Here is a 142,412-nt window from a genome sequence, read left to right as displayed (position 1 = left end):
CACATTGGGTGACACCCAAGGCAGTGAGTTGATACGTTCAATGAAACCATCATTTTTTCAATCACAGTTCATGGCGGCAGAGGTTTCTTGTATATCACCATCAGTGCCAAGCTGCCTGGCACCAGTATGGGTTTCTTTCAGTATGTAGTAAGTCATCCTCTGGGGTTTGAAAGGTTCACATGCTCAGGGACAGCAGACCCAGACCAAGTATGGACTGATATCGACTACCAGGTTAGCAGTAATGGTAGGACCACCTAAAGAAGTCAGGGAGACACTGCACATCAGTCTACCAATCCATGGTCACATAATGCTGATCAACTAGTAGTACTGTCACTGGATTCCTCTCCCATGATGGATGAAAAGGTCTTAATCCTGCAAACTCGCAAAATGTCTGTCTGTGTGTTATTTAGCTGGGCACTTGGGATAACTTGCACTGTGCATTGAGGATCCACAGCGTCAACCTGTCTTAACAGCAACCAGTTGGCCTGAGGATGTGACCAGTCATCCTTTGGAATCAGAGAATGACTGTCCTTGCCTGTACTTCTAGTTGCACCATGCCAACAATGTTTGGCGCTAATGTTTTTCACAAGTTCTTCCAAAGTCAACCACAAATGAGCAAGTAAGCACTACTTTATCTGCTTTCAACACCATCATTCCTCCCAGGTGTTGGGCTGCTCATTTGCTTAAGTTTATTTTGTAAATATATATAAATATGACAAAACAGCAATATTATTCTGTGTGATATATTTTCCTTGTTTTTTGGGACCAATATCACCATTTTCAACTATTTACAGTTGGTGAAACTGCACCTCAAGTGATAAACATCTCACAGAAGGTTTAGAATCAAAGGCAAAGGCAGAGCTACACAGCCCACTCAGTAGTTTGCTTATAGTATAGAAGCATGATATTTGGAGTAGGTACCAAATATTAATTGAAGTAAATGAGGAGCTGGACACCTGAGAAGAATGGTGCTGCTGTTAGACGACATCACCTAAGGACCACTTAGAGTAAATTAGAACATTACAATGGGGATTATATTACACTGTAAAATACTTTTACAACATTGTTTACAACATAATACAACTATAATACACTACGATCCATACAAAAAAGCAGATTGTCAGCGAGTGACCAGCAGTTATTACCATACTTGACCATCACCAAAAGCTCATGACCATAGATGAGAGTTGGAACATAGATCGACATGTAAATCGTCAGCTTCGCCCTCCGGCTCGGATCCGTCTGTCCTCTCCCACTTCCATTTTATCACTCATGAAGAACACCCTGACATACTTGAACTCCCTCGTTTGTGGCAGCAATTCACTAGAAAGCGTGACTGTTTAGGATAGATAGGAGACCCCAGCCACATCACTGCCACCAGTGAAGTTACACAGGTCAGTGTGGGCAGCAGCAAAGTCAGTGGTGTCTGTCAACTTTATATAGAAGGATGATGATGAAGTAAAATGTAAACGTTGCCCTCCATCTCCCCCTAATTTGATCTGAGCCAGATGACCTGATCTGCAGGTGTGAAAGGTGCCTAAATACACAAAATAGGTGATGTTTTGCACTGTTTCAGACCACAGGAAGCTGAGTGCAGATGAATTTGTACATGCAGATGTCTTACATGCTAAGAGCCTCTGGCCGCTGGCTGGTTGTGCCACAGCAGAAGAGATCAAAAGCTGGTTTTAGTCAGCAGAAGACCTCCTGCTGCGTTTAGATCTTCATTCAAATTAAGTTTTGCCACTACAACACACACACTCAGCTTTGAAGCTGAACCCTTTGTTCAACGATTTCCTCCGCTGCGATATGAGACACAACTTTAATCCTCTGGCTACATAAGATGAAACACTTCACTACATACTTGCTGCCATGTTATACCAAGAATGAAAAGGCCACTGAAGTGGAAAATGTTGTGACAAATATAAGGCACAAGTGATTGGTTCCTTAATAACTGGATCCAACACCCAGCTGTGTATTAGCTCTGTCCCCGTGTATATTACCGATGGAAGCGACATACTTCAAACGGTGTGAAGAGGCCTCTCTGCTGAAACACATAAATGTTTGTCTATTGTGAAATGAGCCAAATAAACAAGTGGATTGTGACTATTTTATTCTGTTTGACTTGGAAATTTGAAGTGTGCTACCTTTACATATTTTTTGGAGTATGGATCTTTTTTATGTTTTAATCAAGGTCACAGCTGAAGCCAATTTAGTAGAAAGGCAGGGGGTCCAGTTTAAGTTGGGTGCAGATTTTCCATTGATGTATGGTTTCATTTAGTGTAAGAATATGAAATCTGATTACTTTTCTTAATGTATTTGTGGGTCGCAGACAAAGATCTGAACTGAACTAAATCTGTCTGGTTTGTTTTGGCTGTGAAGGACAGACTGGTAACAAACAGGGGGTGGACAAAGTCACAAAAATTCCTTTAAGTACGTTCCAAATGTAGTTCTGTATCTCAAAACCAAGGCAGCATTTTTAATCTGTTATTGGCATAATTACCGCTAATCCTCGTGGTTCTTGACGTGTTGTAAAAACACAAATGCACTAAAGGAACTTTTAAGTCCAAATTTAGTCTGTGAGTTTATTTGCTGTACAGTGAAGCTCTTTTTCTTTTGAGCTTTGACTCTACAACATCTCAGAGGGAATAATTAGACGTTTTACAGTTATCTGACAGCTTTAGTCTCTGGTTATTTAGCAGATCAGGATTTTACATCCAAAACATTCAGTATAATACAGATTATAGTTTAATATCTGTTTGACTAGTGACTCTCTTTTTTTGTTGAGTATCATTGTGTGTTATATCATCAAGAAAGCATGTCATTCAATGCCAAATAATAACCGGACAGTTGGAATGTCATTAATATTGGTTTCCCAAAGAGCAAAAAATCCATGTAAATAGAAATTGTTTTTAAGACAGTTAAACAAATGCAACAATTAAGAATTTGACGTTCAGTCTTTGATTAATATTGATCACAAACAATGGCCAAACAAAAATCAACAGCATGACTAAAGGTCTGAGGCTACTAAAAAAGCAAAAGAATGCAAGAATGAAACAGGCCAACTCTGTGATAACAGCAACAGTAAGTGACACTGGGCATTAAGTAACATTAGCTTCATATTCACTTCCTTAGCTAACGTTAGCTCGTACATTAGCTACAATAGGCACACATTCATGATTTTACTGCTACCACTGGCTTCCTCCTAACTTGCCCTGGGCATCAGTATATATAAGGCAATGGCAGAAAAAGTAGGCCCGCTCAATCGTTTACTTAACCCTTTGAGGGTCTTCAGCACTTTCTAGTGTGTTATGATTTTTATTTTTAGCATATTTTATCAGTTTTTCATGCATATTGCTTATAATTTTGCAAGATGGTGAATTTTTCATAGTTCTCAATTTTTTTCATGTATTTTTTGTGTATTTTAGACCATAAAATGATGCGCATCATGACAAAAACATGGCAATTTAAGGGTTAATTTTTTAAAAAACTAATTAAAATTTGATATGTATGATTAGGGCTGATGCTGGTCTAAAAAACTATTTAAAAAAAAAAAAAAAAAAAGAAAGATTTTTAACATTTTTATGGCTTGTTTTTATGCATACACATTTATGTGTGTAAGGATCTTTAACGTGATTATTTCTGAGGACCTTCAAGGGGTTAAGGGAAAGGATCAGTACAACAATGTAGAAATACATTATTATCATAAATACAGTACTGGTTGTGTCTCAGGCTGTGGCTCAGATCTGGTTCTGTGTGACATTGTTAGACAGTCAATCCTGAAGCATCAGGATTTTAACCATACAGTTTTAACCAGTTGCTGTATGCCAGCTGGTCACTTGTGTTGTTGGGTTTGTCTGTGGAAACACTTCAAACATGTCATAAATGTGGGCATCACCCGAATGCACGAAAAAGCAGAACGAGACAAACACAGACAGAAGTGTTCATCAGCCTCTGACTGCATATTCACACTGTGCAAGTCCAAATTGATGCTATAAAGGTGTTTATCACTGCCACCATCCTTGGTCGTAGAGATTACAGGATTTAAGCATGTGGTCAGAGAACTTTTCTAGTTTTTTTGTCACACTGAATATTGCTTCATGGACGTCATAGAAATAAAACCAGACAAGCGTAGAGAAACAGCTCAGACATCTGAAACATCACATGACTGTATCTCATCTGGAGTCCCACGTCCTCCTTTAGCAGCAGCTGGTGGTGAGACTGCACCCACTCATCCTAATCCTAATCTGCTGCTACTGGCTGGTTGGAAGGAGAGTGAGCATGCATGACGATTAATAGCATGACTAACTGAGGAGGAAGCCCAGACATTACACAAGTTCACACAGGAAAACTCTTCTACACTTCAAAAACACACCCATCCTCTTGTTGTCTGGCTTTCTGTCAATCTCAGAGCGGTTTGATTCTCATCATGGGCACAAATACATCAACAAGTATCTTGTTACAAATTACAAACACGTACTTACTGAAATACAAAATACTGGTGTAAAATGTATTTAATTAAAATACAAGTTGTAATTTGAAAAATACAAATTTACATTCTACACAAACTCAAAATGCCTGCCAGTTGCCACAGCCACAGAAAACTTCATTAAGATATTAGTAGTAATCAAAGTTATAATCTGGAAGATTTTTTTTATGCAAGTGCCTATTAAGTCTACTATCGCTGAATGACTTAACACAATGGTGAATGGCCCTGTGGCCCACTGATGAAAGCCCTTGCAATTGCAGTATTCTTTGGCATTACGATCTGGGTGTTGAGTCGACATTCCAGGGAAAAAAATTTTTCAATTCAATTCAATTTCTTTGTATAGCCCAATATCACAACAGAGTGTCTCACAGTGCTTTACAAAGTTCACTGAAATAAACAAGAAGTGTAAGCGAACAAACAATCTAATAAAGAGTCCAGCAGTCGATGAGGCCAGTGGATCAGTCCGATGGATCAGTCCGAGGCATCACCTGCCCTTTATGACCCTCCTTCTTCGGGAAGGACAAACTCAAAAAACCCAGTGGGAAAAGAGAAACCTCCGGGAGCACCACAGTGAAGGAGAGATCCAGCTCCCAAGGATGGACAGGCTGGAGCCTTGGACAGACGCACATCCATTGGCTGGTGGAGAACCACATCAGCGGGGCCAGGACCAGGATCCACAGGAACCAGGGAACCACATCAGCAGAACCAGGACCAGGATCCATAGGAACCAGAGAACCACATCAGCAGAACCGGGACCAGGATCCACAGGAACCAGAGAACCACATCAGCAGAACCGGGACCAGGATCCACAGGAACCAGAGAACCACATCAGCAGAACCGGGACCAGGATCCACAGGAACCAGAGAACCACATCAGCGGGACCGGGACCAGGATCCACAGGACCAACAGGAACCTGAGAGATGAGAAATCACCTTTATTCTTAAATGGTTCAAAATAAAATAGTTGAATTACTCCCACTGGAATGTCACAGTAATGCACAGAAACCATGATGTAACAGCACTGACTCAAGAGAACCCACACAATATTAAACTGACAGAACGTTTTGTAAAATCTATTTTCATAACTGGACAAATTCTGCAGTCATGCTGGCAGCTCTGTGAGGCTCTACTGAGGCACAGCCATAGACTGTATAAAGAAGTGGGCATAACTTCTGGGTCTGTAAAGTGGACTGGAGTCTATGCAGAAGTGCCTTAACCCTTTATAGGGCACTCATTGAAATACTCAGAAATTCAAAATTTCAACTCTAGACCATTACTGGTGGTCATTACAAGACTTTTCTCCCCCAAAATTTTATTTTTATGGTGAAAATCAAGGTCAATGAAGTTACCACATGTGGTTTCTTGCCGGTTTGTCATGTCGCCTGATTGTCGCTGATTGGCTTGGAGAAATCTCGTAGTTCTACTGCCTCATGATGAGGCAAGGGGCGGCATTTTGAACTCCCACTTAAGTTACCAGATATGGTCCCTTGCCCGATAAAGGGTTAAACCTGCATTGTTTCACATGGCCAGCAGGGGGAGACTATACTGGTTGCAGTAGACTTCCAGTTGTATATCTATGGGAAAATAAACAGTCTTCTTCAATACAGCAAGATGTTCATTAGTGAATTATGGTAAAGGCAAACAGACGATAGACGTTGTGACTAACCAATCAGAGGTGGTCTTTGTGACCTGAACATCCCTTCTGGTTCCAAAAAACCAAGATGGTGACACATGTGAAGCTGAACTTGAGGCTTCAAAATGGCAGTCCACAAACCAATGGGTGAGGTCACGATGGCCACGTCCCCTTCTTTTATTCAGTCTGTGGGCACAGCGTACTTACATGCTGATGTTCAGCAGGTACAAAGCTGCCATTGTTACCATCTTCGTTTAGCATACTAACATTATCTGAACCACATGTTAACACAGTCCATCCATCCATCCATCCAGTTTTTTGTTAGGAGTCCGTGATGCAAAGATCCTTATTTCTTGTCTTTGCGTGTTTCCCCACCCTCGTGATGTCTGCACCTGCTCCTTGTTTGATTGGTTCCTTGTCTGTTTGCCTGCCCTTCATATACTTGCCCTGATACTTAGTTTTCTGTCAGTTTGTCTTAGTCTATGGTTGGTTATGGTTCTCGTGGTTAGCTCCTGCGGTTTTCGGTAACTGTTTGTGGAATTTCACCTGCAACTGCCTGCTTTATTTTGACCAAGTGTTTTAGCATTAAAATCTCTGAAGAGTGTTTGCATTTGGGTCCTTTTATCCTCCAACCTCACCTATATATGACAGATTTAGTCTGAAAATTATGAGCTCTGTGTGGTCGGTATTATTAGGTCACAAAAACACAGATGAGTCTTCTTCATCTCTGTAATGCTGACCCACCTCCTCCTCCTTTTATCGTTTCCTCGGGTAAGCAGACAGTGATGGAGGTCTAGCGGTGTGTTGACAGGGAGGTGGACTCTCAGCTGGTTCACACTGATAACGTTCAGGGTTTAGGGGAATCTTGTTGCTGTCCCTGCCTGTTCATTTACTTGCTTGTGATAAGGTTGGTCAGCCTCAGTGAGTCAGGGGAACAGAGGGGGGATGGTGTGGTGAGGTTGGGGGGTGTTGTTGGTCAATTTAGAATACTATTTCAATACGTTTCCAGTGGACTAAACTAGAAACTCGAAATGTTTTGTGGATGTAAAAGGAGGAGGAAATGGACTACAGACTTATGAGGTGGAAAGTTATGAGTATATTAACCTTCGAAGCTTCAAGACTATTAGTGTCAAACTGTTTGCCCACATTGTTCAACTGAAGTTGGGTTTGTCTGTGGAAACACTACACACATGTCATATACAGGGTTCACAAAAAGTTAGGGATATTCGACTTTCAGGTGAAATATATGGAAAATGTAAAAAGTGAATGCTACAGTGATATTATATCATGAAAGTAGGACATTTAAGTATCAGCATGCACTGGTAGTTTCTTCATCTTAAACAAATTATTGAAAGAAAATCTACCAACAGTGGTAGGTATACCACAACAAAACATGTTCAGTGTCTCAATAAATTGGGACGTGGCCAAAGGACGTCCACTCCTCTCCTTTCTGTGACTCTTCCAGTCTCTGTATCACTGTTCCAACCTCCTGATGACACTCTGTGACCCTCTAAGCTCAGTGAACACCTCCGTCTGAGGACTTCCTGTTTGAAGCCTCCAGTGTTGAGGTGCTGCTGATCAACTGTTAGGTGTCGTCTTGGTCTCATGATGTCAGAATGTGAACAGCAGGATGAGGAGGACTGTTTAAATACCAATTCTAACTGAAGCAGGAAATGTATTGGTGGTGGTTCATCCTGAAATTTCACCTGAAAGCCGAACATCCCTAACTTTTTGTGAGTAGTGTATGTCGGCATAATTATTGTAATTATGATATTCATTGAGTTCACATTAAATCCATGTCGTAGTAAGGACAAATGTGCCAGAAAACGAAAAGTTGTTGTTTAACTCTATTTTTGACCAACTTTTTAATCATACAACCTGTGGGCCTGTGAACAATTGAGAGTTGGAAACACCTGCAGCTGCTGCCATCTCTACCGCTCATCACATATAACATGAATGTAATTTTGACAGTTCTACACAATCACACCTGGCAACTGTCCAGTACGACTAGTCTGCTGATCTTTTCTCACAGACCCAAATAGATCAGACCCTGCAGTAAACAGGTATAATCACTTGATGAGATAATAAATCTGTTTCTTTAACTTGTACATGGCACTAATCACGTGTCATGTGTAGAACTAATCAAGGGTATACCTAAAGGATAAAAACATATATCCACCAGTAGACTGGTGAGGACATGATCATAAAACTGTTAACACTTTCACATGTCACTCTAGGCGGTCATGTAAGGTGTCATCATTAAGACATATTTAGCAACAGCATTTACTGTTTACCTGGTAAACATGTAACATTTTTGTCCTGCCATGAAGTGCCAATTTTATGCTTTTCGGTTGCTAAAATAGAAAAATCTTTACATGAGAGCATCTAAACTAAACCCGAATGTATCTGTAATAACACACCAGATGCTAGGTGTTAATACAGAGCAAGAGGTTTAACTCCCAGGGGAAAAAGTAAATGTGTTTTCATCATTTATGGCTTACAGATGATGAGTGAGTGACGTCTTATTTCAGGATTTTAATGTCACTGCAAGACGAACTAATATCAGATCTGCTAATATCAGAGCCTGACTCCATTACTGAGACCTGCCAGAGGCTGAACTTTGGAGCTTGGATTTTTAATAATAGAGGATTTTATTTTAGGAATTTAAGGATTTAGCAGAAATATTTAATAAAGGACACGTTAAGTTACTCTCCAACCAAAGGCTTCACTCATCGCTGCCCTTCAGCCCGACTTAAATCTTTCTCACACAGCACGTCCACAGTTAAAAAATATAATGGTGGCAGATTTATCACAAAACTTAGAGGTAACTCTTGGTTTGGAAACAATGCGTTCTTGATTTCAGTAAAAATTAAGCAAAAGCAGCTGCTTATTTCTATCCAAGGACGTAATGTGAAATAATGTTGTGAGCTGGGTTTTTAAAAAATAAATGAACCTAGTTAAGATAAGCTCCATGGCTCTGCATTCTTCTGCTCCTGTAGCAGGTTAGCTGGCCATGCTGACATTTTCAGCTGATGTTAGAGCAGATAAAACAAGGTTTAAAGTGCTTCTGCACAAAAGACATTAACAATTTTCTTAAATCTAAAAGTGTCAGTGTCAAGAAGTTTGAAAAAAAATAAAAATTTAATTAAGGAGTCGGGAGAAGAGTTTAATACTTCAAGAAAATCTCTGAAATGCCGAGATTTATGTCATAAATTTACAAGAAAAAAAAAGAAACTATAATTTGATTAGGTCATCCTCTGCAGGCATAATACAAGGCAAGGCGGTGTCTGTGGTTTGATGATGTTGATCCAGTCTTAAAAGGTGAACTGACGTGGTTCCCTAAACACTCTACTCAGGAATGTATGACTTCATAATCTTAGTTTTTTTTCTCGTGAATTTGGATTCTGGTGTCCGGCTCCCCAGGTCCAGCGTGTGGTGGTACGCAGTGGCCTCCCTTCTGATACCCAGCAGCCTGTGTAAAGGACACAACTCCCAGCGCTCTGCAGCTATCTCAGGAGCACAGTTCGGCTTCTGCTGTCGTTATCCAGGCTGTAACAAGTGACAGACTCTCAAAGAGGACTGTGTGCCTCAAAGAGTTGGTGGGCAAGTTTGATGGAAAGTTTGTTACTGATTTATGGAAAGTCTGCTTCACTGGTGATGAAATTTCCACATTTCTGAACCAAAAAATATGAATATATTGAATTGAATAATATATGGATCTCTGCCTATGTTGGGACGTACATATGACCATTATTGGTATGTTATGACCCCCCTATGACCCAATTTAACCTGGACTGGCTCTCTGACAGATTAAAAGAACAGTGCCTGGAACTTAATCTTTTTCAACTCATAGACAAACCCACCAGGCCAAATTTCACAAACCTTCATAACTCCAGAGTACTTTATCTCGTACTTACTAACAGAACACATGAATATCCTGCCTCTGCCGATTTTGCTGTAGTTGTTAGTGATCACTGTCCTGTTTCCTACATCAGAGACACTAAAATCCCCAAATCTCAACCTCAAATCACCATCACGAGAAACTATGAGCATCTTCAGCAATTCCTAAATGATCCGTCCATCTCCACTGTAAACACTATTTTTTCTACTACTAACCCTGACATGGCATTCTAAAATCTTTTAATCTCACAATCTTTTGATGTTATAGCTGACGGACATGCCCATTATAAAAAGCACAGAATAAAAAATAGATTCCCCCCACAACTCTCCAAAGTCATCCACATCAGAGACAAAGCCTGGTCCGGGGCTAGATCCTGGGGCACCCCTGAGGGCTGGTTAACTTTCAGAGAGAAAAGGAAAATCTGTATGATTAGATCGGCTAAATCAAATTATTATGAGTCAACTCTCTCTGCCTGTGACAGTTCTACCAAGTTTTGGAGTATTATAGCATCTCCAGTCACAGTCACAGCTGCCACCTCAAATCAAACAAGCACCTGGCCATATTACCCATAATCACCATTTCCTCTCCTCATGTCTTTTGTTTGATATGCCTGTAGATTCAACTGTACAGCAGAGAGAGTCCCTAATGCTTTTGCTACAACTACGTCTAACTTCAAGTTTTCTCTCTGTCTGGCAAGCAGTGCAGATGTGTACAACTTAGGGTGAAAGCATGCAAAAGACACTGGGACAGATAACCTGATTATCTGATTCGTCGAAGCGCTCCAGTCATCTGCCCACACTCAGCTCATATTTTCATTCAGACCTTTTTAACAGGCTCAGTTCCAGCTTTATGGCAAAGTGCCTCAGTAGTGCCGTTATATAAGAGTGGTGATGTCTTAGACCTTTATGACTACCATCCAATTTCCAAATTTTTTTTAGCACAACTCCTTGACTGTTTTGGTCAGTTTACAACGACATACCTTCATTGCCTCACTGAAGATACTACAGCCACAGCAGTCAGGTTTCGCCCAGGTCACAGCACAATAACAGCCGCAGCGTCAGTAATTGATAATATTGTCTGTCTGGATGAATCTTGTGCTGCCCTCTTCATTGACCTTCCAAAAGCATTTGACACCATTGATCATAAAAACCTGCTCCTGTCTTTAGGTCTCATTGAAACTTGCTAGTGGAAAAGCCCCATAACCTCTAAAGACCTGGCGTACACATGTGTGGACATCACATTTTGGGTTATATTCTGCTTAGCTGGGGCCGTATGGACATGTATGTGGGCAAAATTGTTGATATGTCATATTGTTTTTTGCACCGTGATTTTCAAAACATGTTCAAAATATGTTTTGTATGTGTTATAAATACATGCAAAAGCAGTCAGGGAAAAAAAACTGCTATGTTCAGGGTGGAAATAAAGAGTTTTGCACAAAGGTGACTTTATTTTGTTTTCTGGAAATGAAGACCGATTGTCCACATATGTGGACATAATGTTTCTCTAAAACTACACCATGTAAAAAGATGATGCTTAGGTTTTATACTTATCAGGGTCCAATAAGCCCAAATAGCAAGGAGAAATAAAAAATGCATATCAAACAAGAGCTCGGGTCTTAAGAGGTTAAGATTCAAGACTCAACATTTCACTTGGAAATTAAAATTCTAATCTAAAAATTAAAGGTTGTCCGTCTCCATCCATCTGTAATCAACCTTTATGTCTGTTCTGGACGATGAAGATACTCTGTTTTGTCATGCAGCCCCATCACCTCTTTAGTAGTTAAACCCTGTTCTCTGTATCAGATGGACTTCCTTATAGACAAGAAGAAACAGTCACCTCACGTTATTGATTCACAAAGCTCTTCTGGTGAAGCTTGCTGACTACCTCACATCTCCTCTCTCATTTATATCCACTAACTTTAGCACATGATCTAGTGGCTGCCCAACTTTAGAGATCCCTTACGTCTGCGCTAACGTTGACAGAACTGGTGTCAGGTACTATCCATCTTTTAAATGGAATAAACTGCAATCTGCCCTCAAACTGGAGTGATCCAATAGTCATTAAGTTGTTGAAAGAATCTGGATAACAGTTAAAAACATGATTTGTTGTGAGTACACTGAAATATGCAAATCCACCAGAAAATCTCTCTCTCACTCTCTGTCTTGTGCTCTCTTTCTCTCTCTCTCGCTCTCTTTCTCTCTCTCCACAGGTGTATGATGACTCATCCTGCTTTCTCCCTGCTCTCAGTTCAAAAGAGCGGAAAGGGGGGCTGGACCCACTCTTTATGAATATACATAAATGAGGCTACCTGCTGATGGAGCTGTCACTCACAAACACACTAAATGACTGGTAGGTACAAAAAGTTTTGGAATTGGTATTGATCGCCCTTAGCAACTGGTTTGTTTGTGGTATTGTGTGACTTTTAAAGGGTTAGTTCGGATAAAAAAAAACACAATATCTGTAATACACAATAACAAACAAACTAACCAATCAAGGCAGCAGTACACCAGCAGCTCCCGAGTTTGCAAGGGAAAATTAGTGGTGGCTATGAAGAGAGTGAATGATTATTTTTAGGGATCCTTTCTATAATGTTGTTAGACACCTCTAATAATCTGAATGTGTCAGTGGCAAAAACAGACTTTTAGATAATGCACTTTGATTAGTCACAGTTACTCTGAAGTATTATGTTGCAGCCATTATAGCCAGTTTGTGGCTGCTGGATAAAGCAATCTACAGGACTAGTCATTTCCAAATCAAAATATGTAAAATAATAAAACAGTCGATTACCAAGATGAAGTACAAAGTACCCTCTGGAAGCCTGCTAGAGGATGTGAATGCAGCACTATAGACTCGCTCCTAGGACCACAACTGAGACCAATCAGCTGATATTCACCACAGCAACAGTGATCCTAGAGATGCAAGCCACAAAGAGCATTATGGAGGAAGAGGCAAAGAAGCAAAGGCTCACGGCCGTGGCTACGAGACTGAAAAGATACACAGGAGAAGCCAGGAGAATAAATAGGATGTTCTCCTCAGAAGTGTACTCTCAGTGGCTAGTTAGTAACTGAGACTGAACAATACTGGCAGAGCATATGGGACAAGGAGGCATCACCAATGCTTAGTGGCAAGAGGAGCTAAGAGCAGACCACAGCAATATCACATCACGGCTGTGGCTCAGAGGTAGATCGGAAGGTCGGAGGTTCGATCCCAGCTATGAGCCAGCATGTTGAAGTGTCAGCAGCTTCAGTGTGTGAATGTGTGTGAAAGAAAAGTCTCCAACTTAGATTCCTCCTGAATGAATGATGTGTGAATGGGTGAATGAGGATGTAATGTAAAAACTTAGATTCCTCCTGAATGAATGATGTGTGAATGGGTGAATGAGGATGTAATGTAAAAAGTGCTTTGAGTAGTTGAAATGACTAGAAAGGCACAAATACAGACCATTTACCATTCATCATTTACAATGACAGACAGCCAAGAAAGAGTGCCAGGTATGAAAAGCTGGACATGATCACTATCTACTCACTAAAGAAACTAACCGCACCCTATGAACGCAGCACAGATGAACCAAATGCTAATGAATGGGACCCACCCAGAGTGGTTAACCCAAGGGTGGATGGCCCTGACCATGACAGACCACCAGAAGAGCACCATTCTATCCAACTACCATGAGCAAGGCCCAGAAGGGAATTGGTAGCAATACCAGCAGAGCCAAGCACCAGCTCCTGGCCAACAGCACAGTCACCCAAGACTGCCAGAGTAGGCTAACTTCAGCACTCTGAAACTGTACACTAAGCTTGGTGAGGGAGGCTGATGGCTGGTGAGAGTCAGAGCCACTGTCCCGGATGAAAGTCAGGAAGACAGCCCCCGAAGATGAGCTGTACTGGAATTATGTACTTAACAAAAAAGTGTGAAATAACTGAAAACATGTCTTATATTCTAGTTTCTTCAAAGTAGCCACCCTTTGCTCTGATTACTGCTTTGCAATAATTAATGGGGTTGGGACCATCAGTTGTGTTGTGAAGAAGTCAGGTTGATAAACAGCCGACAGCCCTATTGGACAACTGTTAGAATTCATATTATGGCAGGAACCAATCAGTTAAGTAAAGAGAAACGAGTGGCCATAATTACTTTAAGAAATGAAGGTCAGTCAGTCTGGAAAATTGCAAAAACTTTGAATGTGTCCCCAAGTGCAGTCGCAAAAGCCATCAAGCGCTACAACGAAACTGGCTCACATGAGGACCGCCCCAGGAAAGGAAGACCAAGAGTCACCTCTGCTGCTGAGGATAAGTTCATCCGAGTCACCAGCCTCAGAAATCGCAAGTTAACAGCAGCTCAGATTAGCGACCAGATGAAAGCCACACAGAGCTCTAGCAGCAGACACATCTCTAGAACAACTGTTAAGAGGAGACTGCGTGTATCAGGCCTTCATGGTCAAATAGCTGCTAGGAAACCACTGCTAAGGAGAGGCAACAAGCAGAAGTGATTTGTTTGAGAAAGAAACACAAGGAATGGACATTAGACCAGTGGAAATCTGTGCTTTGGTCTGAAGAGTCCAAATTTGAGATCTTTGGTTCCAACCGCCGTGTCTTTGTGCGACGCAGAAAAGGTGAACGGATGGATTCTACATGCCTGGTTCCCACCGTGAAGCATGGAGGAGGAGGTGTGATGGTGTGGGGGTGCTTTGCTGGTGACACTGTTGGGGATTTATTCAAAATTGAAGGCATACTGGACCAGCATGGCTACCACAGCATCCTGCAGTGACATGCCATCCCATCTGGTTTGCGTTTAGTTGGACCATCATTTATTTTTCAACAGGACAATGACCCCAAACACACCTCCAGGCTGCGTAAGGGCTATTTGACCAAGAAGGAGAGTGATGGAGTGCTGCGCCAGATGACCTGGCTTCCACAGTCACCGGACCTGAACCCAATCGAGATGGTTTGGGGTGAGCTGGACCGCAGAGTGAAGGCAAAAGGGCCAACAAATGCTAAGCATCTCTGGGAACTACTTAAAGACTGTTGGAAAACCATTTCAGGTGACTACCTCTTGAAGCTCATCAAGAGAATGCCAAGAGTGTGCAAAGCAGTAATCAGAGCAAAGGGTGGCTACTTGGAAGAAACTAGAATATAAGACATGTTTTCAGTTATTTCACACTTTTTTGTTAAGTACATAATTCCACATGTGTTCATTCATAGTTTTGATGCCTTCAGTGAGAATCTAGAATGTAAATAGTCATGAAAATAAAGAAAACGCATTGAATGAGAAAGTGTGTCCAAACTGTTGGCCTGTACTGTACCACCGACAGATAGAAGAGGTCCTTGAATCTTTTTATAACAGTGAACTTGGCCTTAATGTGGAGAAGCTTGTCGGGACTTTTAACAGTTCATGCACAAATATGTTAGATTCTATAGCTCCTGTGAGATTTCAAAAGTTGGAACCATACTCTCTGCCAAGGATGAATGAGGAATTGAGATTTTTTAAAGAGACAGTGGAGTGCATGGATGGAAAAAGGATAGAAACAGTGTCTCCCTTGCTTCTTTAAAAGACCTAATGTTCATCTGCCGGCATAGGATCAAAGAAACAAGGAAAACCTATTTCTCTGAGCTAATATTTTAACACAATCCCAATCCCACACTGTAAGACATTTCATGTTATTTCAATTTACAAATGAAAGTTCACCTGCTGCCTTGAAAACACAAATTAACTCAACTTGAAGACACCTTTGTTTCAACTCGTGAATTAAAGTCCATCTAGCTGATATGACTACAATGTTCTAGTTGTCTCAACATTGTTTTTTAAGATGTCTAAATTGATTTAACTTTGGACTCAGAGTTAAAACAACAACTAACCTTATCAGTGTATTTACCAAGTCAAACAAACTCACATTTTGATATTGTTATAACTCACACTTTCAAGTTCAGTATTTATATAACTTCCCATTTCAAGTTAAGAGGATTTATATTTTAAATGTGTTTCAACTTCGATGTATAAGTTATATTGACTCATTAGTGCAAGTTTGCTTGATTTATTAATCACAATTAACAGTTGACTTTCTGTATAATTTCCTTAACATTTTGACCAGCAAGTTCTCCAATGTCAAGTAACTCATTCCTGTATTGCTGAATTAGAAACATGTAAAATGGTTTGCATGCAGAGAAATAAAGATGCCAGCTGGTTTTTAATCGCCTCTCCATTTCCAAGAGGAAGTTCAGCACCAGAATCATATTGTAGCAACCGTCGGGGTCACAGACAGCAGAAGAGACTGACCTCTATTATTATTATAGTATTGCTTCAGAAAATCATTTATTATTGAACACACATAACAGAACAAATCACAGCATGTTATTGAACCCAATGCCCACCTAACTTATGGTTCTCCCCAAAACACATTAACCCTACCCATAAGTCCTTGCGGTGCTGCCCTGCCGATGCCACAATATGAAGGTGATGCCTCAGGATCATTAACAGAATCCTCCCCTTTGTTTTTTCAACTGATAACTTGATAAAGCAAGTTCAGTCAATTTGACAAAATGTTCAATTAGTCAAGACAATGAATAAATGTAAATTTAACCTACAAAAACTAGAATAGCTGAGTTCAAAATCTAAAACTTATCAGAGCACTTTGAGTTAAAGAGAAAATGTGAATTGACATAACTAAAAGGGGCTGTGATGTTTTACAGTGCAGAATCCTTTTTAAAACAGTTAATTCTATAATTGTTCCCCTGCTCATCCAATCTGTTGAAACTTCCCTGGAGAGGTGTAAAGACTTTCTTAATTATTTTTATAATAAAATTTGGCAGCACTTAAATTCAGAAGTTATAGAGTCTACTTTCAACACTAACTCATTTTAATGGAACCTTTGTGTCAACTTTGGAACGTATCATCCACCTGCTTCCCACTTGGTTTTAAAAAACTGTACTTCAAACAGTTGGTCCAGATATTTTAGCTATTATTAACTGTTCTCTGTCCACTGGTGTTTTCCCTCCTATTTCAATGTGCCACTGTTTATCCTCTTTTGAGGAAGCCCTCTTTAAATCCTACCTTTTTAAGTTTTTAGAAAAAACTGTCGCCACTCAGCTGATTTCAATCAATAATCAAACAATCATATTCTTGATAAATCTCAGTCTGGGTTCCGCTCCATACGCATCACTGAGACTGTTCTGGTTAAGGTCACCGGTGACTTATTGCTTGCAGCCAACACATCGCCTTATTGAATGATGTTCGAAAAGAGCCTCGTAAGCGGGTATTACTTTCAACTCCAAGATGTCTTTTAATGCTCTGGTGATTAAGGTGGTGCAATCTCGCTTTGCCCAACTTAGACAGTTTACCAGTATCAGGTCATTCTGCTCCACTGCAGACTTAACCTTTGTGCCCCCTTCGGGCATTTTTGTACATTTTTCTCAACTTTTTTTTTTGATTTGGTGATCATTTTGGCTGTGTTACAGCTTGAGGCACTAATTTTGAAATCCAATGTCTTTTACTCTTGCATGTCTTTTATACTCTCTTGATGCATTTTGCACCTTCTGGGCCTCTTTCTAGCAAAAGTGTACACATTTAAAAAACTGCTATTAAATCATCATACATCAATATTTTTTCTGCTTTTTTTTTTCATAAATCTCTTAAACAACTTCAGACCTGCTCAAAACTACCAAACATTCAATACTTTTCAGGATTTTAACCCTTTAAATGCCAGTTTAATTATTTGAATTAAAATGACTCATTGACTGCAATTTAAACCACATTTTTGAATCTCACTGCTATTTCAGTATACAACGATGCATTCTGTAACCTCAGCATTTCATTTTGAAGAAAAGTAGTGATATTTGACACTTTTACTGTGTTCCACCATATTCAACCGTTTTCCCATTGTAGGCCGATGCATGAATTTCTTGTATTTTTGCCAGTTATATTATGGAGCTGTGTGACTACCAGGGGCCCAAATGTCAAATATCACTACTTTTCTTCAAAATGAAATGCTGACATCCCAGAATGCATGGTTTTATACTGTAATGGCAGTAAGATTAAAAAATGCAGTTTTAATGGCAGTTCACCCGCTCTTCACCGTGGTTCACCCCCTCTCTCCGACAGCTTAAAGCCAAAGGACGCCAACTTGAATGTCTCTGCAAGAAAACTGGTCTCACCATTCATAAGGACATGTATAACAACCATCTCTCCCATTATAAAAACTGTATTTCCCAAGCCAAATCCACCTACTACTCTGGTCTGATTAACTGTAATGAAGGAGACTTTATTTAAGGCTTTATTCTCCTTACTTAGAAATATCACACAACCACCTGATTCACTTCCTCCACACATGTATTCTTCTTCTCAGACAAAATCACTAACATCCATCAGCAACTTATTCCTACCATACCTGCAAATTCGCCCTCCTTTCCTCCTGTTGTTCCTCCTTCTCAATCACTCTCAGTATTCACCCTACCCCCTGTCTCTGAAATTGTTGAACTCATTAAAAAATCAAAAACCTCTACCTGCCGACTGGACCCCCTTCCTACGGTTCTTGTTAAAGCTGCTGCTCCTTCTCTGACCCTCTCATCACACACATAACCCACTCTTCCCTCACCTCTGGAATTGTCCCCTCACCCCTTAAAACAGCTGCTGTCACTCCCACACTTAAGAAACCTGGTGCTGATAAATGGGGAAAGTTTCTGCAATTTCACTCATTACACGGGACCTGACGGACTCATTCTCTTTTTTTTTTTGTTTATCTTTATTATTACCCCCCCACTTTCTATTGTCAATTTGTATTCTATTCATCAGTGTCAATCTTCGTCTCATTTAATCATCTGTACTTGTGATGTGTATATGTATATGTGCATGTATATACGTGTGTGTGTGTATATATGCGGTAATGGCGCTTCACAAGTGAGCACATAGACATAATATGGACATGATTTCAACGTTTAAGGATTATGGTTTCTCATGCGACAGTGGTACAGTGGACATTGGACAGACCTTTATGCTGAAGTTCCTACTTCAGCCACACCAATACTGCCTTGGGTTCCATGTTTTGTCTTGATGTATTTGTTGTGTTCTGTTGGGTTCTTGTATTGTAAATGTAAAAACATAATAAAAACTTAAGTCATAAAAAAAGAAACCTGGTGCTGACCCGAACAACCACAATAATCTCTGTCCTATTTCCAATTTTCCATTCCTCTCCAAAATTCTTCAAAAAACTGTTGTTTCTCAACTGCATTCTCATCTGTCTCACAATAATCTCTACGAACAATTTCAATCTGGTGTCCGCCCCCTTCACTCCACCGAAACAGCCTTACTAAAAATAACCAATGATCTCCTTCTAGCTGCTGATTCTGGTCTGTTATCCATCCTCATCCTGCTTGATCTGAGTGCATCCTTTGACACCATCCTCCTGGACAGACTTCACACTATTGGCATCACACAGACACCCCTCACCTGGTTTAAATCTTATCTCTCTGGTCGCACTCAGTTCATTCAGCTCAAATCCTTCACTTCCTACCCACTCCCAGTCACCACAGGTGTGCCCCAAGGCTCGGACCTGGGGCCCCTGCTCTTCATCATTTACATCCTCCCTCTTGGCCACATCCTCTGTAAATATAACATTCAGTTCCACTGCTACGCGGATGACACCCAGCTCTACATCTCCACTAAACCTGACTCCATCCTCCCACCTTCCTACCTCACCAACTGTCTCCTTGAAATAAAGTTCTGGTTCACACTCAATTTCCTCAAATTAAACAGTGATAAAACAGAAATGTTATTAATTGGCTCTAGATCCACTCTCAACAAATCTAACAGTTTCACTATTCCATTTAACCACTCCTCCATCTTCATCTCCCCCTCCCCTCAGGTGAAGAGTCTGGGTGTCATCCTCGACAGCACACTCTCCTTCACATCACATATAAACAACACAACCCGGTCAGCCTACTTCCACCTCCGAAATATCAACCTCACACCACCACCATTCTGGTCCACAGTTTAGTCATCTCCCGACTTGACTATTGCAATTCCCTTCTGTTTGGTCTCTCCCAAAAAATCCTTCATAAACTTCAACTGATCCAGAACTCAGCAGCTCGCATCATTTCAAGGACACCATCCACTCATCATATCACACCCATCCTGCAAGGAGGGCACAAGGGTTAAAAATCATTATTTATATACTATACTGATGTGAAGAGTAAAGATAACAGAGAAAGTTAGAAGCAACAAATGCATGTCACATTATTACAAGTAAAAAAAACACCTGTTAGCATCTAAATGAGCTGCAAATGTGTATTTATGCTTGTAAATCACAAAGAGCGCCAAAACAACTGCTGAAGAACAGATGCTTCTGAAACCTTGTGCACATTGAAACAAACAGATCAGCTCTTTGTAATGTAATTTATTCTGTGGCACAGATTTCCACATCAATATTTTATTTTACCGCTCCTACTGTGGCTGTGGACATTTAATCAGGTATTCACACATCTCCCCCTTTTATCCCCACAGGTGACTTTTAGGAGAAAAAAAGGAAAGAAAAATCATCTTTTCGAGGCCTAACGCAGCTTCCAGAAATAGCCTTTCTACTTCAGTATCCATCCCTCACATGGTGGTGAACTTTGAGTTAGTGGTCACAATTACTTCCCTCCTCCACGCTACGTCTGTCACAGCTCCTCAGCAGAGCGCTGTCATTTTGGACCATTTTACATTTTTGTCATTTTGGGGGAGAGTTAAAATTAGCTCACCGGCAGCCAGCGGCTCCTAATTCAGAAGTTATTACACCCCGAAGCAGCTCATCCAGCACACAGGAAGGACAGAGAGTCAAAGGGAGCGATGGTGGGATTTGTCACAGACCCATTTGGAATAAAAGTAAGGCCGTTCAAACCTGATTCATAAACCATGTGAGCACCATATGAAGCAACAGCAGTTAGTGTGTGTGTGTGTGTGTGTGCTTTGTCAAGCAAAGTCTCTGTCACAGCACTGATGGGAGTTATTGCAATTATGGGCTTAAACTATAAAACACATCAGTATGTGGTGGCCTCTGACCTGATCGGTCACCTACATCAAGAAAGCGCTGCACCATCTCCTGGTCAGGCTCGAAGAGAGCAGAGCGGTGTTTCACACAGGGGGCAGAGAAAAGCCTATGGATGGAGTTCTTGCTTCTTTGAGCAAGACTTGGTACTTCAATCAGCTTCAATACTAAACCGATGAGTTATTTGGTTTTCTGGTCAAAATTCTGCAGTTTAAAAACTGAGAGAGGGAAAGAGCTGCACACTGACAAAACGGCAAAAGAGAAGCAAAAGGTCCAGGATATAATCTCAAAATATAGGATAGTGGCATTGCATCACTGGCTATACTTGCATTTCTGCGATCGATGAAACGGCAAAACAAGAGTTGTGAATTTAGTGTTATGTCTCGTCAAGTTTGTTTAGTTGTGTTTATTTATTATTTATCTATTATGTATTTCCTGTTATATTGTGGCGTTCAACTTTTCCCTCTCATTTCAGATCCCGTGTGTTTACCTCTCCTGTGATTATCTGCCCCGCCCTGATTGTTTCCACCTGTGCCCCCTCCCTGGTGACACAAGGGCACAGTGAGTCTTTGCTGGTTGTGTTCAACAATAAACTGCACCTTTTTGTACCATCTGTTTGCCTCGCATTGAGCATTTGAGTCCGTTTCCTTGTGTGTGCTTCTGGATTTAGATCTGTCCGTTGTGCAGTGTGACGAAGGTCAGTTTGCTGGTCTTGAGTACATTTTAAGGCTCATGCCAAACAGACACGGCTAATCCCTAAACAAACCGATGAAGCAATTCTCTCTTTCCTCCGTCCAAAACTCTGCAGTTTTTACCAGCTGACAGTTTGTCTGATTTCTTGTTTGACCAACTTCTGACCAGCAGGCTTCATTACGGGCTGCTGGCTGTTGCTTTAAATTCTAAAACCAGCCACAAAGGCTGAGCTGCAGGAAACACTGTCAGCTGCAACTTTTCCCTGCAATGGTCCAAAATGGTTTTGTCTTAATTATGGATCTGTGGTCTGAACTGGGTTTTAAATCACACTTGCTGTTGCCAAATTAACCAGGATTGAAATCTTCAGGATTATAATTTTAGCAGTTTGACGAACAGTGCATAGGGGCACGCTCCAGTGCTCCACTGAGTATTCCCACGATATTGGTGTGAATGCTGCAACACAGCATTGTTATCCTGTTTTATTCTTCATTGCAGCGTTTCAACTGCTTCACACTTTGAGCTACAGAAACCGTTCAAACATCAAACTGTTCAGCTCGTCCATCTCTAGGGTGCTGTGACTTTTCACAATTCTACCTTTTAAACTTTTTAAAATATTTAAACTTTTCTTTAAAATTGAACTTTTTGGGAGGAAATTTCAAATCCTCTTCATCTTCCTCCACTTTGAAAGCTTATAGCTTCCTCATACTTTCAGCTAGAGACTCCATTCAACTTTTAAACAGGTCACAAGACCTTCAGCTGTTTCCACCTAATTTAAAGCTTTTTGATATCTTTTACGATTTTGATGATATCGCAATTTTAGTTTTATGCCGTTCTCCCTCCTTCTCTCATTTTATAATGAGTGTGTATGTGGCCGCACTAGAGTGACGTCATCGCTTGAGCAGAGAGGAGCGGAAAAATCGCTTGAAACCTTTGTCTTTAACTCTCTCTGACGGCCGAACCACTTCACCCACAGTCACAATTTAAGCAAAAACGTAGGAAAAATCCGTGCGGACGCAGTGATGTGACTCAGCAGCAGCAGAGCAGCAGCAGAGCAGCAGCAGGGCAGCAGAGCAGCAGAGCAGCAGCAGGGCAGCAGAGCAGCAGAGCAGCAGCAGGGCAGCAGAGCAGCAGCAGAGCAGCAGCAGGGCAGCAGGGCAGCAGAAGAGCAGCAGAAGAGCAGCAGCAGAGCAGCAGGGCAGCATGCACACTGCAATTTCTTCAGGAATTCTAGTTATATTTATTGTGTTATATTATACTTCTACTTCACCACATTTCAGCGAGAAATCTTGAACTTTTGACTCCACAATGTTTCGAATGATGATTTTATATGCAAACATCAGCTTATAGTGTGATCAATTGTTACAGATTAAACCTCATGTAGTGTATTGAGTAGTTAACAGGAAGAGACTGCAGAAGGTGGTAAACACGGCGCAGAAGATCATTGGCTGCCCTCCGCCCTCCCTGACTGACATTCACAACTCCCACTGTCTCAGCAGGGCCAGGAACATTGTTAAGGACACCACTCACCCCGGCTCCCACCTCTTCGACCTGTTGCCCTCTGGCAGGCGCTACAGGTCCATTCGTTCAAAAACGAATAGACTCAGAGACAGCTTATTCCCCAAAGCTGTCACCTTTTTGAACTCTGATCTGCACTGACGTTTCTGCACTGAAGTCACTGAAGTTATACTGTGTTATACTTTTTTGTGCCCTTTTTTAATCTCATTGTACCCAGTACAATGACAAAAAATGCTTTCTATTAAAGTCATCTCCAATTTGACCAACTACAACATTAAAGTACTGCTTACATATTGATAAATCAATAATTTTGCAATTATACACTGAAAGTTGCCACTCTGCTTTATGAGTACTTTTACTTTGAATGCAGGTGTTGTACTTACGGGGTATTTTATACTGTGGTGCTGCTACTTTTATTTCAATGACTGATTTGAATACTTCTTCCAGCATGCAGAGGGGAACATGGACAAAAGGCTACAGACCAGCTGCTTTATGACTCCAAATCTTTGTGGTATGAAAATACAGACCAGAGGGTGACAGGATAGGCAGACATACCTTCTCATTCAATGGATTTTCTCTATTTTTATTATTTCCTATATTGGAGATTAATATTGAAGAAATCAAAACTATGAAGGAACACACACGGAATGATGTAGTAAACCGAAAACTGTTAAACAAAATGGAAAGACAGCACTAAACTGTTGGGGGTCATGAGAGTTTTAGAGGCTAAATAGAGGCTGTTCCTGACTGAGAGACTGGGAACTGTGGGACTGTGGGACTCTGTCTCGATGCCTCATGTGTGCATGATAGAAATCATTTAGCTTCCTCACGATGTGTTTTCCATGTTGCTGTATCTGGACTCTCTGCTCTGCCTCTCCATCTTATCTCCATCCCCTCCCCCTCTCTGCTAAATGAGACTCATGACAAGTGTAATGGTATTGTGTCTATTCTCAGCATCCGTCGCTCTGACATGAGATATTGGAGCGTAATAACCTACGGCGCTCTGTCTGTCTTTGATTTCTTGTTCTCGCTTCCTGCTCCTTTCAGCAGATTGTTGGCCGCTGATGTTTTTACTGAGTTCATATGTTGTTTGATTGGGTCAAAAGCGTTGCTGTCTGAAAGGTGTTTGTTCAGTATATGTCCTGTGAACGCATCAAAACATAAACACTTGTAGGTTTTGTCGTTACTTTGAAAATGAAACACAATCAGCCTGCTGTGTCTTTGTTTCCCAGACAAAACACAGATGAGTTATTTTTAATATCCAGCTATTGGTATTTATTTGAGGGCGTCATTCTACCATGCTTTCCCTGCATCGTGGTTATTTTATTTCCTATCTTTTTTTTAAATGATTTACTCAGGTTGTGAGTCATCCAATTCTGTGTCAAGCAGTCCAATGTTTTCACTGTGAAATCTTGATTATTTTCTCTTTTCAATTTTATTTTTCTACAACCAGATCATATTAGACTTACAGTAGTGTCCAGACCTCGACCTTGATAATATTGGAAATATCCCCCTCTACTTGTTTGGAGATACCTGCAAGCCTTCCAAACAAAACTCACACTCCCAGAGTCCCCTGGAGCGCTTGTTAGGTGGCATTAAGCTCACTTTCCATGCTTGTCGTCTGTGTTGACCTTTACTTGCTTTGCCTCTAGGATTCTCCCACTTGTCCATGCAGCAAAGCCATTTACATTGCATCGTCTCTGTGGACAAATGATTTACATAATGAGGAGGTCTTATCTCATCTTGTCTGTATCTCATTTTATCTTTAGCATAATTAGATGTGATTTAGGTGATATAGTCCAGAGATGTATCAGATTGTAAAAGCTTCACAAACCCCATGTGAGCAAAAGTATAAAAAGGTTAATGTTCTTTGACGTGATTGTGGGCACGTTCACGTGTTTGTCCAAAGACATCTCTGGTAATGCTTTGTAAAGCTGCTGCACTAACCCTACTTAGAATGATTTTCCATTTCATCAATAGGCGGTGACCTGATGGCCAAGTGGATAAGACGCAAGTCACATGGGTGCAAATGCCCTGAGCCACGAGAACCTGGTTAGTTTCCTGACTGGATGGACCTGTCTCTCTCCACTATCACCTTTAAATAATTGATACAGACATAATACCTCCATTGATCTTTATTAGATAGATCACTTGTGTTCTTCCCCTCAGACTGCATGCAGTCCCAACAGGGCCCACCCATAAGACTGTAGCTGCCCAGCTCTGGCTTTTAGTTGACATGCTCATGTTTCTTATTTACTCACCTAACAGTATGAAGGAAACATCATAGATTTGATTCCACCTGATAAAATTCTCTCTTTTAAGTCCCCCTAAGGAGGTTATTTCGTGCCATTTGTCTCTTTTTGAAGAGGATTTAAGTAAAACTGCTGGCCCAATTTTCATGAAACTTGGTGGATGGGTATTGAATGGGCCAAAAGGGAACCCATAGAATTTTGGTGTGTATTCAGTTCTGACTTATTAACAAGCAATCATAGAGTTTCTGGACCATTGGCCTTGGCAGAAGTGCCCTTCTAGTTAACACTGTTACAGGTCTCCACCAACTCCTGAGGGAAATATTGGTCTCTTGAGCTGCTAAATGGTCCACTGTGTTCACCAGCTGGTCTCTAACTGTGTCTGCTGCTGAGCAGGTGTACTGTTTTTTTTTCTCTAAAACTGATTCTATGAGAGCGGTGGAAATGAAGCAGAGCAGTACTGGATAATAAACAATGAGCTGAAAAGCAGTGGTGGAGAGTGAATACATCAAGCACAGTACTTAAAATCTGTCTAAAGCAAATTCAGCTTCCTTAAATACATCATAAATGTAGAAATTGTACACTGCAGAAAATGATGTAGAAACATTTTGGAAACCCTGTGAACTTTGTAGTACTGAGTTGTGGACTGTTATTTCTGTTCATTTTGAGTCAAAGTTGGGTTGACAGTGGTGAAAAAGGATAAGCTGGTAATGCTAGGCTAGGTTACGCTCATAGGGCCACCCCCCAACACTGAGATCAGTTCAAAAAACCCATATTAAGTCTAAAGTGATTGAGACTCAGCAGCTTGTAACGAGCACCAGTGAAGTATCACCTGTGAAGGACTAAGAGATCAGAGACCGAATAGAGTAAAAGAGACAAAAGAGGTGACAGTGAACAGCAGCTATCGATCTCACAGGTAAGTATGGTTTTAAGACAGTCTTCCTAGTTTCAGGACACGTTGGCAATAAGAAAATACTGCTTAACTTTCAGGATTTTGAAAACCTAATTTTATACACTATATTTTTTTAATAATTGAAATTTCAAAAGATCTATGATCAACTTTGTGGTTGTGTCATCGGATCTGTGGCCTGTCTTTGACACTCGGGTGAAGAGAGGAGCAGAGCTGTCAACTCAAGAAAAGCTTGGCTGAAAAAGAAGGGTTTTTTTTAAAAAAAACATGTTGGAACAAGAAAAAGGCAACCTTGCTGATGCCATTGATAAGACCATTAAACCTAAATAAGCCATCCATGGGTACTTCTAAGTTTTTTTTCCTGTTTGCTTGTTTTCAGACTGTAAATAGTTGAGGGGTCCAGTACTGCCTTCTGTACTCTTGAAGTGTTCCACAGCTGACCTGTTTATTTATATCCTTCCCTTTAATCGTAGCTGTTAGCACAACTTCAGTGACATTTTGTAGTGATGGGCTTGGCTGTAAGGATAAATTTGGGCAAGAGCCAAGAGAGGGAGACGAGAGATGGTGAAGGTGTCACCATGTTCTTAACTACAGGGTGACATATGTGACAGCTTGCATTTTGGTGAGAAAAGTCTGAATTCATTGTGCTCACACCAGAGAAACATCCAGATCCAGATTAATTTCACTGTACCAAGAGTCATTGTTCTGACAATTGTCCACGGGTGGTTACTGTGAGAATATCATCATGTCGTGGTCTGCTGGGGTATTCAGGTCTCTGTGTCCCAGCCTATAGCCATCACTGCTGCAGAGTGTGCTGTGCTCATGATGTGCTCTGCAGGTTCCTGCACACTATACACTGGCCTCCAATGGTCTTCCTGAAGCATGTAACATATAACAGCTAAGCTAATATGTTTCACTCTGAGGTGTCAACGGCAAGAAATCAGCTTTAATAAAACTCAATGTCCATCACCCAAAGAGAAATTTGATTATTTACTTAAAAACCAAGAGAAAATCAGTGGTGGAAATTGTCAGATCTGTTACTTAATGAAAGGTAATAATACCACAAGGTAGGAATACTGATGTAGCTGTGACTGTCCTGCTTACTCAAAGTACAAAACTACTCGTTCTACAGAATTACTAATATTTTTCTTACATTAAAGGTGTCACTTTAATGTTACAGGTACTTTGTATAATACTACTGGTTAACTTAATCTACATTATAAAAATATTTCTTGTAATTCTTTTAATAATCAGAAGCTGGAAATGCACCAGTAACTAAATCACCCACATTATCAAATAAATGAAGTGGAGTAAAAACTATAATATCTGTCTCTGAAATGCAAAAGTGGAGAAAGTATTCAGATTCTTTACTTAAGTAAAAGGAGGTGCCAGCAGGTCAAACACTGAAGCATAATGGTTTATTCTCTACACTGATAGTCAGCCCTCTTTTCTCCTCTCCTTTAACTCTTAAAAGGAAATCAATTAAACTTTATTGCACATTTCTTACAGGTTAATGCAATTCAACACCTACACCTACACCTACCTCCGTTGTATATACTGTTGTTGTTATGAGTACTTATATTGTTCTGTTCTTATTCTTATTGTTGTAGTTTATTTCTCATTTTCTTACTATACATAGAGAGACAAGTTTCACCGGAGTCAAATTCCTTGTTTGCTTGTACAAACTTGGCCAATAAAGTTGATTCTGATTCTGATTCAACATGCTTCACGGATTAAAGAAAAAACAAATAATAAAAAAAAAACAATCTGAGAAATAAAAACAAAAGGAAAAAGTAATGAATAGACTAAAGAGTTATAATAACAGTAATAGTAAAGACAGAGTAAAATACAAACAAGATAACTAGTCAAAAACACTAAATAACACTAATAACAATAATACAAATAATACTAAGAATAACACCAATAATAATTGAGATAACCAAGTCAACAAGAATGACAAATAAAATCAGTAAAGATATATTTCTAGATATATACATACACATGTATGTTTAACATTTTTCATCCAGGAATGTAATCATGTTAGAGTTGTTCACACCAAGACGTGACATGAGTCATGAAGGTGCTCGTTATCCCCTGTGTGTCATCACACGATAGAACACATCTGATGGCGCCTGGATGAGTCACAGACACAGTGAGTCAATTTGTAACCCTGTTGAAGAAGGCTCGTACATATTTACAGATCCCGAAAACTTCACTGTCCGCTGTGTTAATCCTGCGCTCAGTCTTCAGTATAGACTCTTCAACATTTTGTATTAATAGATTGTGTGTTTCCTTTCACGTAATGAGGTTAGGCTCTGTTACAGCTGTAATTGTTTATAAGGTATTTACTGAAGCCCTCCTAGACACAGCAGCAACTCCTTCAATCCATTACCAAGATCTAGTTGGCTCGCACATCATGGAGGAAGGTAATGTGTGTCAAGACTGAAGAGAAGAGGACATGCAGTAACAAAAAGAGTACTGGTGATATGGATGATGAAGTCTTCATTTATATCATCGACCAAATTACATCATCTGAGATTGAATCTGTTATCATCCATTCCATAAAAAACTCCTGATCTTTATATCATATAAAAATGTGTGACAAGTTTTCATTATACTCAGGACCCTTCTTTCTTGTAGGCTTGTTTTGCAAACCATCAAACAGCCACTAGTTAGCCACCAAACTAGCCCATCCAAAGGTTGGAAGTAGGTAGTAAAAACAACACGAACCACTGCAAAGATCACAGGAAACACTATACAAAGAGCGAGCTATATCAAAAATTCAGTTAGTTTTTTTAATGTAAGTGTTTTTTTTTTTATCTGGGTTTGGCCTCACAAGCAATCCTTCCTTATGTATATCCTTCCTTATACAGTAAGCGAAGGTTTTTGCGGCCATATAAAGCCTGAAGGGATGACCTGCAGATATGACTCAGCTAGAAGTTAATATTTTCCTAAAGAAACACTAGAATCGAACAAGTAACACAGTAAGGGAAGCTCTTTGTAGTTAAGATTTAAATAGACTAAAACACTATGTGATCGTCAGAGATTTAAAAAGTTGTACATGTATATTGTATCTGCCTTAAAGGGTTTATCTGTCAGGTTGTATTATTAACGATACATGGAGGATATCACAGAGCAGGTTGTTTACTATGAACTGGTGACAGCAGACATCATATCCTCGGAGGTTGCTGTAAGGAAACCAATCGCAGACCAGGAACCCAATCCAATCATAATAGCCTAACAGCAGCTGATCACACACACAGACACAGGTGGTGCATCTGCAGCGCTGATGGTAACACATACAAGTAAAATACTGTAGGTGAACATGCCCTCATGAGCCTTATTCTGCCAGTGACAGTATGTTTGAAATGGGAGAATACAAATACACCTCAACCAGGGCTATAGAAATAGTGAGGTCCAAGTCCAACATCCCCCCAAAAGATCTGACCAGAAACCACTCATAAAATCTCAATTGTTTTATTACTAGGATTTTTAAAACATTTAGTCCTTTAACATTTTTATTTTCTGTACATTTTGCATCCCAGCATGAGGGTCTCTGCAAAGCACTTTGAATTGCCTTTTGTCTGAAAGGTGCTATACAAATAAATTTGCCTTGCCTTGCCTCTGTCCTGCAAAAACATGTAATGTATTCTGCATTGTAATAATGCATTTTCAGTTAATAATTTAGTTAACCCAGTGCATTTTTCCATTGATTATTAACATAAAAGACAAGCAAATTTTCTCAACCCATAAATTAATATATGCACATGAATGTATTATTTATCCATCATATTATTATTCCTGATATTATGATGGGAAAATAACCAATCCTTTTATTTGTTTGTATAATTAATTATTCATTGGGCTAAAATCTGTAAATCTTAACCTCTTAAGACCTGAGCTCTTGTTTGATATGCATTTTTTATTTCTCCTTGCTATTTGGGCTTATTGGACCCTGATAAGTATAAAACCTAAGCATCATCTTTTTACATGATGTAGTTTTAGAGAAAAATTATGTCCACATATGTGGACAATCGGTCTTAATTTCCAGAAAACACAATAAAGTCACCTTTGTGCAAAACTCTTTATTTCCACACTGAACATAGTATTTTTTTTTCCTGACTGCTTTTGCATGTATTTATAACACATACAAAACATAGTTTGAACATGTTTTGAAAATCATGGTGCAAAAAACAATATGACATATCAACAGTTTTGCCCACATACATGTCCATACGGCCCCAGCTAAGCAGAATTAACTACTATGGTAATATAACCCAAAATGTGATGTCCACACGTGTACACCAGGTCTTTAGAGGTTAATGTTGTGTCTAAAAAGTACTGGAATTAGCCTATAAAATAACCATCAAACTCCATTCAAGTTCATAAAACACCCAAATTCCCGGAAACAATTACAGATGACATGACCTCAGTGTCCTTAATGGTAGTTACAACAAGAGCTAACACTGACACACACATAGTAAGAGTACAATATTGATGAGCAACACTGCACACATGCAACATTCCTCATAATGTGTGCTGAAACCTGTCCTCAGAACAGAACATTGTCAACACAAACACACATTTGTTGAACCTTTAGAATTGTAAATTCTAAGTCTTCACCTGCACAAGCATGAAAAATGATAAAGTTAATTTGCCAACAGTTATGTTTGAAAGGGGTTGCAAAATCTTGCAAAAGGTGTCTTCTTTAGATTGGCCAAGACTTCACCATGATGTCTGGTTTGGAGGTGTCTGGGAGACTGTTGGCCAAATGGCCGACTTTCTTCTAACCTAGGATCCTGGCTGACTGTAAAAACCAGATTTCTAATGAGCATGTTGAAGAGCTCTTTTTTTAGCCCAGGAAACAACAACTGTATCTGGTAAGTGTGACTCATTCTCTCTCTTAAAAACAGTTTTTTAACTGACTGAATTCAGATGTGATAATCTTAATACAGTGCTTTATTCCAGTTTACCTCATAGGCTGGGACAGTGACCTGTCAGGCATCCTTCTGTTGGTTCACTTACATCCCCCCTCCTCAAAAGGTTTAAAGAATAGATTAGCTTACATCAAGTCACCAATCATATTGTGAGATATCTGAGGGTACTTCATGTTTTACTGTGCTTTTTATATGCAGTTCCTCTGACACTGGCATTTCTTGTGTTGGGGCGCATTTGTTCTAAAGTAGTCAGTCATTAAAATGTAAGTGTTGTTTTCTCAAGGCTCTATCTCTCTTTTTTACTGTCTTTCAGATTGCAGCCAGTATTGAGAACTTCAAGAACCTGGACAGCCCTTTCTTTTGTGTGTCGGTGAACAAAAGAACAACATCCAAAGGTTCTGTCATGGTTGACCTCAAGACCATCCCTTGCGAGGCTCAGACATCCCTGGCAGCATTCGATAAGCTCTTCAAGGAACACTTCATCTTCACTGTCAAATACCACCAATCCCTTTACAACTTCTATACGTTCATCCAAACCACAGTGTTCAACATCGACATGGAAAGTGCCAAAGTACCAGAGTCAAGGGGCTCAGAGCAAGGCTGCTTCACGCTGAAACTTGAAGCAACTTGAAGCAATACATATCCTTTGATAAAGAGATGTTAAATAGTTTTATTTGTATTGCACACCACATAAGTTCTGCATTGCTTTGTCAGCATTTGCGATTTGTCTACGGTTTCTATACAGGAAAGACATTACACTTTAAATGTGGACAGCCAAGATGTTCTTTATCGTTTTATATTTACTCAGGGTTCAAGAAACATGTCGGACATGTGGACACTCAAAATGAAGTGGATGAGGATTCGAGTTCTCAGGCAGTCTGTACAGACACTGGTGACCAGTGTCCCATTTTCTGAACAAGTGGAATTTAGAAATACAAACAATGATCCCAAAATGTCCAGGAAGAGAAAAATTTATGCAGATGGAAGGCTGTTTCAAGAAAGATGGGAAGGCGAATACATGTTTGTGCTTCAAGGAGAAAAACCGGTATGTCTTTTGTGTTATGAGGCGGTGGCGGTTGTCAAAGAGTACAATCTACGTCGGCATTTTGCCACCAAACATGGAGCTAAGTATGCCAAAGTGAGCCTTCAAGAAAAAGGTTTTATAACCTGACAAATTAAAACGATTTATGTTATAATAACAGAGCAACAAGCAAACATTTTTTTTACATCTATGCAAATATATATGTAATATTTGTAAGTTGAATAAGTAAAAAATTCAGAGTTATTCAACATTAAGGAGTAGTTGCATTTATTTTACATTACATTTAGTTACATTTATACTGTCTTACAGTTACATCTGGCCCTTTGAGGGATACCATTATGCTGATGTGGCCCTCGGTGAAAATGAGTTTGACACCCCTGCTGTAACAGATACATTTGTGTATGAACTCTTGGGAACCTTGAAGTCTATGTTCAAGTGAATTATGTGAAAGTTTCCTTCAGGCCAAACACCACGATGAAGGCATTTATAAAGATATATGTGATGGTTCAAACTTTAAAAGAAACAACAACAATTTTTCCAGCAAAAAAAGCTCTACAGAGTCAACTTTATTATGATGATTTCGAGACCGCAAATCCCTTGGGTTCAAATAAGGGGTACACAAACTGGCTTGTATTTATTTTACATTGAGAAACATGCCCCCAAAATGTAATTCTGTATTAATGAATATTCATGTTGTGGCACTCTTCCACTAAAGACCTAAAAAAAATACAGATTTGATGAAATACCAAAATTATTGATGATCTTAGAACACTATAGAAACTGAGGGAATAGAAGCGCAGTTCTCTGACTCACCATTACTGGGATCTGTTATTCAAGTAACAGGTGATAATCTAGGTTTACAAGGGCTGTTTGGTCATGTTGAGTCCTTCAGTGCAGCATATTGCTAAAGATTTTGGGCAAATTGAATTTAAACTTGTGTTTCAATACTGTATCCATAAGAAGTATCAACCTCAACAAACATTGTCACAGAGTATTCAAAGATACAATTATGGTTACAATGAGAGGAAAAACTGGCCATGTGTGTTGAAAATGGATGAGGATAGCAAAGATTGAATGCTTTTCAGTCAAGGTGTCTTGTGCGAAATGCTCCCCTTACTTTTGGTGATGTAGTTGAAAGAGATGACCGTTATGTGAACCTTCTCCTCCTCTTGATTCAGATAGTGAATATAGTGTTTTTGCCATTCATCACCAATGGTTTGGCATTATTTGAAGCACTTGATTAATCATCACCACACGCTGTTCAAACCTTTCCCTCCTGAGAGAAGATTTATTCATGCAGCATTAAAATAGGTCCACTCATTCATGTGTGGTGTATGAGGTTTAAGGCCTTTCAAAAGACCTGTTAAGCATTTAAAAAATATAACAAAAACATTGGTCAACCAACACCAGAGACAGTTGTCTTATCACAGGGAGAATTTTAATTTTCTGAGGTTTGAGTTTGCTCCAGTGATAAAGGAAAGAATTGTGAGCTTGGATTGTGGTGAGACTTTGAGTGCATATATTCTGAAGTGTCAGCTACTAATTGGGTAAAGAGTTATGGAACAGAGTATCAGATTGGTTTGTTTGTCTTGGAACAAATGTGGATTTTCACATTTTTTGGAAAGATTGACAAAATCATCCATCCATCCATCCATCCATTTTCAACCGCTTATCCGGGGTCGGGTTGCGGGGGCAGCAGTTTTAGCAGAGATGCCCAGACTTCCCTGGCCCCAGACACCTCCTCCAGCTCGTCCGGTGGGACCCCGACGCGTTCCCAGGCCAGCCGAGAGACGTAGTCCCTCCAGCGTGTCCTGGGTCTTCCCCGGGGCCTCCTTCCGGTGGGACATGCCCGGAAAACCTCCCCAGGGAGGCATCCAGGAGGCATCCGAAAAAGATGCCTGAGCCACCTCAGCTGGCTCCTCTCGATGTGGAGGAGCAGCGGTTCTACTCCTAGTTCCTCCCGGATGGCCGAGCTCCTCACCCTATCTCTAAGGGTGAGTCCGGCCACCCTGCGGAGGAAGCTCATTTCGGCCGCTTGTATCCATGATCTCGTTCTTTCGGTCATGACCCAAAGCTCATGACCATAGGTGAGAGTAGGAACATAGATCGACCGGTAAATTGAGAGCTTTGCCTTTTGGCTCAGCTACCTCTTCACCACGACGGACCGATACAGCGACCGCATCACTGCAGACGCTGCACCGATCCGCCTGTCGATCTCACGCCCCATCTCTCCCCCACTCGTGAACAAGACCCCGAGATACTTGAACTGCTCCACTTGAGGCAAGGACTCTCCACCTTTTTCCGGTCGAGAACCATGGCCTCAGACTTGGAGGTGCTGATTCTCATCCCAGCCGTTTCACACTCTGCTGCAAACCACCCCAGTGCACACTGGAGGTCTCGGCCTGACGAAGCCAACATGACAACATCATCTGCAAAAAGCAGAGATGCTATCATGAGGTCCCCAAACCGGCCCTCCTCCGGCCCCTGGCTGTGCCTAGAAATTCTGTCCATAAAAATAATGAACAGAACCGGTGACAAAGGGGAGCCCTGCCAGAGTCCAACATGCGCTGGAAACAGGTCTGACTTACTGCCGGCAATGCGAACCAGACTCCTACTCCGATTGTACAGGGACTGGACAGCCCTTAACAAAGGGCCCCGGACCCCATACTCCCGAAGCACCCCCCACAAGATGCCACGAGGGACACGGTCGAATGCCTTCTCCAAGTCCACAAAGCACATGTGGACAGGTTGGGCAAACTCCCATGAACCCTCGAGCACCCGATGGAGAGTGTAGAGCTGGTCCAGTGTTCCACGACCGGGACGGAACCCGCATTGTTCCTCCTGAATCTGAGGTTCGACTATCGGCCGTATCCTCCTCTCCAGTACCCTGGAATAAACTTTCCCGGGGAGGCTGAGGAGTGTGATCCCCCTATAGTTGGAACACACCCTCCGGTCCCTCCTTCAGAGGGACCACCACCCCGGTCTGCCATTCCAGAGGCACTGTCCCCAACCGCCAGGCGATGTTACAGAGACGTGTCAACCAAGACAGTCCCTGCACATCCAGAGACTTGAGGCATTCAGGGCGGATCTCGTCCACCCCTGGTGTCCTGCCACCGAGGAGCTTTCTGACCACCTCGGTGACTTCGGCTTGGGTGATGAACGAGCCCACTTCTGAGTCCCCAGCCTCTGCCTCCTCAATGGAAGACCTGGCGGTGGGATTGAGGAGATCCTCGAAGTATTCCTTCCACCGCCCGACGACATCCCCAGTCGAGGTCAACAGCTCCCCACCAACACTGTTTACAGTGCGGGTACTGCTTCCCCCTCCTGAGGCGCTGGACGGTTTGCCAGAATTTCCTCGAGGCCGACTGGTAGTCCTCCTCCATGGCCTCCCCGAACTCCTCCCAGGCCCGAATTTTTAGATCTGTGAGAAGCTCTCCTGGAGGTGGGAATTGAAAACCGCAGCGACAGCGGGTTCCGCCAGACGTTCCCAACAGACCCTCACGATACGCTTGGGCCTGCCGAGTCTCTCCGGCTTCCTCCCCTGCCAGCGGATCCAACTCACCAGCAGGTGATGATCAGTTGACAGCTCAGCCCCTCTCTTCACCCGAGTGTCCAGAACGCGTGGACGGAGGTCAGATGACACGACAACAACAGTCGATCATCGACCTCCGGCCTAGGACGTCCTGGTGCCACGTGCACCGATGGACGCCCTTGTGCTCGAACATGGTGTTTGTTATGGACAATCTGTGACTGGCACAGAAGTCCAACAACAGAACACCACTCGGGTTCAGATCGGGGAGGCCGTTCCTCCCAATCACGCCCCTCCAGGTCTCACTGTCGCCCAGTAGAACAATGAACAATGTAGTCCCCAGTCCCCAGTCAGCGCACCATCCAGCACCCCTCCCAGGGACTCCAAGAAGGCCGGGTACTCTGTACTGCTGTTTGGCCCATAGGCCGAAACCACAGTAAGAGACCTGTCCCCGACCCGAAGGCTCAGGGATGTGATCCTCTCGTTCACCGGGGTGAACTCCAACACATGGCTCCAACACATGGCAATCTCCCGCACAAGCTCCGGTTCCTTCCCCCCCAGCGAGGTGACATTCCATGTCCCTACAGCCAGAGGCTTTCTCCGAGGCCCGGGTCGTCGGGGTACTCCGCCTCGACCGCCACCCGTGCCACATAACACCTGACCCCTACGGCTCCCTCTGCGGGTGGTGGGCCCACAGGAGGTCGGACCCACGTCGTCCATTCGGGCTGGGCCCGGCCGGGCCCTGTGGGCAAAGGCCCGGCCACCAGGCGCTCGCATGCGAGCCCCAACCCCGGGCCTGGCTCCAGGGTGGGGCCCCGGCTGTGCCATACCGGGCGATGTCTCGGTCCTTGTTTTTCTTCTGCTCATAGGGGTGTTTGAACTGCTCCAGCCTCCTGTTTGCCTTGGGAGACCCTACCAGGGGCATAAAGCCCCAGGCAACATAGCTCCTAAGGATCATTCGAGCACTCAAACTCCCCCACCACGGTAAGGTGGCAGCTCAAGGGGGAGCAAAATCATTATTAATGAAAAAAAATTGACACTCTTTATTTTGATGAGCACTTCAGTGTATTTTTGTCAAGGAGAGAACTGTTAATTTATTATAAACCCTCTGACAAACAGTTTTCTTATGTGATGGATGACAAAACATACTTGGTGCCACATTGCCTTTTTGTGTGACCTGTGCTTTTGAGAACTGGCTGTCCTTGCAAGACATGTTTGAGTTAAATGCTCTGTTAAGTGGTGGTCTTATTGAAAATTTGTGACGCACAGAAACATGATTGATGGATTTCATCAGCCATACAGATAAAAGTAGATGCCAGCTAGTGTCAGGATGGAGTTTTACTCCTCTATCAGCCATGCTAGAGGCTACTGAGGCTGAGTATTGTTTTGTAGGTTGTTCCACCCCTTTGGTCCAAATTGGAATAGCTCATTTATTGGATGGATTGCAATGGGTTTTTGTACAGACAGGCATGGTCCTCAGGGAGTCAATCCTACTGACTTAAGTGATCTGCTAACTTTTTCTCTTGTGCCATCAATTTTAATGACATTATTCCCCAAAAATGATGTGATGAAAAAAAACAAAACATCCCAAAACACAAGAAGCTGATTCACATGGGACCAATGCGTTTGACGAAATATGGTAGGTGGTGGAATTTTTACTTGACTAATCATGGACATCGCAAATGTGATTAAGATCATATACTAGTCCCATACAAACAGGGCTTAACATTTTTTCTTAGGAGTTGAGCAAAAGTCAACTGGACTTGTTGAAGGTACTTGAAGATGTTTCGCCTCTCATCCAAGAGGCTTCTTCAGTTCTAACTAACTGGTAGGGAGGTCAGGCAACACTGTTCAAGGCTTAAAAACTTGTTTCTACATTACACATATATACTGTGCAGCTTCCACATCTTGATAAAAGGGGAGTTTTTCCTGCCACTGTTGCTCAATCTGTTGATCAATATCTGATGCTGCTCATGTGGGGATTCTTGAATCCTTAATTTTGAATTCCTGAATCGTCTCTTAAGTTTGGTCTAGACCTGCTCTTTATGTAAAGCGTCTTGAGATAACACTGTTATGAATTGGCGCTATATAAATAAAGGTTGATTGATTGATTGATATATACATTTGTTTGCTGTAATAATCTGCATTATCTATGTTTGAGTAATCAGCTAAAGTTAAACAGCTGATGAACAATCCAGTGGTTGGGACACAGGAATGAAAAGATTGATTAACAATGTGCTCCATCCCTGTCAGAAGACAAACTAATTGGTTTATCCAACTTTTAGTCGCGGGAGCAGGTTTGAAATCTACAGGTAAAGGAACATTTCTGAATATCTTTTGACCATGAATGTCCGTGTATCTTTTCTCTATTGTTTTACACATCATTTTTAAGTGTTCTTGACAACTCAATGTGAATTCCTAAGGAGATAATATCTGCTCTGTCAACCTGCAAGTCTCCATTATATAATGATTAAACTATTTCCAGTACAGTGTGTCTGAGGGCAAATCACAAAGTATTCCTTTTGGTTTGTGTTCTGAAACAGTTATGACCTCTGTCATTGGAGGTGTGACATTATTAAAGGCTAATTGAAAGTGTCTTCTATTGTCTTTGTAAGGGGAAGATATCATCATTGCACCAAAGTAATTTATTTATTATTTTTCATTCATTTCAACTGCTTGTCAAAAACAATGTAGTCTTCTCAGGCAATTAAACTCTGTGGGTGTGTCGATGTTTCATTTATCTTGTGGAAAATGTCTTTTTCATATTATTTTATCTCTCAGAGCATTGCTCTGATGACTGATGTCTGGAGACCAGAGAGTTTAATAATACACAGGCACGACAGCAGTAGTGAATCACCATGGAATATAACACTAGAGGAAAATGGAGTGTGACTGAACTGTATTACCCAGGAAAATGGCACACTTTTCCTTTTGGAATTGTGAAAAAGGCTGAATGACTTCTAGCTTTGTTCAAGAAAAAGAGTGTGACTTCAGTGACCTGCAGCTGGTACAACATCGGGTATCACAGCTGACAGGTCTGAAGCTCTTCACATGTGAAACCTGACTACCAGCTGCCAGAGTTGTGTTCACAGGTAATAGGAAACCAGCAAAAGCAAACAATAAGCAACTATTTATTAAATATAAACTTTATTACCCCTTAAAGGGAAGTATGTCTTCTAGTCAACATAAAATGGCAACTTGAGCATTTGAAACATACAATATAAATACAAAGGATATGTAAAACATGAATATCAAAAAGCTAATTTTGATCACAAAGCGAACCCTATACCATAGAGTGGATCCCGCCCCAGGCTACATGAAAGGGGGCCGTGTAGAAAGTGTTCCCACCTTCAAATTCTGGGGAACCCACATTCACACATGAAAGTGTGCTGGGCAAAGCAGGCAGACTTGAGTCACAGGAGGGAGTGAACCTGATGCACAGATAAAACACAGAGTTAGACTGGGGAGATGCGAGAATCACTGAATAGAACACTAGCTGTAGTGCGGGAGGCAGAGCTTTCAACTATCAGGTTCCTCTCCTGTGGAATCACCTTCCAGTTTGGGTTGGAGGGGCAGACACCCTTTTCTACCTTTAAGAGTAGGCTAAAAACCTTCCTTTTTGATGAAGCTTATAGTTTAGGACTGACTCAGGCCTTGGACCAGCCCCTAGTCCCCATAATGCACTGGGCTCCTCACTGGGATCAGCTCTTTCCCTGGGCGATAAGCACACTTAACTCCAACAAGCACTGAATGACCCCTAATGTGCAATTGGAAGACTGGCTTTCTAGGGCAAACTTACTGGATCTCGTGCATTAGTTTTGCCCAACATTGGTTTCCAGCCAAATGCACACATGCTGTTATGCCAATGTCTCAATTGCCCATTATTGTGAAACCTCTAAAAAGTGTCCCATAGGCATTGATGCATGCCTGACCTGCTGATGCCTGAGGTGTGCAGGCTTTGATCCAAGAGTGAAGGCAGCATGGAGAACCCTTAGGGGACTATGCTGTGTATGTGAGGAGGATGGAACACAGGGGAAAGGTCCAATGGGACATTTTTTGGACTATTGGGGTTTCAGAATAATGGGCTGTTGGGACAATGGTGCACACTCACTCATTAACACGTCTATCTGCAATGCTCACCATGTTTGCCACCTAGTGTAGTGTGTTAGCATGCTAACACCTGCTAATTAGCACATACACAAAGTACAGTTGAGGCAGATAAGAATGTCATTGGTTTTGTAGGTATTTGGTCATAAAACAATCTATTGTACAGATTAAGGTGAATACCTGATGATGGTGCTAGATTAAAATAAGAGGATCATCAGAGTTTCAAGGATTCAGTCTCTAAGAACCATGAATATATTTTACTCAATTTCATGGCAGTCCATACAATAGTTGTTGAGATATTTCAGTCTGAACAGAGGGAGGTCATGCTCTGATTATTAAGGAACTATATCTGACTCTGCTTTGTAATGGATTTCATGGTCTGTAATAACATCAAAAAATCAGTTTTAAGAAACTAACTTTCAGTCGTCATACACCTGTCCCAGCATCTATACCTCATGACTGCCCCAAAGTAATGTTAGTCTGTCTCTTTGCCTCCTTTACTGACATGTTGACAATAACTGAAGTTCACAGATTAAGGACCATTATGTCCCTTTTTATCATTCACATACTAGAGGATATGGCAGTTTCTCTCTGAGATCAAAGTCCTTTTTGATGCAGGATTGTCAACGTGTAGTGGATGTCGTTCTGTACATGACAGCAAAAATCCTAATTGGCTTGTAGCACAGAGCTGCTGTGCACAGACCTGAGGCTTTCTCTATATTATGTAACATATTCAAATCGTACAGTGTAGAGAACCCAACAAATCTATCATTGCTCCATGTTAACAATGACCTACATAGAAATAACGTCCATGCTCAGTATTTTGTGATTTCATTCATTTGAACATATCAGTGGGTGTTGCAGCAGTAACTTTTATGCAAACAGTGTTGAATGTGTTAAAGACAACATATCTTCATCCTGTTTTTTTTACTGTTTTATCTCTCAATGTCCTCTACATGCTCTACTGGCTTTGATTTTATCTTTTTAAAACATCCCACATGTTGCACATGTCCTCTTACGCTGTAATCTCATTATGTCTTATCTGATTCTCCTCAGAATTTTAATGCTATTTTTTATACTTGAAAGAGAAAACCAAACCTGACTTTTACTCTGTTAATTGTGCAAATCTGTATGAGTTAGGAGGATCTGACTGCTGCTTTTACTTGTCTTAATGGCCATGAAAAACAGCTTAGTGTTTTGGCTTGATTACATATTTTTTCAGTCATTCTGTTGGTGATGTACAGTACTGTGCAAAAGCTTTAGGCAGGTGTGAAGAAATGCTGTAAAAATGCTTTCAAAAATGTAATTGCTTTTTTTTTTTTTATCATTTTACAGAATGCAAAGTGAGTGAACAGAAGAAAAATCTAAATCAAATCAATTTTTGCTGTGACCACCATTTACCTTACAAACAGCATCAGTTCTTCAGGTACACTTACACACAGTTTTTGAAGGAACTCAGCAGGCAGGTTGTTCCAAACATCTTGGAGAACTAACCTTAGATCTTCTGAGGATGTCGGCTGCCTCAGATCTTTCTGTCTCTTCATGTGATCCCAGACAGACTGATGATGTTGAGATCAGGGCTCTGTGGGGGCCACACCATCACTTCCAGGACTCCTTGTTGTTCTAAACGCTGAAGATAGTTCCAATTGACATTGGCTGTATGTTTGGGCTCATTGTCCTGCTGCAGAATACATTTGGGGACAATCAGACGCCTCCCTGATGGTATTGATGATGGATAAGTATCTGTCTGTATTTCTCAGCATTGACGACGCCATTAACTCTGACCAAATCCCAAACTCCATTTGCAGAACTGCAGCCCCAATCTTGCAAGTAACCTCCACCAGCTTCACTGATGCCTGCAGATACTCATTATTGTACCGCTCTCCAGCTACAGCCTTCTGTAGCCTTCTGCTGCAGCCACATATTTAAAATTTTGACTCATCAGTCCAGAGCACCTGCTGCCATTTTTCTGTACCCCAGTTCCTATATTTTTGTGCATAGTTGAGTTGCTTGGACAGCACATCTTGAAACCCCAAAATCTTTGCCTGGCAGAGACCTTGCTAATACAGGATAACTAATTTGTGTCTTGCTGCTGTGCTCAGTCTGAGCATGATGACCTGTGACATGAAATTGTCTTCCACAACCTCACCTTGGTAGCAGAGTTTGGCTGTTCCTCACCCAGTTTTAAGCCTCCTACAGCTGTTTCTGTTTCAGTTAATGACTGTGTTTCCACCTATGAAATTGATGATCATTAGCACCTGTTTGGTATAACTGGTTAATCATTCACCTGACTATGATTCTACAAAATCCCTGACTTTGTGCAAGTGTACCTAAAGGAATTGTAGTTTTGAAGCCAAAGGGTGATCACATTAAATATTTATTTGATTTAGATTTTTCTTCTGTTCGTTCACTTTGCATTTTGTAAATCAATAAAAATAAACAATTAGATTTTAGATTTTTCAAAGCATTCTTACTTTACAACATTTCTTCACACCTGCCTAAGACCTCTGCACAGTACTGTATGTATTTAGTCTCCCACTTTGGTCAAGAGTCAAGCATCTTGACTAGTACTTGGTGAAGCTTGCGAGCTAACCACTAATACTTGCTTCCTGACACATAACTGTGTGTAAATAAATTAAATAAAGATTAAACTAAAATGAATTGCATAAAAAATGCTTAAAATAAGAAATTTTCTTCTCTTACAGAGAGTTTAATAAGAGTTGACGGTAGCTTTCTCCCTGGTATGTTCATCCTAATTCATTTAACTTGAATCTCGGTGAATCGTTGAGGGCATGCCCTCGTTTTCAGTGATGTGGAGAGTACACTTGACACAAACAACAGAACAGGTAACAGACTCAGTACATACAAAAATGATCAACAAGAAAACGAACAAGCAAACAATAACAGAACACAGTAAAAGAACAGTTACATTCAAGAGCTGAGTAGATTATAATCATGGTTTTAAATTGATAGGTACAATTGTGTCAAGTTTTATTGTGTATCGTAAAATGTTCCAACTGTGTGCAGCAAAAACACTAAAAGCAGTTTTTGGTGTTTGCGTGTGGGACTTCTGACATCAGACAATCACCTGAACAAGTGGAATAATGACTATAGGACCAGGAGTCAACTTCAATTATCCATTTCCTACTGAGCATAGGAAATTAGTATGTAAATGAGACATTGTGAAATTTGAGTCTAAGATTGATGGTTTCATTAATACAATTAAGAGCATGCAAAACCAGTTTACAGTAGTAAAAAGAATCCCTTCCTCACAAGGAAAACAGTCTCAGTTGTAATAAACTGAAATGACACTTGGTTTTGACAGTCATCACCTTTCAGTCAATGTGTATTGAGCCCAGTGACCTATGAGCCTCATCCATAATACATGGAGAGGACTCAACACTGGCAGCTCTCACACACTCAGTGCTGTGTGATTCACACTTTAGTTACTGTAAATTCATATTAAATATTTTCAGAATAAATCTAAACTTAAAGTAAAAAGCACTTCAGGAGTGTGTGTGTGTGTGTGTGTGTGTGTGTGTGTGGTGCATTCGAAATTCTCAGCTGATGTATTGTTTTGATTTGCTCTTATTTACAGGGCCATGTTTTCCCAGCAGCCATTGCAGCAACAGAGACTGAACCAGAGAGTCACCATGACAACCCCCCTCTTTACTCTCAACCATTCTCATATCTCAGCATTTAAAGACTAACATTTTTACATGTACTTTACTTTGTTGTGGTCCCTCTCTGCAGCAAAGCATCATATCAGTATATCAAGGCCATGACTGCATTCAGTGCTCAAAATGTAATTCATGGCCACGAAATCCAATTTGTTCTGTTTGTTTAGATTTTTTCACAGTCTGTCTTCTGGTCAACACTACTCTCATTAGTTTTCCATTTACCTGCCAGCCACTCCCACCAATCAGCCAACCACCTGTTCCACTCACCTGCTCCTGATTACTCATTAAGTATTTAAGTCTTCACCACTCACTCACCGCCACATTGTTCTTTGATGCAAGACTCTCCAGCACTCGTTCCTTGACTATTCGTCTGTTGCCGATCCAGCCTTGTCTCTGTCCAACCCGCCTTGTCTCTGTCCCGGTAATCAGGGCGAGCCAGCACAACAGACCAGCCTGTCTTCCTGCCCTAGTCAACTGACTCACGCACAGACCCCAATCCTCTCCTCGACTTCTGGCCGCTGATGTTTCTCATTACGCACTGGTTCCCCAACAGCATCCAGTGGCAAGCTTGTCTATAATTCCCTCCCACTCAGTGTTGTTGCAGGGTTTTAGCTTGGCTCATAATCATGCAGGGATATACTGAGAATGAAATTCAGCTCAGGACTTTAAGATGGAGAGGCCTTCTTGTGCAAGCAGAACATTTTTTTTAACACTGCTACAGATTTTGTGATGTAAAGACAATCCGATGATGCTTTGATGATGATGCTTTGATCACCTTTGTGATTGAATTTAGAAGACATACATATGACTCTATCCTAATTTATTACACGGCTATGTTGAATGCTTGATTCAGCAGGCCCTGAATGTGACAAATGTCACACATTTACTGAAAGATGGCGCAGGAGAAGATGCACAATATGTCCCCTTTAATTCATTTCATCTATCCTTTTTACACTTCCTTTGTTTCTCATGCATTGTATTCAACCCACTGTGGTTAATCATGAGGCATTGTTGTCATCTGTCAACCAGCATGTGGGCATACTGGATGATTGCAACAATTGTCTTCAAAAGTAACATTACAGGGATTGGATGGCAACGGTCACAGTGTCCCATACTCATGCAGCACTAGATGGGCAAATGGCCATGACCCCTCCATCAAGTGTTACGGTACTATCCCCGCCCTCCACACGTCTCTGAAAAAGCATGCCAGCCGAGACAGCCCAACAATGTCCAGAGCATTCAGCATTTCAGGGCAGATCTCATCCGCACCTAGCGCTCTCCCACCAAGAAGCTTCTTCCCTCTGAAGGCTAAAACCCACCAGATGTGTCTGCAGCGTGTTCAGGCTGTGCCGCGGTGCATCCCAGAAGCAGCTCGGTGCTCTGCTCCGCTAAAGATTCTATTTTCGATGCTCGCAGTGGCTCGACCACATCAACCAGCACAGACCAGATGAGGTGGGAAGTCAAATGAACAAACAGCAAAGACAATCGGTCAGTTTCCAAGATAAAAGCCCCAGTGCAGACTTTCAATCGTATATTCCACCATCATATCAATATTATTTAATAACCGGTAGCATAGGGCCAGACATTAACCGATCAAAGGGTTTTTTAACACCATGTTTGAGCAGTTCTCCCTCCTGACTGAACAGGCGCACCAACAGTCCCAACTAGTAACTTAAATAAACTAAATACTTCATTTTCAATTGTTTTGATGATAAACAAACAATGTAAAACATTTCATGGTTCTACCTACTCAAATGTGATCCTTTCCTTTTGAATTTTAATAATTTGAATGTATTCTTTTAATAATTCTATGGTTTAGACACTTGCTTGAACAAAACAAACACTATGGTCACACTATGGGCTCTGGATAATTGTGACAGTTTTTCTCACTATTTTCACAATTTTTACAAACCAAACAATCAATCAGTTATTCGAGAAAATAATCAGCAGATTAATCCCTAAGGAAAATAACCATTAGAGCTGTTGGCTGTAGCAAAATATTTGCAATGAGCTCCATCTCAACCAACTTCTACAATAAAGTTCTTTTTCATTAATGCACGTGTAATACTAGTCTAAAGTTATATAATAGTATAATGGGACACTTTTTGCACCACATTTTCCTGATTATATTTACAAACTTTTACTTAAGTAACATTTTCAGTGCAGAGCTTTTACTCGTAACAGTGCTGTACTTTCAGGGCAGTGTGGTGGTGTAGTGGTAAGCACTGTTTCCTCATAGCAAGCGAGCCTGGGGCTTTCCTGTGTTCTCCCCATGCTTGCATGGGTTCTCTCTAGGTACTTCCTCCCTCCAGAGACATGCAGGTGAGGTTAATTGGTCACTCTAAATTACGCACAGGCGTGAATGTGAGTGTGAGCTTGTCTTGCCCAGTGACAGCTGGGATATTAAGATAATATAGTATAGATAACAAAATGAAATGGAATTAGTACTTTTATTGAAGTCAAGAATCTGAATCTTATAAGGATGCATGCATTTATGTGGAGATGGAAATAAAAATACACTTAGAAATATACAGGAATGCACGCCTGTCTGTGGGTGTGTGAATGTAGGTGTGAGAGATTTAGTTTAGCAAAACAAACTCATTCTCTTCTCGTGTTCATGAGTTGCTTTATTAAACTCACTCTGTCCTCCTCCTCCTCCTCTTTGCCCCCCGCTCACTCTCTTTTCCCTCCTCATTGTCCTCAGATAATAAGAGTGGAGTTGTGTGAAGAGGAGTTCTCTCTGGGGGAAGCTCGCTCACACACAGAGATGTTCTGATGTAAAAATCTGATAATCAACACTTAAGAGATGTTGAGCTTCTTCCAGAAATCTGCTACCATTAAGGACCATTTCCCAGTTTTGATTTTAATGTTTAGCATTTCACCACACACTCATCTCTGTGAACTGTCAACTCATATCAGTGAAAACAATTCAGTTGTCAACTCAAAATTATTAAAATACCATATGCATGAATTTTTAACCGTAGAGTCTCCACATGGTGAACCGTAAATGTACCAAATCAAGCAAAAATATTCAATGAATATGTGAATATTTTTACCTCTAAAACCTGTAAATGCACTATGGAGCTTGTTTTCAATAAAAGGGTCCCCTAAGGCCTCATTTACATGTATACACATTAGATCCAGATAAAATTGAATACGCTTTTGTTTACAATTAGCCACACATAAGCATTTCCATTGGCTAGAAGTATGCGGTGATGCAGTTTAATAAATGGCTAATTTTAGTGTAACTTGAGTGAATTTGAATGAGTTTAAAACTTCTTCCAATGGCCTGAACAAGAGAAATCAGTCAAGAAATCAGTCTGAGCTTTGTTCTTGGTCAAAAATGTCATCTACTTTTTTTTTTTTGATGAATTTTTACATTTGTTAAACTTTTGAAATGTATTTCAGTGCTGGATTGGTCTCTTTATTGATTCAGATCCCTCACAGATGAACTGTTCAACTCATTTTGTGTATATTTGTATTTGACAATGTTGTCAATGCAAATACAGTTGACAGTTAACTGGAACTTGATGAATTCCTTGTTGTCACTGTAATATCAATGCAATTTATCATGTTTAATCAATGCAACCCTATGCAACTAACATGTCTGAACCAATAACCTATTTGAATTAATTGTTTTTCTGCATCTAGATGATCTGTATTAATAAAAAATAAATATGTTGGTTTATGTCAGATATTTAAACTAGTATTTCAGAAAATTAGGTTTTGGATTGGCAGTATATATATATATATATATATATATATAGAATATATCAAACAGTTGAACAGCTGAATTAGTAATAACACTGCATCTAGATCTATGAATAAATTCAGTATGTAAAAGATATATATCATAATAGTATCATAGTAATAATAAAAGTTTTGGAGCATAACCGTGTTTGTCTCCATAGCAACGGTCGATGAGGCTCACGTGTAATGGGGCTGCTTCACAATGAAAAATGGACGGAAAAATAAAATCAAGGAGGAAATAATTCAAACTGATGGTCTTAACGGTCTGTTGTATTGTTGAGCTATCAAGGACCCTTGTGTTTTAATGTTGAGAGGTGTTTAATAAGAAAGCAGCGACAGTGAGGAAAAGTGGAGCGTCTTCATCTCCATAGAAACGGTCAAACTGCTTCTGCTATTAAAAACTGACCAAAAACATGATTTTTCAGGATCTAAGGAGAATTAAATTAAAATGGATGGTCATAGCATTAACTGGTAGTATTGTTGAATTATCAAGCACATGTTTTTGACTGGCAGTGGACCTTCTGGACCGCTGTGAACTGATGAAATAAAGAGGATGACAAGGATAAAATCTTGTGATTAAATGTTGAGTAATAGAGTGGTTATATTTAAAAATGAATATAAAATGAGAAATAACAAAACCAGTTTCTCAAGAAGTCACACGGATAGAAAAAAGATGCGATGCAGACATAAAGATAATCCAACTGAAATACATTAGTTTGAAAATTGTGCTGAGGGACACGAGAGAAAATGAAAAATTTGTGTCCATGGAATGCGAATCACTACATTGAATTTCGTGACTATTCCACAAACTTCTGTGAGACTGGGTTGATTTCCGTCGATATTGTTTCGGTGGTGGTGGTACGTAAGTTTAGCACATAATATGCCACCACCATGGAATACTGTGTTAAGAGGTCCTGGTCATTCCTTGTATATCTGTGAGATCAGGCTGGACTTCAAGCGGAGTCCCGTCTCAGTCCACTGATCCCATCCTCGTCGCCAAGTTTGTGGTGAAAATGATACAGTTGAATCTCCTTGGTGAGAGATAAGTGAAATAAGGATGTTCAACAATGAAGCTGACTTTGTGATATTTACTATATCAGCTAGGGCTGCAGGGAGAAGTGTCAAAGAACAAAGTTTGCAGTAAAATATTTATCATACACTCAAGGGGGCATTATAGCACTATAAACCAAGAATGATGCTACAATGCTACAGTCTCATGGGAACCATGTGGGCAGATGAGCTGCTGCACTCAGTTGCGAAAAGTGGCAGATAAGCAACCGCATCCACAAACTCCTGAGAGAATAGGGCAATTATTGTTCAAACAGGTTATTGATTCAAACAGGTTATTAGTTCAAACACGTTGTGAAAGAAGAGATCAGAATAAGACATCAAGTATTGATTAAACATGATAAATTGGCATTACAGTCACAGATCACTCTTCTGAGTAAGAACCTGCGGCCAACATGTCAACGTTACAGTGATGAACAGCTGCTCAGCTGCAATAGTTTCCTTAAAATGGGTCTCCTGCTGATAGAACACTATGTGAAGAATGGAGTGAAACCGCACATACAGATTATGATAGATAAACCTGCAGAGCCTGCCTGCTGAGGCAGAGATAAAGTAGAATCTTGGTGATCTCCTTGGGGAAAAGATGGAAAGGAAAGGATCTGTGGAGAATAAATGAGTAAAATGTTTGGGATCAATTCTGCGTTATCTTCTCCTGCCAACACACCATCTGGTCTATTTCGATATCTGCTCCTCTTGTTATATTGTTTACTCAAGACGTGGCCTTGGGAGATTTGCTGAAGGTAAGTGGAGATCCTCAAAGTCAATATTTGACCTTAAAAAGCTTCTGATAAACTCAAAATTCTCGATACAATAACTTTGATCTCACTGTGTTCAGTGTAATTAAATGCATTAGTTTAACAGAAATGGACACGAAAGCTTCACAACACAAAAACTAATCTTCTGTTATCAATGTAAAGTTGTAAAAGAGCTGTTTGTTTTGTTTTAGCGAGAAGAAGAAAATAACCAAAAACCAGTGTGTAATCTTTAGCTTTCTTAGTCAGTGGACACAAAGACTGACAGAGCAGAACAACTGGCTTTCACAAGATCACCTCTTTCTCTTTCTCCGCTGACAAACAGATACAGCAGTTGATCAGCATTTCGCATTTTTGCATTGATTATAACCCTGTAATCACATTAATAAGATGCAGTTGTCACCAAAAACCTTACTAACTGGCAGGCTACACTGAGTGTTTGTGGAGCTGCTGCTGCACCACTATGCTTCCACTATAATCAATGACACTGGCAACGTCCAGTGTGACAGCAGCGTGTAGGTGGCGCCACAGAGATCCGCTCTACAAACGTAAAAATAGGCCAGTCTTGTATTTCTATTGTTTATGTGAGGGTTGCACAGCCCTTTTACACAGAAATGAACCATGAAGAGTCTACTGATATACAGGAATGGCTTAATGTATGCTGCCACTGAGCTTATTGGCAGTTTGGTTTTGGGTTTTTGATCACCGTATATTTGTCAAGTACGGGCAGGCTGTTGCTGAGTAACTTCATCCCTTACATAGCATACAGTGTTGTTGAGTAATCCACTGTGACCCACTGCGGTAGTGGATTTAGAAACAACAGAAATATTGGAGCATTTACTTTACATTCAGATAGGAACAGATAGATCTCACAACCTGGGTCCCAATTTTAAATATTTTGGTTAGCTGCAACATAATCTTTTATTATTATTATTGACTTATTGTTGGCATTATTGTGTTTTATACAAATATTGTGTTGGATTTGAACTACCCTTTAAAATATCAAAGTCACACAATAACACAAACCAACAGGTAGAGGCAGCAGTGGACCAGCAACTCACAGGAGGTACAATTACTACATTTGTCAGTGGAGTTGTGGCTGCAAGCTGAAGTGGTCTACTGGACCACTTCTAACTAATTTTGTCTCTACTTGTTATGACAAACCCAAAATATATAAACATAGGGCCTTATCCTTTAAACCAGCTCTGACACTTAAAGGCCTTTGTTTTTTGGCTATGTGTAGACTGTGAGAGAGATGTCCATTGCTGTAAATAGATTTTTTTTTAAACCAGACTGCAGGGAATCACAAAAAGCATGTTTTTCTGACATCTGTCACATTCAGTTTATCATTTCTGACAAACATATATTCAGTGTTGTCTCCGCCACCCTCCTCTCTGACCCAACCTCTCCCTCTTTCTGCCTCATGTCTTTTCCTCTCATGCTCTCACCTTCATCACCTTGTCGCCTCTCCTTGACCTTGTTTTTCATTGCTTCCTCACCTCTCCTCTCTCCTATCCTCTCATCGACCTCCTTCCGTCACTCCTCTTCTCCCCTCTTCTCCCTTTCATGCCACCACCTCTCTTCCTGTTATCTTTTCCCCTCCTCTCTCCACCTCTTGCCATTTTGACACTTTCTACATCTAATTTTTAGTCATGTCTTTACGGTACATTTTGCCTCTCTAATTTTCATCTCTCTCTCTCCTGTGCTCTCCCTCCTTCCCCTCTCTGATTTGTAATTAATCCCTTCTTCTGCCTACGCCTATCTCCGGAGGGATTTTGTGAGCAATCCTTTAATTACACTTTGCTCACTCAATACACTTATAAACTAAACTTTTTACTCCTCATAACAACCTTGCCTGAGATGACCATACCTTAGAGGAAACGCCTGGAATCACATTTTGCCTTTTTGATTTATGCACTTTGGATGAAAATGTCACCACCTACTCAGATGACATTATGTTTCAGGGCTTCAAAGTTCAAGTTCTTTAAAAATTCTCCTGTGTCTGATATTCCCTCATCTGTGTCTTTTGGTGACCAGGAGAGTGAAGAATATTTTAGTTATCATATGTTTGAAATAATTTATGGCTCAAATGGAGCCATTGGAGGCTTCTTAACAAGAAGGAAATAAGTGTCTATTTCAAAGGGTAGGTGTTCTGTGTGTGCGCACGTGTGTGTGTGTGTGTGTGTGTGTGTGTGTGTGTGTGGAGCAGCAGGTGCACCAATCATAGCAATCATGCTGACTGACATTTCACAGCCATGATTTGCACACTCACAATGCAGGATGATGAATTATGACCCACCCAGAGGATTATAACTTCACAGCCTCCATGATCTCCAAGACACAAACACACAGTGACATTAGTTTAGACACCACTGAGGTTTCACAGCGCAGGGGGGTGAAGATGGTTGTGGGAGGAGGTTGATATCAGGAATATTTATGATATTGATATCAAACCAGGAATATTTATGTCAAATGAATAAATGTGTGAAAAGTCACACGACATTGTGACAGCAGCCGGCCCACAATTGGGATGTATTTACTGATCAATAACAGCTTAATCAGTCAATCAGACATATCTATATTTGTCCACCAAATGTAGGTGCATTAGCACGAAATGTTCAGGCAATGTGACATTATCTTTAATATAAACCCTGTACACAGTATTTGAACAAACTTTGAGGGTCAGCTATGCTGTAAATGCATGGCTCAAAAATGCAAAAAAATATTTTCCAGCTTGGTCCATGGACACCCTGTGCTAAATTTGGTAACGACTGCTACAAAGATTTTTAACAAAATCCAAAGTGATGGAAAAACCTTTCGAGCCACACAAAAGGACATAGCTTATACATATAGATTTGATTGGATCCACAGAATCCAGGGAAAATGGTTTCTTACACGGTGTTCCAAATTATTACGCATATGCTGTTTTTGTTCGTTTTTCCTAAATAGTCAATACAAATGACAGTCGGTACGATTTTTTAAATCCTCAACAATTATATTATAATCAGGATTTTATTAAACAAAACTTCAGATGATGACAACAGTTTTTTTTTTTAAATAACTCAAAACACAGTGTCCCAAATTATTATTCACAACAGAGTTTCAAAGCATTCAATAGGTTATCAAGAATTGAAATTGGAAATCTGTTGTATTCTCTGCATTAGGAGATATTTTTTCCTCAAAATAATTGCTGTTTCAATCAAAAACATCTTCACAGGTTAAGTTACATGTCAACATAGGAGCCCTTCTTGAATATCACCTTGACAACTCTCCCATCCATTGAACTTGTGAGTCCATGTATAGTTTCTGCCTGGATTTCATTTAAGTATGCCAGAATTGCCTCCCAGAGCTGCTGTTTTGAGGTATACTGCCGTCCACCCTCATAGATCTTCCTTGTAAGGATGCGCTCCACGGGTTCTTAATAGGGTTGAGGTCAGGGGATGATGGTGGCCACACCATGATCTTCTCTCCATTTATGCCCATAGCAGCCAAGGACTCAATTGTATTTTTTGGAGCATGGGATGGTGCATTGTCTTGCATGAAAATGATTTTACTCCCGAAGGCACGGTTCTTCTTTTTATACCAAGGCAGGAAATGATCCGTTAAGAACTCCACATATTTTGCAGAGGTCATTTTGACACCTTCGGGCACCCTGAAGGGGCCTACCAGCTCGCTCCCCATTATAACAGCCCAAAACATCACTCCACCACCTCTTTGGTGACCAACCACCAGCCACCATGGCCCAACAGCCTTGTTGGGACATGGTGGCCATCCACCAGCCACGCAGAACTCCATCCATCTGGACCATCCAGTGTAGCACGGCATTCATCAGTGAATAAAACTGTTTGAAAATTGGTCTTCATGTATTTCCGAGCCCATTGTAAACGTTTCTCCTTGTGAGCATTGGTTAGGGGTGGCCGAAATACAGCTTTATGCTCAACTGCAAGCCTCTGAAGGATCCTGCATCGAGAGGTTCTTGGGACTCCAGAGGCACCAACAGTTTCAAATACCTGTTTGCTGCTCAGCAGTGGCTTCTTAACAGCTGCTCTCTTAATACGATGTATTTGCTTGACAGAAATCTTCCTCAATGCACCTTTATCTGAACGAACCCGTCTCCGCTCTGAATCACACACATATCTTCTCACAGTACGATGATCTCTCTTAAGTTTTCGTGAAAATTTCCAGTGTTTTCATACCTTTTGCAAGGCATTGCAATATTTCACTCTTTTCATCTTCAGAAAGATCTTTCTTTCTCCCTATATTGCATGAAACCTGTGACTTGCGTAATAATGTGGAACAACCTCCTTAAGTAGTTCCCTTTAGCCTCTACTGCATGACTTTTTAATTTTTGGGGGAACAAATCTCTCATCCTATTTTAGGGAAGCTTTGGGGTCCCTGATCATACATCAATAATAAAATTTGACCCCCCCCCACCAAACAGATATTGGTTTGTTGCTTCAAGGCAACAATGTGCGACGAGGGTAATAAAACACCAAGGTTTTCTAAAATAAATTATATTACTGGAACAAGGAAAATACACAATGTTATCCAAAGTTTTTATTTGATCAATCCACTGAACAAATAAAACATTCAAATAAACAAGCAATTTATTAACACATTGATGAATAGAAAACAATTGGCCAAGGATAAAAACACCATAATAAATCAATTTCTGAGGTGCTCTCTCTTCTGATACATCTTCATCTGCTTGCACTCCAGTCTCAGTAGGCACTTTCCTAAACAGAATAATCAGGAAGCACATTTTCTTTATCCACTCACATGCATTCATACACATGCACACACATGCACGCACACACACGAACACACAACTGACCCCTGAGCCCTCAAGTATCTCACACACCTGATTCAGGGATCTGTCTTGTTTATTCAGTGTGGAACTTCAGGAAGCAGTTGCAATCGGGGGTAAAGCAGAGGTTGACATTGCATTTGCGGCACATAGCATTTCGTGTACCATTGCACCGTGGCACCCTGCATCGCCCCTTGTCCCCAGTCATAATGAGCCAGTGGGCTGTTTGATCCAGGCGGACATCTGGGACTGGAATGGGAGCTGTGGGTCCTCTCTTCCTCTTCTCCTCATATGCGCCAGCAATGGACAGGCTGTGACGACCTCTCTTCTTCTCCAGGCTCTTCCCACTTTTGCAGAGGCCCTCTGCGACGTATGACTTGAAAGTATAAAGCTTAATTACCTCTTTCTTCCCCATACCACTGCCTTCACAGTCTCTTCGGTAGAGCAGCCAGGTGGTAGTGATGATCATGTCCAGGAAGTGCAACACCAGCCGGTGGTACCACTTCCTTGATTTAACTTTGGTGCGATAGAGGGCAATCAGTGAGTCGAGCAGGTCCACCCCACCCATGCTCTGGTTATACTCTTGCACCACAGCAGGACGGTGGACATTGATGCATTTCTTTTTCTTGCGACCCCACCTGTAATAACAATAGCTATTTATTTATTTACTTACATACATACATATGATACATATGACACATGATATGATAAGACAATAGAAAGTCATATCACCTTTCAACCTCAGTGACAGGGTCAGCTCCAATGTGGTCACTCAGAAGGGTCACAGAGCGGTTGTCGTACCACTTGACAACATGCAAGGTGGTTTCTCCCACCAGGGCCATCTTCTCTTCGAATGCCCCACGTCCTTCTCTCTTCAAATCTGCATCACTCTTCATGTTGACCCCAGGTAACCGGTTGGCACGAACAGTGCCAGTGCAGCAAATTCCCTGCTGAACCAATGTGAGCACAAGAGGGACACTAGTAAACCAATTGTCGAAGAAAAGTTTGTAGTTCTCTTTCTTGGGGATTGGCTGGGCCAGGCGGAGAACGACGTTCCCACTAACTCCAACATCTGTCAGCTCAGGAGGTTGGTTAACTCTCCAGGTTGTGTGGTACACCATCAGATCCTGCCAAGATGAGAATCTTGTAGCCCCACTTCTTTGACTTTGATGGCAGGTACTGTTTCAACCTGTGTCTTCCTTTGAATGGCACCATCTGCTCATCTACGGACAGCTTTTCACTCATTGGGATGGAGACCAATTTGGATGTCAGGTGAGTGACCAAAGGACGTATTTTGAAGAGGGGCCATCTTCCTCCTGTCGCTCATTGTTATTAAAGTGGAGGGAGTTCTTGATGGCTTCCCATCTGTTGAGGGTCATTGTGTCTGCTACTTGGGACACTCGGGTGGCTTTGTTCCAAAACATCCGGGTTGCCGGCAAACCAAAGAGGGACATGTAGACCAGAGTGCCCAGGAACTGTTCTAACTCATTGGTGGTAAGGTTGAGAGGCTTGTTGGGGTCACACTGAATCGCATACAAATTGGATTCTTGTACAATAACTTCAAGAATCTACTCGGAGAAGAACTCTCTGAAGTATTGGAGGGGGGACATGATATCATCAGCTGTTGGCAGCTGGCCCTGCCATTCTGGGTAGGGATCAGTGTTGGTGTTGTGGAGTTTTCTCCATCTTGGGAGGTGAGGCACTTCAGCCACCTCTTCATTTTCATCTCCTTGCTCTTCCTCTGTCTCAGACTCGCTGTATTGAGGCTGGTTTTCTCCTGAACAGAAGAAAAAGGAAGCACATATTAGAAACACACAGATATACACTCACCCACATGCACGCACAGACACACACACACACACACACAGTTACTTTTCCAACTGAACCCTAACTGATCCCTGAGCTATGAAGTGTCCCTCAAACCTGACTCAGGGATCCATTCCTCCTGGTCCATTTCCTCACTGTCACTGTCATCAAGTTCACTGTCCTCGCTGTCTGTGGGAATGGCCCTAACCTCACAATCCTCCTGCTTCCTTCCATAAAATGTATTAACATCCATGTCCTGTACAAATATCATTAGATTGTAAAGTAAAAACATTGACTATGATCATTTATGCATACAAACACATCTCCATACATACACATGCAAATGCATTATATTGCCTTGAGGCAACAAATGAAAAAACACAGTTTTAATATATAAATAAAAACTAAATAAGTATTTAAACAATCAAACAAGCTTCCCTGTACACTCATGCACATGCACATATTTTTTTGGTATAAAGTTATTGAATTTTAACATGTTAAAAAGTGAAATTAATCTTACCAATCGGTGGCATGTGTCCCATGCGGCTTGACTTCCTGAAAGGACTGCTCCACCCCCAAACAAAAGGGCACACCCACTTCAAATCGTCATTTTATTGGACAGAAATGTGTCTGGTAGTATTATTTGAAAAAAAAAATTTTAAAATGTGGTTTGTTGCCTGAGGGCAACGGTATGCAGTAGAGGGTTAATTAGACTCACCTGCCAAATAAATTATCAAACCTGTCTGAAATTGATGTCAGTGTTTTAAACAGACAGGAGAAACAACACAAGCAAAATGTTTCATTGAAAAACAAAAGTTTATTTAACTGAAATCCTACTTGCATAATAATTTGGAACACAGTGTAGACTTACATTTCACAAGTTACAAACCAAGACCAAGTTTTAAAATTTGGCACAGAACTACTATGGTATGGTATGCGGATAACACAATTGTATATGTATCTGCAAAAACTCCTCGGATGGCAGCGGAAATATTAGAAAACGAAATGTCTGGTGTTTCACAGTGGCTTCAAAATAATCATTTCACCTTGAATTATAAGAAGACAGTGTCGATGTGCTTTTCGATTAAGAGGAAAGCCAATAAAAATTCTGGAGTAAAGATGAATGAGAGAGATAGATCAGGTAGATGAGTTTTTAGGTGTTATTTTAGATTCTCAACTTAAGTTTGATCGACATGTGAAGAGGCTATGCAAAACTGTCAAAACTCATTTAAACTGCTTTCGCCTGATTAGACAATATATACCCCTTTAGGCAGCACAACAGTTCATGCATGCCATGATATTTTCCCCGTTTATCATATCGTATAACCATTTGGGGCCATGCTAACCAAACAACACTTGCACCCATTAGGTCATTATATAAACAGGCACTGAAAGTAATGGATCAGAACCTGTTAGATGGCATCACTGCCAAATCATTTTTGACAGTTTTGTAGGCTTCTCATTTCTAAAACTTATTTTCAAGTGTGTGAACAACCTTGCCCCTGAAATACTCTGCCAATTGGTAAACAAACAAAACGGTAGAATTAAAACTAGGGGTATAACAGGCAATAATTGTGGAACAGTGAAATGCAGAACAACATTCAGACAGACATCCTTCTCGGTAATAGGTACCAAACTCTGGAATACATTACCACCTGAAATCAAAATTGACAGAGCTCAAGGTTTTTAACACACAAGCAAAACAACGGCTGAAACTGAAACAAGCCTGTGATTTTTACACACTATTGTACTATGTTACTTTTATGTTTTTATCTATCTTGTGTTTTTGCTTCATTTTGTCTTAGTTTTTTTCTATGTTCTATATTTTAACGTTTTTGTACTGGTTTAACTTTGCTCTTGAACTTTTGTTTAACAGTAAAGGCCCAACCAGGCACAGGGGTTGCAAATTAGCCTTGGCTAGAAACTCGTATGCATGACATCTGTTTTGTATGAAATAATGTTTAATGCATTTGTACCTGTTCAATAAAATAAATAATAATAATAATAATAATAATAATAATGGGTCCTCAGCAATAGAACCAACTGACAGAGACTTTCTTTATCGTTATATCTCCTCACTTTTTTCACTTTTTTTGATAACTTTTTTTTTGTCTTTGTTAGAAAGTGACAGTGAAGAGACGGACAGGAAATTGGGGTATAGAGAGTGGTATGACATGCAACAAAGGTCGTCAGCTAGAACTGAGCCAGCAACGATCACAACCATGTGGACAAGTGACATGCACTATGATCATTCAGCTACTATGGTCAGCTCCAAATATATTCACTTTTGAAAGACTTTCCTTGCTTTTTCAAAAATGCTATCCTAATTTTCCAAAAAGTCGTGACACTCAGTTTCCATAATGTCCTCTTTAACGATCAAACCAACTCGGTCCTTAGAAATATAGAAGTAAAGGAGCTTACGCAGATAAACTTGTTGAACACTGACATAAACGGCAACTAATATTCATACTGTGTCATTCAGACTCAGACAATCCTATTTTGTAATTATTCTCCCTGTGTGTGTGTGTGTGTGTGTGTGTGTGTGTGTGTGTGTGTGTGTGTGTGTGTGAACAGCTCTTGGTTAGTGCTATTTTAAACAGCAGTAGACAGATGGGGCAAAGATAAATTCTTCACAAAGACAAATTGGATGGGTGAACATTATTTGCTGTGGGCGAATTAGATGAGTACAATAACTCAGATGTTTTTCATCCAAGTTCCAGCTTGTGTGTGTGCTATTCCAAATTTATTTCAGTCAGAAAATTAATCATTAGCTATGAAGCAAAGAAGATGGTTATTTTAGTAAAGAGCAGTGGAGTAGGGTGAGCGGCGCTCTATGTCTTTCTATATCAAGGAAAGAACATTTTGTTGTTTGTGATGCAGAAAAAACACAAAAACAAAATGTAGAAATTATTAAACACCAAGTTTTCTTTCTTCTGCTGCTTCAGCTCATCAGAGCCTGAATAATCTCCACAGCTACAGTATACAATATCATAGGTTTGAGTCTGGCTCATAATTAAGGCTTCGTATTGGTTGAAAATGTATTCTACTGGTGCTGATACAATACCTACCTTTTGTTAACAATACCAAAATAGTACTCTTTTGATTTTACTTTAAGGAATAAAAGACGCTTTTCAAACACTTTTCAAATTCATCTGAAGTTGGTGTTGCCTCAAAGGGGCACTCTGCTGATTGTACACAGAAGGATTAGTTCACTTAGATGCATGTATGGAAGCCACAGAAGTGGCTACAATGCGGAATGAGTGACCACAGTATAGTTCAGAAGAAATCCCTGATTTGGACAGGACTTGGCAGTGACTGGCTGACTGACTTGGCTGTTTGATTCACTGGTAAAGAGTGGGTCTTGTGGAAAAGCATGGTGGGCAAGTTTTCACATGGTTCAGAATTTATTCAAAGGGGTTCAAATAAGAGTTTAATCCAAAAATAGAAATGGGGTGAGATAGACCTTGCAGGCCAGTTTTGCTTCGTTTGACGTTAAATCTAGAGAGAGGCTGGCGAGCTGTGATGGTTTTTAGATGGATGAAATTATTGTGAATTCTGCAAATCCATATCCGAATCATGCAAAGCCAAAGAATGCCAGAACGAACATAATTATAAGGGTTGAGTTGACAGACGGGGATGAGTATCCTGACCAACAGGTTTGAATGCAATGGATGAGTAGATCTGCTGTCAGGGATAAGTACTCTGGTGCAAGCCTTTGAGGAACATGTTGATGTGAGGGTGAGTAATGGAATCATGATGTCAAATGACTGGGAGCGACCTTTTAGGTGATTTGAGTTAGTGAGAGGGTGGCGTGGTTGTGTTCCTGGATGTACGTAGTAATAACTCCATTAGAAAATGAAAATAGACCTAGTTAAGAGCAACAATGGTGTTTCTTGATCTGAGGAACAGGAGAAGCAATGCCAGAGCCCTACGAAATGACCTCCAGGGGGCTACTGGTGTGCATGTTTTTGAACAAACTGTCAGAAACAGACTCCATGAGGGTGGCATGAGAGCCCGACATCCTCTATGGGACCTGTGATCACAGCCCAGCACCACGCAGCTCAATTGGCATTTGCCAGAGAACACCAGAATTGGCAGCTCTGCCTCTGCCCCCGTTCTCTTCACAGATGAGAGCAGGTTCACACTGAGCACATGTGACAGACGTGAAAGAGTCTCATGGTGAATGTTATGCAGCCTGCAACGTCATCCAGCATGACCAATTTGGCGGTGGGTCAGTGATGGTCTGGGGAGGCATATCCTTGGAGGGTCACACCGACCTCCATGTGCAAGCACTGACTGCTGTTAGGTACCGGGATGAAATCTTCAGCCATTGTCAGACCTTACACTGGTGCAGTAGGCCCTGGTTCCTCCGGGTGCAGGACAATGCCCGGCCTTATGTGGCAAGAGTGTGTAGGTAGTTCCTGGATGACGAAGGTATTGATGCCATTGATTGGCCCTCATGTTCCCCAGACCTGAATTCAATTGAGGTCTTTGAAGAAACACTCTTTTCTTCAGTTTATCACAAACATTTACACTGGAGATCTGCAAAGTAACTAAAGACAGTAGTAGAGAAAAAGTCCTAAATTTACCTCTGAGATGTTGTGAAGTAGATGTATAAAAATGCATGAAATGGAATTACTGAAGTACAAGTACCTCAAATTTGTATTTAAGTACAATACCTAAATGTACTTAGTTACATTCCACCTCATTACAAACAGCCTTTGACTAAGAAAAAAATGAAATAAGTAAAAGAGAAGCCAAACAAAAACAGTCTTAAGGCGGAAGCCTAATACATATATTATTAATACACTATAAATATGCCAGTAGCAGTTTGAAAATAAGACAGAAAGGATTGGGGAGAAGTTCCTACCCAGATGAATGTAAACAGGGGTATTAAAATACTCATTTTACTGCAGTGCATGTAAACACAGTCTCTGATTTGCCGCTGCAGCCTGGTTTCTCCCACTAACTCAGGTTATTTTGTGAATGTGAATGTGTTTAGCTGCCAGCTGCAGGTGTGTGACACTGCAACAAATGACAATAAACAGTTATCTCAATGGATATGTACTGTATTTGGTGTTCAAAGACCTCAGGCTAAACAGAGGAGCTATGTCAGTACAGCAGAGGCTCCCAAATCTCCAAGCTGCAGACCAGTACCGGCCTCGGGACATCTGCAGATATGCCATGAGGAAATGTGAATCAGGACAAAAAAGGCTATGTTGTAGTTACCTTAAACTTGTTGCCTTTCCCTTATCACTCAACACCAATGTACTGAATTTTAATTAAAGTGGGTCATTAGTAAACACGGTACCTGTCTGTTGTCACCACCTTTCAGCACTCAGCAGCACATGAAGTCTGTGTAAGAAGTAATGACAGAGAAACATAGACCAAATAGTTAAGCTTCTTTTTTGTTTAAATTCCTTAAGTGTGTGTGTGTGTACATGTGCACTAGTTTGAATCTGAATCTTGGGGTTCGTGAGATAACTCCAGGATTAGCCCTGGCTTTCCAGGGTTTTGGTTTTTTTACTGGGGTACAGTCTCTATTTATATAGCACCAATTCATCTCAAGACACTTTCCATAAAGAGCAGGTCTAGACCAAACTCTTTAATTAAGAGACCCAATGATTCAGGAATTCAACATTAAGGATTAAACAGCAACTAAAATACTAACAGCAACTATAGTACTGACCGTAGCTAATAGTTATTAGCAATATGGTCATGTTGAATAACATGACAATAGTTAATATATGAATAATAATAGCAGGACTAATATCAGTAAAAAGTGGTGGTGGCTGACGATCCGCAGCAGTGATTCATGAAGCCGGAGAACCACAGCAGGAGAACCAGGACCAGGATCCACAGGAACCAGAGAACCACAGCAGGAGAACCAGGACCAGGATCCACAGGAACCAGAGAACCACAACAGGAGAACCAGGACCAGGATCCACAGGAGCCTGAGAGATGAGAAAAGCACAGAAAGGCTTCAGGGAAGATACCAATTTATTAACGGATATTAAAGAGACTTGAAGCATAATGATGGAGAGGAAGAGGAGGAGAGAGGAGCCCAGTGCATCATGGGAGTCCCCCGGCAGTCTAAGCCTATAACAGCATAACTAGGGGCTGCTCCAAGGCCTGATCCAGTCCTGAACTATAGGCTTCATCACTAAGGAAGGTTTTTAGTCTACTCTTAAATGTAGAGAGGGTGTCTGCTCCCCTGAACCCAGACTGGAAGGAGGTTCCACAGGAGAGGAGCCTGATAGCTGAAAGCTCTGGCTCCATCACTACTTTAGAGGACTTTAGGAACCACCAGTAGACCTGCAGTCTGGGAGCACAGTGCTCTAGTGGGGTAGTACGGTACTATGAGCTCTTTAAGATATGATGGAGCCTGAACATTAAGAGCTTTGGAGGTGAGGAGAAGGATTCTAAACTCTGTTCTGGATTTTACTGGAAGCCAGTGAAGAGAAGCCAGTACAGGAGAAAGATGGTCTCTTCTCTTAGTTCTCGTCAGAACAGGAGCAGCAGCGTTCTGGACCAGCTGGAGAGACTTTAAGTCTTTAAGAATGCATGGACTAATTGTTCTGCATCAGTCATAGACAAGATGGGCCTGATCTTAGTAATATTACGTAGATGGAAAAAGACAGTTCTGGAAATATGTATTGTGACGGCCTTGCTGATGTGTCTGCTACCCTGCTGTTCTCCATCCTGACTCTGGAGAAGTGGGCGTTGAGTTGCCTGGCCACACCTGGGGGTGGCCAGCAAACCTTTGTTGTTTAGAACAGTCTTGTTTCTGTTAAGTTATGTTGTGGAAAGAAATATCTCCTTGCTATTTTCGTGTGTACTCTCTCCTTTGTTGCAACCTGTGAGCCAGGGTTGTAACAAATGGGGGCTCGTCCGCAATCTTAAGATTTCTAGTATAGAAATGTTTGGTGCTAGGGATTTGTAGGCTTATGCAGCTAGAAGTTGTGTATTGTGCCTTTGCAGGAATTGTCTACCATGTTAAGTATGGAGACAGTGACTGTTGCTATTGTTTGAGTATTTTGTGGCTGAAGCCTAAATTAAGCATTGGTTTCGGAGGGAGTCACACAAAGTTAAAGGAGATTGTACGTGTGGAGGTAGTGTGAGTTGATGTTCAGGCTCAGTCTGGCCACACCTGTTGTTAACCTGCCTGAGAAATTTTGTTGTTGTTGTTTGCCCTGATCTAGTGTATGAGACGGCCTAGTCAGTGGAACTACTTTCCCGATAGGTATTAGAACGATGTCTATTCGTGGACTCGTTGTTTGTTGTTTTAGTTTGTTATTTTTGTGCATTAGTACGGCCACAGCATTTTGCTTTGGGTACACCTCCATGACTGTCTAGGTAGGTCGCCATTTTGATGGTTGTCTGGCTGAGTCATTGGGCTCTGTGTACCACCGACACTGGTGCATGAAGACTAGGGTTGAGACAGACCGTTAGATTCCTGGTTAGGTAGTTAGCCAGGGGAGAGGATGTTCTACACTGTGGCTGCTGCACTGGGTTGAAGTTAAACTTTTGTGGTTAAACTTTTGTGGCAGATTAACAGAGGTTGGTCTAACCCTGGGACATTTTACACATTTAAGTAGTCTCGTCTCTGTGGTTTAGCAGCTGTTATTGGTTCAATTATGTCTACTTTTGAGGATTTTTTGCAGAATCCCAGTGAGGGTCTGTTAAATGCTTGCACTAAGGATCAGTTGTTAAAAGTGGCAGAGCATTTTGAGATTGATCTCCCCAGTCAGGGATGTAAAGATCGTATTCTGTGTATAATAAAGGATAGTCTGGTTCAGTTGGGGGTTTTGTCTGCTGCAGTTAAAAGTAGTGACACTCAGAGGATGTTTTCTCCCCAGGTTAGTCTTCCAGAGCAATCTGTGAAATTGGTAAGGCCTGTTGCTGCGACAGGAGTGCCTTTCACTTTTGAACAGCAAAAGGAGTTATTAACTTTACAGCACGAATTGGATAGAGACCAAGCTATTTGTGCGCAGGAGCATGCTGTTGAAATTGAGAAGTTAAAGTGTAATGTGAGGATACATGAAGCTGAGCTACAGCAGGAGAAAGAACGTCAAGAGTTTGAGCGTTACAAGTTGGAATTAATTAAAGAGGGCAGGAACTATGGATAATAATATGGATAAAGAAAAGAAAAGTGTCTGAAGAAAACAGAACATTTAATGCTACGTGGGCAGATTCATTTGCTTTCACTGTTGATGAGACTGGTTTACCAGTATGCTTAATATGTAATCAGAAATTAGCAAACAACAAAAAGTCAAATGTCACAAGACACCAGAATAAACATGTGGCCTTTGCTCAAAAATATCCGGAAGGAGATGAGAGAAAAAAGGTTGTTTCTGAAGTGATGCGGAAGGTTGATCTGAGCAAAAATCATTTCAAGAAGTGAATGAAGTCTGCAAATTCAACTACATATGCTAGTTTTGTGGCCGCACAGGAAATAGTCCGTCACGGGAAACTGTTCACAGATGGAGAACATATAAAAGAATCATTAAGGTTTCAGAACAACTATTTACGAGTGAAATTGTGCAGAAAATCAGGGATATGCCCCTCTCTGCGAAGACTGTCAAAGACAGAACCATAAAAATGGCAGAAGACATCACCAGACAGCAAATTAAAGACATCAATTCAGCTGTGGCGTACTCAATTGCCTGTGATGCGTCTAAAGACAAAGGTGATATTGAACAAATAGCGCTGTTCTGCCGATATGTAAACTCTGCTGGGCCACAGAAAGAAATGATTGAGTTGATACCACTTTAAAGCCAAACACGGGAGGAAGACATCTGTGAGGCTGTCTTGGATTGTTTAAGAGCCAAAGGAATAAGCACCACCCACCTGGTGTCAGTGGCTACTGATGGGGCACCGAGTATGACAGGAGCACAGAAAGGCTGTGTGGCTTTACTGCAGAAGTCGCTGGACAGAAAGCTGCTGTTTGTTCATTGCATCCTGCACCAAGAGGCACTGTGTGCTCAAACATTTCCTCCGGAATGCACAGAAGTAATGAATGTTGTCATTCAGATTGTCAACAAAATAATGGCCAAGTTCCGCCTTTTACTAGATGAGGTGGAAAGCACGAGGAACAGACAGACAGAGCATAAGGAAAGGGCGCCAGTCAGGAATGCAAATTATTACTGTAATTTAGCTTATTTTATTTATTGTTTTAATTGTTTTAAGGGCTTGCAGTGGTTATCTTTTCAGATCAGGTGGAAGGGGAAGTGACTCTGGCAGTGCGTCCTGCCCTTCCAGTACAAGGGGTGCAGGTGATTCTTGGGAATGATCTAAGTGATGGTCCCTTCTTGGAGTCGTCTCCCTCCCCAGTGGTTACTTGTTCTCCTTCTGAGAATCAGGTTGAATATAGAAATGACAATAAACAAAAATAAGTTGGAAAACAAAGTCAAAAAAACTGCTCCAAATGATGTTAATGAGTTCAGGAGACGTTTGTATGAAGCAGGTAAAATGGCAAAAGCAAATCTGGAAAAAGTTCAAGGAAAAATTAAACGCTTGTGTGATCGCCGGGCTGAAGTGCATGTCTTTTGTCCAGGGGATCCAGTTCTGGTAAACCTCCCTGTGGTAGGTTCTCCTTTTCAGGCAAGGTTTTCAGCTCCTTATTCTGTTGTGAAACAGGTTTCAGATTTGAATTATCTGGTTTCCACTCCGACGGAAGACTACACAGTTGTGCCATGTAAATATGTTGAAACCTTATTTTCCTCGTTCCAGTGAGAGAAAAAATGATGAACCAAAGTTGCAGATTGGAATGGATTGAGTACCCTTTGGGCCCTCATCTTTATGGGAGGGGGTGTGACGGCCTTGCTGATCTGTCTGCTACCCTGCTGTTCTCCATCCTGACTCTGGAGAAGTGGGCGTGGAGTTGCCTGGCCACACCTGGAGGTGTGGCCCTACCTTATAAAAGGCTGTCTGTCTTTCTGGGGCTGAGTTGCTGGCTGACCACATGGCCAGCAAACCTTTGTTGTTTAGAACAGTCTTATTTCTGTTAAGTTATGTTGTGGAAATAAATATCTCCTTGCTACTTTTGTGTGTACTCTCTCCTTTGTTGCAACCTGTGAGCCAGGGTTGTAACAGTATTGTATGTGTATGTAAAGTATTTTGGCGAACTCCAACCGTGCTTTCAAACTGGCTTTTTTTCTGGCCACTCTTCTATAAAGCTCTGTGGAGTGTACGGCTTAAAGTGGTCCTATGGACAGATATTCCAGTCTCCGCTGTGGAGCTTTCCAGCTCCTTCAGGATTATCTTTGGTCTCTTTGTTGCCTCTCTGATTAATTCCCTCCTTGCCTGGTCCCTGTGTTTTGGTGGGCGGCCCTCTCTTGGCAGGTTTGTTGTGGTGCCGTATTCTTTCCATTTTGTAATAATGGATTTAATGGTGCTCCGTGGGATGTTCAGAGTTTCAGATATTGTTTTAAACAGAACTTTGTCCCTGACCTGTTTGGAGAGCTCCTTGGTCTTCATGGTGCCGCTTGCTTGGTGGTGCTCACCTCTGACGGTAATTGGTAGCACAAGATCTTATTTAGGGGCTTCATAGCAATGGGGATGAATACATACGCACGCACCACTTTTCAGTTTTTTATTTTTTTGAATTTTTTAAAACAAGTTTTTTTTTTCATTTCGCTTCACCAATTTGGAGTATTTTGTGCAAGTCCATTACATAATATCCAAATAAAAGTCCATTAAAATTACAGGTTGTAAGGCAACAAAATAGGAAAAATGCCAGGGGGGGGGGCTGAATGCTTTTGCAAGGCACTGTATGTGGGAGTTAAAGGACAAATCCTGCTGAGCTGGAGGTCAGAGTAGTGCCATCCAGAGTAGCTATATTGTTATATATTGTTTGGGGCCAAGCACAATAACTTCAGTTTTGTCTGAGTTTAGCAACAGAAAATTGCTGCTCATCCAGGACTTTATGTCCTTAAGACAGACTTGGAGTTTCGTTAACTGATTGGATTCATCTGGCTTTATTGATAAGTATAATTGGGCATCATGGCTAATACACCTGAATCAAGAGTAGGCTTTGCAGGAGAGGTTTAATTAGCGCTACTGTGGTACATAGCCTGTTAGTAAAGACTGATTGATCATATTCAGTAAGGACGTGTTAATTAAGGGCAGGACTTTCTTAAGTAGCCCAGTAGGAATGGGGTCTAGGAGACAAGTTGATGGTTTGGATGAAGAAATTGTTGAAGCCAATTCAGGAAGATCAATTGGAGAAAAGTAGTCCAAATGTACATTAAGCCCAACAGCTGTTTCCATGATTCCTAAGTTTGAGGTTGAAACAGAGCCTGTTGAGGGCAGGAGGTGATGAATTTCTAGTCTCTAATAGTTCGAATTTTATCATCAAAGAAGCTCATGAAGTCGTTGCTACTGAGCTCTAAAGGATCACAAGGATCAGTGGAGTTCTGGCTCTTTGTCAGTCAGGCTAAAGTGTCATTCTTAGGGAGCCTGAAGCTCTATCGACCAGATAATCAACTAGGAGGGGCTAAGATTCACAGCATTGGCTTAAATACTGAAAGTCTGATGACAGTGAGAAGCAACTATTCATTTTAAAAAAATAATGCTGGCTTAGGTAGCTGCTGCTAAAGCAAAGCAGCATACATACATCAACTGCAGCAGAGCAAAGTACAGCACCTCAACTGACTGACTACGGCAAGAGTTAATTATGTTTTATGATACGTTGATCTGGTTGAAGTTGGGTTAGGTGGTTAGTTAGGTTGAGATTAGCCTGTGTTGGATGGTGATGGACAAACGGTTCGTCCAATCACCTGCCATTTATTTTTTTGAACATGCCTGCCCCTTTGCAAACAGTTTCTACAGATGACTTACCGGATGGTTCTTATAAACCATCTGGTGCATCAGGTTAAACCCTAGTGTGCAGAATATGAAACATAAAACATATGAGACATAACATAACATAAGAGGTCAATACCGTTCATTACAACAGAAATTAGTCTTCTTACTTTTTCATTCTTCATCTTCATGTACATGTATTCATCCACTGAAGACTTCAATAAATAAAACTCTTACACACATGAAACATGCTTCATCTCCAGTTTTTCTTTTTACTTTGATTTGAAAACAAGGAGACAAAAAACTGTTTCATACAGTTTACATACAAAAGAAATGTGAGTGTCACCATCAAACATTACATTTCAAAACAGATACTAGTTTAAAAAACACCTTCAAACCAGAGTTGCATCATGGATCCAAAGTTACGTCAGCAGAAAAAGTGTCAGCGGTCTTCACATCACTGTAACAGCAACAGAACTACACACACAGAGCAGCTACATCATCTGACTGGGTCCAGATTAATTTAAAAAAAACATACTGGTCCCGTTAGCCACCAGGATGGCAAACAAGATGGTCCTTCACCTGCAACAGCTGCACCCACACAGAAACAGAGAAAGCTGATTCTGACCCCTTTCGTCTTGTTTTTAGATCTTGGATTTTATTTTGGGGGATTTGTCAATAATATTGATAATAATTCCAGTCCATCAGGTGACAATATGGTTAGTTATGAAATTTTTCTTAGGTTTTTAGGCCAAAAGTCTTAAGGTAGAAAAGTGGAAAAGGTGGCCCGAAATTGTAATTATTTTACAGATATATACATATATATATATATATATATATGTACAACCAACATTTAGAATGTGTTTACTTTCAGCAAGTGGCTTTAGTAATTGAAACTGGGGTTTGAGGTCACCATATTTCCAGATCTCAGCAATTACCTGAATGATATAATAATATAAAAAAGATATTATGATGAATGAGATCCAATGCAAAATAAAAGTAGGACGTAAATGGCTATATAAACTCAATTTCCCTTTGAGAAACCACTGTCTGCAAACACTGTTTAATAGTCATTTATTTACCAATTGAACTGCTGCCTATTCATTTGAACAGACAGAAGCTGAAGAATCTGACTTTTCTGTTCCTATGTAAATGCAGGTTGTGACTCAGCAGGTAAAAGAAAATGCATCCCTGCTTAATGTTGCTGTAAAGATAAAAGTGGCCTCCTGTTGAGCTTATATTTCTCTTTCTTAATTACTTTTGTTTCTGAGCAGCTTCACTGTTCTGTTGATTGAATCTCTTTGTGAGCCACAGCTGTGTTACAGGTCTTAACCTGCTGTTGTAAACACTAGCTGTGGTGACAATAAATAACTGCTGCATGCTTTGGCTGAAAACGCTTTGTTTCTCTTCAGACCTTGGAGTCACTCTGTATGACTCTAGATATACCCTGAGCTATCTTTACCTTTCTCATCACATATGAAGAGTTCTGCTCCAAGATGAAATAGCCACTAGTGATATGATTTATAGCATAACATTTTGGCAAACATAATCATTTTTGGTCATTTCAGTTATCAAATCCACAACAAGATGCAAACATTTAGAGGAAATATTGGAATACACGTTTGTTGTTTGGCCAAAATAACCCCTGTACTTTACATTCTTTTCATTTCTATCCATATCCATATCTTGTTGCATTTAATTTCTAAGACTTCACCTAATATGGTAGCCATTGTATGAACCATGGATGCATTAACAGGGCTGTAAGACAGTGTAGCATAACCCAAGCTCCCAATGTGCCCAGTGGCTGGACACTGCAACAAATGTAAACCCTGTGCACCAGAACCATTTTCCCTGTAGAGTACAGTTATAAAAAATCTGCTCAATTGTTAGCGCGACAGCTCAAACTGCAACCCAAGGAAATTAATACTATTTGTGTTATGAATTTTTACACAGATTTAGTAAATTATAAGACTTTATAAGAGCCCAAAAACCTGTTTTTATTTGTTTGAAGTTATCTCATCCATGGGACACAGGGACTGGTTGAGGGAAGTTAAGCTAAAAGGCAAAGGGGCTACGTTGCTGAGGTTGTGCTGTTTTAAGTATAAATTAGGCAATTAAATACGATACTGGTATTCTGGCTTTAATTGATACAATCATGAGATGCTCACTGGTTTGTTATTAGGGGCATTTTATTTATAACAACATAATGTGACAAAATAATGTTTTTAGGGGAGGATCGATGTTTTGTTTGATGCTTTTATCAAGCATGAGGATGTGTGTTCACGCTTTGACAGACTTTGTAATGAGCCTGCAAGACAGTGAAGAGGAGTGCCAGCAAACACACATGGATGCAAATCATTTCATTGTTATCAGCCCATTAAATGGCTGTTACCAGTTGTCATGGGGAGTATAGATTTGAGGTAGTCGACCCCTACTCTACCTCCTAGTTGGCTCAGTAGGCAGTTATCATCTGTTGGTTAGCTGGAATGACTGATGGTCTCCTGGGTGATGGTTTCCTGTCCTGTGGAACAAACGTGAAGTGACTTACTTGACTACTTTTCTTTTAAGGAATTTTTCGTTAACAATTCCCTCATTTTTCACTAATTTTAGAGACTTTTTATAGGGTCCCCCCATTAGACTTTTTTTTTAATTTTATGAGACATTTTATACGGGAAAATAAAAGAAGAGTACTTCAATTTGTCATGTATTGTTGTACTTTAATATATTTTGATGAGAAGTATTTTTTTATCGGGTAAAATATACCCAGTGTTAGTGATGGTGTTACTAACTGTTAGGTTAGTGTTCTAGGGTTAACTTAACCACGTACTTTTGGTGCCTAAGCCTAACCAAACCGCAACTGTTTCACAATGTTAGACATGTATTTATTATTGTTACCATGATGACAACGGTCTTCTACGCCTGGTGCCCTCCAGTGGTCACATATGGTTTTGGGAGCCCAATGGTAGGTGCAGTTCGCCCTCTCTGAAGTATTCTAATGGTAGTGATAACAACTGATGATGGGCTATTTGATGTGCTGATACATTCAATCAAGTGTGCGAACAAAGCACAATTTAAAATTTAGAAAATTTGACTTTGCAAATGTTTATCTTTCAGCTCAGGTCCTAGTCTACAGCTTTGGTCTGAACGCATCTTTCTAATTCATCCATGGTAGAAGCCTACCTTCATGGCATTAATTCAGCTTCAATGTTTTAACGTGTCATGACTGAAGAAAAAACTTGTGGAGAACAATTGCCAACTTGTGCACTTGTAGTCTGGCAAGAACACCAATGAAAAGTGACTTCTACACTATACTCTTAACTTCCTGTGAATATAATCTCATTTTACAGTTTTCATACTGCATCATATCAGTGACAATACTAATCCTCTCTTTGTAAATAAAACTTTTTAACCTCAACAATCATATACATTTATTCACATATCTGCACAAAATACAAATATAGATTTATTTAAGTTGTTGCACTATAACATCATTATGCTATGATCATCTGCTTTCAGACATTATATCTATTCTGCTTTTATTTTCAACAGAAAATAAAGAAGCAAAAGGAGCCTTTCCTTCCCTTTTTGGCAGCTTCATTTGACCTCTGCAAGAGTCTGGAGTCCTGGTGTGTCAGACCCATCCTGGATCTCCCTCCCCGACATGAATGTCTGATAAGGTGGCAGGAAATCCAGTCCAGTCCCTGTTGATCCACCAAAGGTGTGATGGGAGGTAAAGGCCATCTGACTGATGCCAGGGAGCTGGAGAACTGAGGGGGTAGCAGATGTCACTGCAGTTGAGCATCAGTGAAAAATGAAATACAAATGTTGTCTACCCTCCAGCCTTAAGAGTTTGTTACAAAATTGGTAAATGATGTAATGACCATATACCCAAGAGTGTCTCCCATCATTTACATGGACTATTCCTCTGTTTCATCTGTCTCATCTGACTTTCAGACTGGAGGAAATTGATAGACTCAGTATCTTCAAAAAAGCTTAAGTGAAAATAACTTGATATGTATTCCAAGACTAGTTTCATTTGCTGGCAGTGTACAGAAGGCTCTGAAACTCTTGAAAGACTTCTAGGGATTTTAATCCATTAAACACTGATCAAGATTATTTTGGTGTAAATGGCCATCAAAAGCCTTTTTTCTTGAACTCATGACCTCAGTACAGTAGAAACCACTTATAGTCATCACGGTTACAGTGATCATCGCTTATAAAGCTCCAAAAGCTTGGACAGAATCATCCCTATACAAATACGTGTTGAATAGTTGTCCTATAGAATGTGTTCCTTTTTGGTCTTTTCATACATGACAACATATGGAATGTCCTTTAAAACTATTGAAATTCAGTTTATTTTGTTTTACTTTGTTCCCATGACACTGCCTAGCATTAGCATGTCCTCCTCCAGCTGGCTACCTGAGGCTGGTGCTGTGCGCACAATGAAATCATGATGGGGAAAAAGGAGGTCATTTTCTGTCAATGTGTTGCAGCAGCGAAACTTGGTGTTCATCAGGCAACCTCGTGTTTTTGACTCAAACAACAAGAAACAGTCTTGGCTGCAAGTGATGAAGACTGAAAAAGAATTCTTGAGGAGTACCTGTGGTTAAAGCCGTCCTAGTCACGTGGATTGAGAATGGATTGATAATGGATTGATAATGCCCCATAGCGGGCCTTAGCAAGTCATTAAAATGTATCAAACAGTGAGGCTGTAAATCTTCATCTGTCATTACTTTATATTCATGTAAATATACAAATGTCATTTAGAGGGTCATCTGCACAAGAAATTACAAGAAAACTATTTGGTTATAATCATCTGAGAATAATCATAATGATCATCTTTTAGTTAAATGGACAGAAGGACAGACGTAATCACTACAAGCAGTTTCCACTGTATTTCTAAAATCCTGACCGGGAGGCACTTTGTTTTTGGCACTTGAAACCTAGAACCCAAGTATGATGTGACCACTGAAGTCAAAGGCTTTAGCTAATCCGTGAGTTGCACAGGATCTTGAAACAGGGTTTTGCTTCACTGTCAGACACGCTCACACACAGCTCTCATCCTTGCCTCCATGACTTTTGTCCAGCCGACACTTCTCCGTTTCCTGTCCAGGCAAAGAGAATTCCCTCACTGCGCCACTAGAATGCACCTCTCCATTTCGTACCTTCCCAACGTCGCCCAGGGGCAGCTGAGTGGAGCTGTAAGCCAGGGGAGGGATGGTGTTCACCAGTATGAGCTGAAGAGGCTTCTTCTCTGGCTGGTATTGGCAACGAACGTAACGCAGGAATGCTGCTCTGTATGTTTTATTAAACAGTGTGTAGACCAAAGGGTTAACTGCAGAGGACAAGTATCCAACCCAGACGAAAACATTAAGCAGGCCTCCCATAAGTCCTGCGTCGCACATTGCTGGGTCACATACGACCACCAGCACATTGGTGATGAAAAATGGGCACCACATGACCACAAAGAGAAAAAAAACCACCCCGAGGACCTTAGATGCTTTCTGCTCATTGCTTATTGACTGCATGGTGCGGCGTCCAAACAGCGAACCGGAGACACTTCCGCGAGCGCCTCCCAGGCCGCCACTACTTCCTCTGCTGCCAGACTCGCGGCTTATCGAGCGCCTGAAGAGTTTCTCAGAGGACAGTGAGTTTTGCGGTAAGAAGCTCAAAGTGAACGTTGCACTCCATTTGGGCCGTGGGACCAGCTGGTCTAAGCAGAGGGTGGCTTCGTTCTGCAGGGCGTTGATGGTCAGGAAGTAGGTGACAACCATGATGGTGAGGGGCACGAAGAAGGCCACGAAGGAGCCAACCAGCACAAAGTTGTTATCTGTCAGCAGGCAGCTGCCATCTTTGAAAACCTTGGAGTGGTCTCTGAGTCCCAGCACAGGGATGGGCATGGATATCCCTGCAGACAGGAGGGAAACAGCAGAGAGATGAGATGAAAATTACAAACCCAAAGCAATCTCTCTGATATTAGATACATATTTGGGCTTGTTTGTGTGAGAGGAGATTGGAACCAGCTGGTGGGAGGAAAGATGGTAGAATTTCTGCAGCAATGAAAGACCTTTGATTTAACACAGCATCATCACTGCAAAATTCCAAAAGTACAAATACAAAAGTATTATCAACTAAATGCTGTATTTTGTATGGTTAAATGGGATGTGGCATTAAGTATGGCTAAATTAACCTGCTCTGGGCCAAAGATGAACTTTGCGCCCCTATTGACAACTTGTTTACGGTACATAACATTAAATACCTAAAATGTGGAGGTTAACATTAAAAAACAAGTTGCTTTATTACTACATTATTCTTGTTAAATCATGTCAATATTCACACTACACATCAGTGTATAAGTGTCTCAGTATAAATCCTGTTCATTTTCAAGATGCAGACAAAAATCAGTAATCACACATCAAATCAATAATGCATCAAAATAATGGAATACATCTGTCAACTGCAACACAACACTGCAATTATTGTTATAATGATGAGAAGTTGAAACAAGAAGATTTCAAGACGGTATGACAGAAATTGCATTATGTGTATACACATACACTTTGAAATTAAAATTGTCACCTGATGAAAAGTCACAGGATCACCAAAGTTATTACAGTTCATTCTGAGGGCAGCATGAATGTCAGAATAAATCTCTGCATGGCTTGTGACGAAATGGGGTTCAGAGGGCAAAATGAATGCCTGAACATAATAATCATAATGCATGATTTTTTCCTAGCATTGATGTCTATTGTGTTTATATATTGCTGTTAAATTTGTACATATGTTACTGCAATCATCTCTTGAGGCCAGTAGGATCTATGTAGAGGGTAGAAGTTAATTTGATTATTTTTACTTAAAATACGTATACATCGATGAAGTTTTTGTCCACTGTCATTTTGTGAGGCCTTGTTGTATTTACAGTGGCAGGTAATATTTATGTACTGATGCTGATCCCTCACTTACCATGCTAACGTATCTCTACAGGTTAATCTACAAATGTAACTGGAATTGTTTTGGAATGTATGTTTCTGAGAATGCAATTTAGTCCTGGGGGGGTTTTGGGATACATTTCTGATAGTTTTTATAGAGATTGTGCTTTTCCAGCAAGTGTTGCTCTGTTGGAAACACAATTTCACAGCAAACCATCCAATATTTGTGGAGATGTTTTAGTGTGGACCAAGGGGAGGGTCGACAGACTGGATAAAGGTACGTTTGGAATAACCACCTTCACATTAAGGCTGAGTTGTTATTAGTCTTGGACCTACGGTATTACAGTTTTGTTACCATCTTTTCACTCTTTAGTGAAAGCAAAGCTTTTATCGACATAAAATCTACCAGTTCTTGGTCTGTATTGTTTTCAGTGGTTTCCGGCAGACAGCACAAGTAGAGCCTGTCAAATACTTCACCAGACAAGTCCTGTGTGACACCCCACATTCACTTTTAAATGTGTCAAAAGTTCCATTAAGTGCAGGGCTAAAAGTCTATTTTTCCTTTTGTCCATCTGTCATGGTGTGGAAGGGAAGCGCATCTGACCCTTCTCCTGTCCTTGGCAACAACCTGTGTAAGTTGAGTCAAATGTTTTACTGCATTTCTCCCTCTCTGTGATCACTACAACAGCTCAACTTGTATTATTGTCATCTGTGTACCAATTTCTAGCCTACATTTCTATATTCATATTGTTTGGTCAATGATGAATGCCAGGAAATGTTTTGAGTCTCGATCTCCCTGGAGGTGATAAAATGTGCTGCCTTATTTAAGTTCCTCTGCCTAAATTCCTATTTTCGCTGTTGCAGTTTTTATAAACTACAGTACAGTAAAGCCACTGCAGTACCATGTTATGATAAATTTAATAAGAAATTGTCAAAGTTTTAGATTAAGATAGTTGATGAAGAAACTGGGTCGGAGGAGATAAAATGAGCAATCTTTCTCACAGTGTTCTCATTAGCTGCTCATAACAAATAGGAGAGAAGTGAGAGACAGAGATAGAGCAGGGGAGAGGAGGAGGAGGGAGAAGGGCAAGACGTTAGGAGATTGACAGACTGAGCGAGGGTGGACAGAAATTGTAGCTGCACATCGGGAGCAGAAGGGTCAAAGACAGATCATTCTCATTAAGGTTTGACAGAAAACCAGCTGGAGCGATTCAGTCTCATGGGTTATAGATTTCCAGCCTCAGAAATAAATATTTATTTTCTGTCCCAGTCCACCTTTTATTATGTTTCAGACTCCCATTAAGGAAATCTTAAGTGCTGAAATGATTAGTCAAATAATTATTTAGTTTATAACTATTCTACACTGCTCAAACAATTAAGGGAACACTCAATCATCACATTATAACAACATTTAAATTAAACTCCAATCTGTCCAGTTAGGGAGGGGGTTTGGACTGTTGGTCAAGATAAAACACATTTTTGACTGGTATTTTTACTTTTTTCTGACATTTTATAAACACGTAACTCAGCAGAGGTCAGCCTGTGCTGTGCATTTTTATGCACCCAGATATAAAACAGCTGATTATAAACAACAAATGTCTTCTTATGCACACAAATTCTGCTGTTGGCTGCAAAAATCCACACAACAGTCAACATTCATGTCATTCAGTCACCTACGGAGGTGAAGACCAGGCTAATATGTTTTGAATGGAAATCTGACAGCAATTTTCCAAGGAAGGGGAAATCAGGAATGTGTGAATAATGTTATTTTACTCTTACTCTTGCAGCTTTCTTAACAAAGGCTGTTAATGGTATATGTTCAAGGATGGATCAGTAGTCTGTGATCTGACTTCAGACTTGGAAGCTTGTATGTTTTGTCATGTTATGTTGTTTTGCTGTGTATTTGGCAGGCTAGCTCTTTAGAATCAGAATCAGAATCAGAATCAGAATTCCTTTAATAATCCCCAGGGGGAAATTGCTTTTCGTTCCACACAGCTCCAAAAGAATATGAATAAACTTCAAACACAAAAGTAAATCAGGTGAGTCCAGAGTCCAGGGTCCTCTCCTCTCTGGTGGAACAGTTCACGTACTGGGTGAAGTTGGGCAGTGCCTTTGCCATGGTGACATGGTTGAAGACCACTACTGAAAACACCCGAGATAGCAGTGAGTGCACTCTGGTGTAGAGTCTGTACCCGGGCTATGGCTATGGCATGGTGGATGACGTCACACGCCGAAGTTGGGTTGGCAGAGGGAGAAATGTAAACAGTCACCATAACAACATGTGAAAACTCCCGTGACAGGCAACGTGGATGAAGACCAACAGCAAACAGTTCAATGTCCGGGCTGCAGATGCGCTCCTTGATAGTAATATGAGCAGGACTGCACCACCTGTTGTTCACCAGAACGGCAAGCCCCCCTCCTTTCCCTTTACCGCTCCTGGTGCAATCCCTGTCAGCCCGAACAACTACCAATGGAAACATTGTCGTCGGGAATGTCCTGATGCAGCCATGTCTCCAAAAAGCACACCAGACTACACTCCTGGTACTCCATCTGACGCCTGGCTAACGCTGTTAGCTCCTCCATCTTGTTTACCAGCGATCTCACGTTGCCCATAGTAACGATGGGGAGACAGGGTTTATATTTCTTTTCCTCCATACGCCTCCGTTGTCTCCTTCTGGTGTCTCTCCAACATGGCTTTGGCATGTTGTGGGAAAAATAATGTGTTTTTCAAACATAACAGCATGTAAACATATTGAAATACAATCACGAACCTGAAAATGAGGATGTCTCCTAAGGTGAGACATCTAAGGTGATCAAACTAAGGTGATCTCTGCAAAGAGAGAACCAACACGGTGATAAGAGGCCGTCCGACCCTGACGCTCAGGGACAAGCACTGTTTTGACATCTGCTGCGCAGTTGGTGATAAACAGTTGAAATGTCGAGGTGCCATCAGGCTCCTCTTTACAAAATGAAATGTCTGTCTGCTGTGAATCTAAAAGCATGTGATTTGTTTTTATTCATATTATTCATCATTATAATCTTTAAATGTTGGGATGAGATGAGAGTCAAATACAAAGAGATTAGCCAGCAGCCACTACAGTAAAGATTTTACCCAATAGATATCAAGCCGCAGCAGCCCCATCTCTTTTGTTTGTGCCGGGGAGAAGCCTCAACCCCGACCGAAGGCCCAGGGAGGTCTTCTCGTAACGGCAAGAGACTGGCAGTTCTTGGTCGATCTAGGAAGGCAGTTGAAGTTCTCGGACATGATTACATCTACCACGCTCAGGCCAGACATGGTCCTGATGTCCAAGGCAACCAAGCAAGTGGTGCTGCTGGAGTTAACAGTCCCCTGAGGAAGAGAGCCAAATATGCATCCCTGGTAGCAGACTGCCGAAGGCAGGGGTGGAAGGCCTGCTGTGAGCCGGTCGAAGTAGGCTGCAGGGGCTTCGCAGGGCGATCTCTACACCGGGTCCTGGGACTCTTAGGGATCCGTGGGCAGCAGAGACGACGAGCCACCAAAAACATCTTGGAAGCCGCTGAAAAGGCTTCCCGGTGGCTCCGGGTAAAAAGGGGTGATGAGTGGCGCATTTAGCTACCTGGACACAGGTCGGGGCCTGATCACCCCCCGGCTGGGTCGCCTGGAAGAGGGTGTCTGATGATAAGACCTGAAACACCCTATGACGCCAGGTCCATCACTGACGAGGTGTCCAGGTTGCACCGTGAGGTGTATCAGATGACCATAAAGCTTCCTCAGCTGATTACAAGTTTACTGAAATGTAATGTTTAAATATGCAAATGAGGCAATATCAAATTTAATATGAAACAATTCGCATACAGCAATCTGAACACTGGATAAAGCAAGGTTCACAACATTTTTTTTTATCACTCCTTAAGTTAGAAAATACTGCCACCAGCCATAAAGGAGAGCTCACAGAAGCTCAGAGTATGAGAAAAAACTCACTTTGAGAAAACATCCTTAAAAGATATCAATCAATCAATCTTTATTTATACAGCGCCAATTCACACAGTGTTATCTCAAGACGCTTTACATAAAGATATGTATTCTAAAATTCCATACAGACATAAGTAGACAAATTGTAATAAAATAAACACTTGTTTCAGCTTTCCACTAGTGAAAGTAGGCATATTATGGAACATGTTATGGAATAGCCCAAAATCTCAAAATTAACCAGGCCATGAAAAAACTATTTGCCTGCCATGTCTTGCCTTAAACTGCTGTGCTCTTCATATTCAGCTCATCAAATGTTATTTGTTGAGGTAACATTTTTGATTTGAGCACCCTGATCCACTGTATCCATCAGATAACCATCCCCCTGCACTTATACAGAATTCTGAAATAAAAAGCTAGTTTCTGGTCTTCTTCTCTCCCTCCCTGATGGCAACTCTGCTCTAAATACATGAAATCAGAGACGCAAGACAGAAAAAAAGAAAGCTTGACAGAAGAGGGAGAGAAGATGAAAGGGGCTCAAGTCGGAGAAAACAGTGGAGGGAGACACTTTAGACACAAAAGAGATGAGCAGAGAAGAGAGACTTTCAAGGGTTTGATTTCAAAATGCCGCAGAGGAACCTAAGAGAAAGACTGCAGCCTGAAAACTGATCGCACCAAGTTTCAGATGATCAATATATACTCAAAAGTCAGAAAGTGCAAAATGACTCACAGCTTTAACTGGAACTCTCAGAGTGCTTTTTATTACACTGCAATCATTTTGTAAAAGGCATTGTCTGTATCAGGTGTTCAACTGTGAGCTGTGCAGGTACAAAGAAAAATAAGGGGAACAGGGGAAGTATTTCTCCCTCCTTTCTTTGATGCACACAAACATCAGTTTTTGTAGACCAAAGCTGGTCCATAAAAAATAGATTTCTCAATAGAAATTTAGTTCTGGGTTTTCGAATATTCAAATGAGGGGTTTTCAAATTGGGAGATGTTCCTCCTCAGAGGTGTTCTTTGGCAGAGACATGAGGCAAAGGAACCATGTGAGGTGAAAAAGTGGGTGTATGCAGGAATTCAAAAACTGATCAGTAAGATACTGTTGATTCATAATGATACATAAATTACTAGATTCATTCCTTTATGGGAATATAAGATAAGATAACCTTATTGTCTGTCACAAGTAACAGAAATGCGTTTTTGACAAGCTCCACAATAAATAGATAAAAACACACAAGACACAATACAGACAATATATACGACAGCGCAGTGTATCTGGGTGGGACTTTAGACATCTACATCGAAAGAGAACATGCATCAATCCACTTAAAAATCTGAAAAACAGATCTGGAGTGTTATTTACCTATAAATAAGACACAATATAGCTTCCGATATAGCCCTTTGCTAACTGAGTGAGGACAAAATAATTTAATTGTGTCACCCTTCTAGACTTTCCAAACTAGACTTTTGGACAGAACTGATGAAATTCCTAAAAATGTATGAAATCCAAATTTTCACTTTTAGCAGTTTGATTGATAAGGATTCTTATTCTAAAATTAACTTGAGACCCAGAACCAAACCTTGAGCCCGGTTGAAAGAATTTTCTTTGTCTTTCTTCTTGATGAGGAAGAGATCAGTTTCTGTGTCATAGAATGGTACCCAGGTTCACCATCATCTCATTAAATAGCTGTAATTAGTTATTATCACTACCATTAGAATGCTTCATACAGGGCCTAGCAACTACCAGAGGGCCAGAGGGTGCATATCATCTATCTTATTGACACTTGACACTGTCGTAGAGTACCAGCAATAGACATACCAGTCTTTTGTCATCATGGCAACGAAGTGCATTAGTTTTGTAAATTGAGTTGTTTTATGTATGTGAAATATGAATGTTAACTCTCATAGGTATGTTAAATTAAGTCAATGTTGACTTGTGGTTTGACGTGAGCTGTCTTTTGGCTCCAATCATAATTACTACGGCCACTAGATATCAGCTCTTAACAATGCATGTAAATCTCAGTCGTTCCAGCTTACCAATAGATAATAACTGCCTAACTGATAGCTGAGCCAATTAGGAGGTAGAGTACGGTCTGACTACCTCAAATCTGTGCTCCCTATGACAACTGGTAACAGCCATTTAATGGGCTGAAAATGGAAGGAAAAAAAAGAGCATTAAGACCCACATTTAAAAACTTTGGAGAGATGACCAACACACACACACACACACACACACACACACACACACCATGGCTTTTTTCTTCCTTTGACAGCACTTCATGCCAGCCTTCAGCTCTGTGTTGTCTCTGCCAGGCTGAGTGATTATTGGACTGTGAGGGGTTTGTTCAGATCACAACAGCAGCTCTGGATGAATTACAGACTTAATTCCTGCGGTAAAAATGTGTTCATTCTCAGCACCGAAACACATTTTGAACACTCTGAAGAACCATTGTTTTGGTGGCTGAACATCATGCTTTACTGTAAAGTCCTTTTTTGCAGACTTTTCCTCCTATAAAGGGATGTAAACGTACTAACTGTGTTGTATGATATGAATGTTGATACTAGATGATTCTGTTAGATAACAGTTTTTTTGACCAATTGCTTGACCAAGTGCTTGCTTTTGCCAAAACCTGTACATGTCAACTATGGACTGCATGTATCAAGTGCTGCAAAGATTGTACTGATGGCAAATAGTTAGTTACATGAGAAGATTAATACCACTCTCATGTCTACAAGGTAAATGTGCAGCAACAACCAGCAGCTGCTTAGCTTAGCTTAGCACAAAGACTGGAAATTGGGGGAAACAGCTAGCCTGGCTTTGTCCAATGGTAACTAACTTACCAGCACCTCTAACTGGCTTCATCTTTCACTGTGCGTTGTGTTTTATATGATGGATATGATGGAAATACTCGGGTAAAGTACTTAAGAATATGAGAGAGAGATTTTGTGTTGTCCAATCATATTTAAATAACCATTAACATAAATAAAACGTGCCTTCAATCACCCAAATTAGTTCAAATATTAACCATCTGTGTGTGTATCAGAACAGGAAACAGACTGAGCTTGTGTATGGGTGTCAAAGCAGCATTATTCATGTGTGTGTGTGTGTGTGTGTGTGTGTGTGTGTGCAGGCAAACAGACGGCTCAGTGTTTCCCCAGTGGGAGTGTTACTGTGGCTCATCCAGAAACTGGAAAGAGACCAACTCACACACACACACACACACACACACACACACACACGCACGCGTTTGAGCTGCTGCTTCTATACTTCTAGCTACACACATGCTTCAGTTTGCACTCATCTGAAACACATCTGAGCTGCTACATGTGGAGTTAAGCTCTATTTATTGATGACAAAACCAGAAGCAGAGCGCATTACTCTGTTCCATGTGATCCAGGATCACCACTATCACACCACCGCACCACATATCACAACCCTTGATAAACACACAGTCATTCAAGCTTTTATAAATACAAACACGCTGGGTGTCGATCCAAGGTCGCCTGTGACACCTGTAATTTGGTTCACTTGGTTCAAACCAACCAGCAACTGGACCACATATGCAGGGGCGTAGCACCAAATCCTGGGCCCTGTACACTCTCAATGTCAGTGGGCCCCATCCCAGTGGAGCCTGTTACTATGACAACTAAAGATACAGAGAAAAAATAATATAAAAATAAAAAAATCAGATATTGATTTATAATGTGTCAAGTGTTGTGATGGTTTCTCTCTCTCTCTCTCTCTGTCTCTCTGTCTCTCTCTCTCGCTACTCTCTCTCTCTCTCTCTCTGTCTCTCCCTCGCGAACCAACATACCAACGTAAAGGGGGGTCGGAGGGGGGAGCTCGCCCTTGAATACTTGAACAACGATCTCACCTTGTCTTTGCTCATCTCTAATCTCAGCCTGAGCCTCATCTTCAGAAGAGCCTCCAGGACTGACCACTGCTGCTCCTGCTGCTCCAGCGCCACTGTTTGTTTCTGCAACTGGTTAATGTTGACAGCTAACGTTAGCTGGCCCATAATTGTCTTTATACGTACAGCCGCAAGCAGCCTGGTTGGTAACTAGGTAAGCTAAAGACTTCACGTGAGCATACAAACATCGTTAACTTTAATTGGACTTTGCATAACAAGCAAACTCGGTTCACCTTTGGGAAAGAAAGCAGTCAACAGCTGCCACTGCCTCCCCTCATTCTGCCTTCTTTCTTTTTCTTCCCTCTTCTGATACCCCGACTTGATGTCTAGCCCCCAGGTCATTCAGTCTGGGCTCACTGACGTTACACTTGTCGCCGGTCGCTGTCGGGCGGACTAAACCATTTTGCGCCTCCAAGAGGGGGCTCCCAGAATGTCCAATATGTTGGGAGGACTTTGACATAAAGTTCATTCTCTCAGTTGATGTTATCAATATATTTGAAATAAATTATGACTCCAATTAATTGGAGGGTCCAATTCATTCGAAATGAAAACATCACAAAAAAAATATATATATATATCAGCATTTTCATGGGCCCCTCTCCCTACTCTGGCCCTGGGTAGTCAGGTCCACTTTTCCCCCCACTACCACGCCCGTGCACATATGTCACGAGTAGTGAAGTATTCAGATCCTTTACTAATGTAAAAGCATTAAGACCGCACCGTAAAAAATTCCGCACTGAAATTGCAAAAGTATGTAAATATAATCAGGAAAATGTATTTAAAGTAAAATTGCAGAAAAATGTCCCCTGTGACTATTACTGTGTTATCATTAGATCTTATTCTTCATCACTCTTATAAAAAGCAGGATTTTACTATTGGAGTTGGTTGAGATGGAGTTCATTTTAAACTACACTACTCACAAAAAGTTAGGGATGTTCGGCTTTCAGGTGAAATAGATGGAAGATGTAAAAAGTGAATTCTACAGTGATATTATATCATGAAAGTAGGACATTTAAGTAGAAGCATGCACTGGTAATTTTATTCATCTTAAACAATTTATTTGAAGAAAATCTACCAACAGTGGTAGGTATACCACAACAAAACATGTTCAGTGTCTCAATAAATTGGGATGTGGCCAAAGGACGTCCACTCCTCTCCTTTCTGTGACTCTTCCAGTCTCTGTATCATTTTGGAGTTAATTTTAAACTATTTTGTATTGAATGGAAGTAATTATTTTCACTATGGATTTCACGATGGATTAACTACAACTAGAACCTTTTTCCAAACAAATAATACATTTAGCGTCACATCATCAAGTTTGCTCCTAAAGGCTTCACAATGGGAAGACCAAAATTTAAAGGAATATAGGATATAAAATATTTATTGAAACACAAAACAGTAAAACACATATTTTTGCAGTGTGACATGAATTCATAAAACATAGATTCGTCTGGCTGCTAGCCAATGGAAGACAATGTTTTCATTTGTTTGGGAGTAAAGTTTTTATACTATGCAAATAATATAGATGTTGAACACTGAAAGGGTGAATAAATGTAGGGATTTAAGAGAATGAAGACAGGTCAGTTTCTAGTCAGGGTGTAATTTTCTGCTGGTTTGTATCTTTTGATCGATTGTTCAAATGAACTCAAGTTAAATATTCTGCAGGAAATAAAGATAGAAAATATGAGTTCGTTGCTGAGTGACACAGATGTCTGCCTTCAGACTTCGCTGAGCAGAAATGTGAAAGCTCACAGGAAATGGTTTGTAATGGATGTGGTTAGTGTCAAAAGACGTTTCCACTCCAGTAAATCAACATTTGTCGTGTTTGAGTTCAACAAGCAACGCTGGGAGTTCATCACAGTGTTTATACTCTCAAGCCCCCGCCTGAGCACCACTGTGTTGGAGTTCTCTCCAGTGAACAAGAGGGCTGCCTCCATGCAACTATGGGTTGCTGGGGAGAAGGCTCTGACTGTTGTGTGTGCTTATGTATCAAGCAGCAGTTCAGACTATCCATCCTTCTTGGAGTCTCTGGATGGTATCCTGGAAGGGGCTCTGTCTGGGGACTCCATAGTTCTACTGGGAAACTTCAACACTCACGTGGGAAATGATGGAGAAATCTGGAGGGGGGTGATTGGGAGGAACGGCCTGCTTGATCTGAAGCAGAGTGGTTGTTATTGGACTTCTGGGCTGGGCATGAATTGGCCATAACCAACACCATGTTCGAGCATAGGGTAAGAGTACATCATACCAGACCACCTTAGACCTTGAGTGTGCTGCTTTTTTAGCCTGTTGGTGAGTTAAGCTGGAAGAAGGTTGTGGTTCTTTGTTCTTGCTGTCCTGGTTGCAGACTGGAGGAATCTGGTCACACCTTTGTTCCTTGATAGTTAGCAGCTCTGTGCTAACTTGCTAGTGTGCTCCTGTTGCTCTGAAGATCAGCTGGCAGACTTTGGATCATACCTGCTGGCGCTGATAAGCTTGGTTCAGGCAGGGCTTTGTGTCGCTGCCATGAAAGAGCTTTGCTCAGTTGGCCCTCAGAGGTCCAGAGCCGGGGTCAGAGAGAGTTGATCTCTCCTCTGTCCAGGAGAGAGATCAGAGCAGAGTGGGGTAGATCTGGTTTTGTGTCCTGAGGTTGTAGGGTCATGTGTCACACATTGGCCAATGGTGGCTGTAAATCTGGGCCCAGGAGTAATTTAGCACCTATGTGTGAAAACTTAAGGAGTCTGGGAAACTGAGTTCAGAGAGGTAGCCCTTTGTTCAAAAGACAGAAACATGTAGTCCTCACCTAACCCTAACTCTAACCCTTTCTGGTGACATTACAATGTAGAAAATAATGAAGATAAAGAAGAACCATTGAATGAGAAGGGGTTAAAATTCTGCTTGAATTTAAATTATTTGTCATATTAAGCAAAACAGATCCAATTCTATAACAGCCGCCTTTTTTCTGCATGGTTTTCTCCAGTTGCTGCTGTCATCTCAAACTATGTAAAAAAATGATAAAATGCAGCAGGGAGGTGAAGTGTGTGTGTGTGTGTGTGTGTGTGTTGCAGCGTGTTCAGTGTAGAGAAATGCATGAACATTTTGCTCTGGATTATGTAATTTTGGAGATGTTCTCTCTCTCTCTCTCTCTCTGTCTCTCACACACACACACACATTGTCAACATGCATTCATGCGTGCCAGTGTGTGAATATACACCCCCTCTCATCCTCTGTGCAACACTGCGTAAATCCTGATGTTGCGTCCAATCAGATAAGAGTGTGACCACAACTCACCACAGGAATATTAGCAGACTTATCGTATTGCCAGCCACCACACTCCTACAAGGAAACATCAGCATTCTCTGAGGGGAAAACCAAGGCAGTGTGTGTGAATAAAAATTTTAAATGAACCCTGAAAAGTAAACCCTGAAATAATCTCATTGGGTCTGTGGGCAGCACAGCGTAGCGTTCCATTGAGGCCTGCTGTGACGCCGCCCGAGGGAGTGACCTGCTGGCCGTCACGCTGACATCACATTACTAAACTCCTCTTGAATGTCAACTCTGCAGAGCTTCAGCTCATCTGCATCATGGTAGAGCTTTTTTTAGCCTTAGCCTGGAGGTATTTACATATACATGTTAAAAACTGCAAAAAAGAAGGTACAAAGAATCAACTCAAAAACTGTGTGGGAGTCAAATAAAACCCTCACAGGGGGTCACATCTATTACATCTCTGCTCTTGAAAGAGAATGAAGAATTAAATGAACATGTCGGGGAGACCTGAGTTAGTCGTTCTCATGCTCTCTCTGTGCTTGCGTGGGTTTTTTTGGGTACTCCGGCTTCCTCCTACAGTCCTAAGACATGCAGGTTAGGTTAATTGGTGACTCCAAATTGCCTGTAGGTGTGAGTGTGAATGTATGCTACTAACTTGGTATCTTTCCTTTGTACTTTCTCATCTCTCAGGATTCTGTGGATGGTGGTCGCAGTACGCCTTTCTGCAGTTCTCTGGCTTTCGTGGATTGCTGCTGCAGATAGTCATGATATTATTATTCATATATTCATTATTGTCATTGTCATATTGTCATGACATGACATCTATTTATCAGTTCTTTGATCATAACAGAATATAGTAACTGTCACGACTTCTAATTTTAGAAATGATGGGTCTGTCAGGGTTGCGGGGGGAGCTGGAGCCAATCCCAGCTGACTTCGGGCGAGAGGCGGGGTACAACCTGGACTGGTCGCCAGCCAATCACAGGGCCAACACACAGAGACAAACACACACTCACAATTTTTAGAGTCACCAATTAACCGGCATGTCTTTGGATTGTGCAAGGAAGCCAGAGTACCTGGAGAAAACCCACGCAAGCACAGGTAGAACATGCAAACTCCACACAGACAGACCCCAGGTTCAAACCTGGAACCTTCTCGCTGTGAGGCAACAGTGCTAACCACCACACCACCATGCTGCTTAAAATTGAGTTTGATTACCTTGACAGAAAGGACGATGGCCTATGTAAGGTGCTCATATTTGTATGTAGCGTTTTCAGGCACTTCCATATTATTTAGAGCCAAGTCAGATGTATCCAACACCGAAATTGGGTCACATTACTATGAAATGTAGTCAGTTACTGACTGACAGTTACAGTTACAACCACAGTCTCCCAAATGCTGTTCAAAGAGGTGTATTGTCTTCCCTCACTGTAAATCTCACCTTTAAGAAGGGCCCACAAGTTCTCAATAGGGTTTAGGTCAGGCGAGGAAGGGGGCCATGTCATTATTCTGTCATCTTTAAGGCCTTCGCTGGCTAGCCATGCAGTAGAGTACTTGGATGTATGTGATGGAGCATTGTCCTGCATAAAAATCATGGCCTTTTTGAATGATGTAGACTTTTTCCTGTACCACTGCTTAAAGAAAGTATTCTCTAAAAACTGGCAGTAGGTTTGGGAGTTGATTTTAAGTCCATCTTCAACCCGAAAAGGTCCAACTAGCTCATCCTTAGTAATAGCAGCACATACCAGTACCCCACCTCCACCTTGCTGGCGTCTGACTCGAAGTGGAGCTCTGTGCCCGTTAGTGATCCAGCCACGGACCCATGATAATGCTTAAATCCAATTAGCATTCAAATCTATATAGCTTAGAGTTGGAAAATATGCATGAAAATGATGATAAGGGCAAGATACTCACTTGCCTAATAACTGTGCAGGCAGTGTATTATTGGAAAGCCATAGTAAACAGTAATGTTTTAAGGCCTGATTTAAATACACTGACAGTTTTAGCAGACCATAGGTGTTCAAGAAGCTTGTTCCATAGGTGGGAAGCATAGAAACTAAAAGCTGCTTCACCTTGTTTGGTTCTGATTCTGGGAATGCTGAGTGGACCTGCACCAGATGACCTGAGGCGTCTGGACGACTCATACCTTATAAGTAAGTCAGTTATGTATTTGGGTCCAAGACCATTTATTGCTTTGTAAGCAAGTAATAGGATTTAAAATCTATCCTATGGCACACTGGAAGCCAGTGGAGGGATTTCAGAACCAGTGTGATGTGCTCAACCTTCAAAATGTAATCTAATTTGAATTCATTTGGATTATGTCAAAATCAAACACTTTTTAGAGCAAGTTATATGAATTTGCATATTCAGAATTACAGTTGGTCAAATCAAATGACCCCTAAAAATGTACGTCTGTGTAAGTGTAAGTTTGTTTTGTGTAAGTCATGGTGATGTTGCCAGGTATAGAAGGCTGTTTTGGAGGTACAGCTGCTGCTTGAATCTTTTATTGTGACTCAACAGTTCTTTGGTCCTCCAAAGATGCGTTTTTCATGAATTAATAGCTGTAGTTTTCATGAAAAAAGATTCATAATTAAAAAGAAGGTCCGTTATTTAAAGAAGCTATCAAATATTTTATCAAGCAAGCCTTGGCAAGGTAACTATAATCTAATTACATTACATTTTTGTAACCTCATCACATCATCCCAATAATGGGTAACCTGTTACTACCCAACACTGTCAAACATGTCCACATACTGAAATGACTGAAAAGGTATACTTCCAGTGATTCCGAAAATTACTTATATGAGCGAGAAAACAGAGGCAACAGAGAAAACTACTGTTGCGTGCCAGATGAAAAGTCAGAGGATCATGAGGATCAAACATTTCAATGCAATCCATCGAACAGTTAATTTGATATTTCAGTCTGGAGAATAGCCCGTATAGTTAGATAAATAAACACTATTTAGCCATTTCATTATTATATTTTTCAGTGCTCAGAGGAGGGTTATATCTGCACTTCCTCCTCATTTGAACACTCCCCTGACGGTTAAATGTATAACTGGCTCCAGAGGAGCTGGACAAATGTATCTCCAGCAGTAACCAGATCTCAGATAAATTACATAACTACATTCATTTATTGGCAGGAGAATGTAAATGATGAGTAAATCCCAGCTATCATGCTTTGGATCTGGACTAGAAGGGAAGGCTAAATTATCTGCAGCTATCTGCAGGTCCGGTATGACCTGGTCATTAGCAGCCACAGTGCAGAATGACAGAGCTAATGAAGTGGAGGCAACAGGAAGCAAACACAGACCTCATGGCTGCTGAGGAGCTCAGAAGCATTAGATGAGCCGGACAGCTCACTCCATATGAATTAGTGCATTTGTTTTTGGTCAATACAGTTTGGGGAAAACGCAATGACTGTGCAAAGGGTTGATTGTTTTAGGATTTGGAGGGGACTTAAAGTCACCACCCTCTTCTTCCATACATCTGCCCCTCTTTGACTTTTTAAACATTGTCAATTATGTTTTGTTTAATTTTCATTACTTCTTTAATTTGACTCAGTATAAATATCCTGATACATCGACAGACTTCAGTGAATTCATTATATTGATCCCACTGCTGGACCGTGTATTTTTTGTGATTGTGCCTTTTAAAATTTCAAAATTATTCCACACATTTGTCAGTTGTGTATTCACAGAGCGAGACCCTTTTTTCACAGAGATCCCACAATACTGCCATAAAGAAGTCCCCTCATGACGGCAACTTTGTTACACTAAACCGAACAATGCTGCACAATGCTGCCCAGTGTGAGATGTTTGATGGCAAGCTGGCATTCTAGAAGCAAAAGAGGTAACATGTAACGTGTACAGTGTGATGTGTAACACGTGCTGAGTAGCAACATTGCTTTCTTACATTTAGCTAAAGGTAAAGAGCTCCTGGAGCTTGTTGTCCACTCACTTTGCAGACATTTTTACCATTGCTGTTCTTCATTTTTTAATTAGGTGCCAACTGCTGCTGGCTGCTTTTCAAATCCCCTAATGGTGGGTCACACACATAACACATCATTAAAATGTTACTACCTCTGCTTAAAGGTGAAGCAACAACGTCCTCTTTTTTCGTGTTTACATGCTTTATACAAAATGTTGGGGCTCAACATTACCTTCATACAGCCTTGAATAGGTTGTGTAGGGACTAATGCAATTTGTTACAATACTCGTGTGTTGTAATCTGCCGATTCCTCCCAGCTATCAGTTTCTTCTTGATTTGTTAGAATACTTATGAGGGCAAGGAATCATTTCTGTTGTTGGCCGATGACGACAATCCCAGCTGACTTTGGGCGAGAGGCGGAGTACACCCTGAACTGGTTGCCAGCCAACATACAGAGACAATCAATCAATCAATCAATCAATCAATCAATCAATCAATCTTTATTTATATTGTGCCAATTCATAACAGCGTTATCTCAAGATGCTTTCCAATGATTCAGGAATTCAAAATTAAGGATTCAAGAATCCCCATATGACCAAGCATCAGATATTACATTAGGCACCAGTGACAAGTAAACAGAGAGAGAGAGGAGCAGGGGGGATGCACAAACAGCATCCATAATAATAAAAGCAACCACAGTACTGATAACAGGAATACGATGAGGAATATGAATAATTAGCAATATGATAACAGTGAAAAACATGACAATAGTTAATAAATGAATAAGACAGACAACCACTCACACCTACGGGCAATTTAGAGTCCTAATTCCTTTCAGATGTTTGAAGTTTCAATGTTGCTTCTGAGCCACCTGTACGTACTTATACCCTCACCTGCCTGTAAGCTTATATGTATCATTAAATCTTTGAACTGGTGTTGTTTTCCTTGACTGCCTGCATTTGTGTTATTACTCTGCTACTTCACACAACCCCTGCCTGACAGTAAATCTGCATGTAACTGTGCAGGCCTACAACATGTGGAGGCAGGTGAAACCTAAGGACACCTTTCAAGTCTGAACAAGCTGATTCATTAGGAGGTGGACTGCAAAATGAAAAAAATGCATGTTTATGTTGGTAGAAGTATAAAAGTAACAGCCATGACGATCATAAATCTTAACATATGGTGAGTAGTTGGTGTTTTTTCCCCCCAATCACCAACAATGAAAAGATTGTAGATCCTCAGACTTACTTGGCCCTTGGTCATGGATTTATTTCCACCTCCAGGTTAAACGTTAAACACATTTAAGGTAGGCTAACGTCTAAAATGCATGCAAAAAAATGGACAAAACTTACTAACCTAGCAAAATTAGGGGCGCAAACACCCAATAATGCAACACTTTCTAAAGGAACAGGTTTTACACTGGTATTCTGGTATATCTGATCTTGTGAACATGTAATTGTCTAGTCCTTCAATATAACACCATGCCGACTTTTTGCAATTTCACTATATAGTTAGGCCAATATGGTGCTAAATATCATTGAGTGTGGTTTTCTTCTTGAACTGTTTTGCACTACTTTGCTCCATTAATGGAAAATATAATACAGTAGAATGACCTGGGTGTCATTCTTTAAGAGGAGGACACCATGAGAATCAAATAAACGGCATTCATAAATAGACTGCCAATTTTTAAAAGACATTAGGGGGGAAGGACAATAACCAACAGCACTAATGTGTTCTTGGTGCAGTAAGGCTTTCTCCACTGTCCTGTACCTAACCACCATTAGAAAACCATTCAGCTTTGTTAAGGGTTATGTCTTTCATACTGATGCTTCTGCTCATTTCTAGTTGGGCTGTTCATTACAAGGCCATCAAGTCTTGCTTTGTTAAGGCAGGTTGAGTTTGTGTGGGCCTTGCAGACTTTTTATAGTTTGTGTTCACAGATGCCTTACAGACCATTAATCAAAGGAGAAGAGAGTCCTCGGCCTTGAAGCCTTTTCTCTCATAAAGTGACAAATGAAAAAATAGCATTAAATCCAACATTTCTGGAGGTTGTACATCAGTCAGAGGCTCCCCTGTCAGATTAAAAAAAACATTTTTGTGGCATTTCTCAGACTGTCTTTTTGAGCTCCTCATCACCTGTGACAGCAGTCACTCTTATCTACTTGACAGATGATTTGGTCCTGTTAGGAACCTTATCCATTGTGTGGGAGACAGTCCCAGAAGGTAGGGAAGACAGTTTCTGCACCGAAGATGTCTGGAGACACTTTGGACTTGTTGTCACCCATCATGAATTTATTTTCTCTACACAAAACCACATAAAACAGCTACAAATAGTTTACAATAGTAACCTAAACTTCAGAAAGTTATTGGTCCAAGCCAAGAAATTGTCCAGTACATGTCGTTTTTGTACCGTTGGAAAAAATAATGTTAATCAGTGAGCTTTAAAGGTGCTGGTTTGATTTTGTTACCTCTGTACATAGTCCCCAGTCTTTATGTTTAGCTAAGCTCCTCTGCACAGATATCACACTAAATACTAACTATAACACACTGTACAAAACATTGTAGGAAACCATCAAAGAGAGCCTAAGGTTTCATTTCAATAAAGCAGAGCTGTTCTCTTGGTCTGATATCAATAACTTTACAAATTTTTTGGTGTTTAAATTAAATATTCATGTAGTCTCAGTATACAGTACGGCAAAAGCAAACAGAAATACTGGATTTTTATGGCAGATAGACAATATCAAAAGACTCAAACAAACAGCAAAAAAATCATGACAAGGATTCCTCTACATTTAACCTAGCTCTCTGACACGTGAAGAAATGTCACAGACTTTGGTCCAAGGACCCCAGGGGTCAGGGCGCTTGGACCAAAGCCTGTGTTTGGAGTGAAGTAACCCAGTCACCTCTTTCAGTGATGCAACCATGCTTAAGTGACAAGGTGACATATCACTTTTTATCCTGTAGATCCGACGTTTCCATCACGCTCCTGAACAAATATCTGTTTCTCTTTTCATTATCCTCCAAAATCAGAATAGCTCATTAATGTGCGTGTGTTAATGAACCAAACAGTACTGATGTCGAGCTATAATGTTCCTACCATCCATTAACTTGATAGAGCCTAAGTGCTCTGTAGCTGCCACCTGGAGAAAAATCAACTTTCCCAGCATTTCTCGTCTTAACTAGCTCAGTGTGAAAGCGTGTTGACTAATGATGAGAAAAATTCAACTTCAGTAAAACAATAATTAATAATAATGATTGCTTTTTAAGAGAACGGAAATTATATCATACTGTTTGCAAATAACATCCACGCAGAGCTGATCTGCCGTCTGTTTGTCCCCCCCACCAACTCCATCACTGCAGGCCTCTGTTCACAGCCCCATCATTACATTTCCTGCTCATCTAGGTCCATTGACCTGAGCAGCTGGATACCAGCCAGGCAGACAGAAGCCAGTTATCAGGACCTGATTGGCCCCTAGCCTCCATAAAAATTATATGGAGTCATAAAAGTCACTTGTATCTTGAACACTGCAAAATTGCATCTTGTGAGGAGCCTTCTTTCTCACATTGTTGGTGAGTTTTCCCTCTCCCCTCTCTGTCCCTTCATAGTTTAACCCTGGCTTCTGCCAAGTTCTTCTATTTATGAGCTCAAAGGACTGGAATTAGTTATTTTATGTGTTTAGGTGTTACAGTGAACAAGCACATACACATCATAGATAAACAAATTTATTTTCCTTAGATTATTAACCTTAGATTACGGATTGCACGTTCATTTTTAATTTCATTGTGATGAAACCACTTCTACTGCCCACCGCCTCAACCTTCAAATTAAATCAAACCCTCAAACTTCCTCTCAGCTCACTGGTCCAAAACCGTGGCCATGACTGAAATATCTCAACTGCTCTTAGATTAATTGCAAAACACTAAACCATTTCCTAAAAGTCAGTCAGGAGAGGACCAGTCTGAAGTCATCATCCCAAGGTAGCAAAACAGAAAGACCAGCACACTAACATTCATCACAGGCATCATTGCTTCTTGACACACACAATTTCATGAATGTAACAAATGAACGTCCTGCATTTAAAAACGTACTTAAGTTGAAGTATGTAAGTATTATCAGCTGAAAGTACTTGAAATATGAAAAGTAAAATATTATAAGTAAGTAAGTATAAGTAAAATTTAGTGCAGTAAAATATTTCCTGTTTTATTCTACATCTGATATTTCTGGATTAATATTACTGCTGCTTTAATGTGTTTGTTTCGGTGCTAATGTTAAGTAATGTACATTTTCTGTTTGGGAGAAAATATAAATTAAGACTTAATTTTAAGGGTGCCATCGTTTCTTAAAAGTTCCCAGAAAATGATATTGTGTATGGATAATTTGGTAACATTTGGTAATAATCATAGAAAAAATGGAGACAACTGTCAGTTGGCACATTTCCGAGTTGTTTGCTTGGTACACTGGAAGTCAGCAGAGCATAGAAGTCAACAAACATGGAGAAAGAAATGTTCAATAATAATTGGATATTTAATTCATGATGCAAATCAGGTCAAGGCAGAGATGTAAGCTGGTTAGCGCCACAGCTGAAAACATTCACTCTGTTGGGGTTTTTGGGTATCTTTTAGTCAGCGAGCCTCCTTCAACTCCTGTCGAAGGAGAAGTGTGAAGTGTGTTTTTAATGCAGGACTTTTACTTGTACTGGAGTATTTTTACATTGTGGTATTAGAGCTTTTACTTCACTAAATGTTCTGAATACTTCCTCACCCACCAGGGAAACCTCGACATAACATGCTGTGGACCCAGTCCCACTCTTCCCACTTTACAGGAATAGCCACCTGCCCAGTAATATGGTGAAATAAAAATATTTTCCTAGAATTATAAAGTTGCATAACATGGAAACTACAAATAACTCAAATGTGTACTTCAGTGCAGCACATGAGTAAATATACTGAGTTACATTAAACCACTTGTTTCCTGTAGACCATGGACATAACTTTGGATGTAATAGCAACAGCCTTAAAAATAGCACTTTACCTTTGAATATTAAACTGAGACAAATAACGTATTACACAGTTTTTAAACATGGCACAACGCATTAAACACACATTCATTAATCTCAGACTTAAGAAAAAATATCAGCCCTTAAACACAACATAGACCACGTGACACAAACAGACACAAATCTTGTCTTTTGAACAAACAAGTTGTTCTTTTCAACATGTAAATGACTATGTAATGTGTGTGTGTCTATGTGTGTTCTTACCCACTGAAATAGTCCACACTGCCATGATCTTGATGCGGGCCTTAGTGTGGGAGTTGAAGCGGCTGTGGTGGATCGGGTTGCGTATGCCAATGTACCGATCCAATGAGATGGCACAGAGGTGCATGATGGACGCTGTGGAGAACAGGACGTCCAGGTAGATCCAGATGGGACAAAGGTCAGAGGGAAGCGGCCACCCGTAATCTGCAGGTTGGGGGATAAATTACTGTTAGATTTGAATCTGTCTGGCTGTTTAGTGACCATTCCAGTGTCTGCAGGCGTGAGCACACTTCTTACACTAAACCTGACCAGCTTGTCTAAAGTGTTCACACCTCTTTATGATGATCTTTGGTCTTCAGTGCTTCTGGGCTTTATCCTTGTATCTCTGACAAGTGTCCTTATGTGCTAAACATTTTGGTAAAACCATCATCAGCCTCAAGTAGAGGAGTTCTTATCCCAGACTGTATGATGGGAAAAAATTATTGCAGGTAAATCCAATAAAGTCGAACACCATGCAACAGGCACATTTGTGTGTTACTTAGAGATTTTGGAGAGATAGTTAGGTTCCATTCATCTGTTTTTATGCACATTTTTACTTCACTCTTTGCATAAGTGCAGGAATGCTTCCTTTCACATTAGACAGTGAAAAGGAATAAGACCACAGGTGTGTTGAAATGATGTGTCCAACATACACTCACTGGCCACTTTATTAGGTACACCTGTTCAACTGCTCATTAATGCAAATATCTAATCAGCCAATCACATGGCAGCGACTCAATGCATTTAGGCATGTAGACATGGTCAAGCTGCTGAAGTTCAAACTGAGCATCAGAATGGGTAAGAAATGTGACTTTCAACGTGGCATGGTTGTTGGTGCCAGATTGGCTGGTCTGAGTATTTCAGAAACTGCTGATTTATTGGGATTTTCCCACACAACCATCTCTAGGGTTTACAGAGGATGGTCGAAAAAAGAGAAAATATCCAGTGAGCAGCAGTTCTCTGGGCGAAAATGGCTTGTTGATGCCAGAGGTCAGAGGAGAATGGCCAGACTGGTTCGAGCTGATAGGAAGGCAACAGTAACTCAAATAACCACTCGTTACAACCAAAGTGTACAGAAGAGCATCTCTGAACACACAACACGTCGAACCTTGAAGCAGATGAGCTACAGCAGTAGCCACAGTCACCAGATCTCAATAGAGCACCTTTGGGAAGTGGTGGAACAGGAGATTCACATCATGGATGTGCAGCCGACAAAACTGCAGCAACTGAGTGATGCTATCATGTCAATGTGGACCAATGGACCAATATGGGGAATGTTTCTAGCACCTTGTTGAATCTATGCCATGAAGAATTAAAGCAGTTCTAAAGGCAACATTTTTGATTTTAGCTCTGCATTCAGCACCGTCATCCCACACAAGCTAGTCAACAAACTGGACTTTTTGGGCCTGGGTTCCTCACTGTGTTCGTGGATTATGGACTTTCTCACAGGAAGACCACAACAAGTGAGAATAGGACACCACACCTCCTCTGCCCTTATTCTGAACACTGGAACCCCACAGGGCTGTGTGCTGAGCCCCATCCTCTTCACACTCTTCACCCATGACTGTACCCCCATCCACATCTCCAACTCATAATCAAATTTGCAGATGATACCACAGTAGTGGGCCTCATCACGGACAACAACGAGTCTGCATACCGGCAAGAGGTGGAGCATCTGGCTGAGTGGTGTGAGGACAGCAACCTGGTCCTTAACACCTCCAAGACAAAAGAGATAATCATTGACTTCAGGAGATCTAAGGGGAGAGACCCCCAGATGTCTTGGACTGCCAACACCTCAAACCTGGTGAAGAAGGCTCAGCAAAGACTCTTCTTCCTCAGAAAGCTGAGAAAGGCCAAACTCCCCCAGGAGCTGATGCTCAACTTCTAGCGGAGCACCATCGAGAGCATCCTCACAAACAGCATCACCGTGTGGTTTGTGAGCTGCACAGCCGCGGAGAGGACGGCCCTGCATAGAGTGGTGAAGGCAGCTCAGAGGATCATTGGGCTGGAGCTCCCTCACCTCGACACAATCTATGCCAGCAGACTGAGGAAGAAGGCCAGAAGCATCGCACTGGACACCACACACCCTGGAAACCCCCTGTTTGAACAGTTCAGAACATTGAAAACCACCACGAACAGGCTGAGGAACAGCTTCTACCCGAGAGCTGTGGCCTCCATCACACCCTCCCCCCGTCTCCAAGAACTCATAACCAGGACTACCTCAGCAGCCTCTGAGCACAAAGAGGCCAAGGTCAACATACAGCACTATCTTTGCACAATCCCGCCTCCATATTCACTTTTTCAAATGCTGCCATTGCACTGTTTGCACTGCTCTGTACATCTTGTAAATACTTGTTACTAATTTTTGTACTTTTACATATGTGTATGTGTATATATATATATATATTTCTTTTTCTTATTTTTATATTTCTATTTATGTCTTGTGGTATGTTTTAAGGGAGAGGTCAGACGAAATCTCATTGTACTTTGCTGTATGATGACAATAAATCTGATTCTGATTCGGATTCTGAAAAGGGGGTCCAACCCGGTACTAGCACGGTGTACCTAATGAAGTGGCCGGTGAGTGTATAAAGCACCTCTTCATTGTCCTGTTTTTGTCTGTTTGTCGTTATGACACACAAGTTCTTTTACAGGCTGTACTAATAATACTCATAATCATTTATTTCTAAGTGAGCTCGACACCATAGATGATAAATAAACACATATGATTCCATGTTTGCTCTTTGGGGTTTGTTAGTGAACATAAAATGGACCAAAATTAGGAGGAAGTTTGAAAAACAAAGAAAATCATTGAAATAAATACTGAAATTTTATTCTATTTTATTTTGTTCAGATTTTCAGCTGCTCTCTAATCACTCTGAATCACCACTTCTTTTTTTCCTGACAACTGACTGTATTGGTTTTAATGTAACTGGAGTCTGAAATAAAAAGCATTAGCTAGGGCACAGTGATGGTTTTTGTTCGTAGCCTCTAAAAAGCTAATTATACTGTTATACAGTGACACACAGTAATAATTGGAATGAGTCATACAGATGGAACATGGCCCAAGGCTTTCAAACCCACCTTGAACTAAGAACACTCTCCAGATACGTACACACTGCCTGAACTGCAGGTGCACCACATCCATACATGTTCACCTATCTCACACACACACACACACACACACGCACACACACACCTCCCTCACCGCCATCATGCTGCTCCTACAGCAGCCATCTCTAAATATAGTCCTCTAAATTGGTCTTGAAACGGTTCATGATGGGAATGACATTATACAATATTCTGAACGGGAGCAGATCTGCTCTTTATGTTCTATATATCAAGATGATGCAGGTTTATGTCTGGAGGCCATTTCTTACACATGGCTGGTGAAAACATTAAGAATCAAAGGAGAATAAGAGTATAAAAAAGGGTACCCCTCTACAATAAGGCGACCCTTCTAAAGGATTTATTGATGATTTAGAATGAGTTTATTAATCAGGTTGTTAATTCTTAATAAAATATTAATAAACTGGATACCTCTTGCTCACCAAACTGTTAAGTTTGCCTACCGTTAAGCCTCAGATTGCAGGCTTTCACAATGTTGTTCATCTTGACATTTTCAGAGAAGTTGCCATCAGCCTTCGTCACTATCATCAAAGGTGTTGATGTAACATTGATCATTAATAAAGACTGATGTGTTTAACACTTTACAAAAAGACTCTCTTTTGGAAGTTATAAACATGAGTAACTCATTAGTAAGATTACTGAATAGTGAGCAGTAACTGCATTTTGCCAAATAGTGAGCCTGCATAAATGTATGGAAGCTGTGTAACTGTGGAAACTTGCTTACAGCCTAATTAATAATCTAATTGTATCCTCCTTTAACCCCTTGTTGCCTGTTGTCGCGAATTCGCCTCAAACCTCTTCCGGTCTTGATGCAGCTGAGGTGGCCTCTGTATCCCACTAATGCCGGTTGATGCATATTCTATGTATATATTGTGTATTATGTACATATATATTTTATAATACTATTATTATATTGCACTAGTCTATGCTATGTTATATTCAAATGAACAGTCTCCACTTCATTTAGCATCTGCTTGAATGCAAAAACACAAATAATTACTTTTTTTATATAATTGTTAATAAATTCAGGCAGTAAGGGGTTAAGGGTAGTCTTACTGTAAAGTTGTACCCTAAAAAGTACCTGTGTGTACAGTAATGCTCACTGATGGCAGAAAGAAAAACGCCGACTGCTGGATTAAAAAGGGAGACACAACAAGAGAAGGAGATTATAGGCAAAAAACTCACTCTCACCGATACATTTTTGATTAAGATGCTTGTTGATTAAGACTTATTCTCTTAAATAAAAGCGAAACGATCTGAGAGTGCAGTGGCTTCTTTTAAATCTCTTCTTAAAAACCATTTTTACAGACTCGCTTTTACGTGATGTTTTCTTTTTCATGTCCTTTTGCATCTTTTTACTCATTGCTGGTCTCTTTTATTCACTCATTTATTTATTCATTCATTTGATGAATTTTTTTATTATTGCTCAGATTTTTGCATATAGGTATTTATATTTGCACTTTTTAATGCTCTAATGTCTTCTATCTCTCTCCCACCCTCTCTCTCTCTCCTGCTTTTTTCTTTTCCTATTTTGTTCTTGTTCTAAATTCATTTAAATCTTTGCTTTTGTTTGGCGTCACGGTGTGGCTTTCTGATATTCAAGTATCCTGTTTTGCGCCATCTGTCAAAGCACTTTGTAAACTCTGTTTTTAAAGGTGCTATACAAATTAGTTGTTATTATTATTATTATTATTATTATTATTTATTTGTCAGGGACCATAGGCCTTTACAAAAATATTCATCTCATGCAAGGAGAAAAGATGCACTGTACCAGACTGATTTTCTAGCTAATTTCCATGTGCAGTCCCGAGGCAACTCAAACACTAATACAATTAATACAAATACAGGTTAAAATACAGTAAATTCTAAAATCAGCCATAGTTATAAATATACATTTGTTAGTATACCCAACAATACAACACTCGGCTCCCATCCCTCTGTCAACAGTTTGTGCCTCATCACCCATAGCATTTTGTGTAAAGATAGATGCTGGGTAGAATGAAGAGGTGAAGGTGTCTTGTAAAATAGACACCGTGTCCGTGTCAGGTAATGTAGGCAAGACTGACATCTTACGATCCATTTTTGAAATATTACGAAAAAAATATTGAAATATTAACGTTTTCAAAGTGTCATTGAGCTTGTGTCATTCCTTAATGGCCTTAAAAGAAGAGCAGGTTGTGCAAAGGCAGAGCGTCTTGTAGGGACTCTTCTTATTCTTCAAAGTAAAAGATCTGAATATTATACACTAACTGTCTGTTCCTCGTCCCTCTCTTCCCCTGTAACGTCCCCAACCAACTGCACAATCACATACTATGACGTGGGGCCATGATCTCAGGTGAAAAATGACCCGTTCTACCCAGGAACCACCCCCACTCAGCCCCGAGTGTTGACAAAAATAGACACAGAACTGAGGGGATTAGACCCAGATCATCATATTCAGTGTGACGATTGAAGCATTTATGCACCTTCCTCCTCCTCCTCCTCCTCCTCCTCCTTCTGATCCTCAGTCATTACCTCCATACAACAGGTGAGGGACGACCTCATCAAGACTTTCATTATTTGGAAGGAGATGACTCATCCATGCCGCTTAATGTCACCATGGTCACCGCCAGAATTTCAGCTACTGCCTCCTCCTCCTCATCGCTGCTCCTGTTCGCTGATTTCTATTTTGTTGTTCCTTCTCTGAGTCCTACTGCATCTCCTTCACCAAGATTTATGAATTCATCTATTTATGATTCTCCTTTGGTCTCATTCCTGTTAAGTCACAAACAGGCTTCTTCCTTCTATATTTATATAGTCTTTGTCTCCTGCACTTGCTTCCATTCACTCTTTGTTTTTTGGAAACTGGAAAACCTTTTCCTGCCTTGTCTTGCCTCTCTGTCTTGTAAAAGTGGTGTGTCAGGATAGATTTTAAGCAAATGTTCTTTTGCAAGTGTATCTAATTGAAAAAATAAGTACAAAAGAGGACATTTTAACCTGGTCGTGTTGTAAGATATTATTTTCTAGATTATCTTCTTGGGCCCAAATCCATCTAATAAATGTAATAAATGATATTTCGCTCAGAAGCCATTGTTAGTGAAGCTAAAAAGTTGGAATAGTACCAGCCTCTTTAAGTTTCAGAGGATATTTGTGATCCTTCGGGGATAATCGCCTTCAGAGAAAGATGCTCCTTATAACAGCAGAACTGTTCATCATTGTACACTGCTAACAGGAACTCCTAACAGCTGATTCAGCAGACCCTTAAAGGATACAACAAACAGATTGTAAACAGATAGAACGCTTTAGTTTAGATCCAGTAGCCACATGAGTCCCATCAGTGATTTTACTCTGTGATGTGATGATGCAGGTAACTTTAAAGGTTCTCTATACATTATCTCAGCATCTCAGAGCAAACCAAAGGTGTGGTCTTTGTGCTACTGTGTTAGCTCAGTAGCTTAGCTGAAACACACACTGACACAGGTTATGTCCCTTAAACTGGCTGACCTGTGTTCACTCCTCATGTTATTTCCTCGTAAGAAAACTGAAGAAGGGATGTTGCTCTGTAGCTGATCCTCTCTTCTCAGTTCTGCGTCAAACAGAAAAGAGAATTCTCCCTTAGGGATCGATAAACTGTCACATTATTACAGGCTCTACCACCTCAGATGGTGATGACCTGAAACCAGAGTAGATTATCCCTTGCAGGGAAACTATTTTCACACACACACACACACACACACACACATACACACACACACACACACACACACACACACACACAAAGATAAAACCACCTAAAAAATCCCACATGACTTGCTGAGATTTGGCATTTCACTCCCACACCTGCTGCTGCAAACTAAGCCGTCTTTATAAAACTGCTGTTGTAGTTTTACACTCATAATGCTCATGTGTCACCACCTTGTTTCTCCCAAAGAGCTGTGTACAGTCATTTCTGCGTCCTCGGATTGTAAAACTTCAGGAGCCTGGCTGCCAGGATGTAACGGTGACATTACTTTTGATTACCTGACACCAATTAGACCTCATCAGCTGTGCACCAGGGTTCAATAGGTGCTTATTCAGGTGCTGGAGCTCTGTTCAAAGCAGCCTTATGAGATTAGTGTGTTACAGTGACAATTCCAAGATTTTATACAAATCACATACTTGTGCTTAACTACTGCATGGCATGTGATGATTTAGTGCATGCATGAATGCAGGATGTATCATGAATCTTAGTTGCTTGCCATTAAAGCAGCAGTTGGTAGCATTGAGAAGATGCTGGGCTTAGCCTCAACCTTCAGGCTCCTCCTCTTCCCTCTCCAGCATGCTTCAGTTCAGTCTCCGACGCCCCTCCCACAGAGGAGGACAATGACGTACACAACAGTAATGCTATAGATAACAAGTTGGCTACACATGGAGGCTTGGGCTGCTGCTTCACGATCTCCTGGAGTCTCAATTTTTCCAATTTTGAAATTTCAAAAGCCCATCCGCAATATATATCAGAGCCCATCCACTATATGTATTAGTAATAGACTAATATCACTGCTGTTGATGGTCTTGTTTTTCAATTATGGACTTATTCCACATATTTATCTGTTGTGTCTCATCAGACTGCGAGAGAGAAGACACAGACAGACAGACAGACAGACAGACAGACAGAAGCCCTTTTTAACAGAGACTGCACAATATCACCATGAAGAAAGGTCACCTTTGAGCTGGCTTTGCTGTTTTACACTGAACCAAACAATGGTGGCAAACAGAAGAAGCAACAGTGAAAATAGCTTCATATTTGTAGAGAAATAAATCCTGGTCCTGGTCCCGCTGATGTGGTTCTCTGGTTCCTGTGGATCCTGGTCCTGGTCCCGCTGATGTGGTTCTCTGGTTCCTGTGGGTCCTGGTCCTGGTCCCGCTGATGTGGTTCTCTGGTTCCTGTGGGTCCTGGTCCTGGTCCCGCTGATGTGGTTCTCCATCAGCCAATGGATGTGCGTCTGTCCAAGGCTACAGCCTGTCCGTCCTTGGGAGCTGGATCTCTCCTTCACTGTGGTGCTCCCGGAGGTTTCTCTTTTCCCACTGGGTTTTTTGAGTTTTTCCTTCCCGAAGAAGGAGGGTCATAAAGGGCAGGTGATGCCTCGGACTGATCCACCGGACTGATCCATTGGCCTCATCGACTGCTGGACTCTTTATTAGACTGTTTGTTCGCTTACACTTGTTTATTTCAGTGAACTTTGTAAAGCACTATGAGACACTCTGTTGTGATATTGGGCTATACAAATAAAGTGAATTGAATTGAATTGAATTGAAATACTGTTTTGCTTTGAAACTGGGCATCAGATATAATCATTAACATGTTGTTGCATGACCTAACAGTATTTTTGATATATCTATAACCTAGTGGGTTTAGGTCTCAGTTACGGCCATGAGATGCAGCTGAGATGCAAGCCTACACAGCGTCGGTGCAGACAGCTGCATAGATTACAATGAGAGTGTGTCTGTTGGGTGAGATGTGCATGTTACAAATGAGTCCGACACACATGCAGTCTAGAGAAGGAGTAAGAATGTTCATTTGAACGTTGGCCCAGCAAAGTCCTTTTTCTTCTAGCTGCCTCAGCTTTTGCCTTTGGGTGTTTCTGTGAACACATTCAGAGCCAGAGATCCAGCAGGATGATGTTGGTGTTTCATTGTGTAACCGTTGAGGTGAACAACAGGTCAGGCATTCAAGTTGTCTTTAGTTTTTGGTGTGTCCTTCGAGAGGAATTGCAGGAGAACAGATTATCGACCCACTAATGGATGCAGAAACATGAAGAGATTCGATCACTTCAGGCGTCTCTTCGGGAGGTTAAATCCAGGTGACTGCACCAACTAAGTGCTGCAGACTATTAACCACAATGGAGGCTTTCATATGACATAACAAGCACTTTTTCTGTCATACTGGAGGTCTTCAGCAGTTTGGAGCCCAGAGGAATAATAACAACTGGAAGACCTTTTGTCCCAGCTAAATAAAATGTGACTGCTGCATCCTGTTTGGAACACGCACCAACTGTAGGTTAACACCTTACTCTTTTATGCATAACAAAGTCTGCGTGAAATAAAACTGCATTCAGATTCTCAACCGTAAGAAACCAAGAACGAAAGAGTTTGACTCCAAACCACAGTGTAATCTGCAAGAGGATAACCAGTTCACCAAGAGAGAGGAAACCAACAGATAATCATTAAAGACATCAAACAAGTTTTTACTCTGATGATGCAGCCGTTATTCAATGTTGAATATCGAGTGAAACATTAAATATCAAAACAGCAACATCTTTTATCATTCTACCTTTTTGGATTAAAGAATGAAGTGCACAATCCATGTACAATCCATGTGTATTCATCCCAATCAATTTCCTATTCTGAAACAAAAATCTTTTAGAAAAAGGCTTGCAATTCCGTAGACTGACTGTGTGTCTATTGTTGTCATTGACACTGCTGGAACTTCTTGCTCCTCTTAATGCCCACCCACCTGCTACTTCTCCTGCACACACCCCTCTGCTCATCCACCAGTCAGCACCCCTCCACTTTTCCCACAGTACACCACCAGCACCAGCCTATCAGCTGCCAGTCAGTTTGGCTTGGTTCTTTACCAGATTGTGATTTGTGCCTGGCCTGCTTTGTATCCTGCCAGTTTGTATGTTTTGCCTTTTAGATTTTTGTCCTGTCCTCATTTACCTGATTTGTATCACTTCCTTACATCTTTGTACCTCTGCCTTGTTGTCTGGATGATCAGTTTTGACTACTGGAATGGACTGTACTTTATTCCGCCTTAATCCTTGGGTAAAATCACTGAGTTGCTACACTCCTGCCTCTGCCCTGTGATTCTGCATGTGGCCAAACAGAGCAATGTGCGCAGTAGTTTTACAAATCGTTTTGGACAACTCTGATGGAGCTCAGCATTTATTAGGAGAAACACAACATTTCACTGTATGAACTTGGTTTTTGTGTCTGTGACTGTGTGGATGTGTACAAAAGCACACAATTAGCATTAGATCCTGACAGATCCTGTCAGCATGTCTGGAGATTTAATTAATCAATCAAGTTATGCTGCTGTGCCTCGTGCAGAAATGCACACAGCGTATCTCTTAATGGGGAGACTTATTTCATCCACCTACAACCCATACATTATTAATCAGAATGTTAATTTATATGACCGTGGTGGTTGTGGATATAACTGCAATACATGCATCACTAAATAGTGATGATTAACAAAAGCAAGCACGTTTTATAAATAGAAATAGCACCATTTAGATTTTATAGAGTGTCAGCTTTTGCTTTGTGGTCTCTCCATTTATATCTGTGGAACAAAGTGCTTTTTTATAGCTAAAAGTATTAACAATGGATTATTCTCTTGTTCAACTTTTAAACCTTTTTTTTTTCACTTTTAAATTATAAACGAATCATGTCCCCACAGAGGTCAGTTTGACTAGTAGTAACTGGGAATAGCAGGAAGTAGGAAGTGTACAGGTGTTACTAATGACATAGGGCTTTATTTTCCACTTTTTGTGTGGATGTCCAATCAGTGTTGATGTCAACTGAAGTAATAAATACCTCATGCTATATTGACTGTGAAAGCTGAGTTCTCCTGTTTGCAAAGCCGTGTCCACATACTGCACTACATGTACAAGGATGCATTGCACGTGGACCTCTAACCCTCTCTCAGGCTTGGTGTTGGCAACAGCATCCAAAAAAATCTGAAATCCAGATAAAACATGGAGAAATTTCCTTTTAACAATGGTTCCATTTTATTCAGTAAACCAGTACAGTGTGAGAGCGAGTGTTACTATGTGACTCAGACTTATACATAAAGATGTGAAGAAAGAAGATGTAAAGAATTAATATTATCAAATATTAAATAATGCTTATTCTTAGCATATAGGGCAACTTAGGGGGGCACTACATCACGTGTTCCTGCACACTGGGCCACCATGGAGGGCATTTAATCACGTTTTATCTACCCAAGGGTCATCCAAGAGGGCACTTGCGATCTTTTACTGCGTTTATGTGATTCTTTTCTGCCTCACTAATGATGAAAACTTAGTGTACGTTTTTTTAATCTTTACCTAAACGTTAATTAGGACTGATATCTTTTTAGATAGATTTAGTGAGTAAGGGCCAAGTCAACTTGCATTTTTAATATTGTTATTCTTATTATTAATAGTTTAATTTTATGGTTTATTCAGTTTGCATCTTTACCACAATTTAAAGGAAGTTTCAGTATCAACAGCCCTGGCCCTTATGAACAAAATGAATCTCACTGTAGCTTAAGTCTTTGCGTGTCATAATAATGATCCACGCAACATCTGAGCATGATTTTGTGTTGCACCTCTAATGGGAAATTAGGCTGTACAGAGTTCACCATTGCATGTGTTATTTATTAGTTATCAATTAAACTCACTCATAATAATATTTATATAATCCATTGTAAATCTTGACTGCAAGTGTTCACTTTAAATACATTTTCTTTTTCAAACAGTCCTGGCTACTCTGAAAAAGATAAAGATAAGATAAGATATATGAAACTGATAGGAGACTTTATAATGCTGCTTGCTGGAAGTGGCCAAAAACACATTTTGGATCTAGTACTGAAAGGAGATCCTGGCCTCTAGGTCACATGACCAGGTGACTCCGCTGACTCAGCTGCTAAACACCTTTACATTCAGCTGCTTTTTCTTCCACAAACAAGTGTAGAAGAAGCTGAAAAAATATCCTCTAATAGTTTGCTCCCAGAGAGCCACAGCACCCAGCAGAGCTGGAAAGAGCCTCAGCCAGGTGGCAAGTGCCAGTAATTATCACCAGTGCTCCACCCAAAGCGTGTTTGTGGTGATAAAATTATTTGATTGCGTTACAATAGAAAGCAGAGTGCCAGGTATGATGAGAGGCCTTCTCACTGACTTCACATCCAGACTGCAAGTTGAAGCCACAATCAATATAACACAATGGTGATGGAAGCCTCCAAAGGTAGAGACAATGCAGATAATGAAGCACTAAAATGTTGTCGGGCCTCGCCAAGTGATGAAAGTGAAACTTTTCGATCGCTGATCAAATGTGAAAAGTGAGTGATGATTCATAGATCTGTAACCCAGTGGTGGAAAGAGTTGAAGTGTTTTTACTCAAGTACTGATGTACAAATCTGAGCTGCTTGTATGTGAGTCGCTCTGTCTCATTCCCCTTCCTGCTTCTACTACTATTTATCTCACAGCTGTCATTTCTTTAACGGATTCATATTTTTGCACAAAAAAAGCATATGAAGAGTTTAAAATATATGATTTTTTGTTCCTCAGGTCCTCCTGTCCTTGGACAAGACACTGAACCCCAACTTGCTCCTGAAGCAGCTTCAGTGTGTGTCTCCTCCATCTTAGATTCCTCCTGAATGAATGATGTGTGAATGGGTGAATGTGAATGGAATACTATGCAACTGTAGACTATCGACCATTTGTGTCAGACCCAGACTGCATGACTATTTCCTCAAGTAGTACATACTTGAAAAAGAAACCTTACAAAGGTTTTTTGCCAGAACGAGTTTTAAATTGTCAACATTTATATTTTCAATATGATAGCAACCCCACATTTACTAATTAGCACTTAAGACAGTGCAGCTGAGGCTGGTGGGAATGTTTAAAGTTTTGCAGGTATCTGTTCATAAACCAAAGTATTCAACAAAATGACATTTTGAGAAAATGAACCTCGGAGCCAAATCTCAAAACAATCCATCCGACAGCTGTTGAGTCACTCCGAACCACAAATGTCAACGCTACAGGACCAGTCACAGGATCAGCAGAGCCATTATAGGAGTCATCCTCACTCAATGACAACGCTGAATGTCTATACAAAATGTAATTTGATAGTTGGACAACAAATAAATAAATAGATGAAGAAATACATAACATATATCATTATTTTCATTTCACTTCTGCTAATGTTCACAGTGCTGTTTGACTCAGCCCTGAGAGTTGAGGGCCGGTATTCAACATAAAAACAGACTGAGCTGGCCAGACGCATCATCCCCATGCTGACACATTCTCCTCTACAATATGAGTCACTCAGTACATCCAGATGAGATTGTTGGGCTTCTGTCATCTGTTCATTGTGTTATTCTCCCATTTTCCCTGTGATGGGTGTTGATGTCCTTTTGATTTCTGTGACCCACCGTCTCTGCTTTTTTCCCCTCTGGTTTCTTTCTGTGTGAAGCTGCCAGAAATCAATTTGTATCAAAAGCACAATTTGTATTTTGTGGCTCTCAACTTCAACAGCTTTGGCAGTGAGCCAAAGGCTAAGACTCATGGGATGTGCTGTTGCTGAATTCTACCAAATTCCAATATGTAAATTAAATATGAAGACAAATGGATGAAAAGCCCCGTAGACAACCTGTAGTAAAATGTGTATTTGTTGGACATCTTTTGTTGGACATCTTTTGTTGGACATCTTTTGTTGGACAGCTTTTTGGATTTGCCAAGTTGTCTTTAACGTGTTGCGGGCGTTAATGGAGTCAGTAGTGCAAATCCTCTTTCAGGATTTTTTTAAGTTTTCAGTACATTTGAGCTTTTGTGACGCAAGGTCACAGAGATCTAAATGGCATCAACACAGATCTGAACAAATGAGGTAACACTTAAGGTTACAGCCTGCAACATCTGCTGCCAGTTTACAGTGTCATATTTTGTACGATGCACCAAACGGGACAACGTGTGTAGGAAACGAGGGGGTAACAATCTGGCAGCATGAATATAATCCATACTGCGTGTACAGACACTCTGACCTACTATGCAACAATGCTGGAAGTTTGAAGCATGAAAAACTGATCAGACCTAACAGGCAATATCTAAATAAAACACATCATCCCTTAACAACAGCTCCATGGAAGACAGTCTCAGCTCACTTCACCAGGGTAGAGGATGCACTTTTAGAACCAGTGTGCAGCTCTCAAGCATGGGCACATTTCAATGGTTACCTGGTAGTTAATCTGGTGGCTGATCTGGTGATGCCAGGCAACCAGAATGTTGCTAAGAAGGTCATAATATGGCCCAGTAATATTACCGTAATAACAGAGTGGGCACCCTTTAGTTACAAACTACCTGCAGTATGAATTCTTTTCATGTGCCCAGATTGTTACCCCTTTATTCCCTATTTTCACATCTTGGTCCCTTGTACCTACTTGTACGTGTCAGTATGTCATGAACTGGTACACAATCAGTGCAAATAATTACACTGTAAATTGGGAAGAAATTGTTTGTAGATTGCTGGCATTAATCTGAAGTGTAACCAAGAATAATCTGAAAAAGACTTCTATTGATCTAAAACCACAATCCTCTTCACAGGAGTGTTATGCAGCCAATAGAGGAGAATAAAAAATGTTCTGTCCTGCTTAACGAAAGTTTCAAGACATTTGAAAGAATCTAACTCTGTTTTTACTGACGTTGGCAAACCTAAATGGGTGGAGACATGTTTCACTAGCTGACATTAACAGGTTGCTACACATTTCGTTGTGAACACAGGAGGTATATGAGAACATAAATTCAGAAAGAGATCCAAGGACATGCTGAAATCTAAATACGCTTTCGTACTCATTGAGAGAAGGGCAAGGTTTTATAGATGGAGAGTGAATGTGTGTGTGTGTGTGTGTGTGTGTGTGTGTGTGTGTGTGTGTGTGTTTGTGTGTCTGGTGACTTCAGAAGACAAAATTACAGGCATTAAAACAGGGGTGTCAAACTTTATCAAAGAAAGGGACAAAATTTAAAACACGGTCTAAGTCGCGGGCCAAACGGGCTTAACATTTAGTGAAGACTCTAATAGTGACTCTTTTATTATAGTATATAATATAATATAATAATAATATATACACTACTCACAGAAAGTTAGGGATATTCAGCTTTCAGGTGAAATTTCAGGATGAACCTAAAATGCATTCTAACCTTTCCAGGTGAACTTAATGTGACCTTCTCTAAACCTTTGAATGCACATGTCCAACTGTTCAGTGTTTCAGTACTTTCTGCACCAGCTGCTGTTCTCTAACAAGAAGCTTAACAGCAACATTCACAACAGGTTTGATCCATGAATCCACCAATACATTTCCTGCTTCAGTTAGAATTGGTATTTAAACAGTCCTCCTCATCCTGCTGTTCACATTCTGACATCATGAGACCAAGACGACACCTAACAGTTGATCAGCAGCACCTCAACACTGGAGGCTTCAAACAGGAAGTCCTCAGACGGAGGTGTTCACTGAGCTTAGAGGGTCACAGAGTGTCATCAGGAGGTTGGAACAGTGATACAGAGACTGGAAGAGTCACAGAAAGGAGAGGAGTGGACGTCCTTTGGCCACATCCCAATTTATTGAGACACTGAACATGTTTTGTTGTGGTATACCTACCACTGTTGGTAGATTTTCTTTCAATAAATTGTTTAAGATGAATAAAATCACCATTGCATGCTTCTACTTAAATGTCCTACTTTCATGATATAATATCACTGTAGCATTCACTTTTTACATTTTCCATATATTTCACCTGAAAGCCGAATATCCCTAACTTTTGGTGAGTAGTGTATATATATATATATATATATATATATATATATATATTATCCAGAAATATGAATTTAAACAGCCAAACTTCAACAACTTTTCCTCAATAAAATAAATACAATTTTTAATTATTTTTTCCTTTTTTGTACTATCCTCATGTTTTGTCTCATAGTGTCGTCTTATACTTATATTCTTTAATTATGGCCACATCAGCTCCACAAACAAGACACACAGGTTCACCTCCGATATCAACAAACAGGTAAAACTCTGCCCCCCCACCTGCTTTGAAAGTCTCTGTTTTCAAAGTCCACTTTTCATTTAGCCGTTTATTTTTGGGGGGGGTTGCTTAATGCCGTGTTTCCACTAGTACCTACTCCGAGTAGAGCTGAGTAGGTTCTAGTGGAAACGCGCCATAAGTGTCGCTATAACAGCGCTGATCGATGCATTGATCTGCTGATCGGTGTGTCATACCTGCAGGAGGAGGGGCTGCTGCACAGGTCCTGACTAGCACAGCTATTCAGTGCATTGTGGGATTTGTAGTATTAAAGGTGGGAGTGCTGTTTACCGACGGGCCGTTCTTGTATATAATTGTATCGCGGGCCGGATGTGGCCCGCGGCCCTTGAGTTTGACATATGTGCATTAAAACATAATTTCATAAAAATTAATTAAGGAAAACCATCACTTGCAATAAATCCTCCACCAGATGCTGCAGTCATGATCCTGAAGCTAGATAAAACTGTCAGTGTTTTGGTTGCAGTTTATCGCTTTCAAGCAAACTGATCATCACAACTTCAATTAACATACTTAGACGTGAAGTTAATGAAATGACCCGCGACAGAATCGATTCATGAGTCCAGAAGAATTGAGTTAAGAGTGAAATCTCCTCTTCAGCACAGATACTGTTTGACTATTTGCTGAACTGCTGCTGCTCTCCTGCTCACCCCCTTTGGGAAAAATGTGGGAAAAACACATTTTTCTAAGTTTGTACTCTGTGGATTTGATTCCATTAGTGCATTCTTCTGTTCTTATTTTAAGTATTTGCGAACTAAGTGGACATCTGAACTACTACATGATGGAGCTCCAACCAATTTAAGCTCATTGTCATTCTAGAAAACTAGATGTCTTCAAACCTAAAAGTCACTGAGAACCTGTAATTACTTTCAAAATAAACCTTCTGCCTCCTTTCTCTCTCATTTTTCCTCTTCATCATCATTTCTTGTGAAGTTAAAACGAGTGCATGGAAAATGTCCACTGCCCACTCTCTTAGAGTTAATGCAATTGCACAAACAGTTTTGATAACTGTAATCAGCACATTGTGAGCTCTGCGCGCAGCCACAACAAAGACATGGAGACAACACTGTGATGAGAGCTGTGAGCTCCTGTGATTAACGCTCTCCTCCCACACTGACCACTTCATATAGGCTACCTGTTTAGCAGGAAAACAAAAACCCTTCAGCTTTCCCCTCAGCTCTTAGAGTCAGTTGTGTTTTTACCAACATGCAAATACAAATGCTACGCCCTCAGGGTGGAGTTCTGTTTCCTGTCGTTGTCTTCTCTTGTTGTTGTCATAGGCGTAGCGCTGCCAGAGTGCACTGGAACATTTTCTCTCCAAATGAGGAAATAGAATATTTGCAGTTTGTAGAATCTGGTTGAGATTAATACATCTTTTAAGCCCTTGAAGATCCAATCATCACTAAAACGTATGTCCTGCAAGCACGGGTGTGGTAGTGGGGGGAAAAGTGGACCTGACTACCCAGGGCCAGAGTAGGGAGAGGGGCCCATGAAAATGCTGATATATATATATTTTTTTGTGATGTTTTCATTTCGAATGAATTGGGCCCTCCAATTAATTGGTGTCATAATTTATCTAAAATATATTGATAACATCAACTGAGAGAATGAACTTTATGTCAAAGTCCTCCCAACATATTGGACATTCTGGGGGCCCCCTCTTGGAGGCGCAAAATGGTTTAGTCCGCCCGACAGCGACCGGCGACAAGTGTAACGTCAGTGAGCCCAGACTGAATGACCTGGGGGCTAGACATGATGCTGCCCCGGAAGCACAAGTCGGGGTATCAGAAGAGGAAAGAAAAAGAAAGAAGGCAGAATGAGGGGAGGCAGTGGCAGCTGTTGACTGCTTTCTTTCCCAAAGGTGAACCGAGTTTGCTTGTTATGCAAAGTCCAATTAAGCTCAGGCTGAGATTAGAGATGAGCAAAGACAAGGTGAGATCGTTGTTCAAGTATTTAAGGGCGAGCTCCCCCTCCGACCCCCCTTTACGTTGGTATGTTGGTTCGCGAGGGAGAGAGAGAGAGAGAGAGAGAGAGAGACAGACAGAGAGAGAGAGAGAGAGAGAGAGAAACCATCACAACACTTGACACATTATAAATCAATATCTGATTTTTTTATTTTTATATCATTTTTTCTCTTTATCTTTAGTTGTCATAGTAATAGGCTCCAGGCTGGGATGGGGCCCACTGACATTGAGAGTGTACAGGGCCCAGTGCTACGCCCCTGCCTGCAAGAAAGCCAGAGCTCCTTCATACTTTTAGCTAGAAACTCCATTGAAACTTTCAACATCTTGTCCTCTTTCAGTACATCATTCTACCTCCTTTGTGCCATTCACCATTTCATCACAGTCGCCTTTTAAAAAAATAAAGTTTTTCCCTCCTTTTTCTCATTTTACATGAGTGTGTATGTGGCCGCGCCTGAAACTTTTGTCTTTAACTCTCTCTGACGGCTGAACCGTTTCATCCACAGTCACAATTTATGCATCAAAACATAGGTAAGATGCTTGCCGACGCAGTGATGTGGCTCAGAACACACAGAAACATACGCCGCTCCCGGTATGAGCCTCAGAGCGACGGGAGTGCCGACCGACTGCCTCATTGACTGCCATGTTAACTGAGAGCTCAAAGATGAGGAGGGAAGCAGAAACAAAGACTTTTCTGACCTGCTCCAGTTCTCTCATTTTAAAGTTGGAGACCTCAAACTACATGTACATGTTCTGCAGACCTTCTTCTCTCTACACATTAAAGCTGTGACAGTTACTGTTTTTAGCCAAAACCTGGATTTGTGTCACATCTGAAATCTCAATGAAAAGAGCTGCAGCTCATTAGTGACGTTTGAGCCACCAGATGGCAGCAGTGTTGGGGTTTAACAAAGCTGTGCTGTAAATAATTTATTATTGGCTCAAAGTCTCACTATATAATAACCATTTGACTGATATCAAGATATTGAGACAATATGGACATAATCATATAGATGGCAGTATTAACCTCTTCTCAGCCATCCATAATGTGTTACCTTCCTACTGAAGAAAGACAGAAATATCAATTGTATCTATGAAAACCTCATTAACATTGTCTACTATTAGATATGCATCACTCTTCTGATAGTTTCTTATATATGATGCATTTGCAAAGAAGCATAACAAATCCAGCCTGCTGAACTTGGCCAGCTTGTGTTGCATCCACAATGCCGACAGGAAATGACAGCTTGCTTTGCTATGCTTTATTAGCCTAGCCTACGAGATGAGTTTGACCTCTGCATGCACTGCAAACTTTTCTCAGAATGTTGAATATGTGTGGCTTCATTTGTTTGGCACAAGTTAGTAACTGAAATCCTCTTCACTATACTAATTAATACCATGCTGATTACAGCCTACTACAACATCCAGGATATCGCCTAATGCTACTTAGCTCGATGTTTGGCTGACTGTTGTGTTATATTCTTAACATTATGGAACTATTTATAAAGTTAGTCTAACATTTGATCCTGTGGGCAGTTATAGTTGAGTAATGTATGTCACCTTCCCACCATAGTGATGGTGGTTACGTGACTTTCAAAACCAGCTACAATTCAACTGTGAGTGTACCTGCATAGGTGCACTCTAGCTCTAGCTCTAAACAAATAGCCTGGATGTGGTCTCTGTGTCATAGCTCAGAGGAAGAAGCTCACCACATTTTGGCCGACAATGACATTAAATTCTATTCAAACCAGAGTTCAAATACTTAAGTCAGGACTGAGAAGTCTTGCTACTCGTGTGGCTAAAAAGACAAACGAGATCAAGGCCCATCATTTCAGTTATGGCTTTTAACGGTGCAACCATGTTAGAAAGGATGTATCACAAGTTCATCGAAAATTCTAGCCCATCCTCACTTCATGAACCTTTAAGTCGGTGCACTGATGCGAATCAGTTCATCTTAGCTTAAAATGAGAAATCTCTTTAAAGAGGCTATAATCAATACTTTTCTGATGTACTCTGGTAGTGATGAACCTTCAAAGAATGATTAGCTGAATCTTCAACTCCTCTCAGCTGTGCTGAGCTTTAAAGTGAGTTTCAGCTCCTGGTTTATCCCTCTGGCCCACAACTTTCCTATTGTGGTTCACTTTCAAGGCTCCCATAGCATCATTTTCAGAGAAAAAGCTGTGAAATGCTACCGTACACTACCTGCTTATCAGCAGATAGCAGACAGACACAGACTAACAGGTGAACATAATGGAGTATTTAGCAGTTAAAGAGCCATATATTTGCTTCAGGAGATGGTTGAGCTCAAAAACTGAGCTAAAAGACACACAATATTGGACAATATTGGACTTCATCAGACAACACAACTTCAAGTGAAGTTGCTGCCCCCCCCTGAAGCTTAACACCAATTGAAATCATCAATGAGATAGGTGCCAACTAAGTTAAATATTCAATAATGTTATTATTAAACAACATTTCTCTCATGTTTCCATACCTTTGTTTCTTTTTCTATGATGTTCTGACAGCACATGGTCTGTTCTTTTCATTACATTCCAGTGTTTTGAGAAAAGGCTGAATCATTTGTCTGTCAAGTAGCTTGTCTCATCTAATAACATCAGTTTCTTCCGGCTTTGTTGGAGTGGAGATAAAGACGACAGGAGACAATTTCAAAGTCATGCAAAGCAAAGGATTCTTCAGCAGGTATTTATATTATTGATATTTCTTTTTTTCAGGAACAATGACAGAGCAGGAATACTGGAAATATTAGTCAATGGCACCACAATAGATGCTGAAGGAGGACTATTCTCACTATTGTCAGTGAAGGCGAGTCAACGAAGTGTGAATGATACCGCAGCATCGAACCCTGTTTCCTGTGAAACACAGTGTCTGAACTTGTGTCAAATGATGCCATAAAGACACGTGGCTGATGATGTTCAAAGCTTCAAACGTCTCTGGTGCTTCAGAAAGTGTTTCATTCAGTTTTGCAGTGAAATGACTCGCTTATTGGATCTTTAATCCACTGTCTCTTACATTCACTGTCTCTTTTTCCTTTTTTTGAAAAACAAAAACTGGTGATGTATACAAACCCATGCCAACTCTGCAACACAGTTGGACTGACAGACTGAAAATGGTCAAATGCCTTCACTTCAGCCTTCACAGCATGGTGTGTTACACAGAGGGTTACATTCAAACTGGCCCTCTAAAGCACCAAAGTCACACAATAACACAAACACAAAGTGATGGAGGCAGCAATAGACCAGCAGCTCCTGCGTTCAACAAGGTAAAGGTTACTGTTTTTGTTAATGGAGTCTGGTGGCTTGGAAGAGAAACAATTCAACGTCTCTTTCTGGTTAAACAAAAAGGATCGTACAGGTCTCTCTCTGTAATGTTGTCAGACTATTACAATAACAATCTGAGCCTGTCTGTGGCAAAAAACAGCACTTTAAGTGGACTAACTTTGATAAGGCACAATTGCCTCAAAGGATTATGTTACAGCCCGTTTTATAGCTGGGTGAGGTGATCTATGGAACCAATTCCAAAACTTCCTTTAACTACCAGTCAATTTGAACCCAAAATATGTAAAAACAATGCCCAGGATTGAAAATATTGTTGGTTAACATCAGCAAAGTCAATGAAACAACGGCCAAATGCAGTATTTGCTACAACAACAACAACAACTTCACCTTACTTCATTTATTTCGTTGATATTTGCATCTGAATAATAAAGTTGCACTGTAGCACAAAATCTTGCAAACTCGGAATCTCGAACAATGTCTCTCATAAGCTTATAATTTTTTGCGATATGAGAACTAACTACTACTGTCAAATATATAGAACAAGCCCCTCTGAAATGTGTAAAGCAGCATGAAATGAATATACTCAAGCACAATTTTGAGGTACTTGGATTTTACTGAAGAGCTAATGCATTAGTGTTCTCAGCGATATCCATTATTGAAAATAAAAATTGCAATTACAGCTCCACCCAGGATCTACAAATCTAATCCAGTGCTGTTGTTGCAGGTCAGAAACCAGGTAACTGTGTCCCTTTCATACACTCTCTCTTTGTTCTCTATTATCTGCTGGCTGAATGCATTTCCAGCCAACACCCTGACTTCAAGATCGCCCCCAGTAACACCATTCGCTTCTGATGTGCGCTCACAACCTTCATCTCCGTGGACACCAGGCCTCCGCTGTGAGACATACAGCAGTCCATGAGTCACACGGCTGCAGAGACCATGTGACTTCTGCTCTCTGCTTCTCAAAAATTCACTGGCATCTCAATGACCTCACATATCTGTCCTGTAGTGTGTGTGTGTGTGTGTGTGTGTGTGTGTGTGTGTGCGCTTGCAGTGATGCTAGAAGTGATGTAATCATAAATTAAAGGTCGGTTCACTAAACCAAACTAATGATAACTTGAAGTACAGTTTTGAGGTACTTGTAATTTTGGGTATTTCCATTTTATGCCACTTAATACGAAACATGAAGGTTCCGGAACAGAAGGTGCACATTAATTCCTGGTTAATGGACAACTTTTTATTTAGCTATATTTATTTAGCTTATTTAAAAGAGACAGATCAATGTGACCTGATGAGAGCATGTGTCAGTATACCAATATACCAAGCTGAAATACCAAGTTTGTTTGTGTTTACTGCTAATTAGCAATTGTTAGCATAAACTCTGATTGTGGTTATTACACCTGCTAAACATAAGCATGTTTGTACAGTCAGTATAAGCAAGTTAGCACATTATTGTTAGTCTTTAGCTGAAAGTCTCAAACCTATTGCAAGGTTGGACAATCCATTGATACAATTTTCTGTTAGTGTGGCTCAAATAATAGGAGGTTAGCTACATTAGGCACGTCCTTCCCTTCATGTCCACTATGGAAAAATCCGCTCTTCACAGCAGGTGAAAACCTTAACCTGAATAATGCACTAATGCAAGGTCACAGCACACGTCAGCTAGTTCAAATTGTGAGAGACAATACCATAATTCCATTTTAATTTCTCTTCCTTTCTCTCTTCCTTTAAGTTAAAAGCTGTAATCACAAAAATGACCTCAGAGGCTACCTCTTTAGGATGCCATGAGAATCTGGATAACAGTTTATAAAAAAATAAGCTGCTTCTCCTTTCTTCCTCAAATGATAATATTCAGACCCAGAAAAGATGTGAGTAAGGCCTGGGCATCTCACTCACCCCACTTGAAAGGGATAAAAACTGAAAGTATTCAGCATCACTCTCTAAGAGTTTAAAGATTTAGAGTTATACAATTGAAAATACTGCACAGAACACACATTACCTCTTCTCGACTTAAAAAAGATGGATCAAACACTCTCAGGCTTATGCTGGCATGGTTGTGGGTGTTGGCACCCTTGTACACTCCCTATTTCTCCGTCCAGCTGCTGAGACTCCTGAGCAAGGATGTAGCTCTGAGTTCTGCAACATGCTTGATGGGAATCCAGCCCAGTTGCATTCATTGTACTTCTGAATGTTAATTGTACTTCTGAACGTAAACACAGCGTATAATTCTTGTGAATTGGAAGGTTAGAAAACCAAACTGCTTCAGTTTAAATAGATGGTTAGAGGACTTTGTGAGTCTTAAAAGCGTGGAGGATGCTGCATCTCTGCTGTATCTGGATGGGGGCAGGAGTGGCCTATGGGTATTCCTGGACTCACAATGTCTCTCCCCCTGCTCTCTGTAATAAAATTTATATTGGACCTACAATACTTGCTCCTCTTCCATCTTATTTGACCCCTACAAAGTAAATGCATATATAAATAATAATACAACTTATAGTAAATAAATAAATGAGTTAAAGGTGTACCCATGTGTTAGTGTAATTTGTCTTGGTGTCAGATTGTGTGCATCCACGTGTATCTAGTAACGATGTCGGTTACAAACACATGCATAAAATAAATCACCACTGTAGCCCTCCCCCTCCCCGTCTCTCCATGTTTGTCTTGTTTGTACTGTGGCCATGTCCCTGTATTCATCATGCATTCTTTTATGTTGTGTTGTTTGTATTGGAAAAACAATCAAATCTAAATGAAAAAAAAAAAAGATGATTAATTCAAGGAATACAGAACACAATACATTTCACATTTTCTTCAAAGAAACATAGTAGAATTCTAAACCGTCAATATATTGTACATTTGGAAATTTGACAGGCGTAAGGCAATAAACAGCCATGTAGTGAACTACATGGTGAACTGGTGAATGACAGAAGACAACAGTTTTTTGAAGTATTGTTTGTTTAAAGTAATGGGTTCAAACAACTGTGACAGCACAGGGGTCACCGTGCATTAAAATCAACAGCAACATTTAGTTCGACCTTAGTGGAAACAGATCAGATGGGTCAGATGTCTTTTCAATTTCGAAGAGACGAGATGTCGCTAGCTTTGGAGGATGCACTATTCTCACAATGTCCCCACACAGGTACAACAGCACAGAATCTTTTGATGGCCAGAAGAAATGGCTTTCTCCTATATGGTGCATGCACTTTACCTGCACGTGTCTCAGTGACAGTGGTAAAAGCACCCCACTTGTCAATCAAATCAAATCAGGAGGTGTCCGAAAGGTTTCATGAAGTCCAGAACTACAGTCATTATTGTCATCACTCTTTGTTTGGCGGTACAAGAGCAGCTTACATCTCGGTAACTGATGTTTCCTGATGCCATTGTGACTACCTGGTGGATCCACATAGACGAGGGCACCACTGGCTGACTATTTATTTATAATCACCCAGTGGTGATATATATTTTTTGTAGTTTCTTCCATGAGATCCTCCTGTATGTAAAACACTCCCACACTTCCACAGTTGTTGCCCGAAAAGCTGTGAGGTGTGCTGAAGAGATATCATGGCCTTGGCAAATAACCCTGCCAGCCATTTGTTTCTGGGGGCCTTCCACCCCATCTGAAGCCCCCTTCCCATGCTTCAAATTCATGTTAATTTCATATTTCATCAGTTCAGTGCAGAAAAGGAACAAGTTTCCCTTCTGTTGGTACTGTGTGTGCATGGTCCATCACTGAAGAAATGCACCGTCTCAATAGAGGGATAAGAGTAATTCACAGTAGCTGGTGAACCGGCATCTGATGTTGAAATGCTTCGATTGGTCTTGAAACATCTCTACCACACCAGCCAACACTGTGTCCTTTATCTTCTTAACAGCGATTTCCGTTGCAGCCTTTCAATTGACCAGTTAACCAGTCAGTGATTTGGTCACTTACCCTCTTTTGCTATGGTAAACTCCTGTTCTTTGCAGTTGGGGCACACATTGTGCATGAAGTCCTTTGAGGATGGATTGCAGCTTGTTGATACAGCCATGTATTCTATGCTCCTAATTAACTTGAGGGCATGTAGCTTTTCTGCAAAGAAGAAAAGGTTCTTATGAACCTTGCAAAGACAGGTTTCTCTGTCTGCAAGTGTTGGATTTATTACCCAGAGGGGTAGGATTGAAAGATTGATATTGGGATGTTCAATGAGAAATTCTCTGTGGAGGTTTTTTAAGGTATCATCTCTTCTACTCTGTTTCTTATTGCCCCCCTGGTGACTGTTTGGGCTTTGTCTGTTTTCATCCCTTGCTAAATCGGCAATGACACTGTCTTGCAGTCGGAACCATAGACTTCTGTGGTTCATTTGTCTTAAGCAGGGTTCTGCTTGCTTTTTCTGGTGAGGTGTAGAGCCATGTGAATCTGTTTTTGTAATGCATACTTTGTAAGGATCCTCCAAGTTAGCCCTTTCTTTTTGGTGGTGGCAAAGGTATCTTTGATGCTGGCCATAATGGCATGGTGGACAAGCGATAATCTACAATCTATCAACACCTCACAACAGGGAACAGGGCGATTTTGTCACCTTGTATTGTGCCTCACATTGTCTTTTGAGTCTTTTCTAAGATTGTTCATTTCTGTTTTTTGTTTTATGAGTAAATCTTTCAATTTTTAAAGTTTTCTTTGCAATCTATTTATTTTGAGGCCAAGACCCACTCAACTGAAAAATGGACATTGCTGTCAAAAGTTTCAATTTAGGAACATCATGACAATTTCAAGCTAAATGAAGCATAGTGTGTACAAAGTGTCTGATTTTATAGAATGCGTTCCCTTGATTTGTAATAAAGGATATTTTTGAAGCAAATAGTTAGAAAATAGAAAAAACATCATTATCATCAATGGACAAGAAATCTACCCTGCAGTTTGTAAGACAACACACACCCCTGGCCAGTCAGCCAGTTGTATGACGGCAGCTGACCCTACACCCTGGATAGGCCAGAGACTGCAGCTGACTACCCTGCAGTCTCTGTAGTTTTCTCATTTGTACACACAAATCTCCAGTCAGGATTGTGTGTCGGTGTAAATATGTTCTTATCAGTCAAGTTTTAGTAATGACTGAATAGCACATTCAAAATAGATAATAGGCATATGTGAAAGGTGCTTAGAGTTCAAGCTAACCACAGAAAACGTAACCAAACCAGTAAGACCCTGCCCTTAACTCTCTTTAAATCCTCCATATCTACCCTCCTGTGTGTGTGTCTTGTATCAGTGTGTATCAGTTTGTGTGTTTTTCTGTTTGTGCTGAGCTGCTGGGAACTTTGTAATCATGGTGGTAGTAATTGTCTTTGCTGCAGAACAGTTCAGAGCAAAACAGAAAAGATGCCTTTAATTAGCCAGTTGAGAATCTGTTTTGCACATGAAATAGTTCCGCAGTGAACGCAGAGCATACACACATGAACACACACAAACAAATGAAAACAAAGTTAAACAAAAGAAAACACACTCACGCTGAAGGGATAATTTACCTTCAAATATGCTGAGTGATCTTGTTTCATTAAACTGAAATCTAATGAGTGAAAATAAAATGTGAAAACCTGAGGCAAACTCTCAAGGCTAAATTCAAGGTAAGCATATTGTCAGTTGTGATGCTGCTCTGATTCACACTCAGTCACACATTTCACATCTGAGAGCTGCTCAGAGAAACCTGAACATAAAGTTCTCTATTATCAAGGTATTTTCCTCTTTTTTCTGCGTCTCTGACACAGGGCGAGGTAGAAGGACCATCCATATGTTCTCTGTTGTTTAACCAGGACATGCTCACAGGCCTCCAAAGAAAAGGCCAAAGAATCACCACCTTATCATGGTGGGGGGAACCTGGTAGCTGTGTTGTTGGGAGCTATTTCCCCCGGGAGGGTCTCCCAAGGCAAAGACTAAGACTAGGCCAGACTAAGAGCTGTTTCCTTGTCCAGGTTAGGGAAACCAGGGAACCCTCCTGGAGTCAGACCTGGGAGGGGAGCCCAGCGGCGAGCGTCTGGTGGCTGGGCCTGGGTCCATGGCTCCTTGTCACCGAACCTGTTTGTGATATCAAGGTGCAGCCAAGGTACAGCTGAGGTGAGGAAAGCCTCCGGTTTGGGGACCTCAGAATAGTATCTCTGCTTTTTGCAGACGATGTTGTTCTGTTGGCTTGGGGATGAGAGTCAGCACCTCTAAGTCTGAGGCCATGGTTCTCTTCCAGAATACGGTGGAGGGGGGTTTTGTTCACAAGTGAGGATAAAATGCAAATGCCTGGTACAACGCCCACATTACTGCTGCACCAATCTGTTGTGGGTGTGGATGCCTCTTGGGTGCCTCCCTTGGGTGCCTCCCTTTGGAGGTTTACTGGGCGCGTCTCACCGGGAGGAGGCCCCGGGGCAGATTCAGAACTCACACACAGACCACACACTGTGGTGCTAGAACACTCTCCTTTGTAGTCTGCCATTTGATAGTCTGAAGAGATGTAATGCATTTTGGGGCGTTTGAGTATGACACGTTCCAAAGTACTTCAACATTCTTGCTAATCTAGTATACATCTGGGAATTTCTCACTTACACAAAATCCACATACAATGCAGTTGAAACACACTCCTTACTTAATTTGACATCATACTTAGTATGAATAGTACATTAGTACTTTGTTAGTCTGCTGACTTTACTTGAGTTTACAATGAAATAAAACAGCAGCAATACAGAAATTCTATTTTTGGTTTCCACCTCACTTAGAAGTCCCTCAAAGCCTTTTGGTCACCTCAAAGGTGCTTGATCCAAATTACAGTGTGCTGAAGCAGTATGTCATCATAAATTGTAATTATTCACCATTAATCATATGCTGCTCACAGGAATAATATGAAGAGCTCTCATGAGTGAGCATCCACAACTATCAACAGATAAGAATGAGAATGGATTCCATAAGCTGATCATACTTTTGAATGTTTTCGTTAAATCTTAAGTTAATTAAAGTAATTAAAGCAGTTGAATAAATGTTATGGAGTAAAAAGTACTTCACTCTAAGTGAGTCTGCTTTTCACCTCCTCCACTACATTCAAGTACATTTTATAATAAAACATGTTTGCTATTGTATTTGTCATAAAATGACATCAGAGCTGGTACCTTTTGCTCCGCTACCACACATCTGGCCAGCAGGGCCTGATAATGGTTCTGCCCTTTTGGTTGCATCTGTTTCGTTTTGTTCATGCAGTCATGCGAGAGGAGAATGAGGGAGAAGGCTGATGATTTGAACGCCTGCCTGCTGCTGCATCTCTGTTTTTGTTCAGCATGCTTTGTGCTCTGCTCTGCAGCTCAGAAACACAAAGAGAAAACATCTCCTCTATCTCACGCAGTTAAACACACAACACTGGCTATTTTCCACTTGGGACTCTCTATCTCGCCTCTCTTTCACTCACTTTCTGCCCACATCCCTTCCTCATCCCGTCTTCTATCAAGAGATGAATTAGAGGTTATTTTTGCTCAAGGCAGTCAACTGGCTCATCAAGGCGACTGTGATGCCAGCGTCTGAGGAGTTTTCCACTGCTGTATAAGACTTGTTCCATCCTCCCTACTTCGCCCTACTTCTCAGAATAAAATGCAAGCTCAGATTATTAAAGCTTTAACTGTGTCCAGAGCCTGGCAGAGGGCCTTGTCTCTAATGACAATGGACTCCAGAGGCACATAAAACTGCATTTCTTCAGATGTGTTTAATCTATTTAATCTTTTCAATCTCTAGTGTTTGTTTAATTCAACTGTTCTACAATCATTTTGTCTATAATCACCACGCTGGCAGTAGTGGATTCAGATAGTTTAAAGTAAATCTATGAATACCACACAAATATATGCCACAATTATATGCCCAAAGTGACTCCTTCACAATGCTTGTTTTTTTATCCAGCCAATAGTTCAAACCACATCATTTTTACAAATACATTCCATTTGTTAATTTGTGCAAAAAATGACTAAAACAATTATCAAAATAGCTGCCAATTCATTTTCTGTCAATTGACTATGTGACTAAGTGATCAATCACATCATTAAAACTGTTAGGTAGTTTAATTTATGATAACATTTCATGAATTTTGTGTGTAAAAATCTCAATTTGTAAGATAAATGTATATTTTGGAGGATGTAGTTTGTGGCGCTATTAGATTGAATAGCATCATAATATTTTTGCATTATGGAATTTATTGCAGGACTGTATTAGACTACTTTAGTTTTACATATGGTAGAGGTATAAGCTATAAGCAATTTAAGAACTGCACATAAACATGCATCATCGTCACAAAGTTATGAAGTATTTGCTGTCGATATTCATGGTCTTCAGAGGATAAATCAATCAAGTTGTCAGTGACATTTGACATCATCCACCATCAGGCCAAGACATTCAGTGGTACACATCAAAATCCAATTGTCAGGTTGTCAAGAATTTTCCTGTGCACATTCATGCTCCCCAGAAGATGAACTCCAATGTGAATAATTGTGGATTTCCTGGCACTAAACCTCAGGACAAAGCGCAAACTTTAAATACATAAAAAAATAATCTATGCAACAATTATCAAAGGATTAATCCTTGTGTTTTTAATGACCCCATGACCTTTACTCTAGCAACACCTGAAGAGTAAACTACGCCTTCTCATTGTGGGGTGTAATGAGCATTGCAGCCTCTTGAGGCCTCTACTTTGAGAAACACAGTTTATGTATGAATGTGTGGGTGCCAGCATTGTGTAAAACCCAGCTGTTGTTCAAAGGTGCACAGCTACTATTTCAGTCACTGGTACAGAATGTAAAGAGGTGAAAGCACAAACTGCTCTGGTGTAATAATTCCTTCTCTACTTTCATCTGCTTCTTGATGATGCAGTTTGCTGCATGATGAGTAAACACAGAGCCAAATAAAGACACTGGACTACAGAAAGCTGTAAACTATAATGTCACACAATCAGGAGGGAATACAGAGAGAACAAAAAGTGCTGTTTCAAGAAAAAGCATCATTTACTATTATTCACTATTGTATAAAACAATACCAGGAGCAACAGTAAAATCCAACAGCTGTTGTGTTAGAAGTGGAAAAGCTGGAACTGATGTAAACAGTGCAGTTTATACAAAACAGATATGATCTGTAACCAGTTGGCTGAGATAAAGTCACGCTACAATCTCTTTTCTATCATTTTGTTATCAAACCATAGACATTAATGTGCACCTCTAACCTCTCTTCTGGTTTCTGTCATTCAACCAGTGCTTTGAGACAGGCTGCAGGGATTTGCTCCCATTCAGACACCATACTGACTCCTTGTTGCAGCCTGCATTCGTTCTGGTGCTGGTCTTCAGGGCAGTGGAAGGAAATGCTCGTTCCTTTTCCATGGTCAAACATGCACTCTTCTGCCTTGGGACGATTGGCTTCCTTGTCACTCTGAGGACCCTGTGCTCACTCATCTCGCTCTGTGCTGGCCCCACAGTGGTGGAACTCCCCACTCAAGTCAGAACAGAAGAGTCACTACAAATCTTTCAGAAAAGGCTAAAATCCACCTTCACAGGCTGCATCTCAAAAAATCCCTTCCAGTTCTTAATCACATCTATCTCATGTTTGAGTATGAATGCACTTGAGGATGTCAAAGTGCCAAATACATGTAAGGCAACAAGATTGTCAGTGAGGTCCAGTGCTAATGTTGATGAGGCCTGACTCGTGTTGGGTGGGGCTGAGGTCAGGATTCTGTGCCAGTAAAGTTCTTCCATTTCAAACTGGGAAAACCATTTCTTTATTAAGTTTTTATGCATGACTAACATATTGAAACAGTGCTGAAATGCATGTAGCATTAAGATTTTTTTCACATTGGAACTAAGGGGAGCAAACCAAACCATAAAAAATAGCCCCATACCAAAAGCATAGAGGGAAGTCCCCATTTAGCAATTCAACACGCCAGTAAAAATCCAGTTTGCTATACTGACAGTTGTCTCTAAATACTAGAGTGTAGGCTAAATAACTGAAACACCTCTCTGTATGATGCTACGCAGTCCTATAGACAACTACATCCTCCAAAGTTGTAAAAAGTGAAAATCATAAATAATTAATCTAGAATAGACTGTATTAGTTTTAGCTAGTTCATACGTTTGGAATCACCTCCTATACTAATGATTTTCTTCTTTCCTTCAATAACAGCTATTTTAGCATAGAAAAAAAAAAGTAGAATCCAGACACTAAAGGTCTTATTTACATTTGAAATTGTTTTGGCCTCAAAAGAAAAAAAAAGAAACTTAGTCACTATCCCCACAGTGTTGTCTGGCAGGAGAGAAAACTGTTGTAACCATTTTCCCCCAAAATATGTTTTCTATTTTCAATTTGATTTGTCTATGTGCAGTACATTCAGCTGATATAAACTATATCTAACCACACAACAGGCAAAGTTAATTCCAGCTTGTTATAGGTATTATTGTGTACTTGACACTGGAGCGGGATCCTGTTTCTATTTATATCTGCCACAGATTTTGATGCTAAGCGTCGAGTTTCTTTGACCTGTGGATCCGCCAGGGGGGGTCAATATTCATGGAGTGGCTAGAAGGTGGTGTAGAGACTTTCAGGAATGGCATATAACATTACACATACTGAATTAATTGCAAACAATCACAAAGCTCTTAAATGAAGGTATTTTAACTCAAAAACATTATTGATGAATGAAGCAACCACGAAATATGTAAAGGTGACATTAGAAAAATAATAATAAATGAATATATTTCCAAATCTTCAGACATCCCATGTCTTTTTTACTGAACACAAGCCCATCACAACACTTAAAATGTGGTCGTAACAGTTATATGCATTAATTCACATTTTTTTCACATTATTTTTTATAATTAATCTCAATTGATGTCTTAAATTTGACAGCCATCCAACAGGAATTGTAAGGTGGCCTGACATATATCCTCAGATCCTCAGCTGGATTAATAGCTCTTCCTGGTCATGGACCAACATGTTGAATGTGCCACCCACAGAATTTAAGGTGGTTCCTGACTGGAATCATTTAAACCTAAACCTAAAAGGGAGCAGTCATATATTCATGAATGATCTCGTACTTCTTCTTCTTATTGTATTAACTTATTTTTGAATTTTTGTTTTGCACTGTCTCTTGTATATTTTTGTTGAGATTTATATATTTCTAATGCCCGTAGAGATGGGCATTGCAAATTAGCTCAGGCTATCCGTGCAGAGGTGTGTGGCATTGGTTAATGCTACATATGCGTACTTATTCAAATAACCATGAAATAATACTGATAATAATAACTTGTATGATTTTTGACTATGATTTCCATGGCAACTGAGTGTAATTCCTGAGGTGACAATTACCCAGGAGGCATAATATATCACATTCACCTCAATATCCGCTTCCTGTTCACCACACAAGGTGTCACTTTATTTATTTGTGAGTAATTTTATTTGTGTATTTTGAGCCCTGTTAAGATTTCACACAGGATTTTAGGGATACTTGTCAAGAAACTAAAATGTGATTTCCTAAATTGTGTGTCATGTGTTATTGTTGGCTTGGAGCTGTGTCAAAATGTACTGTCACCTTAGCAACCTTTTCCTGGTCAAAGTGGGTTAGAGTGGCCCACTTTGATAATCAATATATTGATCAGAATCAGTCGGCTATTACACTCCTAGTAGTTAACAAGAGCAACAATGGCCACAAAGAAAGGAACACCATCCATGTCTATAGAAAGTCCAAAGCCATTTGACTGATTGGTGATCATAGGTCACAATGAGCTCTTAAAGACAGATCTAGATGTTTTGTTTTCAGACATATTTGTCTCTGAATAACCTAACGAGCACAACATTTAACACAAGATGTGGATTTTGTTTGAGGGTAAATCACAGAGGAATCCAGGGGAGAAATCTTTTAAGTAAATCTCATCCTGCTCAGCTGCCTGCCGTGGAAAGAAAGAAAGGCTTTGAAACTGAAGTGTTTGTTTTCTCTCTGTCGTATGCCCTCTGAGAGCAAAGCTGACAACAAGGGAGAGAAAGGAAAAAGAAGGCTGTAGTAATAGATGCATGGTGGGCTTAAACTCTTAAAAGTAAACCACAGGGGAGGCATTAACTGCAGATGTCAAAAGTTTACAGAGAGGGAGAAGAAGGAGAAAATTAGTATTTGAACTCAAAACTATCAAAAAAAAAATCAATCTGTCTTTAAATTATTTCTGTGCCTCTGAGGAGCAGAGGTGGGACTGAAGCAGAGCTGGCAAACTGGATGATTCGGCAAGCTTCCACTGAGCTCAGGCTGGAATACTCTGTTCCCATAGGTCCTCTGCTTTTCACCGTTGCCTCTGGTGACCAAAGGACTAAAGGCTGAGAAGGGTTTTACCTCGAGAAGCAGTGATTATCAAGCAGTTGAATTACAAAAGCCTGTCCTCGGGGCAAAGAGGACGGGAAGCGGCAGAGTTTGCTTGATGTTAAAATCAGCTCTGCTCTCAATGTGTGGAGAGGTTTGCAAGTGCACATTAAATACATACACTCATGTCCATGTTACTTAAACCTCTTAAAGCGTTTTTTTATTCTCCTGTACTCAAACGTCTCAAGGCATCGATCAAGCTAAAGGAGTTGTGTAATGTAAGATGAATGAAGTGACAAAAGCTTATTTGACAATTATACATGTAGGGATCAGTTTAATTCAGACCATCAGCAGTTGTCTGATGGTCTGAAACAATAAATAGGATTTAAGAATGAGGACTAAATATAATTAAGAATATGCTAATCATTCTTAAAGGAATACGTGATATATCCATGTGTTCTTAACACTGTATCCATACAGTGGCATGGAGTAATAATGATTTCTTTAATATCTTTCCCTCTTCAGTCCAGTGACTCCTGCAGTTTAAATGATCACCTCGCCTGTCTCTAGGATGTCAAATGGTGGATGTTAGAAAACCTTTTAAAATTTGATGATGATAAATTTGAGATCATTGGTCCCTCAAAAACAAAAAAATTAAAATTAAAAAACCAAAAAAAAGAACCCTGGCTAGGCTAGGCTTCTAGGCTGTTAGAAATGTTGGCCTAATATTTAATGATCTCTGTTCTGACACTGGTGTGATTAGTGTTAAACGTCCTCACTCCAAATCATATAAAAGACCAAGTGTCTCCCTGTGTGCCTGGGCACTCTCTGAGATCAGTGGCTGCAGCTCCGCTGGTTGTTTCTTGTGACTAAAGGTGGCCACGCCTTTGCTGCTGAAGACAATTTAGCCAGTTCTGTGATTCCTAAACTTTTCACACTGCAGTAAATTTAACCCAACTGAGTGTGATTATTCGTGCTGATGCTGACATTTGCTAATAATGTGATAAACTGCAAAAATCTGCACAATCCTTGCATCTAAATCTGTTGAGTGCCGACCTGAGTCACAGTCCTTTGCCTTAAAATGAACAGTTGAATAGTTAAAATGAATTTCAAAATGCAGTTAATGTTATTGGGTAAAATTAAACATTCCTCCAAACAAATCTCCAGAATGTGCATGAACCATCTGTTGCAGGAGGCAATTCTTTTCTGTTTTAAATGAGATATTTCAGACGGAAGCCTTAAACTGTACATGTATAACCTTTCAAGTCTAGTCAAGTGAAACCCTGAATTATTTAAGCCCTTTAAAGCAGTGAAAGACGTGTCAGGAGGATTGTTTAAGGTGAGAAAGCACATCAGCCTGTCAAATTTATTTTGAGCTCGTCCTCAGGGAACGCGTGACAAAAACAATGCAAGGGAACTAGACAGTAGGAAAGGTGTTTGCCTTCTGTACACATTTGTAACATTACTCGGTCAAGTGGAGGCAGCATTTATGTTACTGAGTGGCGCACCACAAAAGAGAAAAAGAAGATACTCCGCATGCTTGTGTGTGTGTATGCATGCACACCTTCCTCTAAAAAGACATAAAGGGGGCTAAAGAGGCAGACAAGACAAAAAGACATGGGTTTGAGGTAGGCACCAAGACTATGCACGTCTTCCTTCATTTTTGTGGTCTGAGTTTTACTTTGTGAAACTCTGAATAGTCACTTTCAAGTTTTTTAAATAAAAAAAAAGAAGCTATTTTTAGGTGCCTCCATATTTTGGGGTTCTCCCATTCAAAATTCGTCGAAGGTTTCTGGATTAGCTAAAATCAGATTGGAAAATTCAAATCAAGACAAAAACTAGACAGCATGTTAATTCTCTTGTTGAATTTAACTACTCTAAAGCAAAGTTTTGGGAATTCCTCAACTTCTGTTGACTATTGAGAGTTACACAAATTGAAAATTCAAGTGAGAATTTCACCCTTGATGATTCCTCCTCTGGGCAACAAGATTTTTTTGTACAAAATGTTAAGGCAGCCTACCCAGAAGCTGTCAAGGCATTTCATTCAGAACTGGAGTAGTAGTCGACTGACCAGCAGGTTACCGCCATCCCTAAATCCATGCGACTGGCTGGCAAATACACGTTTAATGCCTTAATTTACAAATACCTCCAGAACCTCGAGCTTCCTTTCTCTTCTCTATCTGAACTCTGCTGTTATTCTGGTGGTCCAGGTGGCTGCTGATTAACGACTCTCTCAGTCAGTTTCAGGTCTGTCAGTGTCCCACCACTCACACACACACACACACACACACACACACACACAGATAAGTCCTCTTTTACACACACACTTGCCTCCGTCCTTCACTGTTGCTCATTTCCACCTGATCCTCACTCTTTTGCCTCTCAGAGCTTCCCTCTGTGCGTCTGTAAATGTTACGAACCGCTGCTCACATAAGGAGCTTTGAGCCTTAAGTAGCAAATTCATTAGCATGAGAACGAGCACATAAATTAATGAGAAGGAAGAGCACTTCCAACAGAACAACCTCCAGTACTTATTACTCGCCTTCCCCAGCCTTTAATAATAAGACAACAGAACTCATTAGCCACGCTGACGCGTGAACACAAACACTGCAATTATTTTCTCATGTTGTTTCATGGCTGTGAAGTTTCACATTCATTTACTGATTCAGAGAGCAAACTGCCTTGATTGAGGGTGAGAGGGCATCGTGATAACATCCTAGCAGCTGAGTTATCTTTTAAAGCGACATGCTTGTTGTGAGAGAGGTTATTATTGATGTCAAAAGGAAGATTATCTGAGTGAAATCCAGAGATGGGCTTGTGCATGTTTATTAATGAGGTTGTGGATCAGTTTGTGGTTGATGTCATGCTGGTCTTTGTGAAAATTAGATTATTAATGGGGTCATTAAGGAGGTCATACATGAATTAATAGGTGAGATCACAGGTGAACATATTAATAATGCAATGACACGTAAACTAATATGAATAAGATCAATAAGGTTATCAGCCTGGTCTCGAAAAGGTTTATGGATAACATGCCAATGTGATTTTGTGGTTATCGCAATGTCTGATTGGCTTTTTGCAAGTCATTTAATGCAACTCTGCGGTAAAGATTTAAGTCATTCTCTACTGACTTAAATTGTGTAGATTGTGTATTTCACATAGAAAACAATAGGGGCACGTCGGTATGCAGATGGAGGAGGTTGGGTTGGCTGGATGGATGGGTCACACAGGATCTCTCTCTTAATTAAAGAGTTTGGTCTGAGCTGCTCTTTGTGGAGAGCGTCTTGAGATAACACTGTTATGAATTGGTGCTATATAAATAAAGACCATCAACTGAAATGTTCCTCAGCAACAGAGGCTGCTGTGGCTCAGAGGTAGAGTGTGTAATAAAATACATAAAATGGTTCTTATAGCCTGTCCCCTTATTCTATTCTTGCAAAATGCCAAAATGTGCTCAAATTGCTCTACAAGCAGTTAAACAGGATAACATTTATAGAGCTTACAAGTATGTAGACGTGATTATATTACACGTCATTTTGGTTCAGAGATGCAGAGATTCAATGTATCCGCAGTTTGCATAAACGTAATATATATTACACATCATGTATTATGCATACATTTTCTCCTGGTGACTGGGTTTTATATGCTTATGTGTGATACCTGGAGCTTTTTAATAAACCTACGTGATAATTTACATTGAGAACGTTATTTTTCATACAGACAGACTTATACCTTTGACATTTCATTCGTTAACAAACCACATATTTCCAAACCAACTATGAGTCATGAAAAATTGTCTAAAGAGAAAAATTAGTGCAGCCTTTTCTTTCTGTAAAGAACAAAGCCCTCACACATTATTTTCTCTGCACCGTCAGCATACATACTTTTAGATTCCAAGCATCAATGAATGAAATGAAAATACAATTTCATCAAATTTTGCTGCATGGATCTGCATGTCCTGACGATTGGACCTTGACTGCTCCTTCCGTCTGCATGACGTGCTGTGTGAGTGCGACGCTTTACATGTAGACCCGCAGATGCTCTTTAAATGCAGCCTCACTGCAGCTCATTCCCTCAGAGCTCAGAGAAAATAAGTCACAAGATTCCTTACCTCAACAACAGAACATCTTCAATGCTTTTCTTGCCATTTTCCATGAAAAGAACATGCTGTTGTGCACACTGAATTAAAACTCAGTATGTTTTAAGCTCTTTGAGTATTGAGCGGTAGGATTCAATATGTTTGAATACTTACTCAGACACCTGGACTTTCAGGCCTTTTCCTCACAGTTACATAGAAACAACAGGTCCCTTGTGCAGTGCTGTGGGGTTGATAAGGGCTGAGAAATATAAAGGGAGTACCTGCTGATGGACACAGAGGTTAAGTGCCTTGTCAGCTGGATGACATTATGGTTTGGTCCACCCACTGCAGCGCTGGATATTTGCAGCCTATTAACAAACGATGTGACACCAAGCCCTGTGAAAACTTTCCCTCACATGAAAAGAGGTGCCAAAGAAAAACTGTTCTGTTTATCTTTCTGAATTTCACAGAAATGTTGGTCTCATTGCTTCCAGCAATTATCTGATTAATTGCCATGAAATGTTCATGCTCCTCAGAGGATGAATCCTAATGATGATCCAATTGTGATTTCCTGCAGCACCATCAGCGGGCCAAAGTTTTTACTTATCTAGTGTAACAGCTCAATATCCATTATATAGATTGCAACTAGATTTGGTTCACACATTTATGGTTCTCAGATGATGTATCCTAACGACTTTGGTGACATGTGAAATATTGTGCCAAATGTTACATGGCTTTGCTCCTGTACTTTATACACCAGCAACAAGAAGAGAACTACACGCTATCACTTTTATTCGTAAAGGTCTGCTCAGTGCATCACTGCTCATAAGAGCAGATCTCAAGTCTCTTTAGCAGATTTCCTTCCGCTATGTTGTGCCTTACAAATGTAATGAATTACAGATGGCCTCATCTCATTGACTGATTTTAAACCTTTAACTTTGAATCTATTTGGCGATGTCTGTGATTCATGATGGTGTTTTTGCTTTTGTTCTATCTTGATGGATTTTCTTTCTCTGTTGTCTCTCAAATATATTTTGACGTCAAAGAGGTTGTATTTATTTTACTTTATATTTTATATACACAGGCAGAGTGTAGAAAATGTTTCTACCCGTATGGCACAGAGTTGTGTATAAATTCTGACAGTTCAGACACGAGAGGTACCTGTGAGAGAAATGTCAAATTTAATCTCATTTCTTTTCCTCATGCTGTCATTCAACCATTTTCATCTACAGACTGAGTGGAGCCGTAAACATGTAGGCAGGTGCAGTTGGTAACATTTCAAACAAAAAGCTGTGTTCCTGTTGTACTAGAGTCAGCCACACACCAAATGTCAACTTAATAAAGCCCAATATCAGTGTCAGTCAATGCTTACCGTAGAGAATGGTCACCATGGAGACCGGCATGACCAAGATGCCTAGGAGCATGTCGGCGACTGCCAGTGACATCAGGAAATAGTTTGTTGCATTCTGCAGTTTCTTCTCCAAGGAGACGGCCAGGATCACCAGGATGTTGCCCATGACCGTGACGGCAATGACGACGAGAATCAGCAGTGCAGCCCAATTCTTGTCCACCGCCATTTCTTGGGGAGGGCACTGAGACCCGTAAATCCCATCTCTTTCCTCGCTGTAAGCGCCTCCGACATTAAGGTAAGACCAGTTTTCCAACTGTGCATCGATGCCATTATGGACCACGTCATTCCCACGACACCCTGAGATTGTCCCATTATTGATCCGGAGGGTGCTTTCCTCAAATCCACGTGGAGACCAGGTGTTGGACTCCGCAGTGGTTACAGCTCTGATGGTTTTGGAGATCAAACCTGACACGTTGCCACCACGCAGGTTCATTGTGTGAGCTTGGTAACGCTGTCGCACAGACAGAAGTGCCTCAGGACTGCTGCCGGGAAAATGGGTCAGAGTAGAGTAAGACAGAGGAAAGTCTTGTCATCATTTGTTTTCCATTTCCTTACCCCAGGTGAATACCAGATATATCACCGCATTTATCACTTCAGTGATGAACAGTAATTCAATGTGTGCCTGCTGTCATCTCAGAGGAAACTTTCGAGCCTTAAATTGTCTGTCAAAGGATTAACAGTTGATGATCTCCTCCGCACAGGGAAACAAAAATAGACTGCTGAATTCAGCGCAACAAAAAGAGCAGCTGTTCAGTCTCAAAGGACAATGCTGAATGGATAAAAACTGAATCGCTTGGTTAATACAGTGTGCAGCCCGTTGCTCAGCAATGCAAATACAAACGAGTGTTCCAGTTGTACTTGAAGTGTTCCAAACCAAATGCTGGAATGATTTCCACTCACTTCTTCAGTCATTTAAAAAAAATAAAAAATCTTAAAAAAATATCTTCTCATCTTCTGATCATAGAATCCATTTGAAGCTGCTGCAAAGGAGGACACAGTTTCCAATCTTTGAAGTCTTGTCAAAGCTGAAGTCATGATAAAAATGTTAGGTCCATCTGAAGTCTTGGATCTTACAAATCAGAATTTCATCTTCGCTTTTCAAACAGATGAGAAGTTTGACCTTTTCTCTTTTATGATGCAAACAGCCAAGAATAAAAGGGGAAAAACATTAATCTTTGCATTTTCATCTAGAAGACAGTGTTAACTTATGTCAATTGGGGAAAGTTGGGTTTAAATTACATACCTACATAGCTGTAGTTAGTTTGTGTGTGTGTTTGTGGGTGTGTGTGGAAATCCTGGAGTGTCCTTGCCATCTTGTCCTGACTCACCCGTGCATCTGCGACAGTGTCTAGGCAGCTGATAAAGATTGATGATGAGCATGATGCTATCTGACGGGTTCCCTAGAGACACCTCGCTAACACTAACTTTCCCCTCTCTCTCACCTGTTTGCCGATAAGAAAAGTCCTTACTCAGAGTGAAAACATTCCCGTGTTCCCCTTTTCCAAAATCATCAATCCTCCAGAGATCTTGAATATTCCTTTAGTTTTTTCTCCTCTTGTTTGCAGAAGCTTCCTGTGGAAAATGTCAGTCACTCTCCAAACCTCCACGAACTAACACAGATCTGGTTCAATATTCCTTCAGCTCCAGAATCTGCAGTTTTTGAAGCCTTCTTGGGGTATTTCCACATCTGCTACTTTCCTGAAAGAAAACAAAATAGAAGAGGAGGGAAACCTCCTGTTCTTTATGAAAACCATCAGCAGGTAGAAGAGGTTTCATGGGGATTTCAGGAGTGTCGTAAGTTGGTAAGCCGTCGTCAGGGATGATCAGGGGCTGAATGCTTTGCTGCTTTCTCTCTCCTCACATTCAGCCTCTCTCTCTGAGCAGCTCCCTCACAGAGATCTCCTGTACACACACTCTCTCTCTCTCGCTCTACCCAGGGTCTCTCTCCCCATTACCATATTGGCTGTCTCTCTCTATCTCAAGCACCTCATATTCTCTCTCACATTCACTGCATCCCTTTCTCTATTTTGCTCAACCTGTAAGTCTTGTTCTCACTCCCTTACTGAACTGTACCCTTTTCCCGAACCTCCCTGTATATCTCAGTCAAATACTGTCTCTCTCTCTCTCTCTGGTAAGTGTCAATTCAAATGTAGTGTAAATTTTTACAGAATTTCCAGAAAATCTGCAAAAGAAATAATGTGAGAGTTCATTGCTTGATGGAGATAAACAGCAGGTGGAGCTAATTCTCAAGTTGGCACCATTAAATCATTGCAGAAGAAAGAACACAACAATTAAAAGAGCTCCTGTCAAAGCTCAAACAATGGAAAACCAAATGGAAAACCTGACCGGAATCAGATGAGAAAGGTCACAGCCTCCTCATCCTCCACACAGATCTGATGTTTTCAGCTCTTCACTTTAATCAATTTTTCCATTTGCTCTTTGTCACATCTTGTTTTTTTGATTGATTTTCCCACCTCACCCAAGTGAGCTGAGACTTATCTGTGAGCTAAAAATGTGAACCAAGTGGGTGGAAATGATCTTTGTCTTTCTGCCACTCTTAATCTCTCACTCTTATGAGATTTAAAGGATAAGATCAGATTTAAGCTCAGCTCCAAGCTCAGCTCAGCACATTGTCATATGAACAATGACTCAGTGTAATGTGAAAGTAGTTTCTGGCGGTGAAGAACCCAAAGAGAATATTATCACCTGGCTCTTCAGTTCACCTCATCCTAACAGAGGAGTATTTTAGTGCTTTTTTTTTTTTCTGGCCCCCATCATTTCTGTTTTTGTTCACTCTCAGAGAGTTGGACACACAATGCACGCAGTGCAGAATTTAACAGCTAAAGAGTCAGATATTTCCCTCAGAAGTTGATGAAGGCAAAAAAACAGAGTGAAAGGAGAGTGAATATTGAATTCATGTTCATCAGGTGACTCTAACACCGCTCCATATGAATAATGTTGCTCTGTAACTACTAGGTGTGGAAATAAACAATTGTTTGCTAAAATGTTCAACATATCAGCTTAGAAATTCACAAAATGTCAATGATGTGTTTCCAGCTTGTTCCTGCTGCCCCCCAGGTGGACAAAAAGTCAGTTCATGCAGCTTTAATACAGCACTTGCTTGACATATTGAATCTATGAGAAGCTATTGGGACACTGTGGACAGTCTTACATTATAACCTGTCACTTATCACTGTTACTCTGCTGATTCATTTGATGCCACCACTGTTTGCTGCTGCAACTCCCTCCACCAAGCTGACCTTCTTAAGGGGCTTTCACACCACTGTGCGGTAACCTGCCACCTCCAGTCATTTCAACAAGGGGAAGGCAGCAGAAAGAAAGCAGTTTTGATCACGGCAGTATGCTGTGAAAGTTCACTACAGTAAACAGCATGACATTAAGCAAGGCATAATTAAGCTGTGGAAAAAGCTGATTTGCAAGCCAGTGAACATATGGAACTTTAGGTGGGATGTATCACTGTAGCAACTGTCTGTCAGTCAAGCCTTGAATCATAGCGGCAGCTGTCACTTTTAAAAATGCTTTTCCTTTTTGGGAGGACTCTTGCAGGTAGGCGGTTGTCAGGGCAGTTGCTGTGCGGTAGTGTGAAAAAGGTTTTATATGGTGTTATGTATAGTTGATTTCTGCTTATTGAAGATTATTCTCAAAGCAGATCCTCAATGGTGTTGAGACTCTTTGAGAGCTCAAACTTCAGAGCCTTTTCTGCCAAATCTATTACAACAACTTGCTATAAATGGTTGATTCCTCATGTCTCTGACTGAACTCACAGCTGAGGACTGTGCCGAATAATCCCATCAACTCTTTCAGTCTATCAAGAAGTATTTTATGGTCCATGGCATCATAGGCTGCACTAAGATCAAGCAGCACCAAGCACCAGCACTCAGACGAAAATCAGTAAGCTCATTTACCAGTGCAGTCACAATGCAGTGATGTATGGAACTTTACAGTGTAGTCATGTGAACACAGCATTAGCTATAGCCCATGGATATATACATATGTTATCGATCTATAAGCTAATGCCGATTACTCACCCAGACACCTGCCCAGTTCCCCACGGCTTCTCCTCACACTCAACTTCTCTTTTCTGACCAGTACCTTCTGACCCTCGTCTGTTCCTGATCTCTTGGACACCAAACAGGCTCATAATTATATGGCTGTGGTCTGGAGATCCATTCATTCCTGTAAATCTAACCCTTTCTTATGTCACTTCTGGTTTGGGTTGTTCAAATGCATAAGTAAAACTCTTTCACAGAAACAGTTTGTTTCCATACTAATTTGAACATTACAGTAACACTTTTTTCTCTTTGTGAGTATGACTCTTGAAATGACTCCCAAAATTGCTGCATATTCTGCTAAAAACTACATCAGGAACAGTAAGTGTCCAGTGTGACTTAGACTGAAATGGTCTGACTCTCTCTGTCTCTCTCTCTCTCACACACACACACACACTCACACACACTCTGTTTCTCTCTCTCTGTCTATCTCTTTAACGTATCCATCTCCCCCTCCCACCTATGCTCCTTCTCAGTCAAAGAGGTAATTACTGTCTCCCTTGTTCACTCGCCGAGTCTCCAAGTGTCTCTTACATTCTCCATCATTTACTTAATCTTGCTCACTTTCTAACTCTTTCTCGGTCAACTTCTCTCTTGCTCTCTCTACGTCCATTTTCTTATTTGTTTTCCCGAGTCTCTTTATTATGAAACAACAGCAGACATCTCACCATTTAAGATTCTCTCAAAAAACCTTATTGACGGATCGACCAGCCAGGGTCTTGGCCATAGTACTGCTTATATTATCTGGCACAGCATGTCTCTGTGTGAGAGCACTAAAGTAGTTTTAAACATAGTTTTCAGACAGAACACAAGCATGAATGTGCGGCCTACTCCTGAAGAGACTCCACCTGTAGCCTATGTGTGTGCAGCTTGTGTCAGACACTTGGCTGAGGTTGATAAAAGCAAAATGTGACTTGAATGACTTAAAGGGAAGATCTGAAAGTAGAGTACTGTGCGATTTCTTTCGTATTTCCACATGGTTTTACATCGTTTCAGTTTTTACTGGAGCTGTTTTAATTATGTCATCTTGTTGTGTCCTCTTCCTCTGCCATGATTTCCGACATTGACTACAAGCATTTTTGATGTTTGAAAACAGTGGGCCAGTGATTTCAGACAGAGGTATATGAAAGCAGACAGCAAATAGTGCTTGAGGAGCCAACATTTGTACAGCTGGTATTTCTGTTTACAGTGCAGACAAACAAACTTGGATTGTTTCAATAATTGGATGCTTTGTGTGAAGGAGCATATATTGTGTTCAAATGAAAAGTAATTAATCCAGTTTTTATAGAGACAATGACTTTTGTGTGTGTCAAGGTAATCTACAGTAAATCCAGAACAAGAATGGCGGACTTGGACGTTAACAGTAAGAACTACTTCATAAAGAATTAATTAGCCACTGTAAATACATCGACTGGCTATACCTACAACCGACAAAAAAACTAGGTCTGACTGAATGAAACTGAAAGTTTTAGACTTTAAATAGATGCTGATTATATAGTCTGACTATCTTGTGTATATATGACACTGGAAAAGAACACCCAGGACAGAAAGCACATATACATGGACCTGCCTTTGTAACATTACAGAGAAGAGGGGAAACAGAGATAAGTAGAAATGAAAGGGGATGAAGGTAATTTAGCAATAGATGGACAACAGAGATAAATATTTAAAGTTATATATAAAGCAGAAGGAAAAAGAGATAAGGAGGACAATAGAGGTGAAGAAGAGACAGCAGCAGTTTGGCTGTTATCCTTCACGTCCTCAGACATGCAGCGATGCATAGAGAACAGACACAGTCACAGTAGATGTACTTTAAATGGTTTTTTAAAAATATTCTTTAGTTTAGCAGACTACAATGAGAGAGGTGTCAACGATGTAAGTAAGGTAAGAGAAATATTCCATGCCTTGGAGTCCAGATCCATGACTAATTTTGTTGGTGTTCATATTTTGACTTCATCAGCAGGATTACATGCTCTCATTGTTGCAGGAATGTTTCAGCCCTCAGGCACATGAAGTTCTTTTAAAGCCTTAATGGATAAAGTGAAAAATGTAAACTGAAAGCTGAGTTTTTGTAGGTTCCTGAAAAGATGACACATATTAGTTCTTCCCCCCACATATTATGTATGTGTTGCATTATCATTATTAATATTAGTGTCTCAGCTTTTGTGTTCCGTAGTCTAAAATCTGGTCAAATTCTTAACAACTTCAGTGGAAAAACAGTGAAATTAAAGCTGCTTTGTGATGTATTTCCAGCTCTTTTTACACAGCCTAAAGTCCTTAAAACGACAAGAAAACATACTTAAAACAACTGTATAGTTCTTTAGAGCGTAGAGAGGCATGTTGCAACCTGTCATCGAGAATACTAGCTTAAATATCTGACAAAAACCCACAAATTTCATTTTAACATAGATCATCTTGATGCTGTGTTATTACTAATTACTAATTTTACAACCCTACTTAAGTTTAAACTTAAACTGTAAGAACTGCCATCCCAAAACCTCATTTTTTAGAACACTAGCTTAAATATCTGACATGAACCAACATATTTAATTAGATCATCTAGATGCACTGTAATTTCTAGTTCAGGTGTATGTGATATATTCATGATATATATATATATATATATATATATATATATATCTTTTTATGACCCTATTTGCAACCCTAAACTGAGAACTGCAATAGTGGTGCTGATCTGTGTCAAATTGCATAGTGCATCTCTAAGGAATCGCAGTTTTTGAAGTTTTTAATAAGAGCTCTCTTTCACAGTTGGTCCCTTGTGTGTAGTCTTTTATGATGTTGAATTTAGGCCTTCAAACATGCGCTCAAGGTCAAGGTTCAAAGGTTAGTATTACACTGCAGGAGCCATGTAGAATCTTCATACTGATCTGTGTTTACTCTCCAGACCGACATCTTTCCAACTATGTATTTGGTCTAGCTCTGACAAAGATTTAATTTTTGGATTTCAAGGTGAAGGTGGTTCTCTAACTGTGTGCTTGTTCTTGTTCTCTAACTGTGTCTGTGTGCTGTTTGCTGCTGAGGTAGTGTTCAATGGGTTTATCACAGTTGGTTTATTGAAAACATCTGTCTTGCTGCTGCTGGAAACTGGATTGATGAGAGTGCTGATAGTGGTATAACAGCACCACTCGTAAATCCAAACAATGACCTGAAAGAGGCTACAAAAGCTCTGTAGAGTCATGTTACATCAATTTCAGGAGTCACATTCTCCAGTTAAACTTTTATTATCACATCAATAATGCCAATCAATCAATCAATCTTTATTCATATAGCGCCAATTCATAACAGCATTATCTCAAGACGCTTTCCATAAAGAGCAGGTCTAGACCAAACTCTTTAATTAGAGAGAGACCCAACGATTCAGGAATTCAGCATTAAGGAGTCAAGAATCCCCACATGAGCAGCATCAGATGTTATATTAGGAAACACTGGCAGGAAAAACGCCCCTTTAACGGGAAGAAACCTGGAACAGAACCAGGCTCAGAGGGGGAGGGTCAGTGTTGGATGGAGGTTGGAGAGAGAGAGAGAACACAAACAGCAACTATAGTGCTGACAATAGTTGTAATATTGATAAAAAAGTGTTGATCCGCAACGGTGATTCATGAAGCCAGAGAACCACAGCAGGAGAACCAGGTCCAGGATCCACAGGAACCAGAGAACCACAGCAGGAGAACCAGGACCAGGATCCACAGGAACCAGAGAACCACAGCAGGAGAACCAGGTCCAGGATCCACAGAAACCAGAGAACCACAGCAGGAGAACCAGGACCAGGATCCACAGGAACCAGAGAACCACAGCAGGAGAACCAGGACCAGGATCCACAGGAACCAGAGAACCACAGCAGGAGAACCAGGACCATGATCCACAGAAACCTGAGACATGAGAAAAGCACAGAAAGGCTTCAGGGAAGACTCTGTATCAGTAGAAAACTCATATTACATACTGATCAGGGCTAAAAAAAACTTTTGATTGGGACGTCTAACTTCATCAAAATGTAGATCAGTAGTGTGTTAAAGGTTCAAGTAGTTTGTACATGATGATTTCAAAGGAACAGGGACTAAGGGAGTAACAGTCTATCTTACCTCGACATGAGTTAGCTCCTCTTCAGCTTCTCTGCTGCATCTTCATCAGCCAACATGTCCTTTTTTCATATGCACATACGTGCAGAGTATTTATATAATTTCCTTCTCTCTGCTGCCCTAAGTCTCAGCCAATTAAAGCTGTCAGTCAGTTGACACACTGATGGCACATTTACCTCGGTGACGTGAACACACTCATTTGAACTTCATTAACCACACAGGCAGACAACACACACATTTATATGTGGGCAGTGTATATATGAGTACACTATGTGAGTTGGCAGACATTTGCTCTGTATTTGACCAGT

The 142,412-nt window shown here is 40.6% G+C and overlaps 1 protein-coding gene across 1 annotated transcript; it reads right to left on the bottom strand.

Moving 5' to 3' along the window:
- Window positions 1-72,725: 72,725 nt before the first annotated feature.
- Window positions 72,726-134,370, bottom strand: htr2aa (5-hydroxytryptamine (serotonin) receptor 2A, genome duplicate a). Its single transcript, XM_070838492.1, has 3 exons — window positions 133,899-134,370; window positions 94,907-95,107; window positions 72,726-73,588 (listed from the first exon to the last, which is right to left on the bottom strand). The coding sequence occupies exons 1-3, from the start codon at window positions 134,368-134,370 to the stop codon at window positions 72,726-72,728; spliced, it is 1,536 nt and encodes a 511-aa protein (XP_070694593.1).
- Window positions 134,371-142,412: the final 8,042 nt, after the last annotated feature.

Source organism: Pempheris klunzingeri, chromosome 10 (genome assembly GCF_042242105.1).
Source record: "Pempheris klunzingeri isolate RE-2024b chromosome 10, fPemKlu1.hap1, whole genome shotgun sequence".
Lineage (NCBI taxonomy): Eukaryota > Metazoa > Chordata > Actinopteri > Acropomatiformes > Pempheridae > Pempheris > Pempheris klunzingeri.
This window is presented reverse-complemented; position numbering and strand designations above follow the sequence as displayed.

What these genes read in the sequence shown, in the direction of transcription:
- htr2aa (XM_070838492.1), bottom strand. Translation starts at nt 134,370, where the DNA reads ATGAACCTGCGTGGTGGCAACGTGTCAGGTTTGATCTCCAAAACCATC. An exon ending in CATGGTGACCATTCTCTACG is followed by an intron (nt 95,108 to 133,898) that starts GTAAGCATTGAC and finishes CCCAACCTGCAG; the next exon opens with ATTACGGGTGGCCGCTTCCC. An exon ending in AGTGTGGACTATTTCAGTGG is followed by an intron (nt 73,589 to 94,906) that starts GTAAGAACACAC and finishes TCCTGTCTGCAG; the next exon opens with GGATATCCATGCCCATCCCT.